The 142,542-nt window shown below is 47.6% G+C and overlaps 3 protein-coding genes and 1 long non-coding RNA gene across 4 annotated transcripts in view; 2 read left to right on the plus strand and 2 right to left on the minus strand.

Annotated features, from left to right (window-relative positions):
• Positions 1–11,962, plus strand: part of STMP1 (short transmembrane mitochondrial protein 1) — a 16,529-nt gene extending 4,567 nt beyond the window's left edge. The window contains exons 2-3 of the mRNA XM_019452861.2: positions 8,447–8,500; positions 9,357–11,962. Coding sequence (XP_019308406.1) covers positions 8,447–8,500; positions 9,357–9,431 — 129 coding nt within the window. The 3' untranslated portion in view covers positions 9,432–11,962. The remainder of the gene's footprint in view (positions 1–8,446; positions 8,501–9,356) is intronic.
• A 3,268-nt stretch (positions 11,963–15,230) lies between these two features.
• SLC13A4 (solute carrier family 13 member 4) lies at positions 15,231–61,077 on the minus strand. The gene is given in 18 exon segments (XM_019452856.2): positions 15,231–16,863; positions 18,570–18,707; positions 19,920–20,081; positions 23,548–23,672; positions 23,887–23,923; positions 23,925–23,985; positions 24,694–24,795; positions 26,375–26,476; positions 27,708–27,827; positions 32,955–33,139; positions 35,136–35,213; positions 35,977–36,016; positions 38,723–38,777; positions 39,186–39,358; positions 41,330–41,466; positions 54,880–55,008; positions 60,213–60,414; positions 60,582–61,077. Coding segments are annotated over 17 exon segments (1,881 nt in total). The 5' UTR covers positions 60,312–60,414; positions 60,582–61,077; the 3' UTR covers positions 15,231–16,725.
• Positions 61,078–62,167: 1,090 nt separating this feature from the next.
• FAM180A (family with sequence similarity 180 member A) lies at positions 62,168–78,280 on the minus strand. The gene is made up of 3 exons (XM_019452860.2): positions 77,951–78,280; positions 67,336–67,436; positions 62,168–65,840 (listed from the first exon to the last, which is right to left on the minus strand). The coding sequence occupies exons 1-3, from the start codon at positions 78,024–78,026 to the stop codon at positions 65,496–65,498; spliced, it is 522 nt and encodes a 173-aa protein (XP_019308405.1). The 5' UTR covers positions 78,027–78,280; the 3' UTR covers positions 62,168–65,495.
• Positions 70,746–78,001, plus strand: LOC109269056 (uncharacterized). The gene is made up of 3 exons (XR_002080922.2): positions 70,746–71,824; positions 75,493–75,599; positions 77,893–78,001. It is a non-coding gene; the product is annotated as an uncharacterized LOC109269056 (long non-coding RNA).
• Positions 78,281–142,542: the final 64,262 nt, after the last annotated feature.

Here is a 142,542-nt window from a genome sequence, read left to right on the forward strand (position 1 = left end):
TATCTCCTTTGCTTTTGATTGAATAGACTATCTTACTGATCTGGACCAACCTATGGACCTTCCTGCTATCAGACCTTCCCATACGGTTTTCCCTTTGTCCTCTTTTTTGCCTCCCCCTTCCCCAACTACTCTTAATGGCTCAATTCCCATCTTTTTCCATGAGCTTTCTTTATTACCTTAAGCTCCTGAAATGTTGACACTGTTAGGATCCATCTCCCCATTAATTTACATCTTTGTATGCCTTTCATCAATGTTTTATTATCTTCTCAATAATAGTCTTGTACCTTGTTTTTTATATGTATATTTCCAGGTACTTTTTAGTTGTTCTGAGTGGCATCCTTTTTAAAATTACATTTCCAAATTCATTGCTGATGTATAGAAATGCTAATTTGGGTGTATTGATTTTTTTAAATGTTTATTTATTTACTGAGAGAGAGAGAGAGAGAGAGAGAGAGAGAGAGAGAGAGAATCCCAAACAGGCTCCACGCTGTCAGCGCAGAGCTTGACGTAGGGCTCGATCCTGTGAACCGTGAGATCATGACCTGAGCCGAGATCAGGAGTCTGACGCCTTACCAACTAAGCCACCCAGGTGCCCCTGGTGTATTGATTTTTGTATCTAGCAGTCTTCCTTATCTTTTAACTCCCATAGTTTGTACATTCACTTGGAAGTGAATCAGTGAATGCCATACTGTGAAGGCAGTCTTATCTCCATTGAAGGCAACAAGGACAATTTTGTGCTCTTTTCCAATTTTTTCCGTAAATCAAGTTAGGACTTCCAGTAGTAGTAAGAGTGGATATCCTAGTTTTTTTTTTCTGCTTTTAGTGAAAATGCTTCTGAGGTTTTAGTATGATGTGTTTCTGATATTTCCTTACAGATGAACGAAATTCTCTTCTATTTCTGGTTTAAGAGTTTTTATTATGATTGTCTATTGAATTTTGTCATGCTGTGTACCCATATGGTGATCAAGTGATTTTTCTCCTTTGATGTGTTCATACAAATGACATTAGATTTCTAATAGGAAGCACTTAAACTATGTGGCCCATTCAGACCATCATTTGGTGATGCGCTCTGTTTTGTTCACTGCACCTTCATGCGTTTTAGTCTTGTCTTTCTAGAGTAGACCATAAATTCCAGGGGAAGCAGCAGCATACCTTATATTTAGATTTCCCAAGCACATGGCACTTAGGCAATACTATTTTATTTCATTTATTTAATTAGATATTCCTCTTTTGCCTGATGACTTCTCTCAGATATTCATAAGATACTTGAATATTTGAATCAGCTTCTTTGAGAACAGGCCGACTGGTTCTACCTGATAGACCTCTTTCCGGAATGTTACAGCTAACTTTTTCATGAATGTCCCAATTTAATTCACTGGCTCAATTGAAGAATTAACAGCCACCGCCCCCCCCCCCCCCCCCCCCCGCGACCCCCCGCCCCGCCTCTTCTTTCTCTAAGGAAAATTATTGAGTATAAAATCTAGCTTACATCTTAAAAATGCACTTCTCTGTGGTTGCAGTAGAGAAGCCATAGGTTATATCCTCAGCAGAGGTTTGTTTTAATGGATAGAATGCGGGTTTTATTATTACTTGAAGCAGCTGTGAAACACAGTTGATAATTTCTCCACAACAAGTCTAAATGTTTAAAGACTAAGGTACAAAAAGGTGGATCTTTTCTTGCCTCCTTGAAATGGAGCAGTCTTCAGGCAGGTTCTCTAGGTGTGTAGATTAAAGTGAGAAATTGGGGCACCTGGGTGGCTCAGTCGGTTGGACGTCTGGCTTCGGCTCAGGTCATGATCTCCTGGTTCGTGAATTCGAGCCCCGCATAGCGCTCTGTACTGACAGCTCAGAGCCTGGAGCCCGCTTTGGATCCTCTGTCCCCCCGCTTTCTCTGCTCCTTCACTGCTCACGTGTACTCTCTCTCTCAAAAATAAGTAAAAAAACATTAAAAAATATGTAAAAAGTAATTTAAACTGAGAAAATTATCAGCATATCTTTTATTAATGCTAGATAATGTATACTTTTGGTTTTATTGTCAATGTGTAGCTTTTCTCATCTGAGACCATAAAATATTTTGGGGTATCCTTTTGAATGCTAGTTGTAGCTATATTTGCTAAATAAAATGAGATTATTTCTATTATTATTTATTTTTAATGAGATTACTTTTAGGTTTCTGAAACCCTTGTCAGTAAATACGAGATGGTTCAGATTCTGTGTCATAACTTGGGTTTGAAAATGTGATTTGATGAGTCCTCTTTCAGACTTGTTGGGTAGTGTTCAGTCTGGGTTACTGCCAGGTGCCATCCTCAGGTCAAAACTGTAGCTTTATGCGCTGACAGACATACCTTTCTGATTGGGGAAGGGGTTGAGCAGCAAATGATGAGTCAGATTGCTTTGGAGTTTGCTTACTTGTTTTTAAGACTTAGTGCTTGTTGGTGTTGATGCACCCTTGTGACTAACCTGCTTATGTGTCCTTACATAAAAAAAGTTGATTTGCTGTGGTGTTCATATACAGAGCCACCAGGTGATGGCAGTGGTCCTCATTTTTTTCACTGTAACGTTTCCATTCTTTTTAAGCATTTGTCCAGTCCGGAAACCTTGAAGTTGTCTTTGATTTCCTGTTTTATCCCATGTGGCTGATATTTTACCACATCTTATTGATGTTTAATATATTTTTTAAAATATTTATTTATTTTTGGGAGAGCGCAAGCCGGGGAGGGGCAGAGAGAGGGGGACAGAGGATCCAAAGTGGGCTCTGCCCTGACAGGCTGACAGGCTGACGAGCCTGATGTGGGGCTCGAACTCATGAACCGGGAGATCATGACCTGAGCCCAGGTCAGACACTCATTCAACTGAGTCACCTAGGCACCCCGAATTCAGTGGTTTGTTTTGTTTTGTTTTGGTTTTTGGTTTTTTTGTTTGTTTGTTTTTTTGTATGTTCATAGAGTTGTGTGGCCATCGCGGCTATCTAATTTTGTATCTAGTATTTCGTTGTCCCAAAAAGAAACTGCATACTCATTAGCATTCATTTCTCATTCTTCTCTTCCACAGCCCTGGACAACCACTAGTTTATTTTGTGTTTTTATGGATTTGCCTATTCTGGACAGTTCCTTTCAGTGGAGTCATATAATAGGTGGTCTTTTCCGACTGCCTTTCACTCAGTATAATGATATCAAGGTTCATCCATGTTGCAGTGTGAAGTCAGTCCTTCATTCCTTTTTGTGGCTGAATAATATTATGTTGTATGGATATACCACATTTTGTTAATCCTTTCACCCGTTTATAGCACTTCGGTTGTTTGTAACTTGGCTATTACGAGTAATCCTGCTGTGAACGTTTGTCTGCTGGTTTTTGTGTAGATGTATGTTTCATTTCTCTTGCATATGTACCCTAAAATAGAATTGCTGCATCAGACAGTAACTCTGTGCTCAACTTGAGGAATTGCTAAACTGTTTTCCAAAGTGGCTGTACCCTCAGCAGTCGATAAACGTTCCACATTCTCCACATCCTTTTCAAAACCTGTTCATCTTTTGTGTTAAAGTCCTCTAGTGGGCACAATGTGGCACCTCACTGTGGTTTTGATTTGCATTTCCTTGATGACTAGTGACACTGAGCATCTTTTCATGTGCTCATTGCTCATGTGTATCTATCTGATTTGGAGAAGTGACTGTCAGATCCTCTGCTGATTTTTAAGTTGGGTTGTCTTTTTATTATTTAGTCACCAGGATTCTTATATTCTAGATGTAAGTCCCTTATTGATAAGTGATTTGCAAATATTTTATTCCATTCTATTGGGTTGTCTTTTCATTTTTGTGATGGTATTCTTTGAAACACAAACATTTTTAATTTTGATAAAGTCTAATTTATCTTTTTTTTTTTTTTTTTTTTGGTCACTTTTGCTTTTGGTGTCATATCTAAGAAACCATCGCCTGATGCAGATCTTGAAGATGTGTTCCTGAGTGTTCTTACAAGAGTTTTATGGTTCTAGCGTTCACATTTAGATCTTGACCCTTCTCAGATAGTTTTTGTTTATGATGTAAGGTAAGGGTCCATATTCACTCTTTGGCATGTAGATATCCCGTTGTCCTAGCATTGTTTATTGAATGTATGAGCACCTGTGTTAAAAATCACTTGGTGCCTGGGTGGCTCAGTGATCCATTGTTGGTTTTGGCTCAGGTCAAGATCTTGTGGCTTTGTGAGGTCAAGCCCCATGTCAGGCTCTGCGCTGGCAGCATGAAACCTGCTTGGGAGTCTGTCTCCCTTTCTCTGCCTGTCCCCAACTCGCGCTATCTCTGTCTCTCTCAAAGTAAACTTAAAAAAAAAAAAAAAATTAAAAATATGTTTTAAAAAATCACTTGACCATAAAGGTGAAAGGTTTTCCTGGACTGTCCATTCTGTTTTGTTGCTTACCGTTGATTTTTATTTTATTATTGTTATTTTAAGTTTTCATTCATTTTTTAATTCCAGAATAGTTAACATAGAGTGTTATATTGCTTTCAAGTGTACAATATAGTGATTCAGCAATTCTGTACAATACTCAGTGCTCATCAGGATAAGTGCACTCTGAGGCTTCACCTATTTCCCCCATTTCCCCCACCCACCTCCTCCCTGGTAACCATCTTTTTGTTCTCTATAGTTAAGAACCTGTTTGGGGGATCATCATTGATTTTTAAGAAAAACAATTCAGTCACATTTGCTTCTGTCCTCTCTGCTGCCACACGAATCTGGGCCTTCCATGACCTGCACTTACTCATTATTCAGCCTTTTTTGTGTAGAGCTGCTGGTTGAATACTTCTGAAAGCAGTGGTTTCATCACGTTGCTGCTGGTAGAGGGTAGCCGTTGGTGTTCCACCAAGATCGCATGCGAACTAAACTCCTTTGCCTGTTTCTTGAGGTTCCCTCAGCCAGCCCTACCCAAGTCTCCATACTTAACTTCTATTTCTAAATTCAAATCATCTTCTAATCAATCCTGTTTCTCTTAGGTATCACATCTTCATATTTTATGCCTTGATTCTCCACATTCAGTTCCCTTCCCAGTTTAAAAGATAACACTTTCTCAGCATAGAGACTGTAATAACAAGTTGAGGTACCTTGATCTCTTTCAGATACAGTTTCTTAGAAGAATCACTTCTCTGTCATTCATTTGGCCACTTAATGCATGACCCAGTTCTGGTTTGTCCTGCCTCTGTTACAGTCAAGGTCCTGTACTGGGTGTTGCCTTCAGTTGTTTTGTAACTGTTTTGTTTATATGTAGCTTTTCTTCCTATACATTGTACAAACTCTTTGAGAGTGTAGAGACATTTTATAATCCTTTCACAGGGCTGAATATGAATGTACATTCAGTATGTAAGGGTCTTTGATCTTTTAATCAAAACTTTGGGGACCAGATGTATTGGGAGATGTTTTTAAGATTTTAGAAAGGTTTAAGCTGCATATACCTTGTTACTTAACAGCCCAGTAGCACTCTGGGATAGCCTCTGTTACGACATACATTAAAATATTTCCTGTTACGCCTATTCTCCAGTGGGGTGTAGGGCAGGATCCTATGTTTAAAGATTGCTTTTTCTGTAGCAAAAAGTGAGTTTCCACACTGAATGTGATAGACTATAAATAGTCTCATATCAGTTCAGGTCAGGTGTGATTTTGCTGCCAAATGAGTTACAGTGAAACAGTTTGAGTAGAGTTTGAGTTTCAGAATTGTGGGTAAGGGATTGTGGAGGGACGTGGGTTCTAAGTGTAAGGTGTAATTATAGAGCAGGGACACGCTGTCTCCTCTAATGTGTGGGGACCCAGGCCGGTCTGGACTTCCCTCCTTGATTCTTCGCTGCAGCCTTTTCCTCCCACCCATTTGTCCTTTGACCAATTCGCTCATGCCACTCCTCTGTCCCCAGATCCCTGGTGTTTTGCCATTTTTTTGTCCCCAGTGTGCTTGTGGGAAGAAGCTACATATTCCTAAAGTCTCAAGATGATTGCAGAAAGGATGTAATAGTAATTCATTTAGTGTCAAGCTTGGGAAGCCGTCACTTTTCTTTTCCCTGCACTACCTTCTCTTCTCTGCAGTGAACACAATGGGGGACCAGTGATGTGGAGGGGGCACCATGGGGGTGGCATACAGCCATCTGGATGGACTCCTGGCAAGGCAGCCAGGTCTTGGCCTGGATGAAGTTAAGCAATCTTGGCCTGCAGAGAGGTTTCCGATTCATTCAAGACCTTCTGTAATCTGACTCCAATCTAACTTTGTCAGATTAATGAGTCACCATTGCTCAGATTGAGATTTTATGTTTTTATATTTCTTATTAATTTTTTTCTGTGTAAACTTGCCTATTGAGCATCCCATAAAGAACATATAACTGCTTTTCTGGCTTCATGCATTTCCCTCAACATTTTTCTTTTAAAAAAAAATTTTTTTTTAATCCTTATTTATTTTTGAGAGAGAAAGAGAGAGACAGAGACAGAGAACATGAGCAGGGGAGGGGCAGAGAGAGAGGAAGACACAGAATCTGAAGCAGGCTTCCAGCTCTGAGCTGTCAGCACAGAGCCCAACGCGGGGCTTGAACTCATGGACCACGAGATCATGACCTGAGCCGAAGTTGGACGCTTAACCGACTGAGCCACACACAGGCGCCCCTCAAACATTTCTCTTATTATGTGACATTTCTCTTATGTATGTAATTTTACAACATCCCAGTGATAGACTGGGCAGTATTCTGAAACTGGAATTGGACATGACTTGTCTAGAAGCCCATAGTTTTTGTTTTGTGTTGTGTTTTAAAATGACTGCTATTTTTTCACGTGCCTAATGGCTGGTGACCTTGCCAAAAGGAAGCCACATTAGATATGCCATATTTATTTTGAGACACACAGGGTAAGAACCAGGAAGCCTCAAATGTTGGAGCTGGAAGGAACATTGCTAGTATGTTTTATAGATCAGGAAACAAATCAGCTAAAGATACACAGCTAGATAGTGATAGAATCAGAACTTATTTTTCTTGAAAATTTGCAACTTTATGTTTCCTCTGCTTGGTTGCTTGGTGTTAGAGCTAAAATTTTCATTTGATTTTTTTTCTCATCTTCTAAGTAAATTTAATACTCTTTCTGGATTTGGAAAACCTCTATCTGGTTTCAACGCACAGAAGTGAAAAAAAAATCATTTTGCTTCTTGGTACCACCTTGGTAAAACTATGTTTTCACAAGACGTGTCTAATTAATCCAATGATTAGAAAATTGGTCTATGATTAGAGATTGGATAGCCTCATTTATGCTTAATTTAACTAACAACAAACCAATTTAAAGTGTGCTTTTGGTGTTTAAAGCTCAGTAAGGCTGTATTCTGTTTCCCCATATATATCTCTAACTTGAAGACAAGGTTAGATCACACCATTTAGAACTGGTGGTGATAAGTGCCACACTTTTTCTGTTAACCTCTGCTGTGTATTGAATAGGAGCAACACTGATTATAGAAAATGGTGGGAAAAAAAGAAATACCAGATGCCAGTTTGAATTTATGAGATTAGAAATTAGGTGTCCCGTTGGAGGGGCTTAATTGTTGGAGGAAAAAAACCCAGGGAATTACAGATCATCATTAGAACTCAGAGTTTAAGGAGCTTTGGTTCTTTTGTTGTCAATGGAGTGCTTTAAGTTTTCATGAAATGGTTTTGTTGTTGTTGTTGAAGAAACCAGTCACCCGATGGGTTACACATTTATAGTTCTCTAAAAATCATGCCTGTCTCTTCTCACTGAGAAAGAGCTGGGGAGGGGACGTGTGCTCCCCGTAGGTGGGAAGTGCTCTGCCCATTAGGTCCCATCCAGGCAGAGTGCTCTCAGTTGGATGTTGGAGTTTCCTATGCTGTTCTCTCATGATATATCTTTGTTTGTGAGTGTGAATGTAATTTAGGTTGTTCTGTGTTTCTTTGTTGTGAACGACCCTGAAAAAGTCCCTTCACTAACTATCCTGGGCCTCACGTTCCACTTGAAATAAGAAGAGATTGAACTGTGAAAATCTCTTCATTTTCTAAGATTCTACCATTTAGCTGAGTACTTTTTTAAATCAGATATTTTTCGTTTAATGTAACAAGAAGTAACAAACCAAAGAAGAAAGAAAGACAAAAAACAAATTACTTTCAACAACAAAGTCATCACTTTGGCTTGGGTTTCTAGAACTGACAGTCAAGTGTTTATGGAGGTTGTGAGGGGACAGGGAGAATCTAGGGTAGATTTGCTCAGTGCTACCATTTATTCTCACTTCTGTATGCTCCTTAACGTTTTGGGAGAGTATTTCTATGTTATTTTACAGAAGGAAACAGTCTCACACTACCTAGCCCTAGGCAGGACACAGGGGTCGTTAACTGTCCTGAGCTCCTTAGACTGTTGTCTTTATAGTTTGGTTTGGTCTCAGGTGGCACAGAACTTCGTATCCAGTGTAACTCTTCCTGTTCTACTCTTTCAGCTTGGATTTACTTTTGGCAACGTGGTTGGAATGTATCTGGCCCAGAACTATGACGTAAGTGACCATATCTGTGTCCTCCCGTAATTTGTAGTGACTTGTCTTTGTTGAAGTCAGGCATGCCTTCCAGCGTAAATGAAGTCCGTAGGTCTCGGGGAAAATGTCCTGAGTTTTGTAGAAGGATTTTCTGCTGTTTGAAAAATACACCTCACAAAAGCATCTGTCCTCCGTATCACCACAAGAGGGCAAAATCTCATCAATTTAGATGGTCTTATGATCCTGAGCTGTGCTGGTTGGCCCAGAATAATTAACTACTGACTTAGAGTCTTCTTGTATAGTTCTGTGGACAATTATGTGATAAGTGGAAATGTAAGAGTAATTGGATCATCTTTTCAGTTACATCAGACACATTTTGTAGAAGGGGAAGTGGAAAAGCAGGTGACAAAACTGCCCATACATGGGGCCTCTGGAAAGGTTGTTTTAAAGAGAGGGAAAGGAAGGAAGAGGTGGGAAGAGGGAAGGAAGGGAAATATGTTAACTTTTGATTTGTCTGTGGTGAAGCTATTAGTGTGACAAAAGAAATTCTTTGTCAACCTTCACTTGAGTTACATGGTTTTCTAGGCAGGAACTTTATTAATTTATATCGCCTTTATTGTTCGTATGCACAACTTCTATTTGGCAGTGGATTGAGGTGGTCAGTGAGTATATAAAAGTAGAAGTCAGAATTTAGCTTCTGAGGAGGGAACATACTTCAGTTTATAGCTTCGAGATCCTTCTTATGCAGCCGTGAGGCCAAGTCGCTTTCAGAGGAAAATAAAGACTTAACAACAGCCCTTTGTTGTAGGAGGAAGAGAAGTAAAAGAGTATCAATTAGGTAGCTGCAAAATTATAATCATCTTTTTTCTCTTTAAAGATACCAAATCTGGCTAAAAAACTTGAAGAAATTAAAAAGGACTTGGATGCCAAGAAGAAACCCCCTAGTTCATGAGGCGGACCCAGCACTGCTTTCTGGATAGACCGATTCTGCTCTTCTTGAGGCCTCCTTATCATCTGAACCAAAAAGCTTTTGTTTTAAATTTCAGCCTCAGCAGTCTTCCTCTCTGCTAGATCCTATGCTGCCTGAGAGCAACAGTTGAGGCTTCGCATTCAGAACTACCCTTTTCCAGCATCCTCCCCCCTTCCCTTCCTCCTTCCAGTCACTTGGGACGGCCTGAGACTGGAATTATGGTGCTTGATTAGTAAACGTGACCTCTCTATTCTTTGGGGTTTCTAGTGTTTTCTAAAGAAAAATTGATGAGTTTTGTATGGCTGATCAGATTTCACAGTCTAACAATTATAATGGGTGTTTAAACATTTGTTACTAAATTATGTTGTTTCACGGTAATTAAAATTAAAGTCCAGAAGCCACTTACTCCTGAATTATCCACTTACTGTATACTGTTATCAGCCAGCTCCATAGCTGCTAATTTAATCATTAATCGATTTGCTACATTGACTGAGAAACTATATCCTGAGAACCCTGTCAGGAACTAGGGAGTTTAAAAATATGTAAAATAATGGCCTTTATCCTCTGTGAAATTCAGTCAAGTATGCATGTTTTTCCATAATGATGTCTTTGATTCGACACTTTTCTCTCAAAAGAATCCTCCTATTTTAAGGGATTATAGGTGCATTTGATGTTACATGATGGATAAATGATAAGTTGTCTGTAAAAGAAATATTATGCCTTTTCACATTAAAAAAATGTATTTACATTATAACTTTATAGTAATTCTCATAAGAAAACTTTGAGGGTTTTTGTTTTTGTTTTTCTCCCTGCAATAAAAAATCACCATTGTATGTTGACCCATTGGTAGAGACATCTCTCTGCTCCTCATTCAGCAGGGAGAAGCTACTGAAGATGAGACCTCCACCCAAATGCTAAATATTTCCATTATTGATGGGGGTGGGGGGTGAGCATAGAGGCCGCTTTTCGGCTACAGGCAGTGGAAGCCTGAAGAAGGCAGAAGGGCCCACAGTGAGCACGCAAACGGGCTCATTAAGCCATAGGCCCTAACTGACCGATGGGCTATGTACAGCTAGGTGCAGTTCTAAGGATCACCAAAAAAGGGAGAATTCCATCAGTCCTCATACTCCCTTACTCCGCCCTACTGTGACTATAGCCCCTCACCATCGCCTTGTGGTGGACAGTCTCTCTTTTGCTGTCCTGCCTGCTGCTCCCTTGCTCTTTAAAAAAAAGAAAAGAGGGCGCCTGGGTGGCTCAGTCGGTTAAGCGGCCGACTTCGGCTCAGGTCATGATCTCACGGTCCATGAGTTCGAGCCCCGCGTCGGGCTCTGTGCTGACTGCTCAGAGCCTGGAGCCTGTTTCAGATTCTGTGTCTCCCTCTCTCTCTGACCCTCCCCCGTTCATGCTCTGTCTCTGTCTCAAAAATAAATAAACGTTAAAAAAATAAAATAAAATTAAAGAAAGAAATCACCATTGTAATTTGTCAAATATATAATTAGTCCATTTTTTTTTGGTTAAGAAAATGTTTGAATACTTCACTTTTCCCATGGGTCAAGATACAAATGTGATTCAGAATAAAGAGTTTCTCCCACTCCTGTCCATCAGCAACTAGTTCCTCTTCCTGGAGGCAGGCTCTGTCAAGTTTCCTGTATACTTTGAGGAAGATTCTTTGCCTAAACAAATACATGTGTGTGGTGGGGGAGGGAGGGGAGGTTTACACAAATGATAAACTGTATTGGTTCACCCCTGGCCTTTTATTTTATTTTATTTTATTTTATTTTATTTTATTTTATTTTATTTTATTTTATTTTTTAAATGGAGATCATTCCATATCAGTATGTAAGAAACAAGGAACCTGTTTCCCTCCTTTGGCTCCATGAGATTCTAGTGAATGGATATACCATAACTTACTTAATCTGTTACTGATGAACATTAGGGTTCCTGTCTTTTGCTGTTATAGTGATGACCTGGAACCTGAAGTTATTATACGTATCTGTGTGGAGTATGGCTGTAAGCTAAATCCTAAAGGTGTAATTTACCCTAACTATAAAGTCTCATTTGATTGTGTGCTTTGTTTTAGGGGACTTGTTGGGCAGCTCACTGATAATGCCATTTCTGAAGAAATTTTAGCAGAATCTGTAAACTGGAAGACTAACTTAGAGACACCTTTATTCAGGCAGTGATGACATTGGTACTGCGTGATTATAAGACAAAAGGTTCTGTTTTCTCTTTGAAAACGGGGATCTCTCGTACATGGGTATGGGTTTTATCCCTGGCAGCTTGTCCTGGCGTGTGATACAGGTGACGTGAAAACAGCATATTATGGTGTGACTTCACCCTAGGAGTGAGATCATGGGCAAGCGTCTTATTTTTCTGACACTGTTGTATTCTCTGTAAGATGTGGATGCAATATCTACCTCATACGCTCACATGAGAAACAGGTGAGATAATGTATGTGATGTGTTACACAGTGCTTTGCAAATTGCCCAATAAATAACAGATACTGGCCCAAACACGCTGCTTTTGGTCAGAATACTTTATTTTCCTGCAGTTGCTTTTGGAACCAGTTTATGAACCATGCAGACTTTGTCATTACTCTGTGGTCACTCTCCTGGTTGCTGATGAAAATCTAGAATATCTACCTTGATCACACTTCCTGGCTCATAAGATTTGATCTTGAATGACTGAATTGTTAGCAGAATGAAATACAGCCTTGAAGGATAAAGTTTTACCGCTTTTGAGGGTATTCAAAATGCCACAAGCTTAGAAAGGTAACTTAAATGTTAGGAGATTAGGTCTCTCTATTACGCCTTGTAAACCAAGCACATTGGGATTTAGGGCTTCCCTCAGGAGTGACTCTTACCCTCGCTCCCCGGTGGGGAGCCATCCAGCAAATCCATTCCTGCATTTGCCTTCACCATATAAACTGCTCCGCAGTGAGTACCGGCTGCCTCCGTGCTCCCCATTCAGATACCCTCTTCTAGTTAGGTTCTTGAAGCAGTGAAAAGGGGTTCGGAGTTCTCAGGCAAGGTTATCCTCACTGAGCTAGAGGAGGAGCCCAGAACCATCACGGATGTTGGGGTGTAGTTGAAACTTTGCAACGCGAGTGAGGGGTGCAGCCATTGTGATTGTGGCACTAAGAGTGTTGTTACGCAGGGACTCTTGCCTCACACACCCTCAGAGGGAGGGGAAGAGTCCCTGCAAGACATACTCGTCTTCTGCTTTTAAAAATGTTGGAAAACTCCTCTGTCAACGTGGCTTAAGAAAACTTCTTGCCATACCTGATCGTAAAAGGAAGATTACTCACGTGTGCAAAATATGACTTCAGGGTTGATGTTGGGAACTTCATAAAGACATTGGGCCTGACAAGTTTATCCTTAAACCACAATCCTCCCAAACAAAGGGAGAGAAAAACCCAAACAACCTCATTTAACATCATCAAAAGGGGTGTTAAATATGTCAGGAGTTGAAGTTGCCATTGATGTCTTCAGTGGACTTTTCTAGTGATTTGGTGTTTGAGGCAATTGAGCAGAGACCTGTTGCTGATTTAGAGGAACGATTTCATTTTTTCTAGCCCATTTGTAGGCCCATTTTTTCAGTTTCCATTTGTAGGACGGTAGAGGAAGTTACAGCGTGTGGTTTCTCTAGCTGTCTGCATACGGGTTCACAGAGCATATGTGCACGTGCATGTTTTCATTTCCACTGAGCAGTACAGTCCCCAGATACAAGGCTGGTGTTTGTTTTTCTGCTGAGGTCTCCTGCCTTTTTAATGCTTTATCTGTTAGTCCCCCTGAAGGAACTCTACAGACTGTCCTGGAGCAAATGAGGCTTTTTCTTAAACTGCCCATCTTGGTCTTTGCACGTAGCATTTCCATTCCTTACTCGTGAATGAGTGTTTTTTTCCCTACTGACCGTTAGGGCCTTGTGGAAGGCCACAGGGTGGCAAAGGGAAAATATTTGGAGATCTTGCCTGGTGTAATAGGGGAGCTCGTGACACTCAGATTTTCGTGTTTATGCCTTTTCTGAATCTCCATGTGCCATATTTCGTCAAGTACATTTTTTTTATAAGGTGCTGGGAAACACCGGAACGGTGAGGTTTTATGAAAAGTGCACAGGGTGGGGCATTGCAAAACCTGAGTCGCAGGCCCATGTGGATCGTTGCCCCTGTGGTAAGGCCTTATGCAAGGTGCCGTGTGGTTGCATCATTTTTGCATGTGCAATTGTAAAAGATCAGGACAAGAAAGAGTCACCATGTAAATTGCTGGGCAGTTGTGCTAAGAATTCATTTAGTGAGGGCAGCCACGGGATGGGTTACACGTGTACTTGGTCTCTCTCACCTTTGTGTTCTAACGGTTTGAACATCTTGCTATATACTGAGAGTGATTCTAGTGTTTAGATGTACTTTTGCAAACGTGGCCCCTAAGTGTGAAGCCAACTACGTGATTTAGTATTCAGCTGAAGAAACAGATCTTTTCTCACGTTGGAGGGAAAACTAGCTGTGTTTTCTTTACTAAAAGGTGGTTCACGAGTCTTTGCCATGTAAATGCTAACATAAAAGATTGTGTACCATGTCCTTCATGGGTGACTAAAAGGAATTTCAAAGGCAATTTCCAAAGGCAATTAGGCAAGTTTGATACATAATTGACTTGAAAATAAGGTGCAGTGAAGTGTCTTTGTTTCTCAGTCATCTATCAAAGAAGCAGGTATAAGGTGGTCACTTACTGCTTTCTTTTTAACATTGTGATGTTAGAAGATAAAAGTCAAATTGTAACCTGTTTGCAAGAGACTACTCAGGAGAGCCTTTAGTTAGTGTCCATCAGTGATGACAAGGGGTCGTTAGTCGTTTCTGACCTTTCCTGTCCCTGGAATGAGCAGTCTTGGTTGGCCTGATCTCTGATGTTGGGAGAGAACAGTGCTGCTTTTCAGAACGGTCAGTAGACCGGACTGAAATAAATGCTGTTTCTCAATTGGCCAGTCGAGTGCACTGGCTCCTGGAAGCTTCCAGCAGCATCTGCCGTGGGGAGCTGCACTGCTTTCCCTTTAGGAGTGAGTGCGGTTCTCAAACGCTCAATGGTGGCCAGTGATTCAGGTCAGCTTAATTCTAAGTCAACGCTTCTTTCTCTTTTTACTTGTTTATACTCCTGGAATCTTATTATTTGCACCTTTTTCTCACTGTCTGACCTAGAGGCTTGGGGTCCAAGTTCTGTAATTGACATTTGACACTTTGGCAGCCATGACGATACGCTAACACCCTGCCTCTTCTGAACATTTCATAGCAAGAGAACTATGCAGATTCCATCAAAGCAGCCATAGCGTATATTACACTGGGATTTTATTTGGGCTCAGGAGGTCTTTATTTTCATCACTAGTCACATAATGTGGCCTAAGCTCATTGATGCAGAAGAAGCAGTAATATCCGCGGTTAAATCCTGTCAGTTTCGTTGTGGTCAGAGCACGCGAGTGCTGACCGGCACAAAAGCAATCTTAATAATTCACAGACCCTTGATAAACTAAGAGAGCGACTTCACTGATAAGTTATTGTTGTGGGGAAACCGGCCATGCTGTCAGTAATAACTTAAAATCAAGTAAAACAATGTAGCAGCTCCAGGGTGTACCTTTTCCAGTAAGACCTACTTAGCAAGTAACTGGTGGTAGAAATCAGAACTATGTAATGTCTCCAAGCCAGGGGGATTGGGAGCTGTATCCAGTCATCGAGCAGGAATATCTGTCGTGGAGAAAATGGCCTGGTTTTCAAGAGGAAGGAGGCCTTGATTTCCAAAGTGATTTTTTCTCACAGGAAACATTTATTAGGTAGTTAGTTTACTATATCGTATGAGTTGCGGGGGACTTGAAGAGACAGAAGATGTCTCTCCCCTCGAGGGGCTCCCTGTAGGAAGTGGCTGGTGTGTGAGGCCTTCCGTACTTGCTTTCTCAGGAACAAACTACTCATTACATCCAAAAGAAAGCCAGTCAGATATCGCTAATAGCACTGTGGTCTTAATGACAGTTTTGGCCTTTTTAATAAGACAGGTAGGGAAGTTTTTTCTCCCTCCCAACTCACCCAATGCAGTGGTACTGATGATTAGTGGAAAGCGAAGAGAGAGACAGGTGCCCCCCCACTCTCCAAAAGTAGAGAATTCCTATGAAACCTTCCGTAAGCCAAAATGACATAAAGCGAAGAGGCACTTGCCATTCATTTATATGCAAAGACGTTTGAGCGTTTCCAGACCTCCGCAATAACCTCTCTTAGGCTTCCCTGATACCTTAGGAACTTCTTGCTGACGGGTGTGCAAAGTAAATGGGCATACAGCACAGACGCTCGCAGGTGCAGCTCGCAGCTCCGGCGGCTCCGTGCAGAGACGCTGGGTGCAGTTCCCCGGGAGGCGGCCCAGTGGCACCACTCCAGTTGCTCAGGTTGCACACTGCCCCTCGAAGGGCTCGCCGCAAAACCACTGAACACTACTTGGACTCTTCTCGGAAATCCAAAAATCCTCTTCAGATTTCCTCCGGTTAGCCAAAACAGGTACTCATGTAGGTCTTTTGTAAAAGCAAAGTGGCGTAACCAGAACTTTTGAAAAGCCGGGGATACCTGTACTGATTTCCGTGTGTCTTCTGTCTCTACTTCTTTTTCCTTGGGCAAAGAGAACAGTACAAGCCTCTTTCTAAAGGGGGACACTATTTCTTTATGGGAATTTGGTGCCAAGGGTAAAGAGAAGCCATTGAAGGGAGATGCTTAGAAGGGAATCAGAGTAGTGAGAAAAGAGTACTGATCGCCACAAAGAGGACTTGCCAAGATCGCCTTTTTGTGGTGAGAACTTAGGATAGAAACGCTGAGGAGAAAGTTCCGGGGGAAGATTTTCCTCCGAAAGAGGAGATGTGACTACACAGGTGGGATGATTTGATTTCTCCTCCAACTCCTAAAAAGGGGTTAAGGTATTAAGAATAACATCGAAGCCAGTGAGGCTAGTTTGTGAGGCTTAGTTAGCCTCTGAGGGGCGACTGAGTCAGCCTTTCTGCTCTTCCTGTCCTCAGAAAGACCTGGAGAGCCCAAGATACAGGACATGAGAACGGTGCTAGGTTTTCCTGAACTACAGTGCTGAGGAAGGAGGGCGGGGAAGAAGGCACTAACGTCCCAGCATCGGAGGCTTCCTGCTCGTCACCTGGGGTGGCAGGCTGTGGAATCTTCTGGTGGGGGTTGTGTGCTCCTGGCGGCTTTCTTGGTCAGATTCTGTTCGGCGCTCGTAGCTCCTCTGGCTGGGCTGTGTGCCCGCTCGTGTCAGGCCTGATCAGTGAGGTTACTGACCTTAGCCCAGGCTGGAAAAGTGTCCAAGTGGAAGAGGCTAACTCCCCATGTGTTGATGGCCACCATCACGATCACCAGGCCAATGACATTGACCCCCAGGCCAGCTTTCACCTGTAGGACACAAACCAAGCCCACCCAAGTCACTGAGCGGGCAGCAGCACAGACCCCGGGTGCTCCTCTGTGCCCCCCGCCCAAGGGTTGGCGCTAGTCTGTCGCAGTCGCTGCCTGGGATCCGTAGTGTTGCCTCGAAGGGTGTCTTGGGAGTGTGGCAGGATGGGAGAGGCCACTAGAACTGTCTCTACCTGCAGTGCCGTCACTCCCAAATGGAGGCCTGGCACGTGTGTGCTTGGAACACCAGGTCTCCGTTTAAGACTCACGCCAAGCAGGGGGCCCGCGTGATAGGGAAGTGCATTAAGGCAGGAACTTCTCGGAACCTTTAACGTGCTGATACGTAGGGGGACCTGTAGGAGAGGCCAGGTTCTACAAAGCCTTTGCCACTGTTAACCGTGTTTTCCTTCCCAAAGGAACGGCCTACGGAAGGTTGTGTACGTGGGGTTCACGTGGAGAACCAGGTCGGCTGCCTCTGCTCAGCCCTTCGGCGGGAGAGTGACGCGGGCGAGCTAGCTTTGCTTCTTTCCGCTGAGGGGATGTCGCCTCCACGACTCAGCCCTCCCGTTTCCGCCATGGAACTGAGCCTCACAGGCCGAGGGGGTGTGTGGGGCAAGATGGATGGCCGAGCCAGGGCCAGATGGAAGAATGTACAGTAAGGAGGGCTGGCGTTAAGTTGGGAAAGCTGTGAGGAGATGGTTCCAGGCAAGTGACTAGATGCGTTGGCTCCCTGCTTTGTGGGCAGGGCCCTGGACGTATTAATCAGCCTTGCCCCCTGGGCTTTGGGCGTGGAGGGCCGCCCCCGTCTCCTAGCAGAGGGGGCAGGTTCTAAAGGGGCTGATCCTTTAGAAGGAACCACGTAGAACATTTGGTTGGCACCCCCACCTTTAGAAGATGAGGAAATTGAAGTCTCGAGTCAGCACCCAGGACTAGCTCACTTCTTGTCACCTGGTGCCTTTGAAAGGCGCTGTCTCTGATCCCTCGATTCCAGGGTAGAAGGTGCGGGGGGATGGGGTGAGTGGTGGGGGCACCCGGGAGAGTTAGCTGGGGGGACAAGAGAGTTGGGGTCGAGCTCAACTCTCTTGAGCAGACAGGGTCGCACAGTAAGAGATGGGGCGGGGGGGGGGGGGGGGATGGCGGTGACCTCCCTTCCCCGAAGTATTACAGAGCGCTTAGGTGAGCGGGTTGAAAGCTGAAAAGGATCTGAATATCTGCTCCTGGCCTGGAGCTCTTGCTTCCTTTCCTCCATTTGATATTTACAGGGCCGCGGAGAACGAGTTTGGACTCGAGTGAAAAAGAATTGGTGAGGCCCTCCCTGCGCCATCATCCCTTTCCCTTTCCCCTGGGCCCCTGTGGTGTCTCCCACTCGGCTCCCATGAGTAAGCCAGCAGCTTTTTGAATGAACATGCCTGCTGGTCCAGTGAAGAAACGGAGGCAAAGACTCGTGCCCCATCCCACTGGGCTGCGTCTCGTGTCTGTCCCAGCTTTGTCTGTCCGTGTACCCACTGTCTCCCAGAGTAGGGTGGCAGAGAACGTGGTTGCTATTCCTGGTGCCTGTGGACCAACCGAAAGCCTTCTTACCAGCACCATTCTTTCTACCACACCGCACTGGGTGTTGGCAGACCACAGGCGCTGCCACAAAATGATAAAGTTCAGGAGAAGTCCTCACGGCTGCCGGGGCTGGCGGGAAGAGGGCGGCCACGACTCACCATATCTTTGATCTGGCAGTGCCCATAGCTGAAGACGATGGCGTTGGGGGGATTGCCCACGGGCAGCATCACTGCAAAGGAGATGCACATGGTGACTGGGATCAGGGTGTAGAGTGGATTAATGTGCAGCGTTTCGGACTAGGAGAGGAGAGAATTCACAGACATGTTAGCGTCGAGATTATGCTGGCGTTTCTTGGGCTCAGCATCGCAGGCACGCTTTCAATGATGGGTTGCTGTTGGCTAACTTGGCTGGAGACCACGCGCTGGGGGTAGTTAAATCACCACCCTCAAGGGCATACAGTGCCGGGCAACCCAAATGGGCTCAATCTGCTCCCTCTCTCCCCATGGAAACATGGGCCTTAAGTTCCCTCCTGGATGGGATGTTTCATTTCTTGGGGCTGGTCTAATTTTACTCCTTAGCTGAGAGATTCATCCTTCGAGCTCAAATCTCATGAATAAGCTGCTTTGATTGGAGTGGGGGGGTCCTTCATCCTTGGGGCGCAGAACCAAGGTTGTTTTTTGTGTTTTTTTTCTAAGTAAGGTGTTTGCTTTGCATGGGATTTGAACCCATGGTCTTGCCCTCGTCGTTGAGGGGTTTTAACTAAGTGCCCTCCTGTGCTCACACAGGTGACAGAGGGAGACATCTGAGCAATGAGCAGAGAGAGTGACCGGGGGTAGTTTGGGGTTAAAAAGAGCTGAAAGATATCCTTTTGTGGGGGATGGGGAGGAGCCTTTGTTTTCTAGGTTGCAGCCCGTGGATGGGACAGACGCAGCATCGTGTCTGGGGCGTTACTTTGGGCGCTGCTCAGCCGGGCTAAGATCTGGCAGTTGCTCTCCTCCCCTGGTCTGTCAGTAACAGACTGTTCTGAGACCGTGGGGTAAGGCTGGCATTGCCCTCAATTCTCAGACTCTCCTGGACAGAGAGATTGGGGGGAGGTGGTGATGACAGAGCTGCAGTCTTGGTCTTTACAGCTGAATGTGCTCCTGGGGGCATTTTGCCTCCGTTTTCTGTCGTTATTCCTCCTGCCCTACTGTTACGTCTTAGGACAGAAAGAAATTTGATGATGGTGAGGAATTGGAATCCTAGGGTTTAAAAGTTATTTTGTCCATTCAGAACTGCCTCAAAACTAATCCTGTCTTTCGGAAAGGATTTTCTAGAAGCCTTGCTACAATGTATTAATTTATTGATTTACTTCTCCGTGGCTCTTTGAAAGACGTCATCTCCAAACTATGGCTTGAACACCAATCAGTGAAGGCCATGGCAATGACCAGAGGAGAGGGGCAGCCATGGGACTGCTCCCTGGGCCTGGGGGAGCCCATCTGGACACCTGGGAGCCCTGCCCCACTCACCAGGCTGCATAGGATAGGCAGGAAGATGGTGATGGTGGCTGGGTTGCTCACAAACTCTGTGACAATGGACACCAGGATGCATGCCAACAGGGTGATGGCCCACGGTGGGAGGCTACTCAGAGACAACATCTGGTGCCCAATCCATGTGGAGAGGCCAGAGCTCTGCAGGAACACAGGTGATACAATAAGAAGAAAGGAGGAAACACCCATTCCCAATGGAATTCTTAGACTCCAGAAGGTCAGGGATGTGGGGGGGGGGGGGGGTGAGGTGCTGGAAGGAACCAGCAGGAGTCATCTAATTTGCCTCCCTATTTTCAGGCGGACTGGACCCAGAGGCATTACTGATTTGATGATTAATTAGACAGTTTTTATAGCCCAGAAAATTCTTTATGATTGTATAATGGCTAGAGATTTTGGGGGCGACTAGCCCCTCAGTGTCAATCTCATTACTCTCTCCAGCTTCTGACATTCTCACTCTGGGTATTCAGTCAACAGTGCTTTTTACACAGACTCCCCAGTGTAATCCTCACTTTTGCTTTTGAAATCTAGCTCGCTTATCACCTGTGAAAGGGTGAAAATTATCAACATCTTTGGATAATGACCTTTCCTGTGGTTTTGGGGGAGTCAGTGGGCAGGGCTGAACACTAGAAGCTTTACATGAGTGATGAAGGAGAGGATTACGGGTCTATCTCCACTTAGTGGGAAGGTGCCTCCTCCTGGGAAGGTGACCCAGAAGCCGAGTCATACAGTCCCAACCTGTTTCAGGTTCAATCTCATCATGGCTGACATCAGGATCTACAATCGTCAGTGCTTTTTCATGACACAAGATATAAAGGCATGCTGCCACTCTTGAACCTTTTCCATTAGCAAAATTTACATCGATCCGCTCCAATAAATGAATATTCCCTCTTGGAATAACTTATTTGGCTGGGAACTGTTCATTTGCCAATGGTGAAGATCCCCTCCCTCCCCTAAAAAATGAAGGACACCATTGAATCCTTGTACTAAAAACCCCAGGTCGCCATATGCATTCTCCTCCCTCCCTCCCTTCTCCTCTCCGTCCTGTGGTTGATGTGCCTGTGGTTGATGTGCTCTGCTGTCCCCTGAGTACCCTGGAGACTGCAGATGCACTAAAGGACTGGAGAGTAGGGCTGCAAGCAAGGTGAGACATCTTATAACTCCTCAAGGTCAAGTCCTACTCGTATTTTGCTGTTAAAGACAGCCTCACCGCATCGTCAGCAGGCTTTTTCTCCCTTTTGCTGAATTCATCAAAGGCTACTTGATCTCTATAGCACCCCAAGGCGAGCTCATAGGCAGCTGGTGACCGAAGGCCTTCAGAATTCTCTCTGCTGTGGCCCTTTTACCTGGGAGCCTTGACCGAGAGCTGCAAATCCAACATGCGGGGACTACAGCAATTCATGGTTGGTACAGAGCTTTGAGGCCTATAGGAACTCTGTAATTATTATCTCGTCTAGCATATTAAACCTGGCCCACTGGACAAAGACAGGATAAATTGATAAATTTAAAAATAAATTGATAAATTGGATTGCGAAGTTAGAAAAAAGCACAAAGGGGCGCCTGGGTGGCGCAGTCGGTTAAGCGTCTGACTTCAGCCAGGTCACGATCTCGCAGTCCGTGGGTTCGAGCCCCGCGTCAGGCTCTGGGCTGATGGCTTGGAGCCTGGAGCCTGTTTCCGATTCTGTGTCTCCCTCTCTCTCTGCCCCTCCCCTGTTCATGCTCTGTCTCTCTCTGTCCCAAAAATAAATAAAAAACGTTGAAAAAAAAAAATTAAAAAAAAAAATAATAAATAAAAAAAAGAAAAAAGCACAAAAAGGAAGTCTTACTTCTTTTTAAACCTTGGTATGCATTTTACATTGGATTTTCCTCATGTCAAGACTAAAATGATTTCAAACTCGGTAGGAATCACTATGTCATACTTGAATTATATTACTAAAATTAGTAGAGTCATTAGATTGTACAGAAATATGAACTATGCTATCTGTAGTACATATACAATTTAGGTTTAAAAAAAAAAAATCTTTCCAGGCTAGACTCAGGGGCCAAAACTAACAACTGAAATTCAAAAAAGATAAATATGATATTCTGAACTTGGAATCAGAAATACCAACAGCATGTATACAGAACTGGTTGAAAGACCTGAAGTTTAATAGTGGCTAACAGTTAAAAGAATGAGGGTTTAAAATTGTGTTGTTTATTTTCGAGAGAGAGAGAGGGAGAGAAAAAGCACGAGTGGGAGAGGGGCAGAGAGAGAGAAAGACAGAGGATCTGAAGCGGGCTCTGCGCTGACAGCCCGATGCAGGGCTCCAACTCACAAGCCGTGAGATCATGACCTGAGCCAGAGTCGGATGCTTAACCCACTGAGCCACCCAGGCGCCTCCAGAATGGGGGTTTTAATTGGCTGCAATTTCAACATAAGTGTTGACATGAGTGCCATTGAGGCCTTGTAAAAGCGTCCATAAAAATACAGAATGGTGCTTGGATCAGAGGTGAGAGTTGGGGCTGGAGTAATAGGACTACTTGACTCTGCGGTAGACTGACCGCCTCTGGACCACGTTTGAATAAGGTCAGGGTCAAAGTGTAGTGAGTGGTGAGAGAGACCAGCGTGGTAAGGGGTCACTATTTCTTGATGAATGGTTGAAGGAACTAGGGACTTTTAGTTGAGAGAGGAAAAAAAAAAAAAAAAAAAAAGATCTAAGGGGATCTAATAACTTTTTATTATTTTAATAATTATTACCTAGGATGGGGCTCCAGAGGAGAGAGTCAGAGCCAATAGTGGAAGACAGACAGAGGACCTGAGCTGAATGTAAAGAACGATTCTCTGTTCCCTGCTCAAGAATACCCGGTCACTGGTGGTGTTCAAGCCCAGGGGTGTCGTGCAGGGAATTCCCTCATTGGGTAGACGGGACCCAGTGTCCTCCAAGGGTCCTTCCAAGTGTAGGATTCTTTGACCTTATTATTAGTGATGCAGATAGCACTGGCCCTCAACGAATGGGCAGTCAGAAGTGAGCCAAGTTAATGAATATAGCAAAGGTCAAAGGACAAACGGTGTGAACCTGATTCTCTATTTCAGGAAGGGCTAACGCTTTCCCACTGGCCCCCTTTATAAGATCTCAGCCCAGTTCTGCCCAGTCAGGAAATCAGGGCGCGTTTACAGCATATGCCTGAGCGTTAGCGTGCATTCTCCCAAGGGGCTCAATATATGCATAAGGACTGACTGAGGGCTAGTTCTCCGTGTGTCAGTGCAGGGTGTCTCCGGGCCCTTACAGACACATCTCCTAACACCACTGTCACACGCCCACAGGGAGATGGCTATGAAATCCAACAAATCTTTTGCTTGTGGCAGTGTGGGCCGGTGAGTGAGGTGTGAGTGCCCGTGTGCCAAGAGCCCATAGCTCAGCTGGTCTGTAGCTCTGTTCCCAGCAGCATTAGCTTAGGAGCTCAGGGCAGGAACAGGACACAGGATGGCCACTCCCATCTGGACTGTTCCCTTGGGTGACCATTCACCTCTCCCTCCGTGCCTTTGAATCTTCCTCCCAGAAGCGAAATGGCCATAGGTAAAGCAGCTTGAAAATTCTTCGGCCCAGTGACAACAGAATTCAAGAGTTACCTTGCTGCCTGAAGCCAGAGCATAGCCTCCTCCCACCAGAATGACAATCTCCCAGGGCATGGTCTTCTGGAAGTCCTTCCAGGTGATGATGGGCTCTGTCCCCCGGGAGGGCTCCTGGTTCTGCCCTGGATCACAGGTAGACAGAGGTAGAGCCAGATGAACCCTAATAGGTGGGATTCGTGGAGTAAGGGCCTAACTGATGAACCGATGATTTGGGAGAGGGCTCTGCCTCTATCGTGGGGTACGGGGGAGGCACTCAGAACAGCCCCGGTAAATCTCCTTCCCCCAATTCTGACTTGGGTATTATTGACTAGGGCCAGCCCCAACTTCTTCTCTCACCGTCACTCTTCTTCCCAAAGCAAGGCTTCTTTGCCGGGGATCAGGAAAAGGAGGAAGCCGAGGAAAACGGAGACTGTGGCATCCGTGCGGTAGCCCTTCCTAGCAAAGAGACAGGCAGGGCTGGAGGAGGAGGGTAGCACGATGTCTCAGAACAGTCCCTCTGAACGCGGGGCCTCTCTTTGGGACCCAGGCTGGAGGGCGGTCAGCCTTCCCTCCTGCACCTGTTGCCCCACTAGCCAGCTGATGTCTGGAGGCTGGTGGCTAAGGTGGATGTCTAGTGTGGATCTACGGGCCCTAGAGAAGGAGACATCAGGAGTGATTTCGGTGAAGGGGAAGGGAAAAGGATGAGTTCTCTTTCCTGCAAGGGCCACACCTCCACGTGTGTCTTTGCTCAAAGGAGAAGCCGTGCTGAGAGAGAACGGTGGCCCCAGCCCTCCGAGGTCCTGCCGGGGTGGCACGGGGGCCTCTGCCTGCCTCTCCCTGCCAAGGCCTCAGCCAATACTCTCACAGCTGATCTTGAACCCTCAGAGCCGCCTGTGAGGCAGCTCCAGTAACAAGACCAAGGTCACACGACTGGTAAGGGGCAGCACCACATCCCAACGCGACACACAGAGGCCACGTGGCCATTTTCTTCCTGACGCCACACTCTGGCTTCCCTTAAAAGAGGGGACTTTCCAGGGAACAGAAAAGCACTGCCCTTAAGAATGGAGGAGGGACACAGGTGGGACCTGCCTGAAGACTCTGTGTGTGTATGTGGGCGGGGGTGGGGTGGTGGTGTCTCCTTAAGGAGGAGACAACATCACTTACTTTTCAAAGAAAGAATCCCAGCCAGGAACAAAGCCAGGCTCCCGGGTAAACCACAGCACGGTCATCAGGATGAAGAAAAATCCGGTTACCATTTCAGGGTAGCTACGAAATACAACAGAAAGAGCTGCTCCAGGAACCGCGAAGTCTGCATGTTTTTCACTTCGCTGCAGGCGCTCCTGCGTTCGGGGCTCAGAGCCACCAGCCCACGGTGCTGAGCGGCTGCCGGGAAGTGTGAAGCGGGCTGAGAAGGTGCCAGAACACATGGCGTTAACCGCGGGTCCTCGAGGTGAGGCGGGAGGAGATATAGGGTGGCACAGCGGGATGCGGTTGTACAACAACACGAGGTCCACGGGGCGCCCGGTGGCTCACGCGGTTAAGCGTCTGACTCTCGGTTTCGGCTCAGGTCATGATCTCACGGTTCGCGAGACAGCGCGGAGCCTGCTTGGGATTCTCTCCCTTCCTCTCTCTCTCTGCCCCAACCCTGCTCTCGCTCTTCCTCTCTCTCAAAATAAATAAACACACATTAAAAGGAAAATAAGACAAAACACAATACGGCCGCCAAGGAGAATGCGGTGGAAGAGGCCCCCGAACGCTGCTGGTGAGGGCAGGAGCTGTGACAACCTTTTTGAGGGAATGTGCTGATGTCTATCTGGAGCCTTCAACTCGGTCCTTCCTTTCATGCAAGGAAATAACCAGAAATGCCAGTGCTATGTTACCTATTTAAGAATTCAACACTGAAAATGGAAACAACCTACATACTCAGCGATAGTCCATGACATCAGGTACATTTTGGTATAACTGTAGGCTCAAATGAGATACATTTAATGATCGTGTTTGCATAGCAGAGTTAATGGCCTGGGAATATAACAACAGCCTAATCCTAAGTGGGGGGCGGGGGGGGCGGGAGGCAAGATATAATACTGTGTTTAGTTTGGATTGAATTTTAGCAAAAATACATATAATTTTGCACAAAACAAGCATATAAGGAAGAGTGCATTATGTTAACAGTTGTTGACAGTTAATACTGAATAACTAAAAGTCGACTTTAGTTTTTTCTTTATGTTTTCCTTATGTCCTAAATGTTCTACAATGAACATGTATTCCTTTTATAAATTAAAACATTTAAAAATACTGCTTATGCCGGGATCCTTTTGCCCAAACTGTACCTGCCAATTGCCATCAAAGGAGAAACGGCCCCAGATGGGACACGAGGTCACTGGGGAAAGCTGATGGAAATTGCTGAGGATGGGGGTGTCTTCAAGTCTGTATCTGATGATGCCCGATCCCCCCCCCCCACCCGCCCCAGCTCCCTAGGAGTGTCCGTGGACCAGCGGTGGCCCATTCAGAGCAGTGTGAGGGGGCTGACTTTACGGGGAATTGGGCCTGTCCCCAAGAGTGTGACTGTACTGACTGGCACATCTTTCCCCGGCCACCCCACGTATGACATCCACACCCACACCACGGCTATACCTTGGACTTCGAATATGGTAAACGGGAAGGGGGGCCACCTGGAGTCTGGGCCAGCTGGACTTGGGCATTAAGTAGCAGTTCTAAATGCCTGGATTCATAGTTGCGGAAAACTCCCCCAGCTCAAGGGACTGTCGAGAACAAGGCTGCTTATGTGCTCACTTTACCTGCCATGCTTTCCTGGGGGGAGAGAAGGTGAATGGCTGATTTTTACCTAATGGCTCCCAGCTTTTCATATTCCTCTTGGATCCTCTTCTCTGACAACGCTTCCCTTTTGGTCTTCTTCTTCTTGCTCAGAGAGCAGGTCTCTCTAAAACTGAGGAGGAAGAATGAGCAAAAGAATGAGACAGAGAATCCAAAGCAGGCTCAGCGCTGTCAGCGCAGAGCCCGATGTGGGGCTCAAACTCATGAACCATGAGATCGTGACCTGGTACCAAGTCAGATGCTTAACCGATTGAGCCAGGCACCCGATACCCTACAACTTTTTTTTCTGCCAGGTTTCACAGCCTCTCATCAGCCTCTCCCATAGGCTTTTGGGCATCTTTATCTGGGTATATCTCTGGTGTATGGGTGTGAAGTCATGTCTTACAGACTTGGGAAAGTGTATTTACATGGGGCTGTTTTCTACGTGCTGGAGGTATAGAAGTATGCAGCTGTCATTGATGTCATAGTAGCCTCTGTGTTATTAAAAAAAAAAAAAGTCTGGGGGTGGCTGGGTGGCTCAGTCGGTTGAGCATCCGACTTCAGCTCAGGTCATGATCTCGCGATTTGTGAGTTCAAGCCCCACGTAGGGCTCTGTGCTGACAGCTCAGAGCCTGGAGCCTGCTTCAGATTCTGTGTCTCCCTCAGCCCCTCCCCTGTTTGCGCTCTCTCTCTCTCTCTCTCTCTCTCAAAAATAAACATTAAAAAAAATTTTTTTTTTTTAAAGTCTGCTCAGAGAACATTCCCTGAGCAATGGGAGTCTTGGGTCCCATGGACCAATATCAAAACATCATGTGTATCTTCCCTTTATGTGTTCGAGGCTGGTCAACTTATGGTTATGAAGAAAAGGCTTCCTAAGCCGATTAATGTTAGAAATTATATTGCAGGAGGAATAGCTAACTTGTGGTTCTGAGAAATATGAGCATATTTCACACAACGACTAAGTATAAATCAGTCACGTGTATAAAACAAAGCCTAAAGAGACTTCTACTTGGAGTCACGTTTCTTTAGAAATTAGTTCAAATCACTCCGTATGCTTTGAATGAAATGAAACTACATTAACCACCCGCCATTCACACTTGTTCTAAATCAGGCAGTTCCTTTAACCAGCTAGTTGGAATTAAGAACATTCCACCGTGGAGCTCATAGTGAAGTGCAGAGTCCGTGTATGTTTAGAGGGTCTAGACCAGGTGACGCCTGACTCCCCATCTAGTACGGTGCGTTCTCCTCACGTGTCCTCCAGGGTTATTGGTGGCTCCCCGCGGAGTGCTCTCCACGGCGCCCACCATGACTTTGGATGGACGGGAGAGCCTCGGTGCCTTGCTGGGCAGGGCCCTGGGACTCACTTGCAGCCCAGGAACAGCCAGTGCATCCAGAACCAGCTGACCACCAGCATGATGAGGGAGATGGGGAAGCTGAAGAGGAACCAGGTGCCGAAGTTGACCACCTCTGCAGCTGGGTACTGGCTGGAGGGGAAGAAACCAGGTCAGTGATTAGAAAAGGGTGGGTTCCCGTGTGGTGTCTGGGGGTAATAAGCGAAATGCTCCTTAAGAAGACATGCATCAGAGCTAACGGCAGAGATGACGGTAACAATAAGGTAACACGTTACCTAGAACTCACGTCTTTGACAGTTGCAACTCTACTGGTCCCAAGAATTATGAAGGAAACTTAAAAAAGGCACCTAAACACCCAAAATTGATTTCACTGAAACCTATATACTTTGCGCTCAGGAGAGCCACTCGGGAGCTCTTTGCTCTTAATTTATGTAAAGATTCTTCTTATATGTTTACTCATCTGTTTTTCAGGACAACAGAGAATGCAAAGGACAGTCTGGTATACTTTGGGTAATAAAGTCACTGAAGCAATATGAGCTTTGACTAGGGGATGCAATTCTGGAGAAGTTTGGACTCTAGAGCATCAGGAGGGTCCCCGGTGTTGACTGTGCCCATAGGAGAACCATGACTTAGAATCTCTAAATCTTTGATCAACATGCACTGGTGTCTTAGCGTCTCAGGGAGGTTACCCGGAGGACTCTCCATTCATCGCCAGGCAGGGCGGTGGCCCCAGCCCAGGTGTCGTTTCCTGGGGAGCCACATGTGAGCCACGACTATAGCCTAGACAACACCTGCATTCCTTTGCCCTTGGGCTCTTCTAGTCGGGACTGGGCACAGAACTCCTCTAAGCTGGGAGGAGACTGTGCCCCTCTCTTCACACTAGACACTGCATGGAAAAAGAGAACGACCGAGAGAAGAATCCCCCAGAGAGAAAATACAATGGAAGCACAGGACGCAAGAGTGTTTAATCTTCTCTGCCATCACAGAGAAACAACGCTGTTGTTTTGCACTGTGGCCTGGTCGTGGACTTACCTTTACCATCGGTGTGCCTCTTGGGAAGTTGTGACAGCTCGTGCCCTCCCTAAGGGCCAGAGTCACTGTCAGTCACTGTCAGTGACTATCAGTCACCATCAGTGGAGAGAAGGGCTTTGGGAGCTAGAAGGACACCAGAGGGCATGTAAATCACTGAGTGATCACTCTGGGCTGCGCTGGGCCAACAGGCATGAAGTCTTGCATCATCTGTTCTCTGTACGTAGAAGCCTAGGCCCTGCTCCTGGACCCAGGAAAAGGAATGGATTTTTCGAATAGATTAAATAGACTTTTGTGGATAAATGTTAGGGCCTAATACCATCTACAGCCTTTAGAAAGTGTGCCTGTATGTACTGAATGTAACAACCGATTTGTAGATTTTTTAAACACAGCCAGGATGCACTCTGGGGGTGGTCTGTTCGCCAGTGGCAAGAAAAATAGCACGGTGGCATCTGCAGACCAGCGGGGATCCGGGGAGTCCACCTTCCTTTCACAGAATTCCTGCTGTCCAAGTAAGCCAATGTTATGACTAAATGTACCGTGACACAAGCCAGGAAGCAGACTGAGGGAATATGAATCGGCCCAACCACAGAGTGAACCAGAAATTGAAGAGCAGAAACTCAGAGCTTGGACAGAATAATATGGGGTGACGACTCCGTGAAGTTCACGTCCCAGAGACTTTGGTCTTAACTTTCATTGGCCATCTCCCCCGCCCCCCCCGACTCCTCCCTCCCTCCCTCCCTTCCTCCCTCCCTCCCTTCCTTCCTTCCTTCCTTCCTTCCTTCCTTCCTTCCTTCCCTCCCTCCCTCCCTCCATCTCTCCCTCCCCACCTCCCTCCCTCCCTCCTTTCCTTCCTTCCTCCCTCCCTTCCTTCCTTGTTTCCTTCCTTCCCTCCCTCCCTCCATCTCTCCCTCCCCATCTCCCCCCTCCTTTCCCTCCTTTCCTCCTTCCTTCTTTACTTCCCCCATTCCCCTTCAATCCTTCCTTCCTCCCTCTCTTCCTTCCTTCCTTTCCTTCCCTCTGTTTCCTTCCTTCCTTCCTTCCTTCCTTCCTTCCTTCCCTCCATCTCTCCCTCCCCACCTCCCTCACTCCTTTCCCTCCCTTCCTTCCTTCCTTCCTTCCTTCCTTCCTTCCTTCCTTCCTTCCTTCCTTCCCTCCCTCCCTCCATCTCTCCCTCCCCACCTCCCTCCCTCCCTCCTTTCCTTCCTCCCTCCCTCCCTTCCTTGTTTCCTTCCTTCCCTCCCTCCCTCCATCTCTCCCTCCCCACCTCCCCCCTCCTTTCCCTCCTTTCCTCCTTCCTTCTTTACTTCCCCCATTCCCCTTCAATCCTTCCTTCCTCCCTCTCTTCCTTCCTTTCCTTCCCTCCTTCCTTCCCTCTGTTTCCTTCCTTCCTTCCTTCCTTCCTTCCTTCCTTCCTTTCTTCCTCCCTTCCCTCCATCTCTCCCTCCCCACCTCCCTCACTCCTTTCCCTCCCTTCCTCCTTTCCTCCCTTCTTTCCTTCCCCCATTACCCCTTCAATCCTTCCCCTCTTCCTTCCTTCCTTCCTTCCTTCCTTCCTTCCTTCCTTCCCTCCTTCCTTTCCTTCCTTCCCTCCTTCCTTCCTTCTTTCCTTCCCTCCTTCCTTCCCTCTCTGCTTCCTTCCTTCCTTCCTTCCCTCCATCTCTCCCTCCCCACCTCCCTCGCTCCTTTCCCTCCCTTCCTCCTTCCCTCCTTCCTTCTTTCCTTCCCCCATTCCCCCTTCAATCCTTCCCCCTTTCCTTCCTCCCTCCCTCCCTTCCTACCTTCCTTCCCTCCTTCCTTCCTTCTTTCCTTCCTTCCTTCCTTCCTTCCTTCCTTCCTTCCCCCCTCTCTCCCTCCCCACCTCCCTCACTCCTTTCCCTCCCTTCCTCCTTTCCTCCCTTCTTTCCTTCCCTCATTCCCCCTTCAATCCTTCCCCCCTTCCTTCCTCCCTTCCTTTCCTTCCTTCCCTCCTTCCTTCTTTCCTTCCCTCCTTCCTTCCCTCTCTCCTTCCTTCCTTCCTTCCTTCCTTCCTTCCTTCCTTCCTTCCCTCCTTCCCTCCATCTCTCTCTCCCCACCTCCCTCGCTCCTTTCCCTCCCTTCCTCCTTCCCTCCTTCCTTCTTTCCTTCCCCCATTCCCCCTTCAATCCTTCCCCCTTTCCTTCCTCCCTCCCTCCCTTCCTACCTTCCTTCCCTCCTTCCTTCCTTCCCTCTTTCCTTCCCTCTCTCCTTCCTTTCTTCCTTCCTTCCTTCCTTCCTTTCTTCCTTCCCTTCCTCCCTCCCTCCATCTCTCCCTCCCCACCTCCCTCCCTGCTTTCTCTCCCTTCCTCCTTCCCTCCTTCCTTCTTTCCTTCCCCCATTCCCCCTTCAATCCTTCCCCCCTTCCTTCCTCCCTCCCTTCCTTCCGTCCCTCCCTCCCTCCATCTCTCCCTCCCCACCTCCCTCCCTCCTTTCCTCCTTCCCTCCTTCCTTCTTTCCTTCCCCCATTCCCCCCCTTCAATCCTTCCTTCCTTCCTTCCTTCCTTCCTTCCTTCCTTCCTTCCTTCCTTCCTTCCCTTTCCTGCTAAATGGAAGGGTGTGTTTATCCTCTTGGCTATGATCAATTTCTCTGCCCTCTGCTCTGGAGCCCATCCTTTCTTGTTTTCTCAGTGATATCACTCTATCAATCATCACCTCTCTCCCAAAACTTTAATTTTCCTCTCACCTGGACATGCCTATCAGCATTTAAACATCTTCCGTCTTAAAACCCCCTCTTGACCCCACTGGACTCTTCCTTTGTCATCATCCCATACCTCTCCTTCCCATCACAGACAACTCTCCGTCTACTCACCTCCAGCCTACTCCTCACCTCACTGACACTTGGCTTCACTTTTCAATCTCTTGACCAAATTGTTCTTGCCTAGGTTACCTCTGAGTCACCAAATCAAACGGACACATTTTTGTCCTTCTTTTCCTTATCCATTCAGCCACTTTAAACAGTATAGCCCACCCCTTCCTCCTTGAACACTTTCTTCCCTTTGATGGAACGACACTAGATTTTCCTCTTCCCTGGGTGATTGATCCCTTTTGTTGTCTCATTTATAGTCTACTTTAAAATATTCAAGCTTAATATTTACGGTCCCTGCTCTAATGAACTCTCTCTGTTTTCCCTGAGTGATTGATCTCCTTCACTCTCCTGACTTCAGTTTCCACATGCATCCCACCAGGACCCAATGCCATCTAATCTGTGGGCCCAGAACAACATGCAAATGTGGGGCCACTCGTTCAAAAATTATTCAGAATTTTCAGATGGTGACAGCAGAGCATTGAGCTAAGTATGGGGCCCTTCTGAGCATGGTAGTTGATGTGACAACATGGGTTACATGTTCATGAAGACAGCTCTTCAGGCCACTAAATCTGTGCCTTTAGCCTAAAAATAAGATTCAGAGCTGTGTATCCATCTGGACGTCTCAGCCTCCACGTCAACATTTCCTCATTTTTCTGCTCATTTAGGTAAAGGGCGACGCTCTTCCCCCAGCTGCAGAAGCCATGAGTCTGACAATCAGACTTGGCCTTTCCCTCTCTCGGGCCCATCTCTCAAATCTGACCATCTCTCCACTGCTGTCTGTGTTTGCAGGCCATCACCAGCTCTCTCCTGGGCATCTGCAGTGCTGTCCAAAATTATCTTCCTGCCGCCTACTTTTCCTTCCTACTTCCTTCCTGCTTCCTCCCTACTTTTTCCACTTTTTCAGTCCACCATCAGTTTCCCAAACTGTAAATCCGATCACCTCACTCCCTGCCTAAAATGCTTCAAAGACGTCTCATGGCCTTTCAGATGAAGTCCAGACTCCTTCGTGGGCCTCAAGAGGCCCTTTGCAATCTGCATTTCCACCTTTTGCCCTCCGCCATTTTCTTTTATGGGCTCTTTTCTCTCGCCTCAGTCCTGCCACTCACTGCTTTCTTTGGAAAACCTCTCTTCGTCCATTGTACTCCCACTGGGCCTCGGGTCTCGCTTCCAAGGCTGTGTCTTTGGGGAGGCCTGTGCTCCCTGTAGACTGGGTGGCCCCCGTGGGCTCTCCCAGCAGAACCCTGCCCCTCTCCAGTCCCACTGAACTGTCATGCTCGATGTCTCTTTTCCCTCTTGGTATGGAAGCTACTCTAGGTCCATTTTCTGCCCTATCCTTAGCACCCAGTTCCATTCCTGACACGTAGTGGCTGTTGAGTAGGTATTTGTTGACCAGGTGAGTTACTTACTTGTTGAAGTGTTCCAAGAAAATGAGGCTGGTGGAGGTACCAATAATGGTGGTCAGGCCCCCAATGGTAGCGGCGTAAGATATGCTCAGAGACAGGCACTTGCAGATCATCTGGTCACGCTGGGACTTGTACTTTCTGTTGAGCTCCTGGTTCCTGGGCCCAGGAATCAGGACTAGTGGCTTTTCCTATCGGAGGAAAATTAGTCAGTGCCTCCAACCCAGCGCGGGCTGTCCCCTACACAAGGCATGAAAATAGGGGCATCATGGCGCAGTGGAAAGACAAATCCCAATCCTAGTTCTACCGTTTACCAACTTGGGCAGCCCCGCTGGGCCGCATATTCTTCTGTAGAATGAAGATCCTATTTTCTCCACAAGACTGTTATAAAGAGTAAGTGAAGTGACGTACGTAAAGCACTTAGAACATTTCCTGGCATTTAGCGAATGCTAAGCTATTATTACTTTTGTTGTTAGTAACAGCGTGTTCTGTTTCTCACTTGAACTCCAGCAAAACTGGTTGCTCTCCGCTCTCTGTGTGAATAACACATGGAAGGTGGTTGTTCTATCCAGAGCTGGAGTGACAGTCCTGACCCCGAGAGGACTGAGAAGTAACGCTTACGTTGCAGGGGGAATCCAGTGTGTGATTCTCTCCTCCCTTCCTCACGCTTTTCTCCTTTTCACCTCTTGGTTTTGCCTCCCCACGCCCCTCCTCTCCTTGTATATAAGGCCGGCCTTCTGTCTTCTCTCAGGTCCTGTTTGGCCCAGATGGTGGCCTTTCAGGGTCAGAGGTTGCTGACCTCTGGTCTCAAGTATAGATAAAGAAGCAAGTGCCCTCTTCTCCCCCAGGCCTGGTCTCCCCTCACTGAGTCTTCATGAGACCAAGGCCAGCAGGCCAGATCCCGGGAAAACCACGGCAAAGAGGCCATCTTGCCTCCTTTCTCAAAGCCCTACCTCGTAGGAGGGCCCAGGCCAGTCTGGACCCTCCCTAACCTTCCTGAGAGATTCATTATCAAAGCTGGAAGAGACCTCATAGATTCTCTGGTCCAGTGGTTTTCTACGATCCTTTCTACTAACGAACATTTTCACGGACCTCCAATGCATAAAATATGATGTAGCATTTCATCAGCGTACCTCTGTTTTGTAACTAAAAGTACACACGTGTGGTCGGGGCGGGGTGGGGGTGGGGCTTGGATTTGAATTGCGATGCTCCTCTCACTACTAGTTCTAAGGCCTGGGGCACATGATGTGATGTCCTTGCCTCATCTGCAGAAATGGAGTTCCAGACTGGTACCTCACCGAGCCAAGACTGGGGAGAAAATGCTTCGCACGTGCTTGGTACATAAAAAGCGTTTCATAAATGGTGATGGTTATTTATGAGCATGATGGATGTTAAGGAATTGAGATTATTTGGATGGACACAAAGATTTGAAATCAAGGGTTTTTTTTTTTGTTGTTGTTGTTGTTTTTAACAGAAGGACATATATGGCATATTCCTGTTTTTATTTTTTGAAATCAAGGGTTTTAAGTGGTAGCTGCAATTTTATACCAGCTTCAGTATCTATCTTGTTTCTGCATTTTCTTTCAGTGGAATAGTAAGTAGCAGGAGGATCCTCATTTGCACAGAAAAAGTTTTCTTACAATCTCAGAATCAGTAAAATATTTGCGTTTTTCCTGAAGCACTTATGAGAAACAGCTTGAACACCTCTGATCTAGTCAAACCCCCAGTTAAAAAAAATTTTTTTAATGTTTATTTTTTGAGAGAGAGAGAGAGAGCGAGAGAGAGCGTGCGAGCACAAGCGGGGGAGGGGCAGAGAGAGAGGGAGACACAGAATCCGAAGCAGGCTCCAGGCTCTGAGCTGTCAGCACCGAGCCCGACGCGGGGCTCGAACTCACGGAACCGTGAGGATCATGACCTGAACCACCCAGGCGCCCCAACTTCCAGCTTTTATGGCTGAAGAAAAAACAGGGGCTCAGATGGTAGAATGGCTTGCCGAAATCAACAGTGAGTTAGATGTTTTATCCCCATGGCACGTGCAGGCCAGACATGCATGTGGCTGGAGGGCTTGGTGGCAGCTCACGGCCCTGACGCCCTCATACCTTGAAGGCCAGCGCCCCGTAGGTAGCTCAAGGCCTTTCCTGTAGGAAACAGGGTCCGGGGTGGGGGGGGGGGGGTGAGTTCTATTACCTGGGATCGGTGCTGCTTCTTGCCCTGGGGGCTTGCCATTTTGACAGGGTTGGTGATTGGGGGCACCCCATTCAGGTTCTGCAGGGACAAAGACCATCACGCTGTCAGGAAGACGACGTGGTGGCCCTCAGAGGGACCACGTAGTCGCCCCCATGGGCACCCCACGCCTCCGCGCAGTGGAAATAGGAAACCGGAAACCGGGGAGAATGCGCAGCCCCACTGTGCCTCCAGCCCGCACCTCCCCATCCAGCCTGGTATCGAGCCGCCCTTTTGCACAGGCTTTTGAAACTGGGCAGAGCACGGCTGCGTCCTTGCAGGAGAGCCCGGCTTTCTGGAACTTCATTAGCTAACGATGAATCCTTCATTTTTCTTTAACGCGAAGGAGATGAAAAACAAAAATCCCACCACAACAAAGTCCACAGTGTGGGCATCAAAATTTGGGCTGCCGTACGAAGACGTAAAACCAGCTCTGGGGGAGGAGCGAGGCCGTAACCTCGGCTTTCCTCCGTGAATGTGACCCTTTTCATAGTTTTTGCGCGGACTCCCCAGTGCAAGGAATCCCGAGGGTGAATCTGTGCTTCCTGGAGGGCTGAGGGTCGGGTTCCCGCGAAAAAGGCCACCGTGCACTTGATGAAAGGCTAAGCCCTCTCGCGACCGGGGTTCAGAGGTACGCAGGCCCTTGCCAGGAGCCCGCCCGGCCCCCTCTCACGTCTGGGCTGGCGCGAGCACCTCTCTGTTCTCACACCAGCGGTGCTGCTGGGCTCCAGGCCATCTCTGTCCCTGAGTCCGCTCGAGGGACCTCCAAGTGATCTTAGAGCACGGAAAACACCCAAAGCCTTACCTTGTCCTGCATCAGAGAAGTGAAGTCTGCAGTCGACGTGCTGGAACAAAGCAAAGGAAACGGGAACACAACAGTGGACCAGACCTCATGCCCTTCCCTGCCCCACCTTGGTGTTCGGCGTCGTGACTGCTCTGGGGTCCGGTTTCCTAGGCTGCAGAGAGACTAACCTCACGAGGGTCTTCCTAGCCTCCCGGAGACGCTGCCGGGATTCATGGGGACACAGCGGTACTAACACTACTCACTAGCGCAGAGTGCATTTGGGGGGCTGGCCCTTAAATACGGACGTCAGTCCTCCTGACGTTGTCACCACGGATCGCTGGTACCTGCATTTATAGGGCAGACAGGTGGGCCGGTCTCTGTCTGCCTGGAGCGCCTGGGCCCCCTGCCCCCCAACCACATTCTCACTGGCTGACTCGGTGAAGGTCACCGGCTAGAAGGAGACATTTGCCACGTGCTTCCCTGAGGCTGCAGGAGCAGGGAGGGCCTGTGCGAGGTGAGAAGCCGAGGTGAGCAAGAGGTTGGGGGGGGGAGGGCGGGGAATTTCTGACACAGCTGCTCCTGTGTGTGCTGAGTCTCTTCCATGCCCGGGGATCCCCCACCCAGCCTTGGCCTTGAGTACAGAGGGAGGTGGGAACTTAACAACAGCACTCGTGGCTTACGCTCAGCGCTAAATGCATGCTTCGGTTTTGGTTCTTTTTTTTTTTTTTTTTTTAATTTTTTTTTTTTAACATTTATTTATTTTTGAGAGACAGAGAGAGATAGAGCATGAGTGGGGGAGGAGCAGAGAGAGGGGGAGACACAGAATCCGAAGCAGGCTCCGGGCTCCCCACCGTCAGCACAGAGCCCGATGCGGGGCTCGAACTCACGGGCCGAGAGATCGCGACCTGAGCCGAAGCTGGACGCTGAACCAACTGAGCCGGCCAGGCACCCGGGTTTGTTTTAGTTCTGAAGGCAATGGGTGCCGTGAGCACTCTGTGAAGACAGGTGTTGGACACGCGTGCAGGACTGGAGCCCTGTGGCCATCACCCCTGACCAGGCTACCTCAAGGGAGAGTGAGGAGTTGAGCAGGGTTTGGAGGGAAGCATTCTTTGGAGAGGGTTGTTGGCCTGGGAGGAGTAGCGTGTTATGATGTTTCCCCTCCCTCCTTCTCAAATCGGGTGAGGGGGGCAGGCCTGGAGCCCCTCAGACAGCCTGGAAGGTGCTGGCCACCGTGGAAGATGGCCATCCTCACCCCACAAATGGCCTGGCCTCCACCAGCAGTCTGCTGAGGGAGATCTAGGGACAACTTGAGCTCTTTGCTTCAGAGTCTGGGGACATGTATTCAGATCTGGAGAAGAACAAAGGCAGGGCATGATGCCGAGTCTCTCTTGTCATGGGTCACGCACTCGGAAGGTGGCAGGGCGGGAGCCTTCTTGAAGAGGCCCCACCCAAGAGGCAGAGGCAACCCCGGAACAAAGGGGCTCTGGGGGGGAGTAAAGCGGCAGAGCACAGAACCAGGGGGTGGGGGGTGGGGGGTCATCCGGGAGCACCTCACCACCGCCATCAGGCCTGGGGCTCGGCAGAGGTCACCTCAAGGGGACACTGTAGGGGTGCTGAAGGTGGGCGCCCGGCCAGGCCAAGTGAGGGAGCCAGGGTCCAAGTCTCAGAGATGGTATGGACCCCTGGAGAAGTCGGAAGCAGCAGAGGGAGGGGCGGCGGCCCAGACGGTGGGAGGAGGAAGGGCCAAAGAGGAGTCTCTCCCCACGCACTCTGACCTCTGACCCTGCAGGCCTGGTGGGGGGTGGGAGCAGAGCTAGTCCCCACCCTTCTGCGCCCTCCCCTCACATGTGCTGGTTTCAGTCAGTGCCAGTTCTCACGGCCCACGAAGTCACCAAACTACAAAACTCAGTTTCGCTACACGTCCAACTTTTAGAGGCGATACTCCTCAGCGACCCTCGAGGACAACGGTCTGATATAAAATCTCCAAATGAAATGAGCCGTTGATGGATCTGCCTCAGGTGAATGTTTGGGGGGTGTAGTTCTCCTTTTTTAGCTTCTCTCCACCCTCGCATGGCTCTCTCCCCACTGTCAAGCCCACTACCTGTCACCTCATCTTTCCGTGTCATACCTGACAAGGCCAAGTCTAGTAAGACCATCTCTAGTATCTATAAGATACTTGGTGATCCTCTGAGAATCTTCAGTGACATTCATTATGCAGGTGTTTTCCCATTAATTAAATGTATTACTCTCCTAAGGACACCAATTCAGATGAAATTCTACTTGGTAGGGGTGCCTGGGTGGCTCCGTTGGTTAAGCGTCCGACTTCGGCTCAGGTCATGATCTCGCGGTTCGTGGGTTCGAGCCCCGTGTCGGGCTCTGTGCTGACAGCTCGGAGCCTGGAGCCTGCTTCGGCTTCTCGGTCTCCCTCTCCCTCTCTCCCTCCCTAATTTGTGCTCTGTCTCTCTCAAAAATAAATAAACATTAAAAGAAAAAAAAAAAGAAGTTCTACTTGGTAGCTGTGTGGACAATCAGACTAGTCAGTCTTTCTGTCTCTTCCCTCATCACTGCAACTCCTTGTGGTTGAGGGAGTTGCCCTCAGGATCTTGGCAAGTGGTTCCGAGGATGGAGAGGAAATCAGGACAGAGGGAAGTGTCGAGATGTGAGCCTGGCCTCTAAAAGAGCTGTTCATGGGCTCAGGGCCCAGCTTTCCTGACCCCTGGAATAGACCCGGCAAGGCTCTGTCTGGGAGGAGGGCAGCCATACTCACTCTTCATTGACAAAGATGAGTTCCAGGGAGGGTTGACTGTTGTTTACATCGAGACCTACGGTATCAAAGGAAAGCAGACGTGAGATGTGGACGCTAGAGCTGAGCATGTAGGGCAGGGCTTCCGGACTGGGGCTGAATGGGGAAACCAGGGCGTATCCTGCATGAGGACTGCCCTCCCTCCACCTGAAAGCATGGTGGGGTGTGCAGACACACAGGCCCGGGGGGGTGGGGGGAGAAGGGTGGTCATAGCCGTGGAGTGTTCGGGGGAAAGGGGCAGGTGGTGGCTGATGTAGGAGGGGGAGGAAGAGCCAGGGAAGCGGGGTCACGGGTTACAAGGGCTGGTCTGGGATAGAGGGCAGGGGAGGGGCGTAGATGAGGGAGCCTGGGGAGCCGCGCTGAGCCGGGCCGTGTCACAAGAGGAGGGTACGAGGGCAAAGGGGAGGTGAACTCCAGCAAACTGTACTGATGGGCTCGGCCTCTTCGGCGCCGGAGTTGCCCGCCACGAGCTGCTCCTCCTCGGCACTGACCAGCTCCTGCAGCACGGCCTCCACGATGGGCATCACCATGGCGGTGGTGGACGTGTTAGAGAGCCACATGGAGAGCAGTGTGGTGCAGCACATGAAGCAGAGCAGCAACCTGGAAGGCAGGGCGGCCGGGGCACAGCGTCTACAGCACGGCCATCTCCCGGGGGCCCCCCGCTCACTCGCGGGGCTCCTTTGGGGCCTCCTACGAACCCGATGGTGCTGGCTAGAGAACGGGGTGGGGTGGGGGTAGCGTGTGTCCAGAAGGCCCGGTTTTTATGGCATGCCTTCAACTTTGTACTCCCAGGGCTTGGCACAGAGCAAGCATTAAATGAGCATTTGTTGAAGGAATAAGCCACACGCCACGGGCCAATGGCCTCAGCTAGAAAAAAGCCCCTCCGTAAGCAGAGACTAGCTTTGGTAGTAGGGTCACAGGGCATGGACTTACGGATTGGCCAGCTCTGCAGCCATTAGCTTGGTGATGACGTATGGGCTTTTTTGGTGCCTAAAGGAATTCTTTTTTTGCCCTTGCAGCCAGCACTTCTACGGGTACCATCACATTCTATGCCCTGCAGCCAAGTCACCATACGTATTAGTGACCACGTAGAGATTGGTGTGTGGAGCTCACAGTTCCGCTCGCCGCTTGCCCCACTGTCAGCCTGCTGAAAGCACAGCCCCCCGGGTCACCCAAGTGTCCCGTATCACTGTGTTCACTTTTTCAGCTGGTATCATGAAGAGTCAACCCTTGGAGGAAAACACTAACAAAAAGAACTCTCAAGTGATTTCTCTTGGCCATTGAAGACCTAACAATGTGTGTTGGAACAGACAGGGTTCTCACTTCCGTAAGACAAGGCAACACAAAGACTATCCACGTTTATTGCTTTAGGTGGGATCACAGACTCTGCACGATTTGGGGACAGCACATTTATCGAGTGGATTACGTCAGGTGGGCCAAAGTCCTGGTGGTGTTTTTTTGTTTAGGCTGATGGCCTGAGTTTGCCTGCCCGGGACCCCCACCAGCAAGCAAAGAGCACTACCGGGGGTGGAAACGTGGGGGGATGAGTTAAATAAAGAAGAGTGGAAATGCGATGGGATAGGCATTCTTGAGTTTGACCTTGAGTTTGAGTACACGGAGGTTTTAAAGAGCTCCAGAGTCCCCACGTGACGTGTAGGTGCCATTGTGTGCCTAGGAGGTTGAGTGTGGGGTACGAAGTTATCGCTGAGCCAAGTGGCAAATTAACTTAAATTAAGCTGTAGTTAAGTGGGATACAGGAACATCCTTTTAGGCATAACCTGCATTCGTCTAAATGACCAATGTTGAAAACTGATACCATGTTATTTATTTATACTCCATTGGACTCCCAAAAGAGTCAGGGCAGCTTACAAAAACACGTCACAAGAAAGCTGTAAATAGAAGCAGGTGAGACCCACATTCCAAAGGCAGAAGGGTCAGGCTATTCAACGGAGCAGAGGTGAGGTTAACACAAAACTGTCAATCCTGACTTTCTTACATATCCCCCAAGGTTGGGAATCTCTCTGTGGGCGTTCCTGACCGCAGAGAAGAGGGCACAGTCGAGGGCACGTGTTGTGATCACAGACGCCAGGTCAGATGCAACATATCTAAGCTGTGGGCTGAACCAGTGATAACAAAGTCTCAGGGTGGATGGGAGGAAACCTCCGTGTCTCCTTCAGTGACAAAGGAGAAGACACCCATTTCATCGTCCAGCCTGTTCCTTGTTATACCAGAGAAAGGTTGAGAAACAATGTACGTTGGTCCATCTTGTTTTACCTAATGGGCCCCTTGTGTTTTGTAACCTGCTGCCCTTACGGTCTAGATTACTCAGATAAATTCTTTAGATTGTGATAATAAATGACACCAAAGTCACACACTCAAATCTCTAGTCTATGATCAAGGGCCCTCTCACTGGAGAGTGAGGTAGGAGCCCAGCAGCCCTGACGTCATCCCCTCCCCATTAGTAGAAAACCAACCCGAGCCGGACATCCCCCTGTGGCCCAGGACCACTGTCCAGGTGGCCCCTGGCTGCTGGGGGAAGCTCTATGGCCCGGCACCCCAAGGACCGCTTACATGCCCGGCTTGGCTCCGGCCATCATGACCATGCGCAGAGCAATGCGTTTGTGCAGGTTCCACTTCTCCACGGCAGCTGCCACGCAGATGACACCCACCAGCAGCAGCGTGGTGTTCTTGAAGTATTCGGCGGCCACCTGCGGGAAGGCGGCACAGGTCAGCCCCTCCCCGACCAGGGCCCAGAGGACCGGGCTGTACCCATCGCAACCCATTCTCAACCAGAGGCTGGCACGCAAGGAGGGAGGTGACGATTGTTAAAACAGCTGACTGTTTGAGACTATATATATAAAAAATAGATACATATATATCTCATATATACCCACATACATATATTCTATATACATGCATAACATACTACCTCGGGCAGGCACTGTTCTAAGTAGTTTACAAAGATTGTTTCAGTTAATCTGGCCAGTCACCCAATAAGGTAGATATTCTTCTGCATGCTTAAAAAATATTAAAACACCCTGTCTTTAATTATGATATCATTTCAAAGAATAAACACACACGTATAATTTTATCTTAAGCCTTAAAAAATTGTTAAAATAACTCCGGGCTTGTCCCCGATCTCTCTTTTTTTTTTTTCTGTAGCTTTTTAGAAAATTGTGTTCATTTTTCTTTTTTTAAAAGTTCATTTATTCATTTAGAGAGAGAGAGAGAGAGATAGAGAGAGAGCACATGCATGCCAGCGGAGGAGGGGTAGAGAGAGAGGAGACAGAGAAGCCCAAGCAGGCTCCCACGTGGGGCTCAGTCTCACCTGTGAGATCATGACCCGAGTCAAAATCAAGAGTCGTACACTTAACCAGCTGAGCCACCCAGGCCCCCCTATGTTCATTGTTTTAATTAGAAAATTAATACATGCTCATTATGGAAAACTTCAAAATATAGAAAAATTTAAAGGTGAAATTACCCTTGATCCTACTACTGTTATTACTTTGGTATATTTCCTTCAGTTTGGGTCTATAAAGATACATAATTGGATTTACACAGTATGTATAGCTTTATATTCTGCTTTTCTTCCCATTTACATCATACCCGGATCATTATCTTATTTAACCTCAATTTGTTGGAAAAATTAATCTTAATAGAAGCATAATGCACCACACAATTTGGCCAATTTCCCTTTATTGAATATTTCGGTTAATTCCTTTTCTTTCAACTACAAATGGAGCAAAGAAAAATTTTCTGCTTACCTCATTAACCTTACATAAATATGATAATTTCCTTAGGTTAGAGTTCTTGAGGGTATCTTTATAGCTTGCCTTAAATCTTTAAAAATTCTTTAAAAATTTTTAAAACTTTAAATAACTCTAAATAATTCCAAAGTTGCAAAGCTCCGAAATGATATAGTACAAGGAATACCTGGGGCACCTGTGTGGCTCAGTGGGTTAAGCGTCCGACTTCAGCTCAGGTCATGGTCTCATAGTTCGTGAGTTTGAGTCCCATGATGGGCTCAGAGCCTGGAGCCTGCTTCAGATTCTGTGTCTCCCTCTCTCTCTGCCCTTCCTCTGCTTGCACTCTGTCTCTCTTTCTCAAAAATAAATAAACAGTAAAAAAAACAAAAACATAAGGAATACCAACACACCGTCTACGTGTGTTTTTCTTCCTGAGCCATTTGAGGGTAAGTTGCATGTATTTTAGCCTTTTCCCCTAAATACCTCAGTGTATATTTCCTAAGAATAGGGATTTTCTCTTCCACAGCCGAGTACCAGTAATGAACTTCTTCCTGCCCCTTCATGATGAGGAAGTGGAGACCCGGCCCTGTTAAGATGCTTCCTGTGTTTAGGGTCCACAGACCAACCCTTCATTGATTTCCTTACTTGGTACTTCTCGACTCTGCTTTACAACCTGACTTCAAATCCTGGCTCAGGGCTTCTTTGTGAAAGAAAACTTTCCTTGTGACTCTAGCCTCTGACTCCAGAACATTCCCTGCAGGCACCGTTAATTTCACCCACCACACAGCATGCAGGGCAACATGCTTGCACTGTTTTTTTTTTTTCCCCGTGTACCTCTCTTGTCTCTCAACTAAATTTTGGGCTGCAGAATGGTCAAGGACCATGTTCTTTTCTGTATCTCTTAACACCTAGCAGACCAAGGTAGAAAAGCAAATGCTCGGGAAATATTTATCACGTGCAGGAGAATCGTTCCCAACAGGGAGCCATGGCAGAAACAGAGGAAAACATACAGAAAAGTTTAACTTCTAATTTAGGAACCCTCTTTAAAGCGGGAAAACGAGAACATTTCTAATTGCAGGAAAGATAAAGACTGCAGGAAACGCAAATATAGTTAAAATACGTGGTGTTGGAAATAAGGAATATTTACATAATCATATGGTTAAACTTTGCTTATTGAGTTAACAAAACCCGTGATGTATTTATACTGGGAGGCTGGAGGGAGGAGAAGGGGGTTGTAAGAGGACACAATCCTCATCTGCTGTAATCAGAAGGCATCTAATAACGTCTACAAGCGATAACTCAAGAGTTAATATAAGATTATCGAGTAAGAATAGTATTCAGTTCGGGGTGTCTGGGTGGTGCAGTCGGTTGATCGTCCGACTTCGGCTCAGGTCATGATCTCGCGGTTGACGAGTTCGAGCCCCGCGTTGGGCTCTGACAGCTCAGAGCCTAGAGCCTGCTTCAGGTTCTGTGTCTCCCTCTCTCTCTGCCCCTCCCCTGCTCATGCTCTCTGTCTTAAAAAATAAATAAACATTAAAAGAAAAAAAGAATACTATACAGTGCCCCAGAAGAAGCAGTTATCAAAGATGAAACCCTGGATGAGGGGGAGGTGGGACTTGGGGGGAGGGTATAGTGAGGGAGGGGTGGGGAAGGCAGCTGCTGGTTTTGCATTATGAGTTTTTCAGTATTATTTGATTTTTCTTTTTCTTTTCTTTTTTAACATTTATTTAATTTTGAGAGAGAGAGAGACAGTGTGTGTGTGGGGGAGTGGCAGAGAGAGAGGGAGACACAGAATCCAAAGCAGTCTCCAGGCTCTGAGCTGTCGGCACAGAGGCAGGGCTCGAACTCACAAACCGGGAGATCGTGACCTGAGCCAAAGTCCCATGCTCAACTGACTTAGCCACCCAGGCACCCCATTATTATTTGATTTTAAACTCTGTTAACACTTTGACAACATAAAAGCCAAAATAAAGCAGTAGGTTCCATTTCTCTCCCCACCCCCCCACCTTTTCCCCCACAGAGATGTCCCTGTGTGTCACTGATGAGGTTTGTGTGGGAGGAGAAGGGTCATTGGCCCTCTACGTGACCGTTTCCTGGAGGAGCCCTTCACTTCTGCTTAATGTAGTTCTTTTTTTTTTTTTTTTTAATTTTTATTTATTTTTGAGAGAGAGAGAGAGAGGCAGAGCTTGAATGGGGGAGGAGCAGAGAGAGAGGGAGACACAGTCTGAGGCAGGCTCCAGGCTCTGAGCTGTCAGCACAAACCCCGATGTGGGTCTCGAACCCACAAACCGTGAGATCATGACCTGAGCTGAAGTTGGATGCTTAACCGACTGAGCCACCCAGGCGCCCCTGCTTAATCTAGTTCTTGTTCCCAAACCCAGTCCTCAGCTGGCACTGTTACTAAAGCTTCCTGAGGGCAGAGAAGGCTCCCTGCTCTGCTTGTCTGGTGACTCTAGGGCACAGTCCCCTCTGGGGCTGGCAGGTCGGCCTCTGGGCTGTGTGAGCATAGTCGAAGATGCTGCCCCCTAGCGGGAGGTGGAGGAACTGTGAGGATGCCTGAGGGCATGGCTGGAAGCGGGGGCGAGTTGGGGAGGGGGGGTTACCTAGGACCTTTCTCATGGCACCCTAACCTTCCCAGGAGTCTAGGAGGCAGTTCTGGGGCAGAACCCGTCTTTTCTTTAACTCTGTCTGCCGAGGAGGGAAACCCACAGAAGACAGGAGACATAGTAGCCCTGGGTCACGGTCCCTCCACTGGCCCCCTCCATGGTCCCCCCACTCGAGGCCCCCCTGCAAAGCCTTTAAAAATTCAGTGCTGGGGCGCCTGGGTGGCTCTGTCAGTTAAGTGTCGTACCCTGGGGTTCGGCCCAGGTCACGATCTCATGGTTCCTGAGATCAAGCCCTGAGTTGGGCTCTGCGCGGACAGTACGGAGCCTGCTTGGGAGTCTCTCTCTGCCCCTCCCCCACTCGCACTCTCGCTCAAAGTAAATAAATAAACATTAAAAACTAAATACAGGGGCGCCTGGGTGGCTTGGTCGGTTAAGCGTCCGACTTCGGCTCAGGTCACGATCTCGCGGTCGGTGGGTTCGAGCCCCGCATCCGGCTCTGTGCTGACGGCTCAGAGCCTGGAGCCTGTTTCAGATTCTTTGTCTCCCTCTCTCTGTGGCCCTCCCCCGTTCATGCTCTGTCTCTCTCTGTCTCAAAAATAAATAAACGTTAAAAATTAAAAAAAAAAAAAAAAAAAAAAAAAAAACTAAATACAAAGTCAGGGCCACCAGGTTTACTCTCGCAGGGGACCGGCTGGCAACATTTTCATTTTCTGCCTCTTTGCCACGTGTCATAATGGAATCTCAGTGTGCGATGGCCTTTTAGGAGCGCAGAGCCTGCAGGACAGGCGGGGCCCCTTTCTCTGGGTTCCTCTCGAAGGGAAGAAGAAAGGAGCCAACACGCAGAGTGCCCTCTACAAGCAGGGAGTTTGGCACTGCACTCACTTTCCCATGTTAGCTCTACAGGGGTCCTAGTAGGCAGGTACCCTTCCTACCTCCCTTTGCAGGTGAGGGGCGGACGCAGAGAGGTTCGGGAAGTCTTCCCAGGTCACAGCATGAGGGGCAGCGTCTGGATATCAGTCCATATCCGTCTGAATCCAAAGCTACTACACTCGGGGTGGGCCCGTTGGACACCGGGCATCTAATTCAACTCTAGGGGAGTTTTCTTGGTCTCCCTGATGGCGTGGGCAGGCACACGTTTCCGTCTCCATTCATAGTCACGGTCCTGACGCTGGCCCCGAATAGCCGGGCCTGGGCCAGTGTAAGCCCCGGGCCCAGCGTTAGCGGGATCTGAGGGCTCCAGGGTTAGCCAGGACTCAGCTGTGTGACCCCAGGTAAGTTATTCAACCTCTCTGGGCTTCATTTACTCATCTAAAAAAACCCAAAACCAAACAAAAAGATTACGGGATTCCCTAGCTTTTGTAAAGCTGTTGTAGAGTAAATGACAGATGCAAATCAGCCAGGAGGGCCCCCCACATTGACAACCAGGATTTTTAGCAGCTCTTCCTGTCACTAAGTAATCCACACAAAGACTGACCTGCTCTGAGGCCATGAGCACAGGAACGGGCCCAGGCACAAGGCTGCCTTCCCACTTTTACAAATTAAAATTCCATCCGATGGCGGTGTTTGTTAGCTGTCTAGCCCACAGATTTTTTTTTTTTCAATAATAAAATCTTAGCTATTCAGAACCCTCAAGGAACACCAGGGTTCCAAGATTCCTGAGGGTTATTTTCATTGTTTGCTAAGCTGCTGCGTTGCTTACTTATGCTTGCTGTGGGCATTCCTCTCCCCACCACCTAATCTCTGGGACTAATATTCTCCGAGTTGGGAAACTAGATAACGAAGCTTGTGAAGCTTGTCGGAATTATTTGCAAAGAGAAACAGGATCCTAAAACGAGCACAGCTCCCCTGGGTCGAGTGCTCGCTTTCTGCGATGTTTGCGGTGGGGGTTTTCTTGCCTTTTCTGCTCTGCGGTTTTTCCGCAGCCGGATCCCTGAGCTCAGAGAGCAGAGGTGCTCCTGGCCTGTGTTTTAGAAGAGGGGAGCTCAAGGAGGCTGCTTGGAAACGGAGATCAGACTAGGTGGGTTTAAATGGTTGCTTTCCCTGCAGATGGGCTGTAGACTCCTGGGCAAGCTACTGAACCCCTGTGACCCTGGCACCCCAGCATTTTCAGTGATGACAGTAACGACACCCAGCTCACTGAAGCCGTCATGACGTGGCCTTAAGGAAGCTCATGCAGGCGGGGTCTTAGATCAGTGCCTGGGTGCCTGGCATATAGGAAGTGCTCAATAAATGTCCATTATTATTATTATTATTAAAGAGGTAAAACAAAGATAAAAAGCTTCAAATAAGATTGAGGGTTATGCCAGGTGTATCAGCACGTCCAAATGAGGGAATAAGAGAAAGAAATGAAATAAGAAGGAGCAAGGGCGTGCCTGAATACGAAACCAAAGGTTCCTCCAAATTTTCTAAGTGAAGTGGAAGCACATGGAAAGAGTGTCCTGACCCGGGCTGGATGGAGAGGCTCGGGGATCTGCCGGGTGTTGGTCTTTAACTAACTAGTTAATTGTTACCGGGTTGCAGGTGAGATCCCTTAGGGATGAGCTCTTGAAAAATCGCTTTCTTGGAGCACGGAATTCTTTACTGATCTCTAGATATGTTAGGTTTTAAATGGTTGAAATAGTTTTCGTAAGGGCACCTGGGTGGCTCAGTCGGTTAAGCATCTGGCTCTGGATTTCGGCTCAGGTCATGACCTCATGGTTCATGAGATCGAGCCCTGCTGTGGGCTCCACGCTGAGTGTGTGTTTGGGGATCCTCGCTCTCTGCCCCTCCCCCCACTCATGTGCTCTCTCTCTCTCTCTCTCTCTCTCTCTCTCTCTCTCTTTCCCAAAATAAATAAATAAGCTTTAAAAAATGTTTCAAACAGTTTTTATAAAGGGGAAGGGTGTGCGTGGCTCTATTCCTAGACTTTGGAGGAGGGAACTCGGTACAGCAGCGTCAGCTGGGTGCCCTTCTCCCGAGGAAGGTGAGCCTGCCTCCCTGGCGCCATCCCCTGGAGGGGAGGCCCCAGAGCGGCCCATCCTTCCTGCCTTCCCGCCGGGGGGCGCTGTGGGGGCACTTGCCCGCTCAAGAGCGTCGAAAATCCTCAGAGCTCCCTGTGAGGTCGCTATTTCTATTCCCCTCGTTTTCAGATGAGTAAATGGCAGTTTGCGGAGGTTAGGAGAGTTGCTCGAGACTGGTTAGTGACAAAACTGGATTCATAAACTCCGTTCTCCCCTACTCCCAGCTTGGATCCTGACCCTTTCCTCTCCTTGCTCAGGCGGCAGCAGAGAGGGCAGGAGGTGTGGTGGGTGTGACTGCGTCTGATGAGGCCCCCCCCCCCCCCCCCCCCCCCCGTGGCACAGGCAGTGTGCCCCAGAAATGCGGACAATCAGCGCTCTGGAGGTCAGCTGGGGGTAGCTCTACAAGTGGTCCAGGAAGGTAGCCACCCTTCGGGAGACTAGTGGTGGCCTCTCTGGCAATGGACTTCGTTTGAGGCTCTTTTGGACATCTGAACGATTTTGCAGTGAAATCTTTTAGAGTCCCCGGAGGGTACGCCTGGGTCTGCGTCCCCTCCGCACTGAGCTGAGCCCCCAGCCAGAGCTGGAGCCCTCGCTTCTTTATTCCAGCCACTGCCCCAGCGATGCAGCCAAATCCAGCGTGGCCGACTCCCGGCCTTTCCCTGGGGAAAGGAATGCTGTTTCTGCTGGGTAAGTCTGTGTGGGTTCCAACACCCTCCTAATCACCTAATTGCACTCCCCAAGGATGGAGGTTTTCAAACCACGCTCACTGCCTCTGAAATTTCAGGAGGCTTGTGGGAAGAAGGACCCAAGCAACCAGGGCTCTGGGCCTCCGTGCCCAATTTGAGTAGGATTTCCTCTTCCATCTGTTTTATGTACTGAGTCTCCTAAGATGTGGTTTAAAGAAAAGGTCTTGTTGCTAGAAAAACATTCTTTGCAAACCCTACCCTAGAGAAGTCTAAAGCGGAGAGATTCTGAGGAGTGTTGACCTGGCCCAGAGGTTGGTTTAGGTCCCGGCGATGCCGACTCATAAAGCACCCCCAGTTTCTTCTCTGGGACCTTCTGAACTGCCCCCAGTGGAGGAAACCAAGGCAGGGGACTGGGCTCTGACTCCAGAGGCAAAGGGGCTGGCTCACATGTAGGGAGTAGCTCTTCCCACAGAAACATTAACTTGGCCTCGAAAGCCTGCAGCATCTGTAGGTTCATGGTTCCAGGCTCCACCTAAGGTGTGGGAGTGGAAACTCAGCACTGGCCTGTGTCTGGATGGCTGTGGGTGATGGGTAGCTTGGGATCAGGCAGGTGGCCGGCCCCGATGCTCAGCTTACATCCCCACAGGCCTGCATGGAGGCGGGGTCAGCTTCCCTCTCGAGCAGAGGCCAGAAAGGCAGAGAGGAGAATGGTATATGAAATGCACCCCCACCCCCCGTTTAAACAAACAAAGAGAGCCAGGGTCTAGGTGACGGTCAGGAATCTGGCAGGTCAGAAAGATCAGGAACAAACAGGGAAGCAGATTCATGACATTGAACTCAAGTGTCAGGTGGCTGCAGAGGCCCTTTTGTTTTCCCAGCTGGAGCTGCCTTGCTGTCTCTCCCGCCCTGGCAGGAGCTAGAATGTGAAATGTGGCCCCGCGGTGCAGGGCCGTGGAGACAGCAGAGGGTGACTGTGAGTGTGTGTGTTGGGAAGGGGAGAGATAGAAAGCAGGTGTCATCTCTACTGGAAGTAGTTCCTGGCCCTGGGCACTCCGGAGGCTGTACCAAGCCTGATCATTCAAACCCTGCCTTTTAGTGCCCCAGAGGGCCCTCTCGCTCCCATCCTCCTAGAAACAGTAAATCCTAGCTAGGTTGATCGACCCCGGTACTTTCCTGGGCTATGGCAACACATTAGAAGGGCTTAGAGGATTTCCATGGCAGATATAATGATAGAAGTGAGAGTCACGATGGAGGTAAAATAAAGAACAAACCTACAATCCAGGACTGAGCTCTAAAGTAGTGGCAGGATGCTAACAAGAAGATCATAGAGTCTCAGAGTCAAAGGGCGCTGTGAGCCCAACCCCTCTCCCAATCTACCTCTAATGTCGCCGATGTGGTCACCTGGCTTGCATTCCCAGGGACGGGAACACCCAGACACCACGTGGCAGCCCATTTCAGCACCTTCCCTCAGACAGGGTGGGTCTCTCTTATGGTGCTTGGACTCTTTGGACTGGTTTGACCCTTTGAGCCTAGTGTGTTGAGCTGCAGAAGCCAGAAATCACATCTCTGTGGAGCCTTCTCTTTCCTCATGTGACTCACATTCTAGATTTTTGACATCTGGGCTACCCACCACCGGATGAGCTCCTTATCTAGAATCTGATGCTCTGGACCCATATGTGTATTCACTCAGCAGGTTTCAGTATGTGTTGGCCAGTGGTTAAGAGTGCAAGTTCTGGGATCATAAACACTCCTGGGCTCGAGTCCTGGCTCTGCTCCTTAGCAAGTTACTCAACCTCTCTGAACTTCAATTTCTGAACTCCTCTGTAAAGATAAAAATAATAGCCACTTTACAGAGGATTAAGTGATGCAATGCATGTAGAGGACCTCCCATAGTGCCCAGCATATGGTAAATGCTCAAAATTTTGGCAACCCCCGTGGACAGATGATTCGTACTGAATCTGTACTCAACTAAAAGCCAAGGGTCCTTTTCACACAAACTGTTAACGTTTATCCCTATTAAACTTCATTCTGTCAGTTCCAGGCCATTGTCTCATCCTGTCAACATTGATTTTGTCATCGTACATGAGTTGGCCCATACAGCTTGGAGTCATTGGCAGATCTGATAACGTGCCTTTTATATTTCCATTTGAGCTCTCTCTCCGGTCCGCTGCCATTATGTTACTCAAGATTCTTTAGGTTCAGCTGTTCAGCCAGCACTCAAGTTACTCAACTGTGTTATCATCCAGCCCACACTGGCTCCTTTGATTGAGAAATTTTTTTTTCCCCTAGAAAATTTGAAGGTTCCAAAGAAAAAGTTAATTTGTATTCAACAGCTTCTGTTTAAAAGGCTACGGAAATGATAAAGCCTTCTAGAAAAGGCCTCAGTCAAAAAGTGGCCAATAGAAAGGTTGGGCACTTGGTGGAGTAAATTTCATTTATCTAGAACATTCCCTCTCGGGGGATTGTGTGAAGCCTCTGCAAGGCCAGCAAACGAGGCATTATCGCACGGGTCTTCAGTGTTTTCCAATTTGGTTTGTGCCTTCTCTCTGTTCGAATAGAAACTTCTCAAGGTCAGGAGCCATTTCTATCATTTTCTATCTCTTTTCAGCAAGACTGAGAGACGGAAGTCTGAGTTTTGCACCCCACAAACTCTTAACACCTGCTGACCAATAAATCATCATGCAAATTAACCATTTGTATGCCTACATCCAAGAGGACAGTAGGAAACTCAGAAGCATCAGGTGCGACATTCAAGAGGGCAGAAATTATGTGTTTCATTTTTGTCACCTTCAGGGTACCCGTAACATCCCACATCGCACATGGTAGACACAGAACTCAGAAATTATTTTTCTGAATGTTGAGTGAATGACATGAGGGACAAAAGCCACGGTCCCAGAGTCATACTGATCCTATCCACATGCCTTCAGGTGAAGGGGACACTGTTGCCACACCAGCAAGAGACCTTGCAACTAAGGACCATTAACTGAGGGTCAGAGCAAGTATAGACCACACTGCATCCAGGCCACAGACACCACCAATCCTAGGGGCTGCGAATCTTCGTGGAGAGAGGACATGTCTATGGTAAGTTCATATCAGGTGTATCTGATGTACCATTTAAAGGGTAAAGACATCACACAGGCTCCAAGGGAAAAAAGCAACACTTGCAGCTGAGGTCTTTGGAAAGGCTTCACTATAGAGGGTGATTGGGCAGGATTTTAAAGGTGGAGGGAATTGGAGAGGACTGAGTCAAGGCAAGGGGCTAGGCAAGCGCAAGTGGGCTTGGGGAGGGACAAGTAGGTGATTTGTCTGCAGAGGGGACTCCTGAAGATCCCCAGCCTGCCTCTTCCCGGGGAGCCAGGGCGCGTGCTGGCGGAGGGGTGTGGCTGCTGGTTGTGGATTAGGTGTTTGGAATAGGTCTCTATCTGCAAAGTTAGGTGACTCACAAAGGGTCATAAGCCATGTCCCCCGCTTAGCGGCATTTTCCTCTGATCTGAGTTGAAAAAGCCAGCCCAACAGACTCTGTCTGGCTTAAGCTGCTTCCTGTAACCCAACTGTTAAATGTCATCGCCAGCCATTGCCACTTTATCAGACAGATGGGGTAGGATCTTTCACCTCAAATGCTAAGACTTGCCCTGTGGCTCCCCCAGTGTTTTCCATCTCCAGCCCCAGCAATGACAATGCCTAATCCTTCACCAGACAGTCTTGCTTTTCTCCTCACAAAGTCGCGTTATCCTTCAAACCACTGACTCAACAGCCTCATAGGTTTGGCCTGCCTGGCTGTGCCAAGGGGCGGGCCCTTGGATGACCGGTTGCCTAGCAACATGTTTGAGGCTTCCTGCTTCGGGCAGCCCTTGGAGAAATAGGGACACCATCTACTTCAAGGCTAAAGCAAGCTGTTGGCTTTGAGGCTGCTCGCCCTGAAATACAAAGATAGAAATCTTTTAATTAATAGTTAGCTCACTCTGAATGTTAAAGTTCAATTTTTTCGACAACGTCACTCTTTTCTCTGCCTTCTGTTTTCATTCCCTGACTCATTGGCTTTTGGCTTCTCCCTTTTAAAGAGAAACGTGCAGAATAAGCTTAGGCACTTTTCTTCAGAAAAGTCGTATTTAAGGTTGGTTGTTCTTGGGGAACTCGGGTGGCTCAGTCGGTTGAGCGTCCGACTTTAGCTCAGGTCGCCATCTTGCAGTTTGTGAGTTTGAGCCCCGGGTTGGGCCCTGTGCTGACAGCTCAGAATCTGGAGCCTGATTCAGAATCTGTGTGTGTGTGTGTGTGTGTGTGTGTGTGTGTGTGTGTGTGTGTCTCTGCCCCTCCCCTGCTCGCACTCTGTGTCTCTCTCTCAAAAATACATAAGCATTAAGGTTGGTTGTTCTTTCAGGCGTGCACACAGACCAAACTACCTCTTCTTTTTTCCACAAAGGAAGGGGACACATTGGAGCAACCCCCTGATGATTTGGGTCACAGGCTAGCTTTTATATGGGTCCCAGGATGTTGGTGTTCTACCCATCTCCAGGCATAAAAGCACTGCTGATGGTTAGGGGATCCTATCCTCTTTGGAACACGTAAAGCTACTATGGCTACTCATTGCCACTAACCCTCTCACCTCAAAACTGAAACGATACAGAATAAAACAAAGAAACAACCAAAACCAAAACCCAAAACACCCCAAACACAAACAAACAAACAAACAAACAAACAAGCAAACAACTGGCCAGTTGAGTCCATCTGGTAGAAAGACAACCTATTCAGATGAAGTCAAGTACAACAGTTAGAGGGTCGCCTAATTCTAGCTTTGGACTTTCAAAAAAGTTCTGTTTTTCATGGTTAAGGCATCCCATAGGCCCAGCTTCATTATTTCTTCCTCACATCACACAGGAAAAGAGATGCAGAGTTCTTAGTAATAACTCACCACGAAGCTACTTTATGGAACGTCTTCCTTCTGGCATAGCAAGCTAGAATATAGACTTTTAACCTAATAGATAAGAGTTGAAATCCAGTTCTGCTACTTCCTACTTTGTGATCTTGAGTGAGTGTCTTAACTCACCGAGCCTCTTTCCTCGTCTGTAGAGTGGGAATATTAACACCCACTTGTAGAGAGATCTCAGGGGTACTGCATAACCGACATATTACTTCCAGTATAGTTCCTGGTTCCTAGTAGACCAGCAGACATGAATTCCTTTTCATCTTTCTTCTGTGCCTCTGTCCTTAGTCTCTGCCTTTCAATCTTTACTGGGAACTCGAATCAGAGACCAGGTGCTATGACGAGAGTCTAGATAGACCAGGTGTTACTGAATGAGGACCATCTTTCCTGTTGCTTCTGGCTTCTGGTTGTGTGTTTCTTCTTTCCCACTTGTGGTAGGTGTGAGTGTTTGCCCTGAAAGCTGACCACAACCTGGGCTTGATATTGACAATTTCTGTTTGAGCTTTTAAGAAGGCCATAGAGAGAGAGAGTGGACAGAGAAGGCAGGTTCTAGGTAGACAGCAGTCAAGGAAAGAATACACAGTAATCTTGAGTTGGGGAAGAAGGAATTGAATTTTATTTCTTTCTTTCTTTCTTTCTTTCTTTCTTTCTTTCTTTCTTTCTTTCTTTCTTTCTTTTGAAGGGAAGTAGATGAAAACATTGTCAGGACTCAGGAAAACATGGTAGGTTTCTCTGTCAACAAACATTTATTGAGCACCTACTGTATATGGGCTCAGGTTTATAATAAGGTTCCAAAGACCTGGGACACTGATTCCTGCCTTTGAGTGCTTATGCTTTAAGTGGGCATACCAAAGACTGACAAAGGTCAACCCCAAGTTACTTGCATGTACCAATCCCACAGTTCCTAGAGGGTTTCAGACTGCAGGAGCAATTGGATGTGACTGATCAAGTAAAGCTTCCTGGAAGAGACAGTTTGAAGGAGATGAAGGTCATGGGCGAGGAACCTGGAGTAGCAGGTGCAAAGGCTTAGTGCTAAGAGAGTGTGCCAGAGGGTGAAAAAAAGCCCCCTCCTCAAGTCCTTTGTGGCTCTCCTTTCACCCTGAGCCCACTTTCACTGGCCCGGTGGGGACCCGAGCAGGGGGCTGGGCCACAAGCGGTCTCACCTCACTGGATCGGAGGACTCCGAAGAACGGGTAAAGGAAGGCAGGCACCAGGGCTGCAGCTCCGAGGGGCACCGCCTCAGACACCCAGTACACAGCAGTCACGATCAGCACATAAGCACACGCGGCCTCCTGGAAGGGAAGGGGAGTGGGCGGTTAGCCACAGGGACAGCCACGGCCCCTGAGAATCCAAACGAGACCCGGGGGCAGAGGCAGCTGGTACCCAGAGTCAAAGATGGGCACGAGGACACAGCCCTGGGTGGGGGGGTGTGTGTGTGCAAAGCTGGCCTCTGGTGGACACGTGGCGGGGCCCACGCTTTGACGTGTGAAGTAATGGCTGCTCCTTGGGGGGACCGGTGCCTGGCACGTGGTTTGCAGCAGGGTGGCCACCAGACTGACCATGTCCCAGCTCTGCTCGTTCTTGAAACTGTGCAGGGTGGGGACCCCAATTAACTGCGGTGCTCAGACCCGAGATCATCCGCTCTCAAGTTGGAGTTCATAGCTTTAACACGGAGCATGATATTTTGGTGTCGAGTTGACGGGGCGCAGATGTTCTCGGGATAGTTGAAAGTAGGGATCAATTTGTGTAACCAATTCAGATGTGAGCTCTGAGACTGGCCCTCTTTGGGGCTGGATAATTCCTTGCTGTGGGGGGCTGTCCTGTGCATTAAGATGTTTAGCATCCCTGGCCTATACCCACTAGATGTCAGTAGCACCTCCCCATCGTGACAACCAATGTCTTTAGATATTGCTAAATATCCCTCGGGGTGGGAGTGGGGAAATTTGTCCCGGGGTGAGAACCATCGCCCTTACCATTATCTGGTTCTCATTGCCCTGGGACTTCATTCCACCTGCCTGATGCCCAGGGAGACATCCATGGGACACAGGGGATAAAAAGTGCTGTCTACCTGGAAGGGAAGGGCTGGAAATTTACGAGAGTTTTCCCCAACCTCCTCCCTTTGCTGGCTATACCACACTGGTGTGCACGGAATAAAAAGGCACAACACTGTTATCAACAATCAGCCCTCCTTAATCTCAGCCTCTGGTAATTCTAGCTGCTCGGGATGATTCTGATTAATGGTGCCGAGAAAGGTCACTGGCTTACTCTTGGGAGACGTCACTATCCAAGGGCCCTAACAACAGACCTGGAGGGCCACTGTATAGAAGGTGCAAGCTGGCTGTGGGTTCCTCAATTTATACGTAGTTCTAAACCATCTGGGCTCAGGTCTGACCTACCCTGAGGCTGGCTGGTGATCAAGAAACCTGACAAATCTTGTTCTGTTTATCTCTCCCTTGGGTTCAGAACAAGCCTCCTCAAACTCTTGCACAAAAGTTACAAAAGGTCGCCATGATCAGTGAGGGGCGTCAGGAGTGATTAACCCAGCTTGGAAGAATGGGACCTTGCTCCCTCCTGATATGCATGGATTACTGCCTTGGGGTTTGAGAATGGGAACTGGGCCCAATAATTGTTGACTGTAGCTCCCACTGAGATTTCCTCTGGGGCCAAAAGATCAGAGAGAAGTTAAAACTTTTGGAAGTCACTGATAAGACAACAGAATCAGTAAGGGGGGTGGGGGGGGGGAGGCGCCATTGGAAAATAATGCAATTTAGAGAAATACCAACTTTGTTGCAGAAACAAAACTACCCAAAGAAGCCCTTTACCCTACTCGGGCCCACTTATTTCCATCTCTTTTCTGAGAAACAGAATGGCAGTTCTGCCGTAACTCAGCTGAAGATAAAGGGGGCCCTAACGATGGGACAGAATATTTGTCCCTCACTGAGAACTTTCGGTTTTTCTTGTCATAACAGAGCCACAAATTAAGTTAGGGAGGGAAGGGGCTGCAGTGGGAAGGGGTGACAGACCGAGAGAAAGAATGATAGAGAAAAAAATTCTCTACCAGGCACCATTTTAGTTTGAATTAGGAAGATTTGGGTAAGCCAAGGTAAATTTAGGAATTAGGATGGGTTGGCTTGGAGGAAGTCAGCAAGCCACTTTCATCCAGCATTTTTTTTTAAAGTAGGCTCCAGGCCCAGCACAGAGCCCAAACCCACGGCCCTGAGATCAAGACCTGAGCTGAAATCAAGACTCAGATGCTTAACCGACTGAGCCACCCAGGCGCCCCTTCATCCAGCATTATAAAGAACAGGATAACCTACCATCATCCTTTTTTCCCTGAACTTTCCTTAGAGCAGAAGAATGGCCAAGAGAGGGCCTCCGATTGGCTTTTCCATATTTCTTGCCCATTTCACCCATGGAATTTACATAAACTTCCTTTTGCTCCTTCTGAACCTTCTCAAAGTTCAGTGGGCAAGCTTATATTTAGATAACCCCCCAAATCTTGTGAGGTTTGATTATAGGACTCCTGGGACCCCACATCTGGCCAAGGTCTGGCAGGTGGCTCAATTAATATTGGTTGAACTGAACTGGGTTCCTCTGTTGGCTATCAGGTTTCTCTTATCTATGGGAGAGAATATTCTGGAAACGCTAGGTCCCTTATCACTGTCGCTAGTCAGCAGGTATGTAGGGGCGGATGAGTATGCAGGCGGTGCCTTTAAAGGAGAGTGTTGCCAGCTCTGTTTTGCTGCCATTTATAAATAAAGGAGGAAGCTCAAAAGCTCAAAAGTGGCTTTACCCACATTGGAAATTTCCTGACTCTGCTACCAACTGATGTGTGCATCTGTTCCTTTTCCATGCTGCCCGATCACCTCAGTGATGTGCCATTCAGACTTCACTGGAAGGGGCTTGAGGTCTTCTTTGCTGTCATAGATGGCTGTGACGCCTTTCTGCAATTAAGCTGGGGCTTGGGTGTAACTTTTATCCCACCAGGGACACTGAAGCGGGGCTAATTTATGGACGACCCCCCCCCCGTCCCCTCCTCTTCTGTAACATGGTAAACTGAGTCTGGGCCCCTGGTTTTAGAGAGCTGGTCAGGAAAAAGGGGAAGGTCCTTCTAATCCTTCCTAAAACGTAGCTGTGGCTTGGCACTTTGAAGAATCATCAGAACAGCAGGCCAGGAGCTCCTGGCCGGGTCACTCCTCTCAGCTCCCGCCCAGGGCAAACAGGTCCATTTAGGAATCCTGAGGATTAAATATCAGAATCTAAAAGTTTAATGCACAGGAGTAAGAATGGGTCAGAGACGTTCTACGTGTTGGCTTGTCCCGGTGACCTCAAGGTGCTTTTACGTCATCGTAGAAGAGGAGCAGAGCCCTTGTTGACACTGTGACACACGGAGAAATCGTCTCTGCAGGGCAAACTGGGTAGATGGCAAGAAAGCTACGCCTGAAAGGCATGGACCACCCCAGGCTCCATCTGGCTGTCCCGAGGGAGTCAAAATATCCACCCTCCGCTAACCCAGGTGCCTGAGGAAGTGTTATGTTACCTTTCTTAAAAGGCACTTGTTCTCAGCAGGGGGTGATTCTGTACCCCGCCCCAGGGGCATTGGTAATATCTGGAAGCATTTTTGGCCATCATGGGGTTGGCAGTGTGTGCTGCTAGCCTCTAATGGGTAAAGACCAGGGGTGCTGCTGAACTCCCTACAGTCGCAGGACAGCCCTCCCCACAACAGAGAATTATCTGGCCCCCAACTGTCACTAGTGTGGCTGTCGAGAAACCCTGTTCTAAGGTGACAGAAGGGCTAGGTCAAGAAAGGGCAACGTCTCTTGGTCTCAGTAAGTCCAGCTTTAAAAATCTCTTCGAAGAATCTTTACAGATCCAAACAGAGCAGAGGCCCAGCTGCCCTTCCTTTTCTTTCCTCTTTAAGATAACACCTGTCTTCCTTCGAATTTATTATTTTGCTTGCTTCAATAACGGGTTACTTTTTTCTTCTTGTGGATGCTTCTTACTGCCATTGGTGACTCAGAAGCTCAAAGCCAGGGCCCCAGAATGAAATGGAGGCAACACCACACCCTAGACTCGTGGTCTCCAAACACAGGGCTGACTCGGGGCCACAGAGGTGCCTGATACTTCCATGGAGAAGAGGGCGACATGTCTTTGGTTAACATTCCCTTAAATGCAATCTGACATTGAGTGAAAAAACAACAACAACAAACCAAGAAGAAAAACAAAGAAGGGAAGAAAGAAAGAAAGAAAGAAAGAAAGAAAGAAAGAAAGAAAGAAAAAACCAACCCATTTTGGACAGATCAGAGAATTGGCTGGTGTAAGCCCAGGAAAACTGTCAGCAGCAATCACTGTCTGCTAATCCCAGCCTGCTGTTAATCAGCGTCTCCTTGGCACTCTGGGGTATTTATTCTAGTAAAGATTTAAGCCAGTTTGTTTTTAAGACGAGCCATTCTAATCCCCTCTATTTAACTTTATAACTCAATGTTGGTTACCAAGTTACTCAGGGAGCTGCCTGGAAAATCTCTCCCCCTCCCACAAACATGATTAACCTCTCTTAGCTTATTTTTCCTGAAGTTTTAAGGGTAGTGGCAGCCGGAGGAGGGGTAGAGACCCTGAGAGGAGGGGGAGGAGGAGGAGGGAGACAGAAAGGGAAAGGGAGGCCAACAGTGGTCTGAAAAGCAAGCCAAAGGCAGAGCCCGAGCTTTCGGTATCTCTGTTCGTGCAGACCCTGTCAAAAATCAGGTCATGGGCTAGAGTTGGGGGCTTCCTTATTTCTTTTTTATGGCGTCATTGAATGCCCCCCCTTCAAGAGCACAGAGAAAACACAGCGGATACAAATAATCAAAGGGCCATGCGCTGGGGACTGGGGCAATATGCCAAGCTCTGCTTTGAATGTGAAGTTCAGAGGGAACTTGAGCGATTGCATTTCAAAGCATGGTTATCAGAAGCTGGCATGGCCGGTCCACAGATGGTGGGTGGGGCAGAGGGTCTCCACAGAGACACCCCAGTCCCAGTCCCGAAGGGCAGTCCCCTGCCTGCCCATTGCCCCCACCCCCCACCCCCTCAGGGTCCTTCCTGGGAGGTCTCCCTCTCTCCAGCTCCCTCACAGGAAGATGGTCCCATGTGACCCCGGACAAACGCTGGCCCAGCAGCGTGTTCTTCTCCGTATGGACACTGCGCGCGTCCCGTGGCCAGTTCGGGCGACCCAGGGATGGTGTAGCACCCATCAGTCGGTCCAGCCGCCCTTCCAGACTCCCCCCTGGCAGGGGGCCACGCGGCTGGGGCCCTGGGAACGGGGGTAGAGGGACAGAAGTGGCAGTTTGGGGGAAGAAAGCATCTGAGCCTACCCCAGAAAGGCACGTGCAGGCCTTGAGCCCCGGAGAAAACCCTGTCGAGAGACGCATCGCACCCCATCCCTCGCCGTCCCCCCGCCCTGGCACCCGAGGCCCGGCCCGGCAGGGACCGGAGGGGACAGGCGGGGACAGGCGGTACTCACGCTGCTGGGGTGGAGCATGGGCAGAGGCAGCAGCAGCAGCGGCACGAAGATAACGAGCAGCAGCTTTCTCGCCCGGAGAAGGCCCTGGAGCAGGCCCATCGTGGACCTCTGTGCGCGGGCGGGCCGCCAGGGGCCTCCGGCGACGGCTCAGTCCGGAAAGGACTTCTCAAAGCCTTCTCGGCTTCCAAGAGTCCTCTCTTGTCTTGGGGGCAGAAAAGGAGGGCAGTTACAGCTCCCGTTTGCACAAAAGGCTGGGCTCCTTGCCTCCTTGTTTAGGTGGGATTGGTGAGCATGGTTTTGCGCCCAGCAGAAAGGGAGCGGGAAAGGATCGTGAGCCGAGGCATAGCGGGTCCCCCTTCGTGCGGTTACCTCTAGAGTGACTTCTTCCTAGTGCCCTCCATCATTTTGCCGCTCTCTGATGGCCTGTTGGGGCAGTACCGGCCTCTCCTCTACCTGTGCTTGCTGAACCCCCTTCCCTTAACACAGCCCCCCCCCCCCCCCCAAGTTTGTCAGCGGCAGATGCAGACTTCAGATAGGGCTGCTTCTCTTTCTGGCACCTTGACTCGGTTCAAATTTCTTTCCTTTCAATTGGTTTCCCACTTATAATTTGCCTTGAGCCCGGGGCCTCCAAAGCAGGGGGAAAAAAAAATCCCCAGGACTGTCCTCGTCGACCCGGGACAAAAATCTCGCTGGGGGCCCACCTTAACTTTCCTTCACCTATGGGAAGCCGGACAGGAGGCAGCAGCCCCGCCCATTCCTCAAAGCCAATCGGTACTTTGGAAAGAATGAGGCCGGATCTCTTCCAAAGGCAGCTCTTGATTGGTCCCAGCAGGGGCCTGCTGAGTCCGCAGAAGCTATAGGCAACTTGCAAAGCTTATTTTTGTTTCTCAAACGTCCTAGGGGCTGGAGTGACGATCATCGTCGTAAACACCATCCCACTTATGCAGAGCTGTCCCTGGGAGAGCCACTTACTAACCTGGTCCTTAGGAAGATGTGTTCGGTGGCAGGGAGAAAATGAAATAATCATTCGGGGGGAAGTTGGCCCCCAGAGTGTACAATATTACGCCTTTCAGATATCCCTGGTGACAAAGATCATTTGCTTCAGCATCTGAGTGAGTACGAATCATCTGGACCAGCAGAGGGTGTTAGCCTCTAAGAAAGACCGCAGATCTTTTTAGGGAGAATGGGAAGGGTAGCAACCTCTCTGGATAAGTCTAGATGACGGTCTCATTTCCAAGGCCCTCGGTGCCCAGATGTCAGTGGTCTTTCTGGCCGGAGTAGGTGCTCAAATGCTCCTCTTTGAGGCTCTTTACCAAAAAAACTGAAGCAGAAAGCTACCTTTGGCTGGTATGCAAGGAGGAAGGAGGTGGGAGGGCAGGGAAGAAGTTGACAAGTTCAGGGTCAGGGCCCTAGCAGCTGTTGCCCTCTGGAATTTCTGCTGCTTAGAGATCAGGAGAAGCTGTCAGCCTCTTTTCTCAGAATGGACACGTGGCTCAGGTCACCCATGTTTTCCTGAATTCACAGAATTCAAGAATGGCATTCTATGGTCAGCACCTGTACCTGTTGGAAATGATCCCCAGGCTAAATGTAAAGTGATTGGAGAAGTGGCCCCAGAAAACCAGTTCTTCTTGACTTCCAAGGCAGGTGTAATTGTGGACAGTCCAGGCTCCTCTGAGGTTATCTTGCCATCGTAGGATGGGCTATGATGACCCATCTCTTTCAATGCACGTTAGAGACTGGCTACCGTATATACTGCATTTGGGCCTCACTCTTGTGATGATTTTGTAACTCAGAATGACAATATCACGTGCGTGATGTTTGGGTGGCAAATATTAAAGAGGCTGGGTAATAATTAACCGCTGTGGAGATCAATATCCACTGTTCAACCCATGGACCGACCACATCACATTCCTTGGCGAGATAATCTGACATAACAAAGATTCTATTGAGCCTAGTAAACTCGATCATGACATTTTTATTATACCATAAAGGAATAACTGTTAAATAAAATTAGGGAAGGTGAGCAACACGGTAAGACCAGTAGTTCTCCTTCAGGGCTCTATCCATTTTTCAGATGAAGAAAACATTTTCCAGGATACTATGCTTAAGAAATATAAGGCAGGTTTCACTTCTCTGAGGTATCTAAAGTAGTCAAACTCTTAGAAAGTAGAAAGACAGTTGCCAGGCACTGAGGGTGAGAGGAGAGAGGGGAGTTACTGTTCCAGAGGGGTCGTCTTTGCAAATTGAAAAGTCCTAGAGATCTGTCACACCACCCTGTGCCTATAGCTAACACTGTGCGGCACACATAGGCAACTCAGATGGTAAATTTCACGTTACTTTTTTTTTTTTTTTTTTTTTTTACCGCACAAAAAATTAGGAGACGTTAAAATGGGTTAGGAAACTAAGGGGTGCCGTGTAAAGACATTTAACAAGTGTTTAATTTTAGACCGGTCCACCGGTGGAAATACCTTCTGACTGATTTACCACTGAGGCGATTCTGTTTTAGATTCAAGGCGAGATGAGAGGGCAATGGAAGCTTCAGCCATTCAGATGTTTTTCAGCGTCTCTTGAGTGACGCCAGAGGTAGCCACCAGGATAGCAACGATAGAAGAAGCTTCCGGAATTTTTAGATCCTACAAGTTCCCAGCAGTATAGAAATGGCAGAATTAGTCCCAGAAGTTACAGGCACATTTCCTCTACAGAAACCATGCCCCAAATTATTCTGTCTATGCGTAATTATGACAAAAGGTGATCCAGTTGTGATGTGGTGCTACCGTGTGGGATCAGTGAGGCAAAATGGGACAGTCTTTTTCTGTCCAGTCTCCTATTTCACTGTTCGTTGAGCAAAGAGTCAGGTCTTTGGTGGCATTGGTGAGTGTTATATTTGATCTTCCACATAAATGAAGTTATTGTGATAAAGCTTCTTGTGGGAAACAATTAATTTGTATTCAGCCCCAAATAGTATTTAATAGTGTCATGGAATTACTGAAAATGAAATTTTCATTTGTCTCTAAAAAAGTCATGCCCTTCTTGTTTCTTTTCTTTTTTCTTTTCTTTTTCCCTCGGTCCTTGAATGCCACATAAACATGTGCCCCGATTCATGAGTACAAAAGTGCCTTTAATTTTTGCTGCAGGGTGAATGAACTTCCAGGTTATCACTGGTCCTGGGAACCATCCTCCCATTCACGAATCTCCTACCACTGGGAGTGACCGTGAATATCAGAACATGACAGGGAGGGACCACAAGGGTGGTCTGTCTAACCAGTGACTGAACAAAGGCTCTCAGATCCATCCTGACGGGGGCGGAGGCCCGGGGTGGCATGCAAGACTGATGTCAGGGTATTGCACAATGTGAAAGGATTGAGCCCTCTGCTAACCTCCTCTACCCCACATCCAGAGAAAGTACAAACAGTGAAGGCAGCCATGAGGCTAATCGGCCTTTTGGGAACTCCTGGCCCTGTATGTTGACCTTTGTTTTGGTCAGACAGTGATACCCACAGGGGGCTGAAAGACAGTGAGCGTCAGAGGGCAAGCAGACAGAGCTAGAGTGAGCATACATCCACCAAAAGAGACTGGGAGAAGTAGATACAAAGATAATCAGAATTGGGCCCAAAGATAAAGCAGAAGAGACACAAACCAGGCCGAAGAGAACATGGAATATTAGAAAGGGAAAAATGGAACCAAAAGCATATATCAGAGACTGCATTTGAGGGCCGTAAAAGGGTGGTGTAATCAGGGAATGAGGACCAGAGAAACCAGCGGTCATTAATCTTCGGAGCCCGAGAACATCAGGATTTTTCCATGTTGTATTTTTCTCTGATGATGAATACCTTCGTCCTACATCCTACTATTTCTCCAAAAGGATCATGCAGCTGCGAAGCAATGACTTATTCAAAGTTTTTAAGAAGTCCAGATCAACTTTAGGGCATCATCCAATGACAATTGTTAAATACCCATTTCAGAATCAAATTTAGCCGGATAAGATGTCACTCATTCAAAGATTAGACCTCTTGCAACGTTAGCCTCCAAAACCCAGCTGTCAAGCCAGGAGAGCCAGTGAGGAATCCGTATTAGAGCGTAGTGCCTCCCTCTAGCAGAGACCTTCGCCTACGAGCTCCGATTTAACACGGAATTATGACAAGCCTCCCTGCTTTGTCCCTTAGGTGGTAGCAGCCAAAATAGAACAAATTGCAACGGGCAAGTTGTGTTGGAAAGAAAGAGGAGCGCCCTCTTACAGCCTCACGGTGCAGAAGGCAGGACACGCACCCGACAGAATCGGCAAAGCCCCGGGGCCTCCTGGGCTTGGCGCAAACAGTCCAGCAGACCCCTTAGGTCCCGGTGTCCTCCCGGTGATTATCTCACGGCTGGTTCAGTGATCGTGGAACTTTCGGAAGCCGAGCAATCTTAGAGGTTATTTTATCCAGTTCCTTCATCAGAACGTTTCAAAGATCCTAAATAGAAGCTCAAGATGTTTCGTACATACAGTTAACAAAGACAGCAAGTCAGGATTGCTAAAATGAAGGTTCTGGCATTTGAAAGGGTAAGTTCTGTTGTCTAAAAAATCATTTGTAATTGGGGCGCTCAGTCTTGGAGCTCTTCCTAGGGTGATCCTCTCTGCATCAGCGTGCTTTCTCTGTTCAGAAGACGAGGTCTGACGGTGTGCAGCCTCTCTATGGGCCCCCGTCGTGTTTCTCCTCTGTATTAGATCCACTTTCGGAGAAGAAGAGACAAGACAGAGAGGCCATAAAATTACTGATTTTCTGGCTGATGCTTCTTGGTGACTTTTGGAAAAGTTGACACGTGGATCTTTGGCTAACAAAGCGTTTATTTGCTATAGCTCCAGCTTTTCGTTTTAAGTATCTTAACTATGTGGAACCTTTGGAATGATGTTCATTCGGCCTCACGCCCTGATCTCTGTCCCCCCATCTTCCCGCAATGCCCAAACCTCTGTGCCGTCTCCTCTAGCTCTGTCTTCGGCCTCGGGTGTTTATGGCAGTCACTCGGTGATGAAGCGCGTCACCAGGCAAATCAGGTGGCCTTTGGGGGCATCTTGAATGACCACGCTAGCCCTTTCTTGCAGCCCCGGTCACACTGTGACACGAATTAGATGTGCTTGTCAGGGAACTACGAGGGGCAAAGGACCTGGGGTTACTTATTTTATCTCTGCTACTCTGAGTTGGTGGCATGTGCTTTGTTGCAGGGCTCTGTAAATGGAGTAGAGAATGAAGAGTGTTTGGATTACCGCGTGTGCTGGTCCCTGCTCCGTGGCCGCGGGCCGGGCTCTCAGGGAGACACTCTGGGGCCCGAGGACCGCATCAAGTCATGCCTCAGGGCCTGGAAGAGGCTAAGGAGGGATTGGGCCCAGATGTCCTTCTGATGCCCTTGGGACAGGGCGGTGCGGTAGGCCGTGTAGGCCAGGGTCAGCGCTGTCCTTTCAAAGTCCTCTTTCTTGAGGATGCCAGGGTGGCTGGAAAGGCTGGCGCTCAGCCGGCGGATGTCCGGGATGCGCTTGGGGATCACGTCATTGCAGATGGTGCGGAAGTCGGAGGCTTTCCTCAACGAGGAGAGCTCCTCGTCCTTGATGGAGATCTTCAGGTCAGGGCTGATGTCAAGTTCAGCTAGCAGGAACTGGAGAGAGACACGGGACATGGAAAGACATGAAGCATTCAGGCTTCACTGAGGACACCAGTGTATTCGTTACCACGTGTGTTCATTGAGGGAGACAGACGAGGAAAGAGCTTTGGAATCCAAGAGACCTGGGTTCCAGTTCCGACCTTCCCACTAGCCGTGTAACCCTGGACGAGCTACTTAACTTCTCTGAGCCTCATTTTCCTCCTGTGTGAAATGGTTAGTAACAGTACTTCACTGGGAGGTTGGGAGAAATAAGTAAGGCAAATACGGACAACGTCTAACACTGTGGCTGGTACAATGCCCCTATTTAAGCGACTGACTTACTGTTATGAGTGCCCTGGACCAACCCCCGATTCCCTTTCTCCCCCCCACCCACCGAAGATCTTCAAAAGCATGCGCTGACGGCTTGGGGTAATTTAAAATCAGAAGCTGAATCTGAAGGATGCAGAGAATTGTACGAGGAATTAAGTGGGACACAGGGATTTGTTCTCATTTCTCACCTGTTCTTTAAGTGTAGGGTGGGGTAAGCCACACGCAACCCCTGCTCAGGACCAGGCTCATATGAGGAACGTAGCAAATACCTCTTGGACTCAGAGTTCTAACTCTCTTCTTTGTCTCTGACTCCCCCTGGCTCTAATCCATCTTCCATGCTGTTCTCTGCTATCTTTCTAGAACAGATCTGTTCACGTGACTCCCAATTTCCAGACGTGCCCGAGTTTGTTCCCTGTGGCAGGATCTGAAATCTCTCCCTCCTCCCCCCAGCTCAACTGCTTGGCTGCAGCAGGCCATCTCTTTTTTTTTTTTTTTTTTTTAGGCCATCTCTTTCTTAACCCGAAAGTTCTGGTATGTGGAGGATGTGGGAGGATGTCAAGGCAGGAGGGGGATTTGGGAGATCATTGTGGTTCCTCATTTAACAGTTGAGGAGATTCAGTCCCAGAGAGCAATGGGGGCATATGCAAGGTCGTACAGCCGATGGTGATCCTGGAATTTCCCCACTGAGCCAATCCAGGCAGCCTTGGGGGATTTGCCTATGGTTTGGAGAAGGAGTGGGGTATTGGTGGCAAAGGTGAGCGAGGCAGAGGAAGAGAGCCTTCGGGGTGGCCCCAGACTGTCAGAAGCATACAGTTACTGGAGACACGGCTCTACTGAGACAATCGGGGTGGCGTTGCCTGAGCACCCCTGAGCCTTTGCTGGGGAACGTGGCTCTGCTCTGCAGCTCGGGTGCTGGTACTCGGAAATCTCGAATTTTGCTTGGACTGAACCCTTGCAATGCCATCATTCCCTGTCACGGCGTGTGGGAAAGGGAGGAGATATGAGGAATACCTTACTGTGGGATGGGAAGGATTCGATGAATCCACAAACTAGTCTAGACCAGGCCCTATAACAGCAGAGGCCACTCATTTTCAGGGACTTAGGTCCCTTTGCCAAAAATCACAGCGAAGGTGCGACGCCTTTTGCGTGACTTGAATTGACCACTTTCTTGTCCTCCTACCTCGTAGAGCAGTTCTACTTCCTCCAGGGAGCTCTGCAGGACAGGATTCAGGGGCATGGATGAGGATCTCTTTGGCCGATGCGCAGCAGGAAAGAGCATGGCTGCAAGAGACAAGAGTTAGTTCGAGAGGCTGCTTGTGCACATGGCCTTCTCCCCACCGGTGACCTGGAGGTGGGCCGGCCCGGCCCGTCTTGAAAGTGACTGACTCCACGTGGTGGTGGACGTGAAGCAGGAAGAGGTGACAGACGACTCTGGTGTGCCCCAGAGGGCTCCCAGGCATGTCCCATGTTACTATTTCAGACCAGTGATTTCAAACCCGCTGCTCATCAGAATCATCCCGGAAAGTTTTGAAAAACTAGATGTGTAGGGATATGGATACCTTAGGGAATTTATGTAAAGCAAAATAAAACAAAACAGAAACGAGCAGACAGCCCTCCCTGCTGCCCCCCGCCCCGCCCCCAGTTCAACAAATGAGTTCTCCAATAACACCGTTCCCTTTGTTAATACGAAATGCTGGTTTATATTTATTGACAACCCTTTTAATCAGAGGATCAGACTTCTGGCTGTTCCCCAGCCATCTGAAATCGAGCTGCCAAGACTCTGGACACAGGTGACAAAGGGAAGGCAGAGAGCCGCCACAAGCCCCTGACACTTGGCCCTAGGGGTGTGTGAAGCAGAGCTCAGGGCCTCCCCTGGGGGCGGGCTGAGAGGGGCACGTGGCGTGCCGTCACTGGTTTGCCAATGTTTTTGGAGATACTGCATTTGGAGGTGGTACCTGGAGGAAGACGGATGAGCTGAGGGGTGGAGGGGGTGGCAGAATTAGGAACTGACAGAGGGCAGGTGAAGAAGACAGACTAAGATAGGGTATGGGTGTAATCGTTATGAATCCCGGTTCTCGAGGATGGTCTTGGGTGGGAGCAGACAGCCCCGTTCACCCCACAGCCCCACCTTGTACCAGGGCGCCGCGCAGAAATGATTGGTAACCCTGCTGCCTGCAAATAAAAGAAGGGACCCTCTTCTTCAAGACACTTGCTTGTGCCCTGCCAGAAAACTGGGGAACCAACCGTAAACATCCAAGCTGTGTCCAGGTAAGTGGCGCCCCCTGAAGTTGCACAGTGCGCGAATTGCATAACCATACGTGACCGCTCTCCTTCTTGATAACGGTGCCCCCGGGGCCATCAAGAAAGGGTCCAGGGACGCCCAGGGTACGGTGGCTAAAGAAGTAGGGCACTGCGTAAGCATTTTAGAAGACTTTCTTTTGGAAGGGATAAAAATGAAACATCTTCAACATAGGGGACATTTCCTGAAAAGCACATTGGTAGGAATCTCCCACTTCCTGGAAAAAGCTGGCTGGTTGTAGTATTGCTATGACATCATTTCCTCCGTAACTCATTTCTTATCTTGACCACGTGTTTCTCACAGGCTACGACCCATATGGTTTTGTGTTTCTGCACCTCCAGCAGGGCCTGGCAGGCTTCCAGGGTGTGTGCAAGGTGCAGCTGTTGGCTGACCAAGTCCCTGTGTGGAACGAGGCCTTGAGGGGCTGACTGGCCAGCTCTGCCTCCCCAGAGGATTTGGGGGAGAGGAGCCTGGGAGTTGCAGAGCAATATTTCCTGGCCCGGCATTTTAGCAAAATTTGTTTTCTTTGCCAGTGAAGTGCCAGCTTCCCACGGAATCGTGGATTTGGGGGCTTGAGAAGGCCTTTGTCCCTGTTAACTGTTGTTTCAGGTGGGGCTCAGGAGAGTGAGGCATCTCCAGCTCTACCGGTTTGCAACCTTGACTGCACATTAGAATCACCCAGGGGAGGTGGGGGGCGGTCTACGGCCATACCACCCTGAATGCACCCGATCTCGTCTGATCTCGGAAGCTAAGCAGGGTCGGGCCCGGTTAGTACTTGGACGGGAGAATCACCCAAGGGGCTTTAAAAAATATTGGTGCCTGGGTCCTGGTTCAATTGAACTAGGGTACAAAGGGGACAGGAAGATTTTTTTCAAAGCTTCCTAGGCTTCGAATGGCAGCGTCTAATGGTAGCCAAGGTTGAGAATCAGAGGCTGTTTGACCTGATGTGTAGAAGGAGCTGCCCAGGCTATATGACCACTCTCAGGTTAGCCCAGGGGTTCTTCCTTCTGTGTGCCCTTCTTTTCTTCTTACCCTGAAGGGGTGGATGAAATTCCGTTCTCAGGATCTGAGAACAACTTTACTTTCATTCTTCTCCCTAGCGGGATTCCTCTCTTATAGTAAAATTACAAGTATTGTTCCCTTAAAATAATTCACACTGTTCCCCTCCCCCCCCACCCCAAATTCACACCCCAGCAGGTAAAGGGGATGAGAGGAAATAAATGTCCTGGGCATGGTGTCCTTTCTGTGTCCTGTCATCTCAGACTTGGGACGGCTGCCTTCTGGGAAGTTCTTCGCAGCAAAATCGTCTCCCCGTGAATACCGACACTTCTTTGACTCACACGCCCCAAGTGGACCCTGAGCTCTCAAAGAATGGGGAAGAAAACACTTCTAGATTCAAAGCTCAGCTTAATAATGAAAACACTGTTGTTTCCAATAGCTCTTAGTCTTAGTCTTCTTAAAATAGCGAAGATTGTTAGAAATAGCTTCAGCCTCTAGACCCAGGGACTGATGATTGCCCCAGACAGTGTGGGAGGAACATGGAATTCTGAAAGATGGCCCCCTCCCTCCTTGCTGTCCTGTTCTACCCACTTCCACTACATTCTGCTGGTTCTCCTCCCACTGGCGGTATGTTGGGCAGGTGTTTTCTACCGCCATGGGTGTGGAAGTGTAGCCGGCCCCCGGCCAGACATCTCAGAGGCTCGGCAGTTGCCCAGGTCTGACTTCCCGTAAGCCAGGCGAGGCCTGGAGAGGAGGAATGTGCCTTCACGGAGATGCTGGAGGCAGCGCGTGAGAAATGACCTATGTCTGGTCCGTGTCAAAACATTTGGGCGTAAAGTGAAGTATGCGGTCACTCCAGATGTTCTGGTCTCCGACAGTGAAGGCCGGACTCTGTCGGAAGTGAAAATGGCCAAAGCAAGAGCAGACCGGCTCTCAGAGGTGTCTATGGGTGAGGCTGTGAACCAGACTTGCTCCCTCATGGGTAGACCAACAGCCTCATTCCCCCAGGAAGCCCTTCCCCGCGACCCCGCTGTCCACCGTCCTTCTTCATCTCCTTAGGCCCTCGGCATCCTTTCTACACATTTCACATCTTGCCGTCCGTCACCCTGAAAGTGTTCGTTCTGGTTGCCAGCTCCTGGGAGCGAGGGAGGGAAGAAGTTTCTGCTTCCCCTGTTTGACCTTGATGTCTGCATAACACTGGGCTTTAAGGGAAGCCTCAGTGTATATTTGGGGATGATTTTAAAAACAAACCACGTATTTTTGTTTTTTTTTAAAGCCCAACAAGGGGCGTCTGGGTGGCTCCGTCGGTTAAGCGTCCGGCTTCCACTCAGGGCGTTATCTTGTGGTTCGTGAGTTCTAGCCCCGCGTCGGGCTCTGTGCTGACAGCTCAGAGCCTGGAGCCTACTTCGGATTCTGTCTCTCTCTCACTCTGCCCCTCCCCCATTCACGCTCTCCTTCTCTCTCTCTCTCTCTCTCTCTCAAGAATAAATAAACATTAAAAAAGAAAAACCAAAATCCCAACAAAAACAGAACCGCCATGGAGACTCCTCAGGCTTTGCTGGGGTTTTTCCTCTCTTCCTCCACCTCACCCCTACATTTATGGGGGTCGTTGTAAGGCTGTGTCCTCACGGAGAGTGATTAGTCAACGGTTTGGGGCAGAACAGTCTTCCCAAGGCGGAGGGGAGGGAGACCAGAATGTCCCCACTGGATGGCCGTGAGCAACAGCACCTTCTCTGAAAGAGGGGACAGCGGGGGAAGCTAGAGACTGGCAGAAGGGTCCCACTCCCTCCTAGGCACTACCTGAATGTTGAGCCTCAGGCGGGAAGGCTACAGGGACAGGCGTGTCAAAATCACTGACTTTATGTGCCTTTTGCTTGATGTAAAACTGGGCCACTATGTTTTCTTCTTCTCCACCCGACACACCCAGCCCACTCTTCCAGGATGCGAATGTGCCCACGAGGACCACCCCGCGCCACCAGGGGCCGTCAGAGACTTCCACGTCTCCTCACGCAAAGGTCTCCTGTATGGCTGGTCGCAGGGCAGGAAGACCATGGGCTTCTCCCCAGTTCCCTGACTCCTTGGACAAACGAGCCTTCGGGGGGAAATTGAGGCTCTGTGATAGGACAGACCAGCACAGAGCAAACGACTCACTTGCTAAACGTTATGCCCGTGCACCAAGACAGCCCGGGAACAGAGTCCAGAGATTCGAGCGTCATGTGTCGGGGCCTGTTCTGTCCACGTCTTCTGCTGAGAGACACATCTGGGCTGCGGACCAAAGTTGTTAAAATGTGGAGCTCAGATACCATAACTGTGCACGAGCCCACTGTGTGCTCATCGGCGTGCTTTGGGCTTTCCACACGTACCTTGTGAGGTAAGTACTAACTTGCCATGTCATAGATGAAGAAACGGGGAGGTTAAGAAACTTGCCCCGGGCCACCCAATTTGTTTGCCGTGGGACTGAGATGAAAGCCAGGCTTTGCGGGCTCCAAAACCCAATCTCGCCAGTAGGGAGAACAGTGCTGTCTTTTTTGTAGGCGTATCGGCCCAAAGACTGGGCTCGGGGAAGGATAATGTAGTTAATGATGAATGCATTTGGTATAAAACAGATTCTGAAATGAATCACGCACAATTTTTAAAGATCTCCGACTTACAATAATGTGAGACGCAAGGTCAAATTACTACAGGCCTATGATTGCTCTCTTACATAGACCGCCGACTCCTCTGCTCTCTCTTGGTTCCTTTGTGACCACTTGGCAAAATGACACCCCATCTCTTCGCCTATTCAACTGCTGCACCTGCTCACCTGAAATGCAGCCAGAGGAAAACACACTCATGTTAGACGGTCTCCTTTTGAGTTCATGATCGTTATCCTCACATGGGCCTTTATGTGAATTTTTTTTTTAACGTTTATTTAGTTTTGAGACGGAGAGTGTGAGCGGGGGAGGGGCAGAGAGCGAGGGAGACACAGGATCCGAAGCAGGCTCCAGGCTCCGAGCTGTCAGCCCAGAGCCTGATGCGGGGCTCCAACCCACGGACCGTGAGATCATGACCGGAGCTGAAGTCGGACGCTTCACCGACTGAGCCCCCCAGGGGCCCCCTCATCTGGGCCTTTAAATGCTGCCCGACCATTACCCATACTTCCCGGTTCCTCTCACTTGGTTTCACACCTTCCGCCCTTTCCTTAAACCAGTTGCCTGTCTCTTGTCCGCACGCTCTGACTTCTCTGCTATTGTGTCCATGCTCCCGTCTCCACGTGGGTGTGCGGAAGTCTCCACTGAAGGTGGCCTTCGGCCTCTCCACCTTTTCTCGCCTGCATCGTTAATTGACGTTCCCCTCCTTACTGGATCATTCGCATCAGCACGACAACTGGTCTCTTTCTATCTTAGAAAAAGAAACCCCTCTTCACTGGCTGCCCTTCGTTCTCACCCACCTCTTCACATTGCGGAGTCCTGGCCTCGTCTTCGGCTCTCTGCTGTCTTCCGGCCACACTCACTTCCGTGCCGACTTTCAACTTCATATTCCAGACCAGACATCCATGCCCCCGACCGCCTGCAGGCATCGCCTTGCCCATTCGTCTCTCCTGAGCCCACACCCAGGCCCAACCCCAACACACACACACACACACACACACACACACACACACACACACACACAAATGCACACACATCACACACATACAAACCCATCTCCCCCCCATACCCTTCCTTCTTTGTCTAGTCGTCCCCATCTCTCTCAGTTGCTCAGGCCAGACACCTGGACTTTTCTATTTCGCATCCTACAGCCAACCAATCAGCCAATCTTGTGGGCTCTACCTTCAAAATATACCCGGAGTCTGGCTGCTTCTTGCAACATCTCTGCTCGACCCCTGGCTCCGGCCGTGAGCACCTCTCCTAGTGGTGTCTCTGCTTCCATCCTCGGCTCCCCCCGTCATTCTATTCTTAATACAACCACCAAAGGGAAAACGTAGGTCGGATGCTGTCACTCCTCTGGCCAGAACCCTCAGTGGCTTCAATCTCGCTCAGAGTAAAAACCCAAGATCTCCAGAGGACGAGCAGGTGCTACAAGACTTGACCTCTTCCTATGTCTCTGAACTCGCTCGTCATTCTCCCTGGGCTCACGCCACCCCAGCTGTGGGCCTCACCGTTCCTTGAGCATGCCGCACCTGCTTCTACCACGGGGCCTTTGCACTTCCATTTCCTCTGCCTCGAATACTCTTTCTCCGGCAACTGAGTGGCTCATGCCCTTGCTTCCTTCAGGTCTTTAGTCACCTCTTTAGGGAGACCCTCCCTCACTTCTCTATTTAAGAATATAATCCTCTCTACTCTGTCCCTAACTTATTGTCCTCAAACAAACCAGATGTCTTATTTGTATAGGTGTTTATTGTCTGTTTCCCTCACTAGAATGTCAGCTCCCTGAGAGCATGGGATCATGTCTGTTTTGTTTGCTGCTGTGTTCCCAGTGGGCAGCATCCTGCCCACAACTGTTGAATGAACCGATGATCCGTAGAAACACATTAATTACCCTTGTCACGCCCCTCCATTCTTTTCAAACAGAGCGCTTTACTAATTCCTTCTTTTCTAACAGGATGGTTCTAGAATTTATTTGCAATTCCAGGTGCCTGCTGAATATCAAAAGGCTGGTGTGGTCTCCTGTTTCTACCACACCCTCCCTGTATCTCCGAGGAGTCCTTATCCCTGCTTGGGAGAAGCTCCTTTTTTTTTTTTTTTTTTTTTTTTTAAGTTTATTTCTTTTGAGGGGGAGAGAGAGAGAGATGGAGGTAGTGTGCGTGCAAGAGGGGGGAGGGGCAGAGAGAGAGGGAGAGAGAGAATCCCACGCAAGCTCTGCACTGTCAGCACTGAGCCTGTTGCTGGGCTCGAACCCAGGAACCGTGAGATCATGACCTGAGCCAAAACCAAGAGCCAGACACTTAACCGACTGAGCCATCCAGGCACCCCTGGGAGAAGCTACTTTGAATGATCTCGGTCAAGGCTGGCACCTGTCCCTCCCCCTCCCCCCCCACCTACCTTGAGCTGTCCAAGCTTTCTCACCCAGACCCGGGGACAGAAGTCCCCTTACACGGAAGAGCCTGTCTTTGCTTTGTGACCTGACCTTCTCTCTGACTTCTTGTGATCTGGGGCAAAATCTCCACCCACCCCACCCCCCTCCCCGTCTTCCAAATGTGCTCAGTAGAACAGAATGGTATTAAGGCCAACCATGGTTTCCACATAACCACACAGCACTTGTAGCAGAGAGCTTGTTGGGAAGGATTCCAACTGCACACCGTATCAAGCCGAAGTACAACCACATTTTTAATGAATCCGTGAAAGCAACTCAGTGCAAATGATAGTGGGTATGGAGGGGAAAAAAAACCTCTCATTTACAAAAGATCTTTTGGGAGATCTTATCGATGTCACTTACTTTTCTGCTCTCGGGCCAACCCTTTGGAAACCCAGTGGCGTGCTGAGGGAGCCAGGACCTTGGCCCCGCGTGTTGGGTTCCTCTGTGGGAGTGTTTCTGAAAGGGCCAGACTGCCCCACCCCCTTGGGGGAGCTTAGGGCTGCCGGGAGCACCCGGAGGGGACGTGGGAGCGCCGGGCAGACTCTGATGCCATAGATGCTGATGCTGGGCTGGGGGACAAAATCCAGCTGTGTCCTTCCGGCGGAGGGACCTGGGGCTCATCAACTGCCTCATCCTCTGGTTCCCTCACCCGTGGATGGTCAGAATAGCACCTGCCGGTGGGGGGGGGGGGGGGTTACTGCGGCCACGCAGGTGCGCTCAGTTATCCCGGTCCCGTCAGTCAGTCAGGACTTACTGAACACTGATCACCGGCCCTTCCCTTCATGGAACATTCGTGATTGAAAACACACATGCTAAAAGGGACACGTAAAGATGACATAAATCCCACCAGGTAACTAAAGGGCCATCCTTCTCTATTAGCCTGCTTTAAAAAGAATAATTAACGTGTGTTTAATAAAAACAGATATTTAATGTGTACATTCTAATATATACTTTCCTCTTTTTTTTTTTTTGTTTTTAAAGACTGGTTAGCTCCCCTCAGCCCCCCAAGTGGAGCTCTGGCAGGCCCTGGGGGCGCAGGGAGTTGGGCCAGGCATGTCCGGCTTCTACGCTGGCCTCCCGAACCACAGGTGAGTCATCAGGTCGGTCAAGTTGGTGGGGCCGGAAGAGCCTGGCTGGCCCGGAAAGCTGCCTCCCAGGGCGGAATCCTAGAGAGCACTCATCGGGAGAGGCTGGGAGAGCGTTGGGACAGAGGGTGTGTTTCTTGTGGGTTTATTTCTACATTTCCGCTTGGGGGCAGGGGGTGGGGAAGGGTGGAGGCCGGGGTGCTGGCGTGGGGGTGGGGGTTGGGGGTAAGGATGAAGGCCAAAGGAACAGTTAAGTACGTTTGGAAAAATTGTTGTGTACTTGGGCGTGACTCTCATTCCGTCTTTAAAAGGAAAGGACAGTTGGGTCTTCCTTTTATAATTAGGAAAAAATGTTAAAAATGAAAAAAAAAAATCAACTACGTGGAAGACTTTTGATGATGGTTGCGGGACTCTGTCATTTGTGGACTCCGAATCCTGACGGGAACCACTAATCTGGCGCTTAACACGGATGCCTCATCGTGTCCTCTGTTTCACCAGTGCTGACTTCCCGTCTCCAGATGGATTTGTTATTATTATGCAGGGGGCAGACCTTCCCCAGGGAGGCCCCGGGGCAGTCACTTGGTCCCAGGCTGCTGCTGCAGAACCCTCTGTTGAGCACCCCAAACTTCCTCAATGAAGTTTTTTTCAGAGGTTTAAGTGGGAGGTGATATCTCACATTTAGAAGGTTCTTCATCGCGTAAAAAGCGTCTTGTTTACACTTTGAATGTGACCTTCACCACGAAGCGGGGAAGATAAATTTTGTTACTGTTAATACGCGACTTGTTAGCGAACCAAAGCTCGGAGAGGTTAAGAAGCTTGCCAGACGTCACACGACCAATTAGAGGCAGAACTGAAATCTCTGGGTTGCTTGCGGGGAAAGCTCATGATGTGCCTCTGAAGTTTCCAAGCCTTGTTACAAGTCAGATTATCTCATTTGCCTTTCTAACAGCCTGTGCATTAGGAGGGTGGATGTTGTCATCTTTCTCTAAGAGACAAATTAAGGAAGGCCCCCAGTGTCGCGCAGGGGCAAGGGGCCGAATGTAATGCCAAGATCTCTTTGCTCTCCTTCTAAGTGTCGCCTCCAACGTTTGTGCGTATCATGAGCAGAGGTGTGTGTGGGTGTGGGTGATGTTACCAGATGGAAAAAAAAAAAAATAAAAGGAAAACGCTACATGAATTATTCGTCTCTGGGCAACAATCGCTTCACAGCTCGGCTCAGAGAGCTGGCAAGTCCCTGATCACAAGCTTAAAAATGAGGGAATAAGAACCTCAGATAACCGCGGTGGCTTTGCTCCCCGCCCGTGTCACATCCGTTTGCCCTGTGCTTCTCTGTTCCACACTGGCTGCTCCTTTCCCGACACTCTCCCTGAGAACCCGGAGGCTCATCGTCACCCCCGCCGTGCCCCCGCTGCCATGCCCGTCCTCATTCTATTTTGGATCTCTAGAAACACCTATGAGCCTGACTTCTCTTTCCAGCTCTCTTGGGGAGAGAGACCTCAGTCCATTTCAAGCAGTGGAGACCGTCGGGTTGAGCTCTGCACGGAGTGGTCCTCACTGCTGCTCCCTCGGTCCCCAGCAGTAATCAACTGTAATTGGCTGGACGGGCGACCAGTGTCTGCCACCCGGAGCCGGTCCTGGGCACAGAGAAGAGGTGCCGCACGGTCCCCAGGGGAAGGAAGTCGGCTGTGAGCGAAAAGCCTTGCCGGGTTCCCTCCTCTCCGGGGTGGACTGCGGGGCCAGTGGGAGTAGCCGTCTGGCACACACGTGAATGCTAAGGGTCACCCTTGCTCTCCTGCCACTGGGCCGGCTCTCCCCAGCTGGAAAGATGTGCCCAGTCTAGCTCAGGAGCCGCGTGGAGACCTCCATGTGGCCAGCCCGTGGCCAGGGCCCCTAGTCGGGTCCCCCAGGTGGCAGGCCTTTTGCAAGCCAGCACCCAGAGCCCCGGGATACTGGTGTTCGTCCTGGTACCTGCTGTTCACGTGCCCTGTCTGGCTGCAGCAGGGGGTGGGCGGGCAGAGGGGCTGGAGGGAGACTACCCACATCCACGGAGCAAAGATAACTTGGCTCTGGCGTGTCAGAAAGGGCTGTTTTCTGCGTTCTCCACCTCCACCCAGATCCCTCAGCGGCTTTGATGTGTTTCAGCGTCCCATCCCCCATCACCTTCTAGCACCTTCTCACTTGTCAAGAAGCATAAAGTAATTGGCAGAGACGAGATAAAAGAGGGGTGTGTGTGGGTGGGTGCCGGGCGTCTAATTTCCTTCCACCGCCTTACTCTCCCCCCCCCCCCCGCCCCCAGATTTCTAATTGCATTTGAGAAAGAATAATGAGCATCAAATAAATACAGAGCAACTTACCCCTGCTCCACCTGTGGGACACCGCCGCCTGAGCATCATAACACAACAGCAGAAGCAGCAGCGTGTTCCAACACATCTTTTGCTCCAAAGAGGTGACACTTGTCCTCGAACCCAATGGGACCTCAGGAGCTACAGGTATGCCCGTGCTGGTCCTCCCAGTGTGAAGGTAGAGTTCTTACCCCCCTTCCCTTTACAGAAGTGCAAAAGGCGTCCTTTCCTGCCCCAGAAGGGTGGAGGCAGAGACTGCCTCTTAGGGGGGTGGGGACACAGGAATTGGGACCTCTGCTAATTCGACTCTCTCTGGGATTGGGGGACCGGGCTTCCACAGAGAGACTCTGTTTTTGAGCACATCTGGAGTGACTCACGGGGCATGTGATCTCCTTGGCAGTGGGGTGGATAAATATAATTTCTGTACTTGAGTTCCATGTGTTGGATGGACCCACTGGAATTTTTCTTTAGCAAACAGACTCGTGGAACTTGTTAGAGAGCCCGGCAGAGAGCTGGCTGCTGTCCGCATCAACACACACACACACACACACACACACACACACACACACAGCAGAGCCAGGGGTGTAGACTGCAGGAAGAGCCAGGAGGCTTGGCTGGCAGACCAGACACTGGGGCTGGCAGCCCAGCCTTGCCTTCAGGACAGCAGAGTCATTGTGGTGTCCAGGCTGAGTGTCACTTGCTGCCCTTCCCCTGAGCTGGACCTAGCCACGTTGGTGCCTGGGGCCGGCTCTGAGAGCCTTCCCCAGGTGGCAGGGTCAGCGGGTTGTGAGGGGCAGAAGCAGAGCAGTGCTGTGGCACGGGGGTATTGTATATGCGGGTAACCATCCAGGGACCCACAGGTGACCCTCTCCTCCCGGTCACATTCATGACGCCCCAATTTCTGGGCTATGTCCAGCTAGACCTGGGACCAAACCGCTTTGATTCTCCTGAGCAAAATGGTAGTGTTTTTCCATGATCTTTTTGGGGGTGACTATTTTTTATTGAGGTCTAATTGACATATAACATCGTGTAGGTTTAAGGTGTGTACAACGTGACGATTCGATTCGATGCCCTTCTGTATTGCAATAAGATCACCACTGTGGCGTTAGCTAACACCTCTATCGTGTCACGTAATTATCATTTCTTTTTCGTGGTGAGAACATTTAAGGTCCGTGATCATTTTTTTTTAATATTTTTTTTAACGTTTATTTATTTTTGAGACAGAGACAGAGCATGAACGGGGGAGGGTCAGAGAGAGGGAGACACAGAATCTGAAACAGGCTCCAGGCTCTGAGCTGTCAGCACAGAGCCCGACGCGGGGCTCGAACTCACGGACCGCGAGATCATGACCTGAGCCGAAGTTGGCCGCTTAACCGACTGAGCCACCCAGGCGCCCCCGTGATCATTTTTAAAGTACTGCCATGGACACCTTGGTTTTTGTCTCATACCTTCTTGACCTTCTCCGAAATGGTAGATGTGTAATGCCGGAGCTCGAAGGACATTTTAGGATGACTTATGTGCATGGTTTCCCACCTAAAGAGGTGGTGCCCAGGGTGCAACGGCCCCTGGAGAGACCTCAAGGTCTCTCTGCTTTGATCAGAACTGAATTTTTTTTTTTTATCCGTTACAAGAAGTTGCTTGAAAAACAAATTTGACTATAAAATTTGAAAATCACTGATCTGGGATGCCTGGGTGGCTCAGTCAGTTCAGCGTCCAACTTCAGCTCAGATCATGATGTCACAGCTTGTGAGTTCGAGCCCCACGTCAGGCTCTATGCTAACAGCTCAGAGCCTGGAGCCTGCTTCGGATTCTGTGTTTCCCTCTCTCTCTCTGTTTCCCTCTCTCGGTGTCTCTCCCTTTCTTTCTACCCGTCCCCTGCTCATGCTCTGTCTCTCTCTGTCTCAAAAATAAATAAACATTAAAAAAATTAAAAAAAAAACCCACCGATCTTACTAATATTGACAGTAGCTATTGGGTACTTAATTTGTTTCAGGCACTGTGCTAGGCTCTCTCCTTGTCTTGACTGATTTAATGCTTGCATCAAGCTCTGAGGTCTGTACAGGACTGCTCTCCTGTCTTGTAGGCATATACTGTGAGTCACAAAGGTAATTTAAAAATTTCTGGTAGCCCCATTAAAAAAAGTGAAAAGAAACAGTATTACACCAATCATAATGATATATTTTATTCAACCAAATATATCTAAAATATAATTTCTACATGTAATCAATATACGTCTCAACAGAATCTTTTCTATTCTCACGTGTATTTCGCACAGCACATCTTAGTTCAGAACAGCCACATTTTAATTTATTTACTTATTTTTAATGTTTATTCCTCTTTGAGGGACAGAGAGAGAGCGTGAGCAGAGGAGGGGCAGAGAGAGAGGGAGACACAGAATCTGAAACAGGCTCCAGGCTCTGAGCCGTCAGCACAGAGCCTGACGCGGGGCTTGAACTCACAGACCACGAGATCATGACCTGAGCTGAAGTTAGAAGCTTAACCGACTGAGCCACCCAGGCGCCCTCAGGACAGCCACATTTGAAGGGAATGCTTAAATACATGTGGCCAGTGGCTACTGCACTGAGCAGAGCAGGGCTAGGAGAGGTTCTGTCACCAGATCACCACAGTAAGTTTAGTTATTGCCTCACAGAAATTCTACTTTCTTAGCAACTGTCACATGTACAAAACAGTGTGATCAGTTCTAGTGTCCATGATATACATCGCATCCCCAGAACATACTTATATTATAACTGGAAGTTTGTACCTTTGACCACCTTCACACATTTCTTCTATCTTTGGCAACCACCGATCTGTTCTCTGTTTCTTTTCTTTCTTTTCTTTTTTTTTAGGTTTTACGTAGAAGTGAGATCATATGGTTTTTGTCTTTCTCTGTCTGGCTTATTTCACTTAGCACAATGCCCTGGAGTTCCATTCATGTTGTTGCAAGTGGCATGATTTCCTTCTCTCCTATGGCTGAGTGATATTCCAGTGTGTGTGTGTGCGTGTGTGTGTGTGTGTGTGTGTGTGTGCGTGTGTGTGTGTGTGTATGCACACACACATCTGTCAGTGGACACTAGGTTATTTCATGTCTTGGCTATTGTGAATAATGCTGCAGTGAGGATGGGGGTGACATGGCTGGATCAAATGATAATTCTATTATTAATTTTTTGAGGCCCTCCCCCCATGCTGTTTTCCACATTGGCTGCACCATTTTGCATTCCCACCAACAGTGCTCAAGTGTTCCCTTTCCTCCACATCCTCACCAACATTCGTAATCGCTTATCTTTTTGATGATGGCCAAGCTAACAGGTGTGAGGTGATATCTCATTGTGCTTTTGATTTGCATTTCTCGGGTGATGAGTGATGTTGCACACCTTTCACATACCTGTTGGTCATTTGTTTGTCTTCTTTGGACAAATGGTCAGTTCCTCCATCTGTTTTTTAATCAGATTGGTTTTTTTTTGGCTACTGAATTTGTATGAGTTCTTTATGTATGTTGGATATTAGTCCCTTTTCAGATATATGATTTGCAAATATTCCATCCCATTTTGTATGTTGCCTTTGCATTTTGTGGATGGTTTCCTTTGCTATTCAGTGTACTTCTTTTTGTTTAATTAGTTAATTTATTAGTTCAGAGAGAGAGAGAGAGAGTGTGTGTGCACACAGAAGAGAGGGACAAAGGGATGAAGAGAGAGGACCCCACCACTACAACATGGCAGCAGGAGGCAAATGTCTAGTTTCTCCAGGAGCCTCACTGGAGGCTAGGAAACCCCTGGCCTAATACACTGACTTTTTCACGCTCTCCTTGTTTTTCTTACTCACACAGCAATTCTGCACACATGGGCTGAGACCGACAAACCCTGGGCTTCTGTGATGACACAGTAAACCCACAACACTGGAGCTTCCCAGAGTTACTGATTGTGTAAAGAACACTTTGGGGGGTGGGAAGGATGTTCTACTTAAGGCAACAGCCTTTGAGTCCATTTTTACCTCTGAACTCCCGCTGCCCTTACCCGTGTACCTCTGATCAGCAGCGGTTGCTTTACAGCTTAGTCATACCTAACCATTTACTGAGTTCTGACCACACACCTGATTTTATTTCATTCAGTTTTCATGGCAAGTCTGTTCGGTGGATACTATAGCAGAGCTCATTTTATGTATGACAAATCGAAGCTTAGAAAGGATAAATAGCTAGGGTCACACAACTCTTCAACGGTAAATACTCTTATAAGCTACCTAGCAGGGGTTGAGATGAAAACGAAACGCCAGTGAAACAGCTTCTACACGCCGGAAGCATCATGCAGCAGAGGGACTGCGGGGCTGGGCCCATGCAATATAGAGTAATAGGTGGGGGAAGCTTCTGGTCATTTTGAGGGCTTCAGCACCAAAGTGGGACAGTCAATACCCATTGGTTTGTCATTCACTAATTCATGCATCTAGTCTTTGGGCATCAACTCTTTGAGTTGATCAGGCAATAGGCCTATCAAACCGAATGAGGGGTCATCCCCAGCATCAAGAATCTGTATTCTAATCAGGGAAATAGGCACCTCCATAGATATTTAGAACATGCCATGTTAGATTTAATGATGGAGGATCCTATGGTAGGAAACGAGAGGGGAGAGTTATCAGGGAAGGCTTCTTGGAGGAGTTGAGACCGGAATTAAGTTTTTAGGGATGAGTTGGATTTAATTAGGTTGTGGAAGAAGGAACAGTGCGGTGGGGGTTGGATAACCCGAAAAATGGCACAGAGGGGAGAGACAAGTTGATGTGTATGTGGAACTAAAAGTGGTGGCCTTGTTGGAAGATCAAGGATGAACCAGGTGGCAGTGGGAGGCAGGCTGGGAGGGAGGCAGGGCCCAGTCAAGGAGAGCCTTTTGTGCCATTCCCGGACTGTGCGCTATCGGGAATAGGGAGTCATCGAGGCCACTGTCGGGGGAGTGAGGTGGCCAGCTTTATGGTGGCTGTGCTGCTGAGGGTGGATTTGACAGAGTAGAGGCCAGTCAAGGAGAGAGCAGATACGAAGCCCTAGGGAAACATGATAAGGACCTGAAGCAGGGCCGGGGCTAGTGGTGAATGTGAGGAGTGCATGACTTGAGCAAGCTGGAAGTGGTAAAATCAGGGGCACGCGGTGATCTCACAAAGAGCTGAGAGAGGAGAGAGGGGGCAGACCAGAAGTTCTGGGGTGTCCCCAGCTGAGACTGTGGGCACGGAAGGAGGAGGTGCTGGTTTCAGGGATGTTGTGACTTCAGTGTGGAGGTGTGGAGTTTGTGTGTGGGGCCCGCGTTGCTTGGTTTCTAGGTGCTCGCTCCCTACTGTGCCCTCGGTGCCGTGCAGTTACTGTTTACCTGTGGGCCTTGGGGATGGCTTCTCACTCTCTGAGCACTAACCTCTGCATACGGGGGTTCTCTGCTGTGGTCTCAGCGGTAAGGATGGGAGACAGCGTAAAGTTTTCTCGGAGAGAAGGGTTCTTTGTAGATGGATTGGGATATGAGTGAAAATAGATCCCCCATTGGAAGGAAATATGGACACCATGGCATAACTCTTTTGGGGTCTCCCCCCTTAACCAAGAGGGGGGCCTTAAGCTCCCCTCTTTATCTGGTTGACTCCATTCATCCTTTGCATTCTGGCTCAGGTGTCCCTCTCCCTGGGAAGCCCCTCCTGGACTCCCTGCCTAGAGCGATTTTCCCAAGGGAGCATATTTATAGTGTGTCAACCTATCCTCTGTATCTCAATCCATTTGTAATTTTACTTTGTGACATTAAAAAAAATGTTTTATTTATTTTTGAGAGAGAGAGTGTGAGAGTGTGAGCGAGGGAGGGGCAGAGACAGAGGGAGACAGAGGATCAAAAGCAGGCTCTGCCCTGAGAATGTAGAGCCTGATTCAAGGGCTCGAACTCATGAACTGTGAGACCGTGACCTGAGCCAAAATCAAGAGTCGGACGCTCAACCGACTGAGCCACCCAGGCACCCCTTTACTTTGTGAGATTTTGATGAAGCCTATTAAACTGTAGATTGTAAGCCCTATGAAGGCAGGGGCTATGCCAATGTTTGCTCACCATTGTATCCCCAGTGCCTTCTGACACTTAGTAGGTGCTCTGCCAGCAAGGCAGCTGGGCAGTAGGGGTCTCTGTCAAGGTCCTGGCAGAAAACAGGTGGCACTGTTTAAAAAGGAGCTGAAGCATCTAACATAGAGACTCTTTACAAGGAGGGAAAGCGTTAAGGGACCAGTCCAGGGACTCATCACAGTGGAGGCTGTTACTATGTGGGCGGGATCGAAATAGGTCCCCCAAGAAGATATTTTGAAGTCCTAACCCCCAGTTTCTGTGAATATGATATTATTTTGAAATAGAGTCTTTGCAGATATAACTAAGTTAAGATAAGGTCAGTTTGGGTGGGCCCTCATCCCATGTGACTGGTATCCTTCGAAGAAGGGACACAGACAGAGACACATGAGGAGAAGACGGCCATGTGATGATGGAGACGGAATGGGAGGGATGCACCTGTAAGCCAAGGAATGCCAAGATTGTGGGCCATGATCCGGAGCTAGAAGGGGCAAGGAAGGATCCTCCCCTACGTGTTTCAGGGGGAGCGTGGCCTTGCCAACACCTTGATGTCAGACTTTCTAGCCTCCAGAACTGGGAGACGATACACTTCTGTTGTTTTCAACCATCCAATATGTGTCGCTTTGTCACAGCAGCCACGCGACTCTCCTACACCCTCCCTCCACCTGGGGGACAAAGGAAGGAAATAAAGAGAGGCCACCTGCCAAGAGCTGGGGCCCAGGTGAAAGAATACAACCACTGCCAACTACGGTCCAGTAGGGAACAGGGGAATACACGCCTTGACCTCTCTCCTCTCCCCCTTTCTAATTTCCCTCTCCTGCTTCCATTAGTCTAACCCATCTGACAGCCAGAGGGCAAGGGAGTGGGGCGATGGGGTCTGTAGGCGTCAGCCTCCTGGGCACATGGCAGAGTGGCCAAGGGGGAGAGTATTGTGAAGGCCGGAAGAATAGATCCCATCCCGTAAGTAAGTAAGATGAATGGGAGCAGGACAGAGGCAGAACTCCAAGATCATTCTCGTTTCTAGTTTGGGAACAGACAGTTTTATGGCACTGCTCCGTTTCTATCATGCAGAGAAAAGAGAGGAGACCTAGGTTTTAAGAGTTGGGACTTTTGTGTCTGGCTTCAAGCCCTGCCCCCTGGCTCAACACCCAGGTTCTGAGTCTTATGAAGCCTCCCTCTCTGCGTGGCCAGCCGGCACCTTTAGGCTGGATTCTATTTTAAGGCTGTAAGTGAGGTAATTTGGTGTGACAACAGAAACACAGCTGTAATTATGAAGGGCCAGCCTCTAAAGCAGAAAAGTCACCGGGCCTGAAGAGTTGCCAACACAAATGACTCGGTAGTACGTGCACGTTTGTGCCAGGCCGGGCCAGGACACCCCCCGGCAGCACAGAGGTCCCCTGCACACAGAGTAAAAGGAACATTCGGGTGATTCAGCTCCTGTGGCGACGTAAGGCCTCCACATCCAGGCGTCGGCAGTTCTACGGGCCCGGGCAGTCATTTGGGGGAGTAAAAGTGAGGCCCACCAATTGATGGGCCAGTTGAACAAAATGGGCCGGATCTCTCCTCAGGTGGACATGCCATCAGGCTCAGGCTGGGCAGCAAAGCCCCGGAAGCCGGGTTTACATGTCACCACAGCATCTGACATGCGATCAGTTCAGCCGCCTGGCTCCCGCATAGACGACGTGACCGCGTGGTCTCCATTGTAAGTGCAGGTGCTGTGTCTGGGGAGGCCAGAGAGTGGAGAGACTGTGTTTTTGTTTGACTTGTCCAGCCTGGGATCTTTGTGTTTCTCAGATTAAAAATAGCCAATTAGGGGGCGCCTGGGTGGCTCGGTCGGTTGAGCGTCCGACTTTGGCTCAGGTCACGATCTCGCAGTCCGTGAGTTTGAGCCCCGCGTCGGGCTGTGTGCTGACAGCTCAGAGCCTGGAGCCTGTTTCAGATTCTGTGTCTCCCTCTCTCTGACCCTCCCCTGTTCATGCTCTGTCTCTCCCTGTCTCAAAAATAAATAAAACGTTAAAAAAAAAATTAAAAAAAAATAGCCAATTAGACCCTTTGCTTCTAGCGTGTGTGTGTGTGTGTGTGTGTGTGTGTGTGTGTGTATGTGTGTGTATGTGTGTGTGTGAGGGAGGGAGCTAAAACAGGGACATAGCATGCATTCAGATTTCACTGGAACAGATTCTAGACATTCCTATCCATCCCTTAGGCTTCCTAACTCTATTTGTGATGCTACTAGTCCCTCTCAGAATTGACCCAGTTGTCTTTATATGACAAACAGGTGTCCACCCCTGCAAGCCACTGTGGAGAAAATATTAGTGGTGGCACTGTCCTCTGAGAGGTTCCAACTTTTTTTTGTTCTTTAGCGAAAGCAACTGCCAAACAGGATCCCCCAAAGCAAGTTACCAGGGAGTCTGAGATAGGCAGATGGGTAGACAGACAGATGGATCGATGGGCCCATCCAATCCAGTGCTCCTGGGGTTGCCTCGCCTGAGGAAGCAGCTGAAGGAGTCTTTGCGGGAGGGGCTCAGATCTTCAGTATGGTCTTCTTCTTCTTCTTCTTCTTCTTCTTCTTCTTCTTCTTTTTTCAATTTCATTGAGAAATTATTGACAGACATCCCTGTAAAAATTTAAGGCATACAGCATGATGGTTTGATTTGCACACGTTGGGAAATGATGACCACAGTAGCTTCGGCTAACGTCCATCTTCTCGTAAAGGTAGAATAAAAAGAAAAGAAATTCTCCACGTGAGGAGAACTCTCAGGACCGACTGGTCAGGACACCGCTGTCCTCAGCAGTGTTAGTTGTAGTCCCCGCGCTGTACGACGTGTCCTTAGGACTTACTTATCTGATAACTGGAATTTTGTATCTTTTGACCGCCTTCCTCCAATTCCGCTCCCCCCGGTATAGTTTTCTTGACTGAGCACAGTCCAGAGGGATCCCTGCTGTGGCTTCCAGAAGGCACTCTGCTTATGGTGACTACATACCCCGGGGAAGTAAAACTCCTCTCCAGCCCTCAGCCCCTCACTGCTGTTGGCACGGCCGGTGAGGGCTAAATACCGTTTGATCCCTCCTCAAGACTTCTCATTTCCTTTGCATTTTGTCCTCCAATGCCCTACCTACATACTAATAAGAACCTGGATATTTTTGGATATTTAAAGGCAAAGGAGCAAGGGCCTTAGAAAATATCAGCTGGATTTCTAGTTACTACCAACTAGGGATGTTGGTTGAAGCATGCTATTTGCACTGCAAACTGTAAAGAGGGGTGTCTCAGTTACACAAAAAAGTATAAGTCACACTTGCTCAAAGAATTATGACCTAGGGGTGCCTGGGTGGCGCAGCCGGTTAAGCGTCTGACTTGCGCTCAGGTCATGATCTCGTGGTTCGTGAGTTCAAGCCCCATATCAGGCTCTGTGGTGACAGCTCAGAGCCCGGAGCCTGCTTCGGATTCTGTGTCTCCCTCTCTCTCTGTCCCTCCCTGGCTTGTGTGCGCGCCCGTGCCCTCCCTCTCTCTCTCTCTCTCTCTCTCTCCTCTCCAAAATAAATAAACATTAAAAAAAAATGAAAAAGAAGAAAAGAATTATGACCTAGAAGGCAAGACATTTAATATATGCCTTTAAATATAGAAAATATAGAAAAAAACTTATAGTCAAGACAATATCTGCGAAGAGCAGTGGATATTAAATGTGTGACACAGCCCTGCGGTATGTTAATCCACTGGGATGTTGGGAATGTTTGTTACAGGAGTTAGGCCTACCCTGACTAATATTCTGTGTGTGTGTGTGTGTGTGTTGGGGAAGGTGGGAGTGTCAGAGAGGTGGAGGTGGTTGGGTGATTCCAGAAGGAATTTCTCAGAATGGAAAGTTCACTGGGGTGGGCGTCTTGGCTGTTCTCCGGCTAGGATTCCATAGAAGGCGAAGACATTGCCGAGACTTTATAAAGGAGGAAGTGATTGGCGTCCCTGCAAGTTAAATCCCACCTCTTGCCCTGAATTCTCGCCTTGAAGGGATTTGATGAATGGATGTGAAAATATGCTCCGAAGCTGTCACTTACAGTAAATGGCGGGTCGGCTCTGCTCGGAGCCAGTGGGTGGCTGGGCTGGGAATGGGGAGGAACAGCCACGGAGGCGTTGGACGTCCGTGATCCCAGCAGGCTTGGGGAAGAGAGGCTAGTTATGCAGGGAATTTCCTGCCTCTGCAACCCCTAATGCCAATAACCACAGCTTAGCAAATTTACCTCCTGGCCGCTTTTGGTAAAACTTCAAAACAGTGCCTCAGAAGCTCTTTCAGGTTTGTCCTTAAAATCCACATCCAGTCCATGGCGGGTTACTTTCTGAATCAAATTTTGATAAATAACTGCCAGCTAGTTGATTTTCATCAGCTATCAAGGGGGGAGAAACTTCCCTTTTTCTTTTCCCTCTTAATGCAGAAACGCTGGGGAAAGCATTTGTTCCGGAAAGAAGAGAGGGGTGGAGGCTAGGGGAGAAGTTAGAAAAATATCTTGGTTTTCGGATGGCATTGTCAGGGCTAGGGGGCACCAGGGGCTGGGCCGGGGCAGTCAGGCGCTCCTTATACATGGGGTTGTCATTTTAAGAGAAGGCTGAGAGCAGCTTTGGGAAAGGACTGAGAAGGAGTCAAGTAACCGACAAGCCCCACCCGGGCCTGCTGTGTGGATAAATGAGAGCGATGTGCACACGGACCTCCTCCTGCTCAAGGACCCAGGCAACAGTTTCACTCCTATCTTGGAAAAGCAGAGTGGGGAGCATGTGTGTGGGAGGGTGTGCGTCTTGATTCGAAGGCGCTGGGAAAACAGCAGGACATGAGGTCAGCCAGTGCACATAAGGTATTCCTGGAGTATAGGTGGGGTGACCTGAGGAACAAACAGTGTCTGAAGGGGATGCCTAGGAATCTGAGTGGCTTGGGTAGAGGCCATTTTGTCGCAACATCTACACTTGGTTGTCCCCTTCCCTTTACTTGTGACCCTGTGCAGTAGAGATCAGCAGAGAGATGGGACTAATTAGGAAAAGGGAGAGGAGAGGAGAAGTCTGTAAGAAAGGAGAGATCAAGGGCCAAGCTAGGAGGGATGAGAGGAGACCAGGAAGGAATGGGGTGAATTTGCGTCCCCCCAACTGCTCTGCCCATTGTATATCCCGTGTGAGGAGGCTACATGGGTGAAGGGAGGCCATCATTGGTGGAAACCCGTGCCCACAGGGGGCACGGCAGTAATAATTTAGACAATTAGGGCTTCCAGTCTTCGTGGTTCAATAACTGCGTGTTGACTAAATCTTAAGGCAAAGTGATTTTTTTGTGTTTTTTAAAATGTGTATCCAAATGACTCTTCTCAGTCTTTTGTATGCATGTCCAGGAGGAGTATAAAAGTCCCTGCCTGTGGCTGAATGGATGCCCGATTTCATGATGGGCTTTGTGCACTGCAGTTAGACCTTCAAGGTGTAATATGGGTGTGTTAGACAAAATAAGAATCAGAAAGAATAAGAAGGAGTGTTAGGAATTCATTCAAGGGTCCGTCTGTTGGAAGTGCTTTGGAGACCTGGTTAGTGGTCCCCCACGGGCGGTAGTCCTTCCTTTCTCAAGGGAGATCCGTCGTTTTCCCACGCAGCGCAGAGAAGTTGGCTGAAGCGGATACATTTATTTACATCTCACGGTGCCCGCTGGCCGCCTTCAAGTTGCTCCCAGTGGGAGAACAGGAGAGCATCTTTCCTTTGAGACTAGGAGTCATCTGCTGAAGCGAAATGGGTGTGTTTCTTGTACCACAATAAGATCTCCAGTCTTTGCTGGTGAACCCGTAGGTACAGAGTCGCATCCTTGCGTATGAGGAAACGACCACTTTTGCCCTGCGATGCAGAGGTCATTGTCATAACCCTGTGAAGTAGGTGCTTGGCAGCAGCTTTTAGAGAAGAGGTTGAGTTAGAGGGTTTTGTGGTTGAAAGGACTTTAGGTCATCGAGTACTTCTCTCTCTCTCATCATGCTGTGACCTGTGGAGGGTGACTGTCCTTAAAGTTCATTTGAATAGAGAATTGAAATAGGCACCTGAAGCGATTTACTAAAAAAAAAAAAAAAAAAAAAAAAAAAATCAAATGAACATAATAACCCCAAACTAAAACCAATGCAAGTATCCATTAATAAGAGAGTGGATAGGTGTGCCTGGGCGGCTCAGTCGGCTGAGTGTCCGACTTTGGCTCAGGTCGTGATCTCACGGTTCGTGAGTTCGAGCCCCGCGTCGGGCTTGAGGCTGTCAGCACAGAGCCACTTAAGATCCTCTCTCCCCTTCTCTCTCTGCCCCTCCCCTACTCATTCTCTCTCTCTCTCTCTCTCTGTCTGTCTCAAAAACAAATAAAAACCATTAAAAAAATAAGAGTAGATAAACACAATGTGTTACATTCACACGGTAGACTATTATCCACCAGTAGGAAAGGACAAATTACTGACACATCACGGGTGAGCCTAAAAAGCATTATATTGAACAAAAGAATATGAGGTTGATATGATATATGATGTTGAAGAATAGGCAAAGCTATATATACTATGGCACTAGAAGTATAAAAAAGAGGTTACTTCCTGGAGTGAGGGAGGCTATTGCCTGGAACAGGGCAAGAGATAACTTTCTGGAATGATGGAAATGTTTTATATTTTTATCCAGGGGAAATCTGTGTGTTTGTGTGTGTGTGTGTGTGTGAGAGAGAGAGAGAGAGAGAGAGAGAGAGGAATGATTGGGCTGTATACTTAGGGTCTGCACATTTTATCAAATGTAAATTGTACCAGAAAAAAACCAAACCAGACCAAAAAACAAGCCTCAAAACCAAAACCCAAGCAATGAACACATACGGAACGGGAACTATGCGGTTAACCGCCTTAGAGACGTGTATTGGTGGTATGTTCATGAAGCAGATCTAATAGTAAGCAACCCTAATAGAAGTCCCGTGCCTAGCATCTTAAGTAACTTGGGCACATCACTTAACGTCTCTGAAGTGTACTTTTTTTCCCATCAAAAGAAAAAGGGGTTCACTTATTCATTCCACGCGGAATCGGCCACGTCAGATGGCACCGGTCTAGCAGTGGAGAGGACACACAGGCTCCAAATACAGACCTTGCTGTTACTCTGCCAGCACAGTGAGCCCAGAAACACAGAAAGAAACAGAGCTGCCAATGCCTGCCCTGCCCTGTCTCCCTTTTCCTGCCTTTCTGCTGCAGCCAGCAGCATACTGAAAAGGCCTTATGTTCAGGCCCAGACGGGAGCTTCTTCCCCTCGTCCGGGGCCTGCTGTCCCTGTGCTCCTGCCCACTGGCCCTGAAGTGGTCTTTCTGTTTGGTGAAGGAGTTTGAAGCCAGAGAGAGAGAGAGAGAGAGAGAGAGAGAGAGAGAGAAGAGAAGAGAGAAAAATAGAGAGGAGACAGACAGAGAGAGAAAGAGAGAGAGAGGAGAGAAAAGAGAGGAGACAGAGAGAAAGAGAGAGAAGAGAGAGAAAGAGGAGACAGACAGAGAGAAAGAGATAGAGAGAGAGAGAGTGAGTATCTGAGGGCACTGGACTCACACCCAGCCCCAGTCCCTAAAATATGTGGCCAAGAATCCAAGTGTTACTTCCCCTCAGGGAGACAAATGATAGAGATCCTCCTTGGGGCTGTTCCAAAGAGTATATAGAGATACCAACCCCTCCCCAGCCCAGCCCACTACCCCAGGCCACAGAGCTGGTCCTGAGCAGGGTCCTTTTATCCTTTCATTGCCATGGAGCCTCCAAGAGGGAGAGAAGGGGACCGTAGGCTTTGGGCCGAGGCACCCAAGCAGCATCCGGGTAATTTTCCATCTTGCTTCCTTTACTCACTCATTGCCTCCTGATACAGGGAGGCAGATGAGTTATGTGGCTCTTGTTTGCCGATGGCAAAACAGGCTCGGAAGATGGAGGTGTCCTAACCGGAGGTCCTTGGCAAGAGGTTACACCTGCCTTCCCTGATTGAGCGTCAGGATCAACCCAGGAGACAAGCTTATCTCTTTGACCTGGGTGGAGTAAACAGGCCGTGGCCAAGGCATTCTCCTAACCGGGGCAGGGCTCAGTAGAAGCACAGATATTGGCCCAGTAACACCATAGATCCTTAGACAGGAAGGGACTGGAGACCAGAGACTCCAACTCTATTCCATAGACCAGGAAACTGAAGCCAAGATGGCAAGTAACTTGCTGAGGGACAAAAGCCAGTCAACGACAGAGCCAGGGAAAGAGCACGAGTGGCCGTGTGAACTCAAATTCCCGAGTCAACGTGATGGGAATGATCCCACCAGATTCGCTCAGATACATCCGGGTTTCTTAAGCTCGGCAGGATCCCCGTTTTGGGCTGCAGGGTTCCTCGTCGTGGGGCACTGGCCTGTGCATTGGAGGGTGGTTAGGGGTGTCGCTGGTCTCTGCCTACCAGATGCCGGCAGCGCCTCTCACCCCAGCTGCTACAACCCAGGATGTACCCCCCCCCCCCAACCTCAGACATTGCCAAATGTCCCCGGGGCTACAGAATCGCCCATGGTTGAGCACTTCCGCCACAGAGAGCCCCATCTTTCAGCTCCGCACACAAGGACGCGCTGTGATGCGCTTATTTGCAGATCTGTCTCATGCATGAGTCTGAGAGTTCTCTGAGGTCACAGACAGGGTCCCATTCACCTTTATGTTCTCTGCGTGTGGCATAGGACTTGGCATGGGAGAGATAGGCCGTAAAGGTTTGAACGATGGAATGAGGCAGCTCACGGGGAGACCCTGAAACATAAACTTTCACTTGCTGGATGTCTAGTATTAGATGAAACGCCAGCCTGGAGGGCAGCCAGAGGATATGACCTTCCTGACCTTCTATCAGAGGGAAGTGGGGGCTCCTGTTCATCTGCTTTGTCATCTACTGTCCTGGCGGGGTTTTTTTTTTGCCTTGAGTTCCTTTTCTCATGCTCCAGGCATAATTATGCGGCTTCTTCATTCTTACGACACAATGGAATAGATACTCTACCAGAGAGGTTTTTCTCACTGGGGATAAAGCCAGCATTCTGGCATGTTAAGCCTTGAGATTCTCATGTTAACAAAAAAGCCCCCAATTGCTGCCATTTAGCAGCCATGAGAGCCTCGGGGGAATATTTGTTATAGAGTCATATAGTTTTGGCACTGGGAAAATCACAAGTAAACTATAAGGAAAAAACCCCTACCACAAAATCCGATCTTCTTGTTTTTCTTAGTCTCAGAAATTTTCATCAGTGTTGGCTTTGGGCAAGTGGGATACTCCTCTGTGTCTGTTTTTCCAAACAATCCAATGCTTGAGAGGGTAGAGTTCTTTTTTGTAGGGGGAAAAAAAGGGCTTTCGGAAGCCTTATATGAAAGTTACAAAATGTAAGTTCCAGTGAATCTTGAAATTCACTGCAACTTTCTCTTTTATGGTTTGCTTTGGGCAGAAAAAAACCCAGCAGAGACGGAGAGAAAATACAAGTATTTGGTTAGATAGGTTCCGCGGGGGAATTAATTTAACAAGAAGATGGACGGACCTTTCCAAGGACTTTACTGGTCAGTCAGTTCAAATGGACAAACGGATTTCAGTGTGATTAGTGAAAGAGAACACAGTTAAAATAGAGCAAAAGGACCATAAAGGGAATAAAGACATGGCAATGAGGGAGGAATGGGTGGTATTGGGTTATATTACTTTATATATAAATACATTAATGTTTATTTATTTTTGAGAGAGAGAGAGAGAGAGAGAGCATGAGTGGGGAGGGCCAGAGAGAGAGGCACACACAGAATCCGAAGCATGCTCCAGGCTCTGAGCTGTCAGCACAGAGCCCAACGTGAGGCTTGAACCCACGGACCCTGAGATCATGACCTGAGTGGAAGTTGGTCACCCAACCGACTGAGCCACCCACGGGCCCCATATTGGGTTAATATTACTTTTAAGGGGAATCTTACCAGGCTGCTCTGCATCAGGGACTACATCATAACGCCCTCGTGTCTGGCCCTCACTGTGTTAGAATTCACATGATTGCTTTTGGGGCATCTGGGTGTCTCAGTTGGTTAAGTGTCCGATTTTGGCTTGGGTCATGTTCTCACAGCTCATGGATTCGAGCCCTGCGTTGGACTCTGTGCCGACAGCTCGGAGCCTGGAGCTGGCTTCGGATTCGCTGTCTCCCTCGCTCTCTGCCCCTCCCCCCGCTCACACTCTGACTCTCTCTCTCTCAAAAATAAACATTAAAAAAAAAAAAAAGAATTCACGAGATTGCCTTCAGCCTAAACTTGGGTAGATGCCTATTTCTCAGGGATGATGACCCTTGTTTATTATTAACTGGTTTCTCTTGGAGCAGTGGGAGATCTACCAGGACCAGAAGAGGTCCCACAGAACCGGAAGGCTTGGGGCCCAACTCAGATGAGGACCCTCTGAACAGGACCCACGTTTAGGATGGGAGGGTGGAGAAGTGTCACATGTGTCAGGAAAAGTTGGGAGACAGTTTGCCACTGGGGCTTCTGGTAAAGAAGTCACTGGGACAGGAGGTGGACCCCTGGATGGTCTGGGACTGGAGCAGGTCTGGGCAGCACCAGAGGGAGGAAGCCTGGACTTTCTCAGGGGTGGATAGACTTACAGAATTTTGAGCAGGAAAGGCTTTAGGCATCTAAATGAACCTCGCAGTTTTTAGACGGGGCAGATGGAGATTGACATATGCAAGCCAGAGGTCTCCCTCCTAAACTTCACTATCTCTTCTAATATTTATTTATTTTTTGAGAGAGAGAGAGAGAGAGGAGGGAGGGAGAGAGGGGTAGAGAGAAAGGGAGACACAGAATCCAAAGCAGGCTCCAGCCTCTTAGCTGTCAGCACACGGCCTGACGTAGAGCTCAAACTCATGGACCCAAGATCATGACCTGAGCCAAAATCAGACGCTTAACTGACTGAGTCACCCAGGTGCCCCGGCTTCACTATCTCTTCTAGGGAAGTGGTCCCTGTTTTATTCTGAGACCATAGAACGTATTCATTAGTTTTTTTAGGTATTCAGCATGACCTCAGGCAAGCGAGTCTGAAGCAGCCAGACACGAAGCATTCCCAGTGAGGTTTATCTCTGACACTGTTCCGTGCCGAACACAGAGCTACATCATTCTATGTGCTTCTGGCGGGGACCCCCATAAATCCTCATCTGTGGCAAAGGAATTCTGTCGCACTTCAGGTGACCAGCCTAGGACCGGGTGGTGGCCAGAGCCATCTGGGGGAGAGGGTACAGGAGACAGGGGTGAGAAGGGAGAGATGATGTGGTTGGTCGCCAGATTTAGCACATCCGAAAAAATGAATGATTTTTTAGTTTAAATATGTTCCCCAATGGGGCGCCTGGGTGGCTCAGTCGGTTAGGCGGCCGACTTCGCCTCAGGTCATGATCTCACGGTCCGTGAGTTCGAGCCCCGCGTCAGGCTCTGTGCTGACAGCTCAGAGCCTGGAGCTTGTTTCGGATTCTGTGTCTCCCTCTCTCTGACCCTCCCCTGTTCATGCTCTGTCTCTCCCTGTCTCAAAAATAAATAAAACGCTAAAAAAAAAATTAAAAAAAATATGTTCCCCAATATTGCACAAGATATATACTAAAAATGTATTCAGTGTTCATCTGAAACTCAGATTTAACTAGGTGTCCTGTGTTTTATCTGGCAATCCTTTCTTGAGGGAGCCTGAATCCTTGTTGATGGTGGTGAGGTTGGGGGTGTGGCTCTGCCCCTATTTCAGATGAAAAGATGGCCGCCCGGGTCCTCCTTTCTCCTTCCTTCTCTCATCTGCCTGGGTTTTGAGAACAGACAGGAAATCCCATTGCCTTGGAGACGTCCAGGCAGCAAAGGAAGGAGAGAGGAGCTCTCGCAGGTCATTGCTACAGCACATTTCTTTCTCTAGTTCCCTTTTGTCTTGCGCCAGTGGGAGGAACAACACACCCTTCAAGGATTTGAGGACAGAAGGAAATGTGGCTAGATAAAGCTAGCACCCACTGTAGCATGTGTCCTGGGGAGATAATGGCTCTGAACCTGCTAAAAGAAATGGCCGGCTTTGTTCTTGAATAATAACCAGCTGGCAACTTTGTCCTGTCTTCTCGACAGCTGGGTGAAGAGATTCAATTTCAGGGGAAAGCAGTGACGTAGGGCTGACCATCGTGGACAGGGGGTGAGGTGGGTGGTGGGCAATTTACCACACCAGACAACCCCCTATAGGGTGATGCAGCCCCTTGCCACAGAGTATTTCCCCATTGCCTGTCATAATGCCCAAAGTTCTACCGTTAAGTCTTAAGACTAATGACCTTCTCTTTTAAAAATGCACATAAGCCTGGGAAACACAACATATTAAGCCAGTATCCTTTTAGAGTGAATTAGCTCTTTAGAGTGTTTCTAACCCCACGTTTGGCTGAGAGCAGAGTCTTGGGGTTATTGGATCCTAGGGCAGGTAATTCTTGTGAGGGCTAAGTGGCAGAGCGGTTGACCCACCGAGAGAGAATATGAAGAAAGCCCAGAAATTAAAGGGTCCAGGCAGTTTCAGGAGAACAGGGGAAGGCAGGGAGAAGGGGGCCGGAGGGGGGTTAGGTGGGGTGAAGCTACCTGCCTTACCACCGTCTCGGCTGGTGCTCCCATGAGTAGAAGTGTCCCTGGCTTTCCAGACAGATTTGGGTTAAGCATTGCCAAGGTCTGGGCAACTGAATTCCTGTCCTGCTCTGCTGCGTCAGTCAGAACAAGTCAGTTCTGCTCAGTTCTCTCTCACGCCTCCTGCCAGATGCCAGGAGGACACATGAGAGCCTGGAGAGGAAGGCTCTGCTTGGCCGCAGCAGGGAGAGAACCCACATCCACCAGCTTGAACCTCACAGGGTCTTTTGGTCTCGTGCAGCAGCAAGTTCGGAGTAGCCAGGATGGGCTGGCTTCGTGCTTGAGCATGCCGTCCAGGATATGGACACTATCCACGCTCCTGCAGCAGAAGAGGGCAAGGGGTAAGGACTTGAAATCAGTGCTAAGTAAGCTGCGATGCCCTGGAAGGAAATCACTAGAACATAGGCTAGCCCTGGCATTTGGGGCCTTTCGTCCATTTGAAGAAAAGTCTACCATGCTGATGTTTTGGTTTCCAGCTCTGTTCACCCTGATGAGTGGTAGAATTTTTTTTAAATGCTTATTTATTTGGGGGGGGGTGCAGAGAGAGAGAGAGAGAGAGAGAGAGAGAGAATCCTAAGCAGACTCCACACTCAGCATGGAGCCCAAAGTGGGGCTCGATCCCACGACAGTGACATCATGACCTGAGCCGAAATCAAGAGCCGGATGCCCGACCGACTGAACCACTCAGGTGTCCCAGTGGTTGAATGTTTTCTTTCCCACCAGATACTTGACCCTGTTTTAGTCTTCACCCATAGCTTCCCCTCTATTTAGGAGGGTCCCAGCCACACTGAGGGGGCCAGTTCCGTGTGTGGATATCAGTGGATTCTCTGGGCACAGGATGATTTTTCCCAAACCCTTCAGCCAACACCTTTACAAGACAGCAGTGGTCAGAACTCTTGCTTGTGCTACACAAAGAATTCTTATCCACAGCTAGCGCGCTTTCATTTTACTTCAGAAGACTAACGCCCCAGAAGAGGTACGGCGTGTGCCTTGAAGGTCAGAAAGCTCCGACCCGCTGGAGGAACACACGTAATTTTCCATCGAGAATGGCCTGTGCTCTCCTCCTCCCCCCCAGAAGCCCTATCAGTCCCAGAGAGTTCCCTCTGCTCAGGCCTGGCCAGCTGACGGAATAGTTCTAACTCAGATAACAGCAGAATTTGGAGTGTGATAAAGCCAGTTGCAAAACTCCCTCCTCGGATGGATAGACCATCACATAAATGAAGATTAGGGCTTCTAGGACCAGCGCCTGTACCTGGACTCGAGCCAGCTCTCCTAGAAATGTGTTCTCTAGAATGCGTTCTAAAGAACGTGTAGTGTTTCCCCTCCGTGTGACAAAAGCCGTCTGATTGAGTGACGGTAAGAGCTTTGGGATGAGGAGGCCAGAGTTGAATGGTGCTGTACTTCAGGACTTAGGCTCTCAGAGATTGTTTTCTCCTCTGTGAGGAAGGAATAAAAATCCTGGATTGCCTCTGTCATAGGGAGGCCATGGGTGTGAAAGCATGTTTCCAAAGCTGAGCTTTGGAAGTACAATTCCCTGACTGTGATCACAGTTGTGGATGGAGAGTGTTGATTTCATACTCAAGGGGCAGCCCATTCGGTTGATTCTGCCCCTACTGTCCCGGCCTTAGACAGTGAGTGATCCCTAAAACAGTGCCTCGAACACCACAGCTGCTAATCAAAGTCAAGGCGACATGAATTAACCTCAATAAACCAATGGCAAATGCTCCTCATCTCTACTTTAGCTCACCCCAGGACTTGGGACGCTGGGGTCCAGCCGGGCTGTTCAAAGGGATTGTCCGTTACGGGACATCACACATCGCTGAATGTGCCCACAAGGAGAGGCTGGGCACCGGTAAGGCAGAGTCCCGCTACATAAGCCCCTCCGCATGAAAGGACATGAGAACCCGCTTCCCTGGAAACCCTTCTCGGCTACTAGAAAGTCTCTCTTCATTTTCTGACAAAAAAAAAAAAAAAAAAAATACTAGTATAAAAAATCATTGGTTATCTCCAAAATGATCAAATAAAGGCAGTTTTCCTGGTAAAACCTGTGGATTCTGGTATCCTGTGCGTTGACGTGGGGGACACAAATGGACAGAAAGAACAATGGCTGATATTTACTGAGTCACCACTATGTTCCAGACACTGCCTGAAACATTTACGCATATTATTGTGTTTAATTCTTACAACAACGCGCTGGGTTGAGTACTCTTACTACACCCACTTTACAGATGGGGAAACAGGTTCAGGGAGATCAAGGAATGTGCCTGTACAGCCGGGAAGTAGCAGGGCTGGGCCTTAGACCCAGAACTGTCTGATTCCAAAGCTCATGCTCTTAACCACCGTGCAATTATTTGACTCTTTGCCTCGTTCTTCCCCTCAATTTGTAACTTGCAATCGATCCAAGTGAAAATGTATCCCTTGTGCCCTCCTGTCTTCTTTCTTCTATTGGGCAGCCCTGGGTTAAATTCCGTAGTCAGGCTCTGCCACACTGGAGGAGACCAGGGTTTGGTGCTGAGCTCCGGCTGGCTCCCTCTCTGGCAATGATTACCGCCCCCCCGCCGCACCCCACCCCCCAACACTAAGGGTGCTGAGATGTCCCTGGCAGTCCTTGTGGTGGGCGGGGGTGCAGAGCTGAAAGGATCAGGGACAGGATGTTCTGCCACCATGGGGCATTCTCTGAAGCTGGGAGGGCTTCTTCCGCACCTTGCCAGCACTGCCCCCCAGCCCCAAACCCAGAGGCTGCCCAGAGCAGAGCTGAAGTCTCTCTTCTTGCTTTCTCCTTCTTTGAAATGGGCATCCTGATGGGATGATGGGGGCAAAGGGATGAGAATGTACATTTTGTCAATTGTTTAAAAGAAAAAAATGCTCGGAATCGGTCTCATGCCCCCTCGTTCCGCAAGCCTTGCAGCAGAACTTCTGGCTACTACTTCCCATCTTTCTTAAATCAGTGCTAAAGTCACATCCCCAAGTCTTCTTTGAAGATCCAGGCTGGATAAGGGTACCCTCCCTCCATGCATTCCGCTCTCACAGTGCATTATTATTGCAACAGTGCTATTTAGTGCCTCTCTTACCAGTTTGCGTGTTGGTCTCCACCTAGCCTGGAAACTCCGTGAGGGCAGGGCTGCATTTCCTGGCACCTAACAGATACTTACCCATGTTGGTTGATCTGGACCATAAAACTGAACTGAAGGAAAGATCAATATTCATTGCAAAGGTTTTGTCGTTGTTGCTGTACATGTGAATGTGTTCGTTTTTGAATACTCTTTTCACCCCTAAAAGAAGTTTTAGACGTCTTTAGAAGTTTATTGGCCTCACTCAGATCTCTGGGTCATAATTTAGTGTCCCAGGGAATTCTAAGGGAAAAAAAAATTATTTGCTTCTGCAAACCTTATCGTCCACTGTTCTGATAAAGGATCCCAGCTGTGACAAGGAGATTATTTACTTGAAAGTAACGAGCAAAGCTAATTACTGCAGTAGATTGGGGCAGGGACAGAGTGTACCAGAGCAGGCTGTTGGCAAATGTTCCCAACCCTCCAACAAGGCAACGGGGCCAGTGAGCCCACTGGACGTGCCGGTGCCTTTTGGTCTTCGAATAGCCTCCTCAATAGCAAACAGACTCTAAGACTGTGGTTTGGGACTCAGTTGTCTGACAGGAGCCAAGAATGAATTTCTGTGGCTTGTTCTTCTTCTCCCTGGTTCCAATTTTTGAAGAATATGTAATAAAACAATTAAAGTCTGACTTTGTGGAGGAAGTGGGATCCACTCATCACGTCTCCAACTTCGTTCCTCACAACTTGTGCGTGGCTCCTTTCCTCTAGGACAGGAAGCCTGCTTCTTGTCTGTTCCATTCTCTGCCTGGAGTCTGAGCCACGTCCCACCCAATGCAACTCAAGCTCACCTGCCGGGAAGTCATTGCCACTGACCCCACCTGACGATGCGCATGCCCCTTTTTGGCATTCTGAGCTGTGCTTGTACCAGCCGCCAAATCCCATTCTAATGAACTATGTGGGACATCCAAATTCTTTCCTCTTGGTGGAATTTTGTTAAAATTGGAGCTGAGAGAAGGTAATAGTGCTACAGGGTAAGAATCAAATAGATGGATTAAATTAAATAACATAAAGTGCCTAGTCTAGTGCTTGACATAACCTATATACATTTAATTTTTTTTTAAGATAGAGGGTGAGAAAGAGTGCTCGTGTGCATATGCGCGAGCGAGTGGGGAGGGGCAGAGGGAGAGGGAGAGAGAGAGAGAATCTTAAGCAGGCTCCACACTCAACGCAGAGCCTGACGTGGGGCTTGATCTCACAACCATGAGATCATGACCTGAGCTGAAAATCAAGAGTCAGATGCCTAACCGACTGAGCCACCCAGGCACCTCCTAGACATTTAATTTTAATACGTGTCTTTAGAGCATATATTGGGAGGGCCAGTCCTGTTCTCTCTACTGAGCACACACACACACACACACACACACACACACACACAAGCACGAGCACACAAACAGTGGTCTCTGCTTTCAGATGGTTGGCCATTTTGAGGAATGATAAGACACATATGTGTGACAGTCTAGAGACAGTCTTCATTCATGTGACGCATAGGCTACAGGGAGAGAGCAGGCATGGAGAGCAGGCAGAGGAGCGCTAGAATTTAAAATGAGGTGAAAACAGCCAAGGGTGAAGCTAATTAGAAAAGGCTTACTGGGGAAGGACGGTCTGAAAGTGTAGGTACGCTTTTGCCAGAAACTATTGGAGAAGGCACCATGGGCATGAGGAGGGGGTGGGGAAGCCCAGAGATGGTTACCATGGCAACAAAGGATGAGTGGACTCAGGGGCAGGGTCCGCAGGAGCCAGGGGTATGATGGCACCCGGGGTTGGATCGTTAGTGAAACTGTCAGGAGCCCCAACAATCATGGCTTCATGAGAGGGGTTGGTAGATGACGGGCATTTCAAAATCTGCATGAGGAAAACATTGGCTTTGCCTGGAATTCTGGAGTGAGGAGCATTACCTAGCTTAAGGTAGAAGCAGGCAGGGAAAGGGTCTCTGTGTTTAAGAGGAATGGGGCTGAGGGGCACTCTGGGAAATGGCAGGTTTGGCCAAGGTGACGGTGGAGGCGAGAGGTGAAAGTGGCCTACAACAAAGGTGATTTAGCATTAGGGACTGAAGCCTCACATTACAAACCATAGACACTGTAGCAGAAAGCTCTAGGGCAAAAAAGAGTGGATACCCCCACCTCTTTTTCTCCCCCCACAGAATTAGCAAACACATTCTGTGCTTGGTGCTTTGGGTCCTTAAGGACAAATAAGGAATTGTCATGGATCTATGTTCTTGGAATTTTATTTTTTAACTGACAATAGAGAGATTCTTATCTCATGCAATTGGTCAAAATAAAGGGGAAAAAAAAGTTGTGGAATCAATATAAACATAGGAGCTATACATCTTAAGCATTTTATTTTAACTTAAAATGTAAAATGTACATTCATTCCCTAACGTTTTAATGTCGAGTCTAGGCTTTTTCTCTGACCATAAGCTCCCCATTTTCTTTCTTACATGAGCCACTTTCGTAAGGATCAGTAGCGACCACTGATCATTTGCTACTCCTTCCACTGAGAGGTGGAGTTCAATTTTCCTCTGCTTGAATCTGAGCTTGTCTTAGTGACATGCTGGGATTTCTATGGCTAGACTTGGAACTCCCTGCTGGGCTCCTTAGAATGTTCTTCTGAGAGGCCTGAGCTCCATGAGGCAGACGGGAGCTGCCGGGTAAGAACTTACTACTTTAAGTTCTCCAGGCTTGAAAGGCCATACCTGCGTGCCCCAGAGGATAGTCCCAGCTGGGCTCAGAGTTCCAGGCATCTCCGTGAAGGCACAAACATGTGAGTGAAGGTGGCTTGGGTTCTCTCTCATTGACATGACCTGAAGCAGAACAATAGCATGGCTGAACCTTGTCTGAATTCCTAGTCCACAAGATAGTGAGGTATTACAAAATGGTGGTTGTTTCAAGCCACTGAGTGTTAGGATAGTTTATTACATAGACACCTGGAATTTTATTGTAAAGAGGCCTGGATGCATGTTCATAGGACTTGGAGAGACCTAGAGATCAGGCAGGCACGTTGGAATTCTGAATACTGCCAGAGTCCTCCAGAAGTTGATCACAAAACGCGGGGTGCCTGGGTGGCTCAGTTGGTTAAGCTTCCGACTTCAGCTCAGGTCATGGTTTCACAGTTTGTGAGTTTGAGCCCCACATCGGGCTCTGTGCTGACAGCCTGGAGCCTGCTTTGGATTCTCTGTCTCCCTCTCTCTCTCCTTGCCCCTCGCCCACTTGCATGCTCTTTCTCTCTCTCAAAAAAAAAAAAAAAAAAAAAATTGATCACAAAATGTGATGATCATACAGAAGGTGTTTGAGCCTCCTTACTTTAGCTTTACCTTCCCTGCCCTTGCACGTGAAGGGTCTCCTGTATTTACCTTTCCCAGATAACCTTGCTGGAAAAGTGTAGGCAGGCAGAGTTAGATATATAAATGGTCAGCCCTATCATTTCACCCATGTGACATTGTTGCAAGAATCTGTTCTTCAGTGGTCGGTGTCTGTCTGCCTCCCCAGGGCCCTGGATAGTCTCTGAGGTCAGAGACTACATTTCCTGTTTGTTTGACAGGAAACAGGGGGGCAACGGCCCAGTTTAGAGAGAGCTGGAGCTTTCTACTGCAATGCTAAGGCTCCTATTGCCTTAGCAATTGGCCAGGTCTGGCCCTTGGGTGTGCAACTGGTATGGTTGCCCAGAGCCCCACACATAGAGGAGCTCTGTGCTTGGTTTCACACTCTGCTATTGCCATCTTGAAATTCTTCATTTCTTAGTTTTTGAACGAGGGGCCTGTCAGTTTCACGTTATGCTGGGCCCTGAAAATTACACGATCAGTTGTGCCATGATTCATGCCGCGTTCGGTCAAGACCAGGAGCTGTGGCTATTTCATTCGTGTTACCTGCCCTGTCTCACCGAAAACCAGTGGGATGGTGGGATCAGTGAGGAAGGAAACGCCACACAGAAACGTGAATGCCATATTCTTGTTTCCCTTGTTAGAAGATAAACTGAGGCATCTCAAAAACTTTAAGAGTTTATTTGAGCCGAAATCGATCTGAATCGGGCAATGCCAAGTCGTAAGTGGTTAGGAGTGTTCTGCCCACAGAAGCCAGGAGAAGGAGACAGTGAGGAAGGAAGAAAAAAAAAAAAAAAGGAAATTATTTAAAGAGCTGTAGCTTAGAGCCTAGTTGGCTCTTTGTGATTGGTTGTCCTTACTGTTTTGATTTCTTTTTTTTTTTTAATGTTTATTTATTTTTGAGACAAAGAGAGACAGAGCATGAACAGGGGAGGGTCAGAGAGAGAGGGAGACACAGAATCTGAAACAGGCTCCAGGCTCTGAGCTGTCGGCACAGAGCCCGACGCGGGGCTCGAACTCACGGACCGCGAGATCATGACCTGAGCCGAAGTCGGACGCTTAACCAACTGAGCCACCCAGGCGCCCCTGTTTTGATTTCTTAATCTTGCGCCATTACAAGATTTTGGTTTGCTTGCGTAGGCCGCTTTGGCATCAGAGCAACTTCAGTCTCGTGGCTTTCTCATTTAATTCATCTAATATGTTCTATATGACGGATTCCCAGCCCCCTCACTCCAATTGACAGAATGACCCACTCTGGCAGGACGCTGGGTGGCTGGGTGGCTGGATGGCTGGATGGACGAGTTGGGAGGGATGCTCTGCCCAGGATGCGGTTAGAGGCAGACAGTGCCCTACAGCTCCGTCCTGAAGCAATAAAACCCGGACTGCGCTCTCAGCCCTCCTTGCTAGAAACCAAGCTGAGGAAGCTCCTTTGTCCGGTAGCTGGGTTTTCCAACAGGGGGAGATTTGGGGCAGCGGGGAACCAGAGTGGAGCAACCACTGGGGGGGCCGGGCACCCAGGGCTTCTAAGAGAAGGAAGAAATGAAGAGCAAGGCCCCCCTCCCCTGGGGCTTCAGTAGAGATACAGGACGCTGGGGCAGGGGTTAAGGAGACCCGGACCCACTCCTGCCCCAAATATGAATCCTACTCTCTGGCCAAGTGCACCCTCCTCCTAACAAACCATCCCACCCTTGGTAATCATTTTAGAAACTCTTCTGGGGCGCCTGGGTGGCTCAGTTAAGCATTTTGACTCTTGGTTTTGGCTCAGGTCATGATCTCATGGTTTGTGAACTCAAGCCCTGCATCGGGCTCTGCGCAAAGCCTGCTTGGGATTCTCTCCCTCTCTCTTTGCCCCTCCCTTGCTTGCTCTCTCTCTCTCTCTCTCTCTCTCTCTCTCTCAAGATAAATCAATAAACATAAAGCAAACAGACAAACACTCTTCTGCTTTCAGCATGTCCTCCCACATACGTGCTCAGATCCTATGCAGCTCTCTCTCCTGTGTCAAAATACCCTCAGGCTGGGGTCAGAGGTTACCCAGCTGATAATTCTTCACCTTTTCTCTTTGTCTTTACTGTCCTAGAACAGCAATGCACAAAGCCTGCTGATAAATTGTTAGAAATGCTAATTCTCGGGCTCCACCCCAGACGTCCTGGATCGGAATCAGAAACTCGGGAAGGCTGGTAATCTGCGTTTTAACAAGCCCTACAGATGCTTCTAACGATCACTAAAGTTTGAGACTCGCCTCTCCTGTGGAGACACATGGCTGGAATAAGGCCCCTTACCAGCACCCAAATTTTCCGAGGTGACACCTGTGAGATGCATCGCGTAGCCTTTTTGCAAGGGTTGGGGTGGGGGGGCGGGGGAGCGAAGCTGTACTAACTCTTTTACGTACAAAACCCCTCCTTCACCCACACGCGCACACATAGAGGGGGAAAGGCTTTGCTTCTCAATCTTTTATTTAACATCTGTTTTCTGTGCTTGGGGTTGTTTGAACAAGAGAGTCAGCGTTAGAATCAACTTGCTCAGAGGGCGTCTGGAAGGCAGGTGCGGCCTGCCACTTTCAGTGCAAGCTGAGAACAAACACAGCACCCGGAGCCCAGATCAGCCTGCTGCTGCTGGAGGCAGAGGTGGAATTTCTGTTTTGCTGGGAGGATCCCCCCTAAAGCGCGGCCTTACCTTGGGGCCTTAATTAGAAGCAGCGGTGGCCCTCAGGCCTGCTGAGTTTCCGTTTGATGGGACTGCACAAAAGAGCTGAGATGGAAAACGAGATCTTTTGTTATTTCACACATTCTGTGAAGCTTTCTCATAAAAGCCCCCTTTCCCGGTTCTTATTTGCCGTCACACGCACCAGGGTAGTTTTAAAAAGGTTTATACGGGGCAAACAGGTGCTAATATCTGGCTTTCCCTTGTTTGCCGTAGGCTGTCAGATTCAATTTATGTAATCTCAGCCCCACCTCGTCCCTCTCTAGGGGCCCTCTTCCTAACCAGCCTCCTTCCCGTTCAGGCCCCCTGCCCTTCCTGCCCCCTGCCCCCTAGGGGTGTCTCTCCTTCCTCCTAGCGTCTTCCTAGAGATGTCCTGGTGTCTCGTATTGGCTTGCAATATTAAACATTTTAATTTTTTTTAATGTTTAGTTATTTTTGAGAGAGAGTGAGCGTGAGTGGGGGAGGGGCAGAGAGCGAGGGAGGCAGAGGATCCAAGCAGGATGCGGAGCTCGAACTCACAGACTGTGAGGTCATGACCTGAGACGAACTTGGATGCTTAACCTACTTAGCCATCCAGGTGCCCCCGGAATCTGAAACATTAAAAAAACAAACAAACAAACAAAATTCAATGTAAGTGAAACTACCCATTCGACATATAGGTATTTTAATTTTATAATGGCACCCTCAAATTGACCTGATAAATCAAACTAAAGAACTGCGGAGATTTTCTTATGTTTTCTTTTTTCTTTTTGTTTTAATACCAATATAGGCAATAGGAGATATACCACAGGCTGAGGGACACCAGCTGTGAGCTATCTGAATGAATGATAAGACGCCGAATGCGAAGAGGTGTGACCATCTTCCTGGATCTGCCTCCTGTGTTGTGATGCAGCTCTTGGTTTGTGGTGAGTCCTAACTGACTGTCTTCCACGTGGCACTTAACTGCACAGCAGAGTACCCTTACCCGGGTTAACAGGAAACATAAAAACGGATGTCTCATGACGCGTCAAAGGGGTCTTGCGCCTGGACCTATGGAGCTGCATTGATTGGATGGTCTCACGTTGCTCTGTCTTGACTCTCTGGATTTTCACTTTGTGGGTTACTTTTTAAAATTAAAAAAAAAAAAATTTTTTTAAACTCACTTAGCTCCCTTTAAAGCACAAGAGTAATTTATTGGGGGAATACTGGAGTATCTCATAGGCCAATAGTTACAGCCTAAGCTTCATGAAGGCCAGGAAGCAGGAAGTGGAGGGAAAGTCATCAAGAACCTAGTTGGTTATTTCATCCCCACTCTTCTCTCTCACATGAGGTCACCTGGGCTCTTTTTCTTCTTTTCTCCATGTTTGATCCATGTTCTTTTTGATGTTTGTTTGTTTTTTTTCTCTGTAGACCATCTTTTACCTGTTTGGCGCGAGCACGGATAAACATGGCTGCCACAAAATGGTGGACTGCTCCCTAGTTCCAGGGAGATCCTTGAGGTTGTCCCGAGTCCCAGTAGTTGGTAGAGAAGCTGAGTAATCTAGGTTGAGTCAGTTGTGACCTAGTCTGTGGCCAGGGACAGAGTCATGTAATACCAATATTACTGCTGTGTTTCATTTCATTAGGTAGAAATTTGTTCTGTTAAGAATTATCACAAATTTGGAAATAAGGCAAAAAAGGAGGACAGCATGTCCTTTTAATGTCATAGTGGAGCATTGTTTAACCCCTAAGGGTTCTTTGATTATCTAGGGGATGTACCTTTGATTCACTTTCTGCTAGTGATTAAAGGTCCAGACTCTGTGAAGTTTACATGATAATTTATAGATTTTTGTCCAGTAGATATTCAAATTATTTCTATCTGGTAGAAAATATAACCAGAGCTTATGGTTTTATTGCTCAAACACATTAACTAGTTTCGTACCTAACCTAACAATCTTATTCCAACATTTCCTTTCTTTAACGATGATAAAATCCTTCACTCTATGCCCCTCCTTTGAACCAGCCCCCCCCCCCCCCGCCCCACCATCTTGCTGATCTCCTCATAAATAGGTTGCCCAATCTTGGCATATGATTATTTTGTATTTGTATGAGAATCATGTTAACTTTTTGAAAATTGTATTTTCATAATTCCCAGAAAAAGGGGGAGGATTGGATCAACACATCAATGGTATCTATTATATTTTCCTTTCTGGTTCCTGTGACTCTCCCATTCCCTAATGGCTGCCACAATATTTTACCAATGATCTGGTCTTTTGCTTTAGTGAAAGTCCAATGTCAGTAAATTTTTTTCAGTCTTTGTTGGTCTGAAATATATTTATTTCATCCTTGCTCCTGAAAGAAACTATTATTGGCTATCTATTTGAAGGTGACACTCTAAGGTGACTTTCTCTTAGGCCTTTGAAAATAGTATTCACCTGTCTTCTGGCTTCATTTGTCGCCGTTGAGAATTCAGAAGTCAATCTAATATTTATTCTGTCATGGGTAATTTTTCTCTTCTCTCTGTCTGTTTTTTAAGGCCTTCTTTTTCTCTTTAGTATTTTGTCTTGGTAAGAATCTTAATGCAGATTCTTTCTTATTTGTACTTCTTGGAATTCACTGGGCTTCCTGACTCTGAGGATCTGTGTTTTTCATCAGCTCTTGGAAACATTCAGTTAGTATCTCCTCAAATATTACTTTCTTCCATTATTTGTATTATCTTATTCCCAAATTCCAAGAAATAATACATTAAATATCCTTACTCTATCTTCCATTTCATATAACTTCTATTTAATCATCTTTCTTTCCCTCTGTGCTGTATTCTGGATAATTTATCTAAATCTGTCTTCCTGTTTACAATTCTTTTTTAAACAGTGACTAATATTATCTTCTGCCCAAAAAACATATTAAGCATTATCATCAGGAAAATGCAAGTCGAAATTATTAGTGTATTGTCAGGATGGCTAAGAAAACAAAGGTGGTTTCAAGTGTTGATAAGATTGTGGAATATAGTAACCTCACTGCTGGTGGGAGTGTGATTTTGTATGACTCTTGAAAAAAATTTTTTTAATGTTTATTTTTGAGAGAGAGAGAGAGAGAGAGAGAGAGACCATGAGCAGGGGAGGGACCGAGAGAGAGAGGGAGACACAGTATCCGAAGCAGGCTCCAGGCTCTGAGCCATTAGCACAGAGCCTGACGCGGGGCTCAACTTCGTGAACCATGAGATCATGACCTGAGCTGAAGTCGGATGCCAAACTGACTGAGCCACCCAGGTGCCCCTGGTATGATTCTTTTAGAGAACAAATGTCATTATTACCAATGTTGAAGAGTCTCGTACCCTTTGAGCTAGTACTTCTACGGATAGGTATGTAACTAACATGAATACAGGCACATATGCACTAAGAGATGTAGTTTGTTCACAGCAACAAGATTCATAATGGCTCCAAACTGGCAGCAGTTCAAGTGTTCCTTAAGAGTAGAATGATAACTAATTTGTGATGCCTTCCTACAATGGAGAACTAGAGCAGTGAAGACAAACACACTCTAGCTATAAACAATGATGTGGATCCATTTCATGAGCATAATGTTGAGTGAAAGAAATCAGACTCAATATATTCTGTATGAGCTCACTTATAAGCAAACAGAAAAAGAAACCAAAAAGTTGCAAAGGAAAAGTGTTGTGTTTAGGGGTGAAAACTAAGGGTAAAAACTACTGAAAAAGGATAGGATAACTACAAAAGTCAGGATCATGGTTAGCTTTGGGGAGGGTGGGATAGTGTACTGAAAATAGGAACTTAGGTGTAATGGGCAAATGAATGGGAAAATGTAACTTATCAAAACAGACTGAAAAGTAAAAGAAAAATGGAATAGTTCCATAATCATTGAATCAAATAAATTGAATTAGTACTAAAGAATCTGCCCATTGCAGGGTGCCTGGGTAGCTCAGCTGGTTAAGCATCCGACTCCTGGTTTTGTCTCAGGTCATGATGTCACGGTCCTAAGATTGAGCCCCACATCAGGCTCCAGGCTAGGCGTGGAGCCTGCTTTAGATGCTCTTCCTCCCTCTCTCCCTCTGCCCCCTCTCCCCTCTCCCCCTCTCCCCCTCATGCTCTCTCTCTCTCTCTCTCTCTCAAAAAAAAAAATAATAAAAGAGAATCTTCCCACTGGAAAAATGCTAGGCCTAGGGAGTCTCATAAGTATGTTTCACAGACTTCAAGAAATGGATTACGAAGATATTGCACAAACTCTTACAGAGAATAGAAAAAGAGGGAATACTCCCCAGCTTGGTTTATGAAGCTCATAAAAAATTCTCATACCAAAATCAGATGAAGGCAATATGAGAAAGGAAGATTATACGCTGATTTTACTCATGAACATAGGGACGAATATCCTAAACAGGATTGTACCAAACTGAATGAACAAGATATAAAAAGACAACAGATCATGACTAAATTGGAATGGAGCATATTCCAGAAATGCAAGGCTGGTTCAACATTTGAAATCGACTAATATAGTTATCCCATTCATGAAACAAATGAGAAAATTCATGTGGCATGCTCTCAATAAAAGCAGAAAAATTGTTTGATAAAATCCAACATCAACTGATGGCAGAGTCTTAGCAAACCAGGAATAGAAGAGAACTTTCTGAACCTGTTAAAGGACATCTACCTATAAAATTTATAAAAATTAACTTACAGCAATGCTACACTTCAGGATGAAATGGAAAAAACAGGTCCTTTAGAAATTAGGAACAATCTACTCCTGAAATCATTGTTGCACTGTATGCTAACTAATTTGGATGTAAATTTAAAAACATTAAAATAAAAAAAAGAAATTAGGAATAAGACAAGGATTCCTGCTTTCACCAGTCTTTAGCCAGTACAATAAGGCAAAAAAAAAAAAAAATTGTAAGTTTCAAGGATTAGCAAGGAAGAAATGAAACTGTCATTCATAGATGACATAATTGTTTGCAGAGTTATAGGCAATTTGTTAGAATTTATAAGAGAGCTTAGCAAGGTTGCCAATGATAAACTCAATATAAACAAGTCAATTGTATTTTTATATTCTAGTAACATTTGGAAAATTTAATTAGATAAAGCTGTCATTTACAATAGCAATAAAAATATAAGGAAATTATGTCCATTTTTTCCAAATTTGAGCTTGAGATTTAAAGTATTTCCAATAAAAATACCAACATGGTTTTCATTTAAGTTGGCAAGCTGCTTCTACTATTTATATGGAAGAGCCAAAGTCCAAGAATAGCCGACACAGTCTAGAAGAAAAAAGGACAGAATGGAGGAATTTGCCCGATTGGCTATCAAGCCTCATTATAAAGCAGTAGTAACTACGACGGTGGGATATTTGTGCAGAGAATGACAAAATGGTGACAAGCAAAACAGAGAGTCGAGAGATGGACCTACGCATATTTGGAAACTTGATAAATGGCAGAAGTGGCATTGCAGCAAAGTGGGGCAAGTGCTAGGCCATTCGATAATCATCCATACGAAAATGAATGAAATTGGAGCCCCATGTCATTCCATGTACAAAAACCAATCGTGGATCAAGACCTCAAAAGTAAAGGGTAAAACTTTAAGCCTGTTAGAGAAAAGAAACACACACACACACACACGCACACACACACACACACACACATGCAACATCCTTAGGACCTCAGGGTGGGGAAGGATTTCTGAAACATTACACAAAAGTGCAAGCCATCAAAGAAAAGACTGATAATCCCACTACCTTAATTAAGAACTATTATAAGACTATAAAAAAGAGGGAGAATAAAAGCTCCAAGTAGGAAGACATCTTCAACGCCTGTAAACAAAAATAGATTGTTACCAGAATGTATTAAGGAACATCTACAAATCATCAAGAAACATGTAGACCACACAATATGCAAACAGAGAAGACATGAGAACAGTAAACATATAGAAAAGCGTTACAGAGAGGGAAGGAGGTACACCATAAGAGACTCTTAAATACTGAGAACAAACTGAGGATTGATGGGTGGAGGGGGAGGGGAAAGTGGGTGATGGGCATTGAGGAGGGCACCTGAGGCGATGAGCACTGGGTGTTGTATGGAAACCAATTTGACAACAAATTTCATAAATAATAAAACAATGAAAACATTAAAAAAAATTAAAAAAGAAAAAAGCATACACAAATAAGAGCATATGAAAAAGGTTCAGCCTCATTATTCATCATGGGCTGCAAAATTAAAACAAGGAGGAGATACTCTTTTATGCCACTGGACTGGCAACAATTAATAATTCAGACAATATCACGGATGTGGAGCCAATCACTCCCAGTGGGAGTGTAAATTAGTACTCTGGGAGAAAATTGGCCTTATCTAGAAAAGCTGAAGACGCACAGTACCTCAGTGGCCCACAAATTCCGTGATGTACCCCCTGGGGAAATTCTTCCATAATGAGCATCAAGAGGGATGTACAACAAATTTCATAGCAGAACTGTTGCTAATAACAAAAAAACTGAAAACAAGACAAATATCCACCTAGAAGAAAATGGATATATAAATTGTACTATGTAAGTGAAAAATGAATGAATGATGGGTCACGCGTTCACGTGGGGGGAAAAAAATCTCAGCAGCGGTGTTCGAAGAAGCCATTCACAAATGAACATGGACCCAGTGACTCCATTTATCTCAAGTTTGAAAACACGGAAAAACCAAACAAGGTTCCATTCAGGGTACATATATATGCTGACACATATATATGTATGTATGTATTATTTTGAGAGAGAGAGAGTGTGTGAGTGAGTGGGGAAAAGGCAGAGAGGGAGAGAGAGAATCCCAAGCAGGCTTTGCACTATCAGCATAGAGCCTGGTGAAGGGCTTGATCTCAGGAACCATGAGATCATGACCTGAGCTGAAAATAAGAGTTGAATGCTTAACCCACTGAGCCACCCACACACCCCTATATATGTATTATTATTATTTTATTTTTTTTTACTTAGAGACAGAACACGAGTGGGGGAGGCACAGAGAGAGAGAGGGAGACACAGATTGCGAAGCAGGCTCCAGGCTCCGAGCTATCAGCACAGAGCCCGACGCGGGGCTGGAACTCACGAGCTGTGAGGTCGTGACCTGAACCAAAGTCGGACGCTTCACCGACTGAACCATCCAGGCGCCCCTTGAGTAGAATGTGCCCAATGTGGGGCTTGAACTCACAACCCTGAGATTAAGAGTCGTGTGTTCTACAGACTGAGCCAGCCAGGTGGCCCTCTGCAGAGATGTGTTTAAGGACAGCCTTGAACCAGGCACTTTTTGTAGGCTAGGCTACTGGCTGCCTGGCACTTTGATTGGAGGACCCTTACCTGCTTCTCTGAGATATGAGGGACTGTAGCCATCCCCAGGCCTGCCCACCTGCCCTGCTCCACCCACCTGAGCAGTTCTCTGGAATAACGCGTTGGAGACCAGCCTGGCTGTCTGAACCCTCCCACGCCAGCAGAGGGGGCCGATCAACAGCCTCCATTTTCATCCTCAGCTCCCCGGCCGGGCTCTGGGGAGAAGCCACGCCCTATTTTGGGCAGCGAGATAGATGGACTCCTAAATCCCCCGTAAGATGTGTTGACATGAATTTCGTCTTATTCAAGCCAGTCACCCTAGTTCTAGGGTTCTTGGATCTTGCGTGCACGCTCTACTGAGGGATGCTGTTTTTTATGTCGAAGTTATTCGTAGGACATGAGCTAGGAGGCGAACCACGTGACATTTGGATGCACTTGGAGTCACAATCAGGAAACCGGGTCCTGCCTGTGTGTAGGCACCTCAAGACCCAGTTTCTGGCAAGGTCGTGTTCATCCGGGCAGGGATCCTATGGCCTGTGGGCTGTGGCTGCTCCTGCCTCCTGTTGAGGGGCTCACGCGTCTGCCCCCTGCCCTCCCTGCCAAGGCAACTGTCTGGGATATTAAAGGGGAGGAGGGCAGGTAGGGAGGCAAGGGTGGGGAGGCGTCTGGGGCAGGCCTGGAAATGGAGCTCTGCCGTCTCTCAGCCAGGATTCCTTTTGAAATACACCAAGACCTTTTCCAGCAAGTCCCCAGACAGACCCTCCATTCATCTGGACAGCGCATTTTTCTTTGCAGAAAATAACCATTCATCAGCCAGCAGCTCCTGGAATGTGGGCTGAGAAACACAAGCCAGTGGGCCAGCCCTCCTTTGCCCAACTGATGCCAGTGGCCACTGGGAGGTGATATCATGGCCTAAAAATAACCTCCGTCTTACCCCTTCCCCTCCCAGGCCCTGTGCTTTCCAGGGACTCCCCCCTCCCCATGTTGACTTGGTTTGGGACAGGGAGGATATTTCTGGAGGAAAAAGATTTCTATCCTGAGCTGCTTTTTCCTTTCAAGTAGGGCAGCTTGAAAACATTTACCTTCAATGAAACGTTCAGCAAGAAAATAGGTGATTTCTATGAAGTTTGAACATTCGATTCAGAGCCGAACTCAGTCAGAGGCCAAGTTCCTCTCAGTGCTGTGCGATGAGACCTACAAACACATAATTACGTGAGAGTCAAAAGGTAGACGTGGGCCCACCTGCAAATTGACGCCCGGCACTGTTTTGAGTGCAGCTCGTTCAGAGCTCGTAAATTCGAAGCCCAAAACACCCAGTGAGGCTTCGAGTTCCAAAAGAAGGAGCCCTAAATCACAGTAAACCTTTAAATCTCTTCTGAGCTTATGGGCAACGGACTTAAATGTCACACAGCCTAGAAGCTGTCATTGAAGGGGCGCCTGGGTGGCTCAGTCGGTTAAGCATCCGGCTCCGGCTCAGGTCATGATCTCACGGTTGGCGGGTTTGAGCCGGACACGGGGCCGGATGTTTATTTATTAAATATTAAATATTCATTAAGTAAATAAACATTAAAGAAAAAAGCTGTCATTGAGTTAAAATAAGACAACAGGTGCCTGTGTTGCAGAGCGTCCTGCCTAGACCCTGAAGTCAGGCAAGGTTCCTTCTTCCGAGTACAGAACCACATGGGGGGGTGGGTACAGATGATTCTGCCATCACCTTGATGTGCTCCTCCCACAAACTCACTAATCTCACCGCCAACCTTGGTGACCGTCCTCCCATCCTGAATCCCGGCTTCTTTCCTACCAGGGGGACGGCTAGTCCTTCCCGTTGAGGCTGTAGAAACCTGAGCATCTTCTGTGAGAACTGCTCCCCGCACATGACACCTGATACTCAGTCTGTCCTCAGGACCGGTGTTTTTTTTCTCCCTTACAAACGGATTCCTTGCTTTTTCTGTCCACGTGGCTCTCATCACTCTAACAGCGCTGCAGGGAGACCCCTCCACGAGTGGGGTGGCCCCGCTCAGGTCCTGCGCTGACCACCCTGCATGTCTTTGTTGGACAGGTAGTGCCTGTGTCCTATCCTTGTTCGAGAACTCACAACAGCTCCCTATTACCACCTCCACCTGTTTTCGTCCATTTGTTGGCTTGGACGGCTCTGCTTTACCTGTTCAACACCCTGCTGTTTGCCTGCGTCCTTTTCTCCAGCAGTCCAGGCCTTGAACTAACTTCCTTCCTTCCTTCCTTCCTTCCTTCCTTCCTTCCTTCCTTCCTTCCTTCCTTCCAGCTTTTCACTGGGGCCTTCCCATCAGTTGTACCTTACTCCCTCCCCTTCTGAGCACTTCAGCCCCCTGTCCTGTTTCTTTGACGCAGGTACTTCATGGGGAAGCATGCTGGTGCACTTGTTCTCTTCGTGGGCCTGCCCGGCTGTCCGCAGAAGCTAAAATGACCCACTTAGAGATTTGCTACCAGAGATGAAATTTCATGGACCGCTTATGTCCCTGGGCATTCCCTGGGCTTCCTAAATAATCCTCCGGGGTTTGCTAACTCATAGTAGAAGGAAAGCTTGAGCTCTGCTGTCTCCTAACCATTGGTAGGTCAGCTTTCCTCTCTCCGACCTCATTATTCACATATCAAATCTTTGTGGAGCACTTAGTGCGTGCCAGGTGATACTTTTGAGTCCTTGACGATTCAGACCGATAAGGCACAACTCCTGGCTTCAGAGAGCTTACAGTTTAGGAGAAAGTAGACATATAGCAAGGCAATTATGGTGCTTGATTATGGTGTATGATTAGTGCTTTGATAGAGATTGACACAGGACACCAATAAAGAAATAATGGTGGCCATACAGTGCAGTAGGAGAGTCAGAGAAGGCTTCTTGAAGGAGGTAGTGCCTTGTGTCTTGAACAATGAATAGGGCTTAAGCAGGCAAGGAAGCCAAAAAAGTGCATCGAAATGGGGTGGACAGTGACTCCAGGCACACAGAGTATCACTGCTTTCTTCGTGGCCCTTTCCTTCTGTCCTTTGTCCCTGCTGCCTCGGGACATCTGGCTGAGGCCATAGGAAAAAATTTCAGTAGGAGCTTAGCCACCCAGAAGAGGAGCAAAACTCTCCTTTCCAGACATGCTCTAGGGAGGAGGTAGGTCAATAGTGGGCAACTTCTCCATTTCTCCACTTTAACTCAAGAGGGTGACAGCGCAGTTCAAGATGCTCCAATGGCTCCCAGAGCCACATTTCTCAAGGAAATCAAGTAATTCATAAATTTGCCTGTGCCTGTGTTATCTAAGACAAGAACTAGCATAATGTATCCAATAGTAAGCCAGCAAGTGACAGAGCACTCGTCAGGATAAAATATTGCTTCTGAGAGAACTGTGGACCACCGCCATCTTTAAAAGTACACATTATGGAGAACCAGTGGGAGATGTCAGAGGCATGTAGGGTTTTTGTTCTTCTGTGCTCTTGCTCCAAAAGGAATGTTTATCTTAAGATGTAATTGCAGATCATTTAGTTGTATTTTCATAATGAGTATTGAGTTTGCATAAACTCATTAAATTTTTACTACATGGTTTGGGAAATAAGCTTTAGTTTCCCAAAGAAAGATCATCTTGGACCAGGCTGTCTGGTTTGCATCTTTTTACCATCCCGGGAATGGTTGGGGTGGGGCTCCAAAGCGGGGACTATGAGCTGACAGCTCACTGTCCCCGTCCTGGGGACTGAGACTCACGGATTGTGGGGTGGAATCCCGGCATGGTGGCCCCTGTGCAATAAGCAGACAGTAGCCAGCTTATGTTTATGACAGGGTGTTTTGTACGAGGGCCTTGAACCACCTGTGCAAAGGAAGTATCGTTTAACCCCCTTGTTCAGCATGTTCTTTAAAAAAAATTTCCATTTTCTTTTAAAAAATAGGTAATACATTTCCATGGTTTAAAAATAACAACTACAAATAGAGCCATTGGCTCTGTCCCAAATCTGTCCCCAGTCCTCCCAGTTTCTTTTCCTCTAGTAGGTATCCAATAAGAATTAGTTCCATAGAGTGTCCTTTTAGAGGCACTGTGAAAGGTATAAACAAGTGTGAATATAGTCTTTCCTCTCCCAACTTTTGAAAGACAAGTAACAGGGATGTCTGCGTGGCTCATTCATGATACCAGGGTCATGGGATCAACCCCTGTGTTGGGCTATGCACTGAGTGTAGGGACTGCTTGGGATTCTCCCTCTCTCTCTCTCTCTCTCTCTCTCTCTCTCTCTCTCTCTCTCTCCCACACACACACACACCTCTGTCTCTCTCCCCAGCTTGTGCTCTCTGTCTAAAAGAAAGAAAAAAAATTTTTTAAATGTTTATTTATTTTTGAAGGAGAGAGAGAGAGAGAGAAAGGCGAGCACAAGCTAGGGAGGGGAAAGGAGAGAGGGAGACACAGAATCTAAAGCAGTCTCCAGGCTCTGAGCTATCAGCACAGAGCCAGACTCGGTCTCCAACCCACAAACTGTGAGATCATGACCTGAGCTGAAGTCAGATGCTTAAACAACTGAGCCACCCAGGTGTCCCAAGAAAAAGAAATTAAAAAAAAAATTAAGAAAAAAGAAAGCGAGAAACAATGAGCAGTGTTCTGTATATTCTGTACCTTATTTTTTCCTCTTAACGCCTGATATTGGAGACCTTTCTAGCTCAGTTCTTTATGAGTGTTCGTGTCCCTTTTTAGAGCTGCGTAGTATTCCATTGTGTGGCTGTACCGCAATTTCTTATTGATATATGTCCAATTTGATTCCAGTTTTTTGCTACCGCATACAACATTTCAATTAGTAACGCTGGGCATTGGTCATTTTGCACATGTAAAAAAATGGCTCTGGGATAAATCCCTGGACGTGAAATCTTTTGGCCAACGGGAACATGCCTTTGTGATTTCACAGACATTGCTGAATTGCTTCCAAACGGATTGTATCACTTTGCACTCCCACCAGACGTAAGGGAGAGGACCTATTTCCTCTACAGGTTTCCGCCTTATTAAACATTTGGATTCTTGCCAACTTGTTAAGTAGGAAAGTGGAATCTCAGTGGCTTTAATTTGCATCTTTTATTGTGAATGAGGGAAAGCACTTATATTTCCTTTTCAGTTGAGCTCTCGTTTGACCATTTTTCTTTAGGCCACTGATCTTTTTCTTGCCGACGTGTAAGAACTTTTTGTATATATGGGATGTGAGTTGCACGTATTTTTCTATTTGTCATTTGTCTTTGTGTATAATAATTCATTTGGCTGCCTTTCTTCATGCAGAAGTTTTAATTTTTATGAAGTAAAAAATGTTAGTCTTGTATTTCATGACATCTGGATTTTGAATCATTTTAGAAAGGTATTATCCATTTTGAGGTTGTAAAAGAATCCTCCCATGTTTTCTGATAGGTTTCTTGGGTCATTACATTTAAATTCTTGATCCATTTGAACATTATCCTGGTGTATGGCAGAAGGTACGGCTTACTAACTTTTTCCAGATGGTCTACCCAGTTGTAATAACCCCTTTTATCGAAAAGTTCACGTTTTTCCCACTGATCTCCCAAATTTATTGTACGCCTAATTCCAAATTTATTATATACCTAATTCCTTTATGGATTCGAGACTGTTTCTGGACTTTCTACTGTTACATTAGTCTGTCTGCTTATTTAAATGCCAGTACTACCCAGTTCAAAATTTTGAGACCTAGCGATGTAGGTGAATATCACTCATTGGTCTCACTTTTCAGAGTTCTCCTGTTTTGTTTTTCTCTGAGAATTTTAGAATCCTCCTGTCTAGCTCTAGAGGAAAAAGAAGTCTGTTGGCACTTACTATTGATATAAAGTTAAGTTTATGAATTCATTTAGAGAATGCTGACATATCACAACATGATAGGTCTATCTGTTCAAACTTCTTTTGTTTTCTTCCCGCAGGCCTTAAATGTTGTTGGTTAACTTTGTTTTATCTTTTTTCTCTCTGGTTCCTGTTGTAAATGGGGCTTTTTTTTTCACATTATATCTTCTGACTGGTTATTCTTTCTTTGTTAATTCTGTAGCCTGCCACCTTACTGAGTAGTCTTATTGTCTGAGGTAGTTTTTCCGTCAATTTTCTTGGGTTGTCTGGCATATCATCATAGAATCCACAAATAATGACGTTTTACTTCTTCCTTTCCAATCTTCACGTCTCTAACTACTTTCTCTTGTTCTAGGAAAATAATGAATGAAATGGCTTTTTAGTGATAGACATGCAAGGCAAGTTCACTTTAATGGAGAGAGTTTGGACACATTTACATATGGAGCACAGGAATCTCCAGGAAGGGAATAGATTCAGACACTAATCCCCTCAGAGAATTCAGGTAGGAATGTAAGTTGGTGCAGCCACTGTGGAAAACAGTACAGAAGTTCCTAACAAAATTAAAAATAGAACTACCATATGATCCGGTAATTCTGCTTATGGTTATTTATTCTAATGAGATGAAATTACTGTCCCAAAGAGATATCTACGCCCCTTTGCAACATTATTCACAATAGCCACTGTATGGAAACACCCAAGAGTCCACTGAAGGATGAATGGATAAAGAAAATGTGTACACCCCCCCCCCCACACACACACACACACTGGAATATTAGTCATAAAAATGAAGGAAACCCTGCCATTTGAGACAACAGGGATGGACCTTGAGGGCATCATGCTAAATGAAATAAGTCAGATAAGGAAAGACAAATACTGTATAATCTCACTTATAAGTGGAATCTTAAAAAAACAAAGTCATAGAAACAGAAATAAGATTTGTGGCTGCCAGAGGCAGAGGGTGAGGGATGGGGAAATGGGTGAAGGTGGTCAAAGGGGATACATTTCTGTTTATAAGATAAATAAGTCCTGGGGATATAATCTACAACATCATGACTATAGTCAAGTGAACTTGCCTTGCATGTCTGTCACTAAAAACCCATTTCATTCATTATTTTCCTAGAACAAAACAAGAGAAAGTAGAGACCTGAAGATTGGAAAGGAAGAGGTAAAACATCATAACAATATTGTCTTGTATATTTGGAAGTTGCTAAGATAGGAGATCTTAAAAGTTCTTACCAGGAAAAAGAAAAAAAGTAGTAGTAAGGAAAAAAAATAGTAACCTCATGAAGTGATGGATGTTAACTAAACTTATTATGGTGATCACGTTGCAATATATACGTATATCAAATCATTATGTTGTACACCTTAAACTTTTACAATGTTATGTGTCAATTCTATCTCAATAACAATGAGAAAAAAAGAAAATTCAATGTCGTCGCAACATATGTCGTATCCTGAGTAGCCCAACAGAGGTCAGATGGCAGGAAATGATAAGAGGAGGCTCTGAAGGAAAGATCGCCATAGGTAGGAGAGTCTGGCCCGGGACTCAGAGAAGGCTAATTTTGGTTGTGGTGTTTGGGTGATCAGGAACTACTCTAAATCCAATCATCTTGGAGTCATGAATGTAGCTTCGGGGAAAAATGGCTCTGTGTGTGTGTGTGTGTGTGTGTGTGTGTGTGTGTGTGTGAGAGAGAGAGAGAGAGAGAGAGAGAGAGAGAGAGAGAGAATATCATCCTGCACATATGAATGGAGAGACTAGGTTATTGGATCTGCGCCATTTGAATTTCAAGTTCCCACTTTCTTTCACCGGATGCACGTGGCCAGGTGCAATGCTTAGGGATGAGGAGCCCCCAGATGTCCTGCAGTTGCACTGAGCATTGTACCTTTTGCTGCCTTTATTTCTGTGGATTGGAGTCTCCACCACATTGCCTACATTACATTACACTCCTGGGGTAAATGGGCATGGCCTGGGCTGCTGGTCCCCTGGTAATGGAAGCGACAACATGTTTCGGGAGCAAAGGAACCAGAATGGAGAACAGGGCTGTTGGGCAACCTATCAGAGCACAGAAGCTTCTCCATCTCCGAACCAACAACCCTCAGAGCCCTGCTTCAGAGCCAAAGTGCACTAATTCTGCCAGCTGCCAGCAGGTAGTGGGAGTGGAGCTCACGCGGGTCCCTTTCCTAGCAGTCATTCTGTTTGTTAGGGGACACTGTGTTTGCATTTGTATGGTGAGTTATTACTAGACATTAGGGATGGCTAGAAGGACAAAGGGTAGATCAAGCGACACATAGGATGTTTGTCAAGCCCCCAAAAGATAAGGAAAAGTGGCCGATGAAATCAAAATTTGCAGCTGTGCTGAGAGGAAGACCATTGTTAGAAGCGTGGGCTTAATGATGGTTCAGGTGAGGGGGGGAGTTTGGTCAGGACCTTAGTGCCTATAGGTGGCAAAAGTGTTGCTGCTGAACCATCGCAAGCTGTAGGTGGCCCATGAGTTCAAAGCCCCTTCTGGAGAAATGAAGTTTTTGAAAAAATCAGAAGACCGTACTACTGCATATTTTGGGGTCTACTACATTGCCTCTGTGTCCTTGATGCAACCTGGAACACAACAGAACTACACATGGAAGAGAGGGCAGGGTAGAGCTGCTGTGTTCCATATACAGTCCGCTCAGCATCGAAGAGTGAATTTGAGGGGGTGACTGCAGATACATTGACCTGGAGATCACCACTGCTGAAGAACTCCTTAAGGTACTTGCAGAGATCATTCAGGAAGGGGGGTACCTGCCTCAACGGTTGTTCAGTGTAGGTGATATTGGCCTAGTCTATTGCTAATTAATTATTTTCCTAGGTTTCTAGAGTGTTAGGTAACATCTCCGTCATACACAATGACATTTAAGATTTACTCTCCTAGTGGGGCGCCTGGGTGGCTCAGTCTGTTAAGCATCCGACTCTTGATTTCGGCTCAGGTCATGATCTCACGGTTCATGGGATTGAGCCCCGTGTTGGGGCAGCATGGTGCCTACTTGGGATTCTCCTTCTCTCTCTCTGCCCTTCCCCTGCTCATGCTGTCTACCTCAAAATAAATAAATAAACTTGAGAAAAAAGATGTACTCTCCTAGTAACTTTCAAATATATAATATAGCATTATTAGCTATAATCATCGTGCTGTTATGGCCCCAAACTTCTAATCTTAAAACTGAAAGTTTGTACCTTTGACCGACTTCTTCCCTACTCCCCCACCCCCACTCCAGCCCCTGGTAACCACCACTCTATTTTCTGTTTCTCTGAGTTTGGCTTTTTTAGATTCCACCTATAAGTGATACAATACAATATTTGTCTTTCTCTGTCCACCTTATTTCACTTAGCATAATGTTCTCGAGATTCCTTCAAGTTGTAGCAAATGGCAGGATTTCCTTCTTTCTTCTTTAAATTTTTTTTAAGAGTTTCCTTCTTTCTTATAGCTGAATAATATTTCACTATATTTATATACATATCACATCTTTATCCATCATTCTTTTTCTTAAATATATATATATTTTTAATGTTTACTTTATTATTTTTGAGAGACAGAGAGCCAGAGCATGAGCAGGGGAGGGCCAGAGAGCAAGAGGGAGACACAGAATCCAAAACAGGCTCCAGGGTCTGAGCTGTCAGCACAGAGCCCGACGTGGGGCCCGAACTTTGGAACGGTGAGATCAAGATCTGAGCCGAAGTCAGACGCCCAACTGACTGAGCCACCCAGACACCCCTATCCATCATTCTTCCACTGATGGACACTTAGGCTGTTTTCATATTGTGAGTATTGTTGGTTATTGTGAGTAATGCTGTAATGAACACGGGGGTGCAGATGTCCCTTCGAGATCCTGTTTTCATTTCCTTTGGATATATACCCGGAAGTGCGATAGGTGGCTCAGATGGTTGTTCTGTTTTGAATGTTTTGAGGAACCTCTATACTGGTCTTCATAGCGGCTGTACCAGTTTACATCTCACCCACAGTACCCAAGGGCTGCCTTTTCTCTACATCTTTGCCAACACTTGTTGCCTCTTGTCTTTCTGACAGCCACATTGACATCTGACACATCTGATGTGACACATCTGACACATCTGACACATGTGACATGTGACACATCTGACACATCTGACACATCTGACAGCCTATTCTAGAGAAGACCGCCCCAAACACACATATCATCCATAAGTGGTGTTAAAGTTTCACATGTTGAATCACAATCCTCTTGGTGCCGGTGAATCTGGAAATGGTTTGGTAACTTTAGACCGATGACTCCTTGGAATCGGATCGGCTTTAAGCGGGAAAACTTACGTGCCGAGCTGCCGCGTGGTGAGCAGGGCGCATGCCTTTTGGTCTGCGTTAGCAGGACAGGGGTTGTGTGGAATGTTTTTTGGAAGAAAGTTCTGGAAGTAGGTCTTGGCTTCTTACCGACCCCGGGCGGCTGGGGGCTTAGAGACTTGATAAGAACTGTGGCTTTCTTTTGCCTCCCGGGCTAGTGAATAGAACACAGCAGTTGGATCCTGCCCTTCCTTCCACGTGTATCTCCAGGTTGTGTTCTCAGTTACAATAAGGAAACAGAGGCAATGTAGTTGACCCCAAAATATGCAGCAGTGAGGTCTTCTGATTTTTTCAAAACTTTGTTTCTCAAGAGGATGCTACCCCACGATTGCTAAACCGACCGAACCGGCTCGAAGCTCTGCCAGTACAGCTGTCTCGAACCGCGGACACATGGCCACTGGTCCTCAGTCAGAATCTGGTGTCCGGTGTGCGAGTGTGAAAAGAACCAGAAGACTTCGTCAGGACCTTCAGTTCTGGCCACAGGTCCGAGTTTTAAGAGCTCCTGGAGCATTTACAAATCTCATTGCCCAGGCCTCTCCCTACAGAAATCCTGATTCAGTGGGTCTGGGTTGGGGCCCGGTGAGTGACTCAGATGTCCGGCCAGGCTTAGAAACCACCCACCTAGGCTCGTCTGAGCTCAGTCACTAGGGAGCTGAGTGACGTTTGGCAAATCACTTGACTTCCTTGAATCGCAGTTTCTCATCTCTGAAATAAGAACATTGTTGGATCGGAGGTATCCAAACTAGCCGCAGATCAGCAACTCCCAGGGAGCTTTAGAAATACAGATTCCCCAATCCCACTCCAGACTTACCGAGTCTGAGTCTTTGGGACCAGAGCCCAGGAAGCTGTATCTAAAAACATGGTGGTAAAATACCCATGACGTAAATTTGAGCAGCTTGACTGTTGTTAACTATACACTTCAGCAGTGTTACATACATTCACATTTGCAGCCAAGCCCCAAAACTTTTTCATCCTGCTAAACTGACACTCTGTACCCATGAAACAGCTCCCCATTCTCTCCCTCCCCCCCAGTCCCTGGCAACCACCATTTTACTTTCTGTCCCTATGATTTTTGACAACTCAGTACCTGACGACAACTGGAATCACAAAGTATTTGTCTTTTTGTGACTGGCTTATTTCACTTAGCGTAACATCCTCGGGGTTCATCCATGTTGTACTACACTGCAGAACTTTCTTCCTTTTTAAGGCTGAATAATATTATATTTTTATATATTTTCCTTGCCTGTTAATCTGTCCATGGTCGCTTGGGTTGCTTCCATAATTTAGTGATGCTGCTGTGACCATAGGGGTACAAATATCTCTCTCAGATCCCCCTTTCAATTCTTAAATGTTTTATTTTTATTTTTTGAGAGAGAGAGAGAGAGAGCGAGGGAGGGGCATAGAGGGGGGAGAGGGGCAGAGAGAGGCGGACAGAGGATCCAAAGCAGGCTCCGTGCTGACGGCAGAGAGCCCGATGAGAACTCACTCAGGAACCATGAGTTGCACGTCCAAAATCGGACACTCAACCGACTGAACCACACAGGTGCAACCCCTCTTTTCAGTCCTTTAAGGTGTGTACCCAGCAGTGCAATTTCTGGGTCATGTGGTACTTTTCATTTTTTTTCAGGAGCTGCCATACTGCTTTTCACAGCCACTGTACCATTTTACGTTCCCACCAATAATACACAGGGGTTCCAATTTCTCCACATCCTCTCCCTTCCTGGCGGACGTGAGGAACCTGTGTGTTGACAAGGATTTCCAGAAGATTCTGATGCAGCTAGTCACTGGGCAGGGAGCATTGGACTCAGGGGTCACTTGGGCCCCTTCTAGCTTGAAAGCACCTGAATTCACATAACCATGAACTCAGATGGCTCGACTTATGTCGTATGTCGGCAGTCATCACTATTTGCCTGCACGCTATGCCTGTTTGAGATTGTTCTCTGTGGCTGATGGAGGCGTGAGCGCTTTTCCTCCCTGCATTGACTTCAGACTGCTAGCTTCCGGGCCTGGCACATGATGGGTGGCTCAAAAACTGAATGAATCAATGAATGTGCAAGGTAGGTCCTTAAATCAGAGATCAGCCTTGTTTATTACAAACCTCTCACTGGGCCAAGCGAAAGTGCTGGCAACATAGTCCATACTAACAGGTGTTCGAGCGTGGACGAGACACGTACCGGCCATGTGTCATTTTTGCTGGTATAGAAGCCGGTACCTTGAGCAGGCTGAGTGCCGTGTTGACCCCAGGTGACAGTGTTTTGGTTCTTCCCTTGTACGAGTATTTTTTTGGCCAAGGCAGAGCCTACGTAGGCAGCATCAGACCGCACAGGACCTGGGGGAAAGCGTTTAGATGAATCTGTGCATTTCTCTTCCTTGTGCACAGGAGCTCCCAGGGTCAGCCAGCTGTTGTCAGGCAAGCGGGGGTGGCACCCTGGAGCAGAATCCATCATCCCAGGGGAGCCGCCCATCCAGCCATGGCCTGACTTGCCCTGCGGGGTTTGCCAGCACCAGAGTTGCTTGGCATCACCCCCGGAGAGCTGGAGTCCTTCCCCGCGGCGTGGCCTGGAGAACCAGGAGGGAAAATGTGGGCTTTGTGCTCTGGAAGGTAGAGCAGGGTGTAACACCACAGCTCCACCGGGCCCTGGAGGTCACAGCCTCCAGGGTGTGTCTGTGGCTGTGTCCTGTGGGCACACCCCCCACCCCACCCCGCAGCCTGCAGCCCTTCTGGTCTGGAGAAAGCAGTCCTGAAGCCTCCTCACCATCATGGTCCTGACCCGCAGGGGCAGGGCGTTGGCTTCATCATGGCCAATGTGCTCAGCCAGTGTTCCCATGGTTACAAAGCAGCTCTTCCCCGGAGTAGACAGCCTTAGAATTTACGAATAACATTTACATACAGGGTCACATTGAATCCTGTACAGCGGGTTACATACGAACTGGGCAGGATGGTGAAGAAACACGTATTTTCTTTAACAACGTTGGCCAGAAGCGTGTTTGCTTCTCCAACTCAGCCGTTTTGCCGGCTCTGCTCTGCCTTTCACCTCCGCTCATGCGACACAGAATGTTTATTAGAACAGCAGTTCTCCTCTGGTCTCTCTGACACTGAGTTTTGCCTTGGAAGTGGGCTATGATTGAACTAGCGAACTGATTTAAGAACCAGGGTACCTCTGCGAGAAGGCCATCAGAGAAGATTGTAGATGTCCATAAAATTAATCATAATAAATTCCCAGCAATAACTGACATCTGTGTGGTGCCCACTAGGAGCCGACTGTCCTAACCGAGGAGAAAATGGAGGCCTTGAGAGGGTGGGTGACTCACACACAGTCACACGGCTGGTTTCAGCGAGGTTGGTGTCTTCTCCATTTTGGTCTGTGTCCCTCATCACCACGCTGCTTCCTCGGGTGTCTGTAGGTCCCCTTTCTTCTCCATTCTCTGCTCCGTGCTCCTGCACTTAAAAAAAAAAAAAAATGGAGGGAAAATCCAGGCAACATAAAGTTAACCATTTTAAAGTGTACTGTTCAGGGACATTCAGCACATTCCCAGTGTTGTGCAACCATCACCTCTATCTAGTTCCAGAACATTTTTCTTTCTCCAAAAGGAAACCCTGAGCCCATTGAGCAATCACTCCACATTCCCTCTGCTTCCCAGTCCCTGGCAACCACTAATCTGTTTTTGGTCTCTATGGATTTTTATTCTGGACATTTCATATAAATAGAATCACGCGGTACATGGCCTTGTGTGTCTGGCTTCTGTCACTTAGCATGTTTTTGAGATTCATCCCTGTTGTATGACTATGTCATTCCTTTTGATGACCGAATACTCTTCCATTGTGTGGCTAGGCCACATTTTGTTTGTCCACTCATCTGTTGGTTGCACGTGGGCTGTTTCCACCTTTTGGCCATCATGTATAATCCTGCTCTGAGCATTTGCGTACTTGTATTTGTTTGAATACCTGTTTTCTGTTCTCTTGGGTATGTTCGCCGAGGAATGGAATAGCTGGGTCAAATGGTGACTAAATGTTTCACTCTCTGCAGAACCTTCCAGTGCTTTTAGGTGGAGTAAATCTCTCCTTACTCTGAGCCTGGAACATGCTGGTGGTAAAGAAAATGCTGAGCCTCCTTCCTCACCTGGAGACAGTCCTCTAGCATCCCTGCCTTTAGGGGTGACAGGAAAGGCAATCAGGTTTGAGGAAGAAAGCTGAGTGAGTCTGCTTGACTGCCAGAACAAAGCCCCACAGACTGGGGAACTTACCCGACAGAAATTAATTTTCTCTCGGTTCTGGAGGTTGGAAGTCTGAGATCAAGGTGTCATCAGGATTGTTTTCGTTTTCTTTTTTCTTTTTTTTCAAGTTTGTTTATTTATTTATTTATTTATTTATTTTTAATTTACATCCAAGGTAGTTAGCATATAGTGCAACAATGATTTCAGGAGTAGATTCTTTAATGTCCCTTCCCTGTTTAGCCCATCCCCCATCCCACAACCCCTCCAGTAACCCTCTGTTTCTTCTCCATATTTAAGAGTCTCTTATGGGGGCACCTGGGTGGCTCAGTCGGTTAGGCATCCGACTTCGGCTCAGGTCATGATCTCGCGGTCCGTGAGTGCGAGCCCCGCGTCAGGCTCTGTGCTGACAGCTCGGAGCCTGGAGCCTGCTTCAGATTCTGTGTCTCCCTCTCTCTCTGACCCTCCCCTGTTCATGCTTTGTCTTTCTCTGTCTCAAAAAAAAATGAATAAACATTAAAAAAAAATTTAAAAAAAGAGTCTCTTATGTTTTGTCCCCCCCAATATATGTTTTATATTATTTTTGCTTCCCTTTCCTTATGTTCATCTGTTTTGTCTCTTAAAGTCCTCATATGAGTGAAGTCGTATGATATTTGTCTTTCTCAGACTAATTTCACTTAGCATAATCCCCTCAGTTCCATCCACGTAGTTGCAAATGGCAAGATTTCATCCTTTTTGATTGCCGAGTAATACTCTATTGTACATATATATACACCACATCTTCTTTATCCATTGATCCATTGATGGACATTTGGGCTCTTTCCATACTTTGGTTATTATCAAAAGTGCTTCTGTAAACATTCGGGTGCATGTGCCCCTTCAAAACAGCTACCTGTATCCCTTGGATAAATACCTAGTGGTACAATTGTGACTGATAGGGTAGTTCTATTTTTAACTTTTTGAGGAACTTCCATACTGTTTTCCAGAGTGGCTGCACCAGCTTGCATTCCCACCAGCAGTGCAAAAGAGATCCTCTTTCTCCGCTTCCTCGCCAACATCGGTTGTTGCCTGAGTTGTTAATGTTAGCCATACTGACAGGTGTGAGGTGGTATCTCATTGTGGTTTTGATTTGAATTTCCCTGATGATGAGTGATGTGGAACATTTTTTCATGTGTCGGTTGGCCATCTGGATGTCTTCTTTGGAGAAATGTCCATTCATGTCTTTTGCCCATTTCTTCACTGGATTATTTGTTTTTTTGGGTGTTGAGTTTGATAAATTCCTTATAGATATTGGATACTAACCCTTTATCTGGTATGCCACTTGCAAATATCTTCTCCCATTCCATCAGTTGCCTTTTAGTCTTGCTGATTGTTTCCTTCACTGTGCAGAAGCTTTTTATTTTGATGAGGTCCCAGTAGTTCATTTTTGCTTTTGTTTCCCTTGCCTCCAGAGACGTGTTGAGTAAGAAGTTGCTGCAGCCAAGGTCAAAGAGGTTTTTGCCTGCCTTCTGCTCAAGGATTTTGATGGCTTCCTGTCTTAAATTTAAGTCTTTCATCTATTTTGAGTTTATTTTTGTATATGGTGTAAGGAAGTGGTCCAGGTTCATTCTTCTGCATGTCGCTGTCCAGTTTTCCCAGCACTGCTTGCTGAAGAGACTGTCTTTATTCCATTGGATATTCTTTCCTGCTTTGTCAAAGATTAGTTAGCCATACGTTTGTGGGTCCATTTCTGGGTTCTCTATTCTGTTCCATTGATAGGGTTGTTTTCTTCTGAGGTTTTTTCCCGAGGTCTTCTCTCTGTGTCTTCTCTGTCTTCCCTCCATGTTTGTCTATGTCCTGATCTCCTCCTCTTATATGGGCACTAGTCGGATTGAACAAGTGCCTGCCCACATGACCTCATTTTGCTTTGACTCCCTGTCTAATGCTCCTATTTCCCCATAGTCACATTCTGAGGTTCTGGGGACTCAGACTTCAACACCTGATTTCAGCCCTGCCTGGAAACAGGTGCATAACGTGGGTAGGGGACAACCTTTCTACCCCGTGGTTTCTCAGCTGTAAAAGAAGAGAATAATACTAGTCATAAAAGTCGGTAAATGTGAGGTAAATTGTGCTCATGTTTCTAGAACTGTGTTTGGCACAAGATAGGCACAAAAAAACAACAATTTGTGCTTTTGTTCCCTTACATTCTTAGGGCTTTCTATGTGTTATTTCCCCCAGCAAATATATTTGAAACATGGATTCTTCTCATGTGGCAAATGAAGGCATCATGAGGTGGGGCCCTGTCAGGTCTACGGTTGCAAAGTATCTGTTCTAGCTCCAGGCATCATGTCCATGTTCAGGTGAGAAGAAGAGCAAGGGTGTCACTACCGATGGGTTTGCCTTGTATCAAATAGTAAGACCATTTTTAGAAGCCTCCATAATTTTCCTTTAATGTTTCATGTCCAGCCTTGTGTCACATGGCTACCCCTACTCTAGCTGCAAGGGAGGCTGGGAAAGTGAGTATTTAATTGGGAAGTGAGTAAGAAGACAGGGAGGTGGGAATGGCCATTGGATGAGTCCACCATCAGTGTCCGCCATACCTTTCCCTTCTCCATGAGGCTCCATTCTCTCACCTAGATGCAAGGAGCCCTCTTCCCTTCTTGCTTCTACTCCTCTTTGAGTCTTGATTTCAGCACACATATACTCTTTAATCTGGCAGCTAGCAGTTATTTTGTGTTCCTCTGATCTTCCCTTCTAGACTAGAAACTCCCCAGGAGCAGAGGCCATTACTCGTTCATCTTTGCATTCCTACAGCACCCAGGACTGTTGCTCAAACATACTCTGTATACAAATGTTTTGTTAATAGCTCATGAGTAGTGGCTTGAGTTTAAAAAATTGCCTTTTGTGTTATTTGGTTAAAACTCTTTATACTTTGTGAATATTTTAGAATATACATGGCATTATAGCAAACATTTGTGTTCTTACCATTTGCGAAACATGTGATAATACCTGTAAGATGCTCAGCACACTGTAAGGACTCAAGACACATCAACCACCTCCATGTCCTTCAAGCCTTGTAGAATTCCAGTAGAGTGGGTGCCATTATTATCCTTATTTTACAGATGGGGTAGCTGAGGTTTTACGGAAGTTTGTCCCCTGTTCCCAAACACCTACTAAGTTGCAGAGCTGGGATTTGAATGCTGATCTGTATGAATTCGAAGTCCATGATTTTCACTATTAGCTTTATGATTTCCAGCCTAGACCACCCTTCCTTCCTTACCTTCTCCAACACCTGAAATTTATTGGAGGCTATGTTCTCGGGCACTGATTTTTATTTTTCACACCCTCTCTATCCACCTGGTCAAGGGATTTGGTGTATTAGCCTGTCCTTGTCAGGCTGAAGCCAGAAGGGCTATGGACTGTAATTCTCAGTGACTGGGAAAGTCCCCCAAGAAAGCAGTTCTTGAACAGACCGCCCCCCCCCCCCCATCCATGCCCTACAAGGCAGTCCTTGACAAACCTGGACCAGCTCTCAGCATGAATCTGACCAAGACAAGGCTCAGTTATGTCAGTCCCATTCATTGAGATGATCCTAGACCTCCTTCCTCTTTTTTTCTGATCTTTAAATGATTATCACTGGATTCCTGACCCCTTTGGTTTTGTATCTGACAATAAAATTTGGCTTCCCTAACCTGGTCCAGAAAACTCCTTAGATCACAATTTTATTTGTTCTTCATGTTCTTGGCTGCATCATGTAAAATTTGAGTTCAGTTTAGCCCTAGCAGCTGTGATCTCATCCTAGCTGCATGGTGTCCCCATTTGGCCCCCTGTGATGGGGGCCTCAGACCAAGTAGAACTTTATCCCAATAAAAATGTTCACTAGCTTTTAAAATATACAGTGACATAGATGAAGTAGGATTCCCTCTTATTACTAGCCAGCCCTATCCCTTCTTAGACTTTATTATTAAAAGTTAACTGTCTTTAGGGGCACCTGGGCGGATCACTTGGTTAAGCATCCAACTCTCGATTTTGGCTCAGGTCATGATCTCATAGTTCATGAGTTTGTGCCCTGAGTTGGGCTTTGTGCTGACAGCATGGAGCCTGCTTGTGATCTTCTCTCTGCCTCTCCCTGCTCACTCATGCACTCTCTCTGTGTCTCAAATAAAATAAATGTTAAAAAAAAAAACCAACCAAAAAACTCAACTGTCTTTATACAATGCCATCAGTCTGAATGAAAAGCCAACTATGTGTATATTCTCAAGGTTTTGCCATCCAAATGTCTGACTCTACGGGAACCCTAGCATCTGTATGCATTGAACATACAAGCACCCTAACACTTGGAGAAGAATGAAAAACTCTGCAAATACAGGGACCATTGACATTTGTGGAGATGGGGTGAATAACTGACTAGCCTTCAAGTTGTTTCAGGCTGGTGTAGACAGAGCCCTGGCATTTTTCACATCAACTGTACAATTAAAGACCGATCCAAGTCAAATGACATAAAAATGAGGGGCAACAGAATCTAATACTCACCTCTCTGCCTACTTTTTCCAGCTTCTGGACTCAGGGGCATGTGCGGACTTGTACAGCCTCTGTAACCAGCTTTCTCAGCTCTCGCCTGTTTTAGAAGCCAAAACAACTCCCTTATCCCGACATACCACAGCTGCTTAGATGTGGTGATTTAACCTTCTTAAGATCAAAATCCCATTACTCACCCTGTCCACTATTATACTGGAAAGAGTATAGCCTGATAGATTGATATAAGTAGGCTAGCTAAAAAGATCTCATTCATATCACATCTATTCAAAAAAACAGAGATCTCTATTAAGCTGATAATTTCCAGAAGTGAGTACATTTGGCCTAAGGTCGATAGACAACTTTCACATAAGCTATGCTGCTTTGTAATTTTCAGAATCCTCACTGCCTTTGGGAAGCGGTGGAAAGAGAAGGGAGTTTGACATTAGACCAACGTGGACTCAAGTCTTGGGTCTAGTGTTTCCCAGCTAGGTGACTCTTCTCTGTGAGCCTGTTTCGGTTTTGTTTTTATTTGCTTGTCCACTAGATACCCTTCGGGCCAATGTGAAGATTGAATGGGGGTAATGCGTGGTGAGTTCTTTCCTGTGTCAGGCATGTTTGTTCCCCATGTGCCCACCCTTCATCTCTACTCCTTGTAACACTTATTTGTCATACTGCTTATGTTTTTGTTTTCTGTGGTTTAGGGGGTAATTGATGGAGGACACGGCCCAGCAGAATGGCATATCCATGTTCATATAACATCATATAAAAAGCTTACATGTTTTCATTCTATTGAGGTCTTCCAGGAGTCTTGCTTCCTTTTGCTTCTTTGCTTCCTTTTCATCCTACTGCAAGATGAATTAGATCATCCAGAAAGCACATTCTTCATTGAAAACATCAACACACCCTATTTCCTTTGAAGAACGGAATCAAAGGAACGCAAACAAGCACAGCAAAGAAACCCATCGCGCGCAGGCTGGGAAAATGTTGACTGTCTCTGGAATGCTTGGACCCAAGCCCTTCGCTGCAGTTTCCACAAAGCTAGAGGAGCTCCGGGTCAAGGTCCGTCCTCAGTGTCCGGCAGGACAGTGCCCTCTGCCTTCAAAACCCTTTCCTTTCCTTTCACGCTTCCAGAGCTTATGATGGTTGTCTATCTCAGCTGATGGGGACCACCTCCTTTCCTCCACAGACATTTGGTATGTGCCAACCATGTGCTATCCCTGCAAGCAGGTGGAATTGCATTTTCAGGTCAATGGATCCAATGCATTTATTAGCCTTGGGCAGAGGTGTGTCTTCTTCTCCTCCTTCCTCCTCCCTCCTCCTCCCCCTCCCCTCCCCTCCTCCCCCTCCTCCTCCTCCTCCTCCTCTTTCTTCTTCTTCTTCTTCTTCTTCTTCTTCTTCTTCTTCTTCTTCTTCTTCTGAGGCGCAGAGATGGAGAGAAAGAGAATCCCACGAGGGGCAGAAAGGGAAAGAGAGAGGGAGAGAGAGAGAGAGAGAAGCGGGGCTTGAGCTTATCGGATGCAGGGTTTGAGCTCACCAACGGTGAGATCATGACCTGAGCCTAAGTCCCATGCTTAACTGCCCCACCCAGGCCCCCAAGGTGTGTCTTAAAATATTTGTATTTAGACATTGGAGAAAGAGTCAACTTATTCCCATAGCATAAGAACAAAGTCTTGGTTCCCAAGTCTTCAAAATTTAAATAAGGGTTTTTTTCCCCCTTACCAGTTGTAAGTGGTACCGTACGTAGCCCTCTGCTCTTTCACAATATGTAGAGGTTGTTTGATTGAAGGCAAACGTACTGAGCTGGTTGTTGTTTCCGAGTGTTTTTTTTAAGGGTGTTTTCCCCTCTCCTCCACCCCACATTTCTCCCTGAGCTCTTCCACACTTTCAGAGGAAGCTGGGAGAAACCCGCTTTTCCTTCCCTCTCGCACCTGCTCTGTCTACAGGAAAGAGGGTGGGGTGACTTCTCTAATCAGTGAACCCATGGGCCTCTGAGCATGCGCACTGCAGCACCTTCTGGGCTAATGAGGCTCAAACGCCAAGTCTTGCTCTCTGAAGCATTCTCTGAACCGTCCCACACTGGAATTTATGTTTTCTCCCTCCATCACCTGAAATCAGCTGGGGCCTCCCAGTGTCACTCTATCTAGCTAAACTTGAACCTGCAGTTTCTTTGAATTCCAGGGGGTGGAGAGAGGCTGAGGGAGTCAGGGCCACCACAGCCTGCTGGTCTCCAAGTCTGTGTGTCTCAGGCCCACACCTCAGCTGCCCTGATGCGACCACAGCTGCTTCTTCAGTGGCCAGAAAGTTCCACTCACACCAGTTGAACATGTTTCCTCCAGTGGGGTGCTTGAGGGACAGGGCGTCCCAGCCCTTCACACAGCTTTCCGCCACCCTGCCGACTTCGCCCCTCTTCTCCCATCTTTCTGTTGACCTCCTCGTCCTCCCTCCGTGCCCCCACACCCAACTGTACCACCTCCCCAGCAGAGTGTCCCTGGCTCCCCTCTCGTGGGAAGCTCTCTTGCCCAGGGCATCCATGCTCCTCAAGGTTTGCCATTAAGCCCTAGTATTCACCAAGTTACTTATCCAGACAGTTGCCTCTTGAAGAGAAATTCTGGTGGCAGTTATTTAAGATGACAGTTTAGTCCCCAACACCGCTGTACTGTTGGTATGGTATGGATCCTACCCACAATGGTGTGCTTTGCGGTACTTGTGAGGTGGTTGGGTGTTCCGTGCTGTCCCTGCTCACAGGAAACTGCCAACACTGATTTCTGTTCAGGCGCCCCTCTGACAGGAACTTGGTTGTCCCTTTGTGCCCCCCACGGAGGGGGTCCCTACATGCAGGTCAGGGGGGCTTTACATATATCCAGGGTGTTCTTCATGGGAGAACTTGGCAGGGAATTTCCACCTGGGACAGCTCATTCTCCTTACTGGGCCTCTCTGACTAAAGGGTCTCCTTTCTCCTGTTTAAAGTGTTCCTCATCTCTCCAGAGTCCAGACGGTCCTCCACTCCTGTTTTCAGTGGCCACCCTCTTTTTTCTCCTCCCTTTCCTCAGGCCTCTGAAAGGAAAATCTTTGTCTTTCACTGAAGTGGAAGTCATTTTGTTCTTTGTTTTGTTTGCTTGCTTTTGTTTTTTGTTTGTTTGTTCGTTTTTTACTTTTTTTCTGCTTTGGTGTAAGCTAGGGAAGAGAAAATGACCCTGTGGGACAAATAACATGGAAGAGGGGAGGGAAATACACACGTGGCCACAGAAAGGTGCACAGGCTGTGCACTGCACAAATGTAGGGCTCCATTCACACGGACACTGATGTGGTATGCAGAATGGGGTTTGCAACCTAGTGAAAATGCCTTCTTGGAACGCACTTCTCTCGTTCAAGGGTGGTGTGGATGCAGGGAGAGGGTGTTATACTTTGAGCTCCAAAGATCCCAATTTGAACCACTCAGTTCAATCACTATCTCACCGAATGGCTGCGGACTAATCTTTACTTATGAAAAGAAAGTCATAACATCTCATTTATAGAGTTTCTGAGAGAAAGAAATGAGGTCTTATATTAATTTCATACTCTGAATTAGGTGCTCAATAAATGCCATTTTTCCAGAAGCGTCGCGCTGGTTGAAGGAGTGGTTGCCAGCATTGCTCCTGGGCCTTTTCGCGTGAAAATATTCGGGGCCCGTCAGAGATGCTGAGTATATCTGTTGGAAGCTGGAAAAGATACAGTCACTCCTCTTGGAACTTGATTGAAGAAAATGAAGAATTTGTCAAGGTGGGTGGCCTGCTGAGGCATCTCAAAGAGTCTTTAACAACAACCACAACAACCGCTTGAGCACACACTATATATTAGGCGCTGTTTTCGACACCTGTAGGTATTATTTGCCCTGGTGAAAATCAACCACTTCTGAACGCAGCACCCAAGACCCCATCCCTAGAATTCTGTGTCTTTGCAAAGGGTGAATGGTAACTTTCCACCCCCCCTTCCTGGCATTGCCTGGTGCTTTTGTAAATGTTTGGATTTCCCAATGCGGTATGTTTCCAGCAGCCCTTGTGTCCCTTTCAGCCACTTACTTGCTTCTAAGCGATGAGTGGGAGACATTATCCACAGATGAACCCAAGACGCGGGTCTCTGAGCCAGTGGCGTGCTGGAGCCAGCTTGTCCCTGCTAAGAGCCAGCGGTATGCGTCCCCCCCCCCCCCACCCCAGCTCAGCAGCAGTGACGTCACCTAGGTTCTTGAAATCAGCCACGGTGGAAGAAGTGTCTGCAGCAAGGAAACCAGCAAATGCTACAAAGCAGGACCACCCCTCCTTGGGAGCTGGTTTACCACCACCCCCGCTGGCTTGCGCTCAGCACCGTGGCGGCTGGCCCACACCCTCGTGCAGAAAGCCTAACAGGATGTTTCAGACTTGAATGGAGGAGGCTGTAGGAAGCCTCGACTTCACAGACGTGCTTTAGCTGGAGAATTTCAGCTAGGCAGAGTTTCTACTTCTCTCAAGCCCCCAGTTGAAGAAAACAAGTAAGCAGGTCTTCAAAATCTATGCTGAAGGGTGGCTTCTGGGGACCAGGTACACCTGTAGTGTCACCTCCTGTACCTGGCAACAGCTTAACGTGTTCAGGGACACCTTGTTTCTTTTAATGTGATGTCTCAGGATAGTCTGGGAATGAGACAGGAGGGCACAGCCCTTGTACACCCCCCCCCCCCCCCCCCCCCCCCCCCCGCCGAACAAAATAAAAGAATGGGTCGGCAGGTCCTGGACTTCGCTGTTTCTACGCTAGATGGCGCTCTCTTCCTAGGAGAAGGAGGCAGTTGGGCACCTGCTAACAGCTGAACCAGCAGCCGGAGGCTTGGACTCCTCTGCGCATCACCATCTATTGCATCAGGGCAATTGGTTTGAGCTGCGCAATATTGAGGGCAAAGTCACTGGTTTGCTGCCTATATCTGTGATCACAGGACTCAGCGTTAATCGTTTTTACTCCCGGTGGAAGGGGAGTAGGAAAAACCCACCCAACTGCAAGCCTTACTGCAGAGGAGTCTTTCACAGATGAAGAAGAGGAAATTATAATTGATCCCCTACTTCTAATAAGTGACCTAAAGGCGCATCTGTCTCTAAACAGAAGATGGAGGAGACAGAAGAGATCTCCTGCACCCTGCTTCTGAATTCATAGTTCCTCCTCTTCCCTCCATCTCTGCTGGTCTGTTCTTGCCCCTGCACATCAGCATTTCACATCTAGGATTCCCTCCCACTGCAGGTCGTAGGCACCTGAGGGGACAAATGCCGCTCAGGTGTGGGAAATGGCCCCCACAGTCCCTGTCACTGTCCCAGCCCCGCACAGATGTATAGGCACCGACCATGCCCTTGAGGTGCTCCCCTCACCGCCTCCTATGTCTGGCTGTCTCCCTGCATCGGCCAACTGGCTGGCCCCGGGATTCCTGTTCTCCTGGGCAGTCCACCTCCCCTGAGCACCCCAGCCCGAGGTCATGCTTTTTGCCTTGGCCCATTTTGGTCCCAGATGCGAGCTCTTGCTCTCTGACCTGGGATGGAACACAGTCCGCATGCTACTGGGCTGGCTTGTGTTTTCCCCAGCTGTCACCTCCAGTATTGTTTGCCGAGCTTCCTACTGATTATGGATCTAGTCTGTTCCTCAGCGTCTCTGAGCTGAGCCCTTCTCTTGAAGCCCTCCCCGAAGCTCAGTCCCATGCTGTTGGCTCCCACTTTCTTCATACGCCAGTTGCCCTCGCTCCTGGGTATTTTGCGTGCCGTTCCCCAAGTCCTTTGCTTTGAATCCGCTCACCTCAGGTGTTCCTTTGTCTCATCAGGAAGCCAGGAACCTTCTTAAACTTTACAGCTCTGCTCTCAGGATCCTTCTTTCAGGAGGAATCAACCATGGGAAGTGGGGTCTTGGGAGTTTCGTGAAATGAATGTCTCGTCTCTTTGTGAAGGTTTGAGGAGGCTGCCGACATCTTATGCACGCCAGACTATTCCACATCTCATAGTCAAGATTAGAAGTTACATAAGGGCTTCATATTCCAACCTTTGTGGTCTTTCCAATGACACAGGTCAGTCAAGATCCCATCCTTCTCTCCGCAGCCAGTCATGACCAGGCCCTTCTGCTCCTCACTTACATCTCACTACACTAGTTTGAAGGGAACCAGTATTCCCTGCTTCCCAGCTACTCCTTTTCTTCCTTGTATTTCAAGAATCCCTGCCCGGAGAGGCAAATGAAGTCAAGTGAGAGTTTATTTAAGGTGAACAGATCATATTTGAATGCAGCAGGGAAAAATCCAGTTGGTAGGGAAAGCAAAAGTATTTGTGATCACCTGCAATGAAGACCAAGATGGCCACTCTTTTCCGATGCTTGCATTGCTCACAGGTATGGAGAGCCAAGAATGGGCCATGGGGCGTGTCTGAGGCTCATCAATCTTTCTAACACTAAAGGCTCACTTCTCCTGCTGACCAATTCTACCATTCCTTTCCTAACATGACCATGGAGATATCCTTCCTTAATTCAGGTCTTGATCTGTGGTTGGAATCCAAATCTCTTCCAGTCTTTTTTTTCTTTCTGGTGCCATGACAGGTTGATGTTGCCAACGGCCCCCATTAATGACCTGTCTGTATCTCTGCCCTTTGCTATGTGGCTTTGCAGTCTCCACCCCCTCCGATTCTGGGGTGTGTGACTCGCTGTGGCTGATGGGACAGGAGCAGACTGAACCCTGAGATTCTGGGAATGATTAGGCTTGCCTCTTATCTGTCACTCTAGGCTGGTGGGATTAGACTGGGAAAGTGCTGGGAGGCTCTGGTGACATATTTTAATAAAAAAAGAACACAGATGATCGTGGCTGTTTGAGCCAGACCTGTTGGTGTGGTATCTATCTGAACATAGTGAGGGACTCTTGCAATCCTTGCCTGGGCTCCATTACTGCTGCCTCCTGGTCACTAGACTTTAGCCTATTTGAGTTGAAGAAGTGAGCTGCTCCTGCATGAGAGGCACCCTTGTGGACTTTGGGGTTATCACAGTGTGACCCAGCACCTGCCCATTGGGAACTAAAGTCAAACAACCAGGGCTTAATTACCTGGATTGTTATTATTATTATTTTAATTTTTAACGTTTATTCATTTTTGAGAAAGCGAGTGAGATTGAGCAGGGGAGGGGCAGAGAGAGAGAGACACGCGCACACACACACACAGAATCCGAAGCAGGCTCCAGGCTCTGAGCTGTCCACACAGAGCCTGACGCGGGGCTTGAACTCACGAACCGTGAAATCGTGACCTGGGTCAAAGTAGGACGCTTAACTGACTGAGCCACCCAGGCACCCCTAATTACAGACCAATGCATGCTGTCCACTATTGCCAGACCTATCTGTCCCAAATACCACTTCCCTTCTAAATTCTCTCTTCTCTACTCAAAGAAATACAGTGGTTCCCCATGGCCTTTTGGATCAAGCCTGAACTCAGTCTGCTATGTTCGTAGCCCTGTAATCAGCCCTGTCCTAGTCATTCACTCCCATGTCCCACTATTTCCTCCCACTCCAGTGTCCTCACACCCTCTGGTTCACACAAGGCTCTTTGCCTTTCCTGATGCCTCTTCCTCACTCTCATTTCTCTCTCCACCTGCTACCACCCACACTGCCACTACACCTGTGCTGAGCCTACTTGCCTTTCTAGTTTAGACTCAGCCCTTCCCTTGTTCACGAAGCCTCCTTGTTGATGTTTGCCCGCTATTTTGAGAACCTACAATACTTGTAACTGGAAGCAAGTCTCACGGCCTCCCCTTTCCTCAGTGGCCGGTCATCAGAAGGCAAAAGCCATTGGCAAAGAATTTAGATGAGTTCTCCCTTAGAATGGTCAGCTCACAGCTTTTCTTGTGCTGAGGGAAGAGCTGCTAAGGAACGTGTGATCTTTTTCTCATTCTGTAAGTCAAAGAGGACTAAAGAAAGTAAACACTATTCTGTATGGTAATAGGAGTTTCTAACCTCATGGATGGAGGTGGCACGTTGGAGACTATGAAATAGGTAGGAAACATTTCCTTCCCAGGAGAAGCCACTGCCTTTGAGAATTAATGTTTGTGCCGTATGGTGTGTGTGTGTGTGTGTGTGTGTGTGTGTGTATAAAAATGGATCTGTTTCAACAGGTCCAACAGTTAAAGGGATGGTATATAACCTTTCAGATGAGAGATCGCAAAGGCAATATGATCTAGAAGATCCTTCTGGACTCATTAGGAATGTGGGAATTCCAAACCCACTGGCTTGCTTTTGGGATTTGAGGGGTTAGTGGCTGTTGGTGGTGACCTAGGAAAACTCTCAGGACCCCCCTCCAGACTAAGTGATGGACAAGTACTTACCTGAGGAAAGTATTAGCAGGGAGAAAAAAGGTTTTAGCGGGCACTGTGGTCACTTTTGGTGCACAGGGCTTTGGTTTTTCTCAGAAGGTAATTGGAGATTCTAACTTGGCATAAAAGGAGATGCTCTAAGGAGAGATTTGAGAATTTCAAGTCTGGGGCCAGGTTAGGACCTAAAGGTGTGCTGTGAGGGGCACCTTATGTGGAGGGATTAACATCTTAGATGCTCTCTTTCCCTTTGCAGTCTGAGAGAGTCCGATTTATATAGTGCTCAGCTTTATCTCTTCCCCTTCAACACGGAGTTCGTGTTTTTAATGCACCTAATTTTTGTGAGCATACCCCAGCGCACCTGGCATGGAGAAACAGGGGGATGGAAGGTCAGAGTGTCAGTGCATCTCAGCCCTCAGGGGTTTCTGATTTCTTTACGGCAGTTTTTTTAACTTTCTGATTTCAATCTGGTGAAAATGTAAGAACGTTGACCCAAGCAAGATCTTCTGGCTGACGATTCAAAGCTGTCATACTTTCGTACCGGCATTTACGCTTTTGTACCCAATCCCATGTGCGCCAGGTGAAAGCCACATGAAGTCACAGCGGTTGTGTGAATGAAGCTTTACAGCTTCAACCAAGGGAGTGAGGGAGAAGGGCTGCGTCCTCTTCTGGCGTGGGGTCCGGGCGCTGAAGACCTACACCCACATGGCTGCACCCGCACACAGGCCTTAAGCAGGGTTCTCCCGAGAAACAGAACCAATAGGATGTACACAGATATATAGAAAGAGGTTTACTATGAGGGATGGGCTCACATGATTATAGAGGCTGAGAAGCCACATGACTTGCCATCTGCAGGCAGGAGGCCCAGGGAGCCTGGTGAACGTAGTTCTGGTCCAAAGCCAAAGGCCTGAGAACCAGGGGACCGATGGTAGAAGTCCCAGGCTGAGATCTGATGCCTGAGAACCAGGAGCCCTGATGCCCAAGGCTGGATGTCCCAGCTTCTAATGTCTTCAGGCCCTAATGGATGGGATGATGCCCACCTCCATTGGGAGAGCTTTTTTTTCGTGTTTGTTTGTTTGTTTTTTTGTTGGTTGGTTGGTTCCTACCAGCTGTCTGGGTATCCCTTAGCCTAGTTCAGTTGACATATAAAATGAACCATCACAACATATATGCAGATATATTACGGCTCCGTTCGATTCCATACTTTGCAACTTGTAGTTCATTAATAGTAAGTATAACAGTAAATTTACCAAAAGGAAGTTTTCTTCTCTTAATACAGACAACAATAGGATTAAATTTAATGCAGATTCAAGAATGTCGCAATGTTAATCTTATCTTCAGCTGAATTAGACAGCTTTACAGTGTTATCAGATGATACATCATTAAAACAGGCATTTGAGAATTGCATGTGGCAATTTTTGGTTAAGTATGAGGTCTGATTATTTTGAACTAGGAGGCCAGACCTCAAAACCATGAATGTAATTGTGAACAGCACTCTTACATAGATAAACCTTATCTGAATTAGTATTATGAAAGTCAGACTACAAAGTCAGCTGATTAATTAAAGAACCAGACCTGGGGCTATCTCTTTCTATTATTAAAGACCACGAATTTGTTTTTGACAAAACAGTATGATTACATTGGTGTTGCTAATTTGAATATTATTGGCTTTTCAATAATTTTTTTGGTATGTCATTTAAAAATTTGGTGTTTACAAATTAAAAAGAAATTCATACCAAGTTTTATGTTTATGCTTAATCAAGTAACATACAAACATTTCAGGTCAAACTGGAAGGTCTCTGGAAATATTTTTCCTTTTAGGGAACTATTCACTACTCTAGTTTGAGAATAACTGTGGTCTGGGAGAAACAAACTTGCATTATGTACGTGTTATTGGCACTGTTAATTTGTCTTATATTCTTCTATGATTAATTTTGTGCCTGGTAAACTTAGCTCCCCAGTTACTATGCCTTTTTGGTGTGCCCCACAGCAGCTGGCACAAACAGGGCGCATATTAGCTGGTCAGTAAATTTTGACAAAAGGGGAGTGGTCTGGGCTCTAGGAGCACGGCGGCACTGAGAATGGCTTCACAAGAAATAAAGTGAAATGCATCCCTGTCTTGCAAAATGCTTTAGCTAGTCTGTAAGTTCGGATAGTACGAGGGTCTCTGCATCTCCACAGTCATTGAGGTGCTTGGTCAGTGCCTGCAAAGTAAAAAGGCCTTACCCTCCACAAAAGGAGGAAACAAATAAACCACAATCTTCAGAGCCCTGTATACGTACATCCAGGGAATGCACTGCTGCTGTGTATCTTAATACATGCCGTGTATCTCTACCTCTAAGTACACA

Source organism: Panthera pardus, unplaced genomic scaffold, assembly GCF_024362965.1.
Source record: "Panthera pardus isolate Hobbes unplaced genomic scaffold, ASM2436296v1 HiC_scaffold_8, whole genome shotgun sequence".
NCBI classification, from domain to species: domain Eukaryota; kingdom Metazoa; phylum Chordata; class Mammalia; order Carnivora; family Felidae; genus Panthera; species Panthera pardus.

What these genes read in the sequence shown, in the direction of transcription:
- FAM180A (XM_019452860.2), bottom strand. Translation starts at nt 78,026, where the DNA reads ATGTGTTGGAACACGCTGCTGCTTCTGCTGTTGTGTTATGATGCTCAG. An exon ending in GTCCCACAGGTGGAGCAGGG is followed by an intron (nt 67,437 to 77,950) that starts GTAAGTTGCTCT and finishes TGTCTCTTGCAG; the next exon opens with CCATGCTCTTTCCTGCTGCG. An exon ending in AAGTAGAACTGCTCTACGAG is followed by an intron (nt 65,841 to 67,335) that starts GTAGGAGGACAA and finishes GTCTCTCTCCAG; the next exon opens with TTCCTGCTAGCTGAACTTGA.